The sequence below is a fragment of the Mauremys mutica genome, unplaced genomic scaffold (genome assembly GCF_020497125.1).
Source record: "Mauremys mutica isolate MM-2020 ecotype Southern unplaced genomic scaffold, ASM2049712v1 Super-Scaffold_100237, whole genome shotgun sequence".
Taxonomy (NCBI): domain Eukaryota; kingdom Metazoa; phylum Chordata; order Testudines; family Geoemydidae; genus Mauremys; species Mauremys mutica.
In genome coordinates this window covers 35,306-176,571 of record NW_025423292.1, presented here as the reverse complement: position 1 = coordinate 176,571, position 141,266 = coordinate 35,306, and the positions used below count along the sequence as shown (strand labels likewise).

The 141,266-nt window shown below is 51.1% G+C and overlaps 1 protein-coding gene, 15 non-coding genes and 3 pseudogenes across 16 annotated transcripts; 8 read left to right on the top strand and 11 right to left on the bottom strand.

Annotated features, from left to right (window-relative positions):
- Positions 1-9,098: 9,098 nt before the first annotated feature.
- Positions 9,099-9,171, top strand: TRNAR-UCG. The gene has a single exon. It is a non-coding gene; the product is annotated as a tRNA-Arg (tRNA).
- Positions 9,172-10,535: 1,364 nt separating this feature from the next.
- On the top strand, positions 10,536-10,738 carry LOC123360231 (annotated as a pseudogene).
- A 2,723-nt stretch (positions 10,739-13,461) lies between these two features.
- Positions 13,462-13,592, top strand: LOC123360228 (annotated as a pseudogene).
- A 3,271-nt stretch (positions 13,593-16,863) lies between these two features.
- LOC123360227 lies at positions 16,864-17,080 on the top strand. Its single transcript, XR_006575984.1, has one exon. It is a non-coding gene; the product is annotated as a small nucleolar RNA U3 (small nucleolar RNA).
- Positions 17,081-33,369: 16,289 nt separating this feature from the next.
- On the top strand, positions 33,370-33,443 carry TRNAT-AGU. The gene has a single exon. It is a non-coding gene; the product is annotated as a tRNA-Thr (tRNA).
- Positions 33,444-35,352: 1,909 nt separating this feature from the next.
- Positions 35,353-35,434, bottom strand: TRNAS-GCU. The gene has a single exon. It is a non-coding gene; the product is annotated as a tRNA-Ser (tRNA).
- Positions 35,435-51,041: 15,607 nt separating this feature from the next.
- On the bottom strand, positions 51,042-51,113 carry TRNAE-UUC. Its single transcript has one exon. It is a non-coding gene; the product is annotated as a tRNA-Glu (tRNA).
- A 12,005-nt stretch (positions 51,114-63,118) lies between these two features.
- On the bottom strand, positions 63,119-63,191 carry TRNAK-CUU. Its single transcript has one exon. It is a non-coding gene; the product is annotated as a tRNA-Lys (tRNA).
- Positions 63,192-69,312: 6,121 nt separating this feature from the next.
- Positions 69,313-69,394, top strand: TRNAS-AGA. The gene has a single exon. It is a non-coding gene; the product is annotated as a tRNA-Ser (tRNA).
- Positions 69,395-74,277: 4,883 nt separating this feature from the next.
- On the bottom strand, positions 74,278-74,494 carry LOC123360230. Its single transcript, XR_006575986.1, has one exon. It is a non-coding gene; the product is annotated as a small nucleolar RNA U3 (small nucleolar RNA).
- Positions 74,495-80,590: 6,096 nt separating this feature from the next.
- Positions 80,591-80,722, bottom strand: LOC123360232 (annotated as a pseudogene).
- A 9,085-nt stretch (positions 80,723-89,807) lies between these two features.
- On the bottom strand, positions 89,808-89,889 carry TRNAS-UGA. Its single transcript has one exon. It is a non-coding gene; the product is annotated as a tRNA-Ser (tRNA).
- A 981-nt stretch (positions 89,890-90,870) lies between these two features.
- Positions 90,871-90,942, bottom strand: TRNAQ-UUG. The gene has a single exon. It is a non-coding gene; the product is annotated as a tRNA-Gln (tRNA).
- Positions 90,943-92,178: 1,236 nt separating this feature from the next.
- On the bottom strand, positions 92,179-92,251 carry TRNAK-CUU. Its single transcript has one exon. It is a non-coding gene; the product is annotated as a tRNA-Lys (tRNA).
- Positions 92,252-97,303: 5,052 nt separating this feature from the next.
- TRNAF-AAA lies at positions 97,304-97,385 on the top strand. The gene has a single exon. It is a non-coding gene; the product is annotated as a tRNA-Phe (tRNA).
- Positions 97,386-99,536: 2,151 nt separating this feature from the next.
- TRNAQ-CUG lies at positions 99,537-99,608 on the bottom strand. The gene has a single exon. It is a non-coding gene; the product is annotated as a tRNA-Gln (tRNA).
- Positions 99,609-101,105: 1,497 nt separating this feature from the next.
- Positions 101,106-101,178, bottom strand: TRNAK-CUU. Its single transcript has one exon. It is a non-coding gene; the product is annotated as a tRNA-Lys (tRNA).
- A 14,414-nt stretch (positions 101,179-115,592) lies between these two features.
- On the top strand, positions 115,593-115,664 carry TRNAE-UUC. The gene has a single exon. It is a non-coding gene; the product is annotated as a tRNA-Glu (tRNA).
- A 23,122-nt stretch (positions 115,665-138,786) lies between these two features.
- Positions 138,787-139,333, bottom strand: LOC123360226 (dolichyl-diphosphooligosaccharide--protein glycosyltransferase subunit DAD1-like). Its single transcript, XM_045001190.1, has one exon. The coding sequence runs from the start codon at positions 139,326-139,328 to the stop codon at positions 138,966-138,968; it is 363 nt and encodes a 120-aa protein (XP_044857125.1). The 5' UTR covers positions 139,329-139,333; the 3' UTR covers positions 138,787-138,965.
- Positions 139,334-141,266: the final 1,933 nt, after the last annotated feature.

Below are 141,266 nucleotides of genomic sequence, written 5' to 3'. Positions count from 1 at the left end.
CCGCGACGTGATAGACCACATCAGTGCGCTATTCTGCATCAAGGCATGCATGCATGCAGCCCTAACCCCCCTCCTCTCCCAAAAAATTTCCATCCTGAAAATAAAAGCCGCTTACTGGGAACCTGCTCCTCTGTTTGTCCTCCACCAAGTACCGGGTGCTGCGACTGGCTACCTTCCTCTTGGCTTGAGAAGAACTCCTGGCTGCATGCCTCCTGGGACTCCGGAGTGTCTCCCCCCACCCCAGTACCCTCACTCTCGCTTTCCCCCTCCTCCCCCTGCTCTGAAGTGTCCATCGTGGTTGTCGGATTGGCGGTGGGGTCACCCCCAAGTATTGTGTCCAGCTCCTTGTAAAATCGGCAGGTCGTGGGGGCAGCACCAGAGCGGCGGTTTCCATTGCGGGCTTTGCAGTAGGCACTCCGCAGCTCCTTCACTTTAACCCTGCACTGCAGCGCGTCCCGGTCATGGCCCCTTTCCAGCATGGCCCTTGATATCTGCCCAAAGGTATCGTAATTCCTACGGCTGGAGCACAGCTGGGACTGCACAGCTTCCTCCCCACAAACACTGATGAGGTCCAGCAACTCGCCATTCTCCATGCTGGGGCTCATTTGCCACGTGGATTCATGGTCACCTGGAAAGATTCACTGATTGCACTCCACACCTGGCTGAGCAAACAGGAAGGGGATTTTTTTAAATTCCCGGGGCATTAAAGGGCGGGTCTGACAGCTGGTCACCTGAGGCCAGGGCAGTAGAGTTCGAACTGATGAGCAGAGTAGCTAGAACAGGCACTCTGGGATAGTGCTGAATACTTCTGAAGGCCAATAACAGCGCTTTTGGTGGCCACACTGGCGGGGCAGCACTGCATCAGCAGCGCTATAGTCTTTATTCCTCTTGTAGAAGTGGAGTACAGCCAGTGCTGTAGCCAGGGAGATACAGCGCTGTATGCGCCTTGGAAGTGTGGACGGTGAGTGAGTTACAGCGCTGTAAAGCCACCACCAGCGCTGCAACTCTCAAGTGTAGCCAAGCCCGAAGACTAGCTGCCTTTCTGGAACGTGTTTGCCCCAAAAGTAGCTATTGTGTCATACAGGAGGCCTGTGATATGCAGGGGTCAGATTAGATGCTCTAATGGTCTCTTCTGGCCATAAAGTCGACTAATTTCTGAAAAACTGAGTGTAGCATTGGGAGCAGCGTCTGATGTTTTCCTGTCTAGCCGGCTTGCTGCCTAGAACGAACGCTCCTTGAGTGGGGTGATCCACAGGGAGTAGCTCAAACCTCCAAAGTGCCTGGCCAGGGGCAGGACATTAGCACAGCAAGGGAGGGGTGTGGCAGTGACATCACAAAGGACTTTTGCAGGACCTCAGACTATTGGTCAAAGGTGGTGGGGAGGTGGTGACCTCACAGAGAGATGCTGACATCAGCCAGGCAGGACAGGGGCGAGGGGCCAGGGAAACCTCAGAGACCCCTGTGGCTTTGCTTCAGCAAGTCTCCTTCTCCAGGTCTCTCTTTGAGGACTGAGGGAGTATTCGGGTTGACGGACGTGAGCGCCAGGAGGAACCTCTTTCGAGTTTTCTCCTGCCCTTTCAGTGATTTTACTAGAAAACAGCCATCCCTGTTTAGAAGGTAAGAGCCTCCTCGAGGTTTGAAACCTGTTCAGTCTGATCCATCTGGTGACCATTGAATTCTAGGCATGGAAAAGACGAGCTTAAGGAGGCTGAATTTTATTCCACACCTGGGATTTTGTCCCTTAGAATCACTGGGGACATTAGGGTTTGTCATTTTTGTTTCGCCTTTTCCTCTATCCATCCCTTCCTCCTTTCTTTTCGTCTCTTGTTCTTTTGTCTGTTCCCCTCCCAACACCAGGAGCAAGGTGTGTGTGTGTGTTGTGGGGGAGTGATCGGCAGCTCCCACTGTGGGAGGTCCACCCAAAAATGTGGGGCTGAAATAGTGCTCGGGCAGTGATCCCCACCGGTGACCTGGGCCATCCTTTGGGCGAGAGCCCTCAGCCTCCCGTCCTCAGTCTCTACCCTGATTGGCTGAGCAGGGGGTTATTGACAGGGAGGAGACTCAGGTCCTTGTTGTTCTCTTTTAAGCCCAAGGAAATAAGTCATAACCTGTTATATGTTGACAAATTTTGCTGCTTTGCTGCATTAATGGTCTCTGAGCAGTTCATGATTCTCTCTAACATTGCAGTTCTCCTCAAATACTTGCTGAATAATTACTGTGCACTGTTGTTGGTGTGGAGCTCATCTGAGAGCACTTTATTCAGGTCATTCAATGTCTGAAATTCAAGATCCAATGGTTAGTTTGAAAATCAGGGCTCCTAGGTCCTATTCCCAATGCTGCCACTGGCTGGCTGTGTGACCTAAGACAAGTCAATTCTCCTTTCTCAGCCTTAGCTTCTCCCTCTTTCAAGTAGGGATAATAATGATCTGCTCCTACCTACCTCAACACACTCACTGTCTCTCCCCACACACAGTCTCCACACTGCAGTTGAAAGGCAGCTGGCAATCTAGTGGGATAGAGAAACCTGCATCACTGAAAGTACAGCCACGGAGACACCACACACCAGCCTTCCCTAGCTGGCAAGAATCAAGCCTCCACCGAAAGACCCCTATGGTGTCAGCCCAGCTCCCTAAGCCCTCAGACACAACCACTTAACACAGGGACTTTTGTACACTCTGGTTCTGTTCTCACTGAAGGGTCATTTCCAACTGTTTGCTCAGATCAGCTTCCCCAGCTCACTCACTGCTGTGCAGCTCTGTACGTGTGGCCATGGCTGAACAGCAAGATTACCTGCCCATTTCCTTACTGGCCGGAGCATGGCTAGAGTGTGTCTCTGGTTAATGATGTTGCTGTAGATTGTTCGTTCCCTTCCTTGGCAATTCAGACAGTCCCTTTTCCAACATATTTCCAGCAGATCAGTCCCTGGCTGGGTCTCCTGGGCAGTGGAAAACATCCCTTGTTTGGTGCTGCCAAGGGGAACGTGCAGAGCTGAGACGTCCCTCGGCTTGGATCAAAGGGGGAATTGATGGAATTTATCACACAACCCTCCCTGCTCCCCAGAGCCCCACAGAGAGAATCTAGAGAAGGGGGAGTCATTCTTCCCCTGCGCTCCCAGAAGAGCTGCTAGGACTCCTTCCTGCCAGCTACTCACCCCTGGATTCACCCTCAGCTCCTGGGATCTTTCTGCTCCAAAGGCTCCAGAGGCCTGGGGTGGGGAGGGCATCACTGCACAGTCATAGAATCATAGAATCTCAGGGTTGGAAGGGACCTCAGGAGGTATCTAGTCCAACCCCCTGCTCAAAGCAGGATCAAACCCAACTAAATCATCCCAGCCAGGGCTTTGTCAAGCCTGACCTTAAAAACCTCTAAGGAAGGAGAGTCCACCACCTCCCTAGGGAACCCATTGCAGTGCTTCACCACCCTACTAGTGAAAAAGTTTTTCCTAATGTCCAACCTAAACCTCCCTCTCTGCAACTTGAGACCATTACTCCTTGTTCTGTCATCTTCTACCACTGAGAACAGTCTAGATCCATCCTCTTTGGAACCCCCTTTCAGGTAGTTGAAAGCAGCTATCAAATCCCCCCCTCAGTCTTCTCTTCTGCAGGCTAAACAATCTCAGTTCCCTCAGCCTCTCCTCGTAAGTCATGTGCTTCAGCCCCCTAATCATTTTTGTTGCCCTCCGCTGGACTCTCTCCAATTTATCCACATCCTTCTTCTAGTGTGGGGCCCAAAACTGGACACAGTACTCCAAATGAGGCCTCACCAGTGCTGAATGGAGGGGAATGATCACATCCCTCGATCTGCTGGAAATGCCCCTACTTATACAACCCAAAATGCCATTAGCCTTCTTGGCAACAAGGGCACACTGTTGACTCATATTCAGCTTTTCATCCACTGTAACCCCTAGGTCCCTTTCTGCAGAACTGCTGCCCAGCCATTCGGTCCCTAGTCTATAGCAGTGCATGGGATTCTTCCGTCCTAAATGCAGGACTCTTCACTTGTCCCTGTTGAACCTCATCAGATTACTTTTGGCCCAATCCTCTAATTTGTCTAGGTCCCTCTGTATCCTATCCCTACCCTCCAGCGTATCAACCACTCCTCCCAGTTTAGTGTCATCTGCAAACTTGCTAAGGGTGCAGTCCACACCATCCTCCAGATCGTTAATGAAGATATTGAACAAAACCGGCCCCAGCACCGACCCTTGGGGCACTCCACTTGATACCGGCTGCCAACTAGACATGGAACCATTGATCACTACCCATTGAGCCCGACCATCTAGCCAGTTTTCTATCCACCTTACTGTCCATTCATCCAGCCCATACTTCTTTAACTGGCTGGCAAGAATACTGTGGGAGACTGTATCAAAAGCTTTGCTAAAGTCCAGAAATAGCACATCCACTGCTTTCCCCTCATCCCCACAAGGGAGGTTTCTGGAATTGAAGGAAGGAGCAGAAAATGGAGAGGAAAGAAATAGAGAGAAAACACCTCATCTCTCTCCCCTCCCACTCCCAGCAAGAAATGTTATCAAGGAGCAGCGTTAGGGGAAATGGTGCCCGGGGCAAAACTTGTACTTTGGCATGTCCCCATTGCCCCTGGACGATCCCCCTCCCCCTTTAGTGCTAGCTCCTGCACTCCCAATGCTTGCACCCCATTCACCCCTAACTCCTGCCCCCTCCTGTGCCCTAACCCCTACACTGTGTCACCTTTGCCCTTAACTCCTGCACTCCCCTCCTGTGCCACCAGCCACTGCCCCTCTCCTGCACCTCCCTTCACCCCTAACCCCTGCACCCCCTCCTGCACCCACGTGGGGACACTGACCTGTGTGCATAGCACAGCTGGCATTGCTGCCCGCTCCTCCCTGGGATGCTGCTCCTCCGGGCACCCCGAGGGGCAGCAGGGCGTGGGGAGGGCAGGGCCGCCCCCGGAGGGAGAGGCAAGTGGGGCAATTTACCCCAGGCCCCGGGCCAGCAGGGGCCCCCACGAGAGTTTTTCGGGGCCCCTGGAGCAGGGTCCTTCACTCGCTCCGGGGGCCCTGGAAAACTCTCGCGGGGCCCGGGCCCCCGGAGCTTCTTCACTCCCGGTCTTCACCAGCGGGGGCTCCTTCCGCTCCGGGATAGAAGGACACCCCCCCCGCCGCTGAATTACAGCCGAAGCGGGACCCGCCGCTGGAGTGCATCTGGGTCTTTGGTGGTAATTCGGCAGCGGGGGGGGGGGTCTTTCCATTCCGGGACCCGCCGCCGAAGTGCCCCGAAGACCCGCAGTGGGGGCTGCACTTCGGCGGCGGGTCCCGCTTCGGCGGTATTTGGCGGCGGGGGGTCCCCGCCGTGGGTCTCTGGGGCACTTTGGCGGCGGGTCCCGGAACGGAAGGACCTCTTGCCGCTGACTTACCGCTGAAGCAGGCCCCCCGCCGCCGAAGATCCCGGGCCTCCAGAATCCTCTGGACAGCCCTGGGGGAGGGGGAGAAGCGACATCATCCGAGCTCCCTGCATCCAGGTCACTTTCCTCAGCCGGGCTGCACTAGGAGAGGGCAGAGAGCAGCAGCTTCTGATCCTCCCCTCACAGCACCAGGTGGGGAAAGTGACCAGGACGCATGGGGAACATAGTGTTGCTCCTCACTCCCCACACCCTCTATGGGGCCACGGAGGAGCACTGGGGCAGGGAGCGCAGTGAGCACCTTTGCACGGCCACACGGTGCCCTTTGACCCCCTGGAGCCCTGGGTGGCTGCCGGGGGCCCCACCCCTAAGGCCGGCCAGGCTCCCCAGCACGAACAGCAGAGAACACAGGGAGACTGGCCCCACACTGAGCAGTGGTAGCCTGGGCGGCTCGTAATGGAGGCTCGGGGGGGAGGGGCTCAGCCTCCCCAAACCTTGTGTCACCAAGGGGGCAGTGGGGCCCATGACTAGGGGCCCTGGCCAAATTGGCCCCCCCTGGAAAAGTCTCTCCCATGTTGGCCCCAGGGCTGGAGGAGCTCCCACTCACTGCTACGGCCCCGGGGGCTGCAGCAGGGGCACAGAGCTTCTCTGGTCTTGGGGCCACAGTGGGGAAGGGGTAAAGGAGTGACAGGGTGGGGCCAGTGGGGGAAGGGGTGGAACAGAGGTGACAGTGGATGGGGCCGTGGGCGGAGGGTGCAGAAGGGGGCGGAGCCACAGACAGAAGTCGGGGGGACATGGTTCCGGTTCTGGGTCCCCGCATTTGTTCTCCCTTCCCTGGGCTTTGGCATCACTAGCCCCTGATTAGCGAGTAGGGTTCAGTGGTTCCCAAAATGTGGGGCATGACTCCTAGTTGGACACAGAGCAACATTCATGGGGGCACCTCAGGGCCTGAGCCAGCCCCCATGGAGGGAGCAGCACTCAGCCCCACTCTGCCCCAGCTCTTCCCCAACCCCACCCTCAGCCTGGGCCTCTGGCTCCCAGCTCAGCCTCGACCCCCTTACCCCTGTCTGCACCCCTCTCCCCAGCAAGCCACAGCCCCACTCCCAGCCCCAGCCTCGACCCACTTACCACTTACCCGTTTCTCAACCGTGGCTTCTGAGGGTATTAAGCTGCCCCGCGTAGGAACGTGCTGTGCCGCTTCGCCTCTTCCCCCCCCCCCCCGCACAAAGCGGCTGGTCGGGGCAGGGGCTGGGGGGCGAAGCTTCCGCTGCTGAAACGCCCCCCCCTTCGGCGCGGGGCAGGTCCGGGCCGGGTCTGGCTCTGCCCGGGGGCTGGATCCACGTGTCCGCCCCGCGGGGATGTTCCCGGCGCCCCTTGTTCGCTGGGGCTGTAACCCCCCCCCCCGGCTGGGTGTGAGCGGGTCTGGGTGGGTCCGACGGGCCCAGGCACCGGCTACATGTCACCCCCCGACTCCCGCTGCCCCCGGCCCCACCCCCGGGTGAGCCCGGCTCTAAACACCCGCTGCAGGGACAGTGACACCCCCAGACAGACTTGGCCCCCTCGCTGTGCCCACCCCGAAAGCTCTGCCCCTGCCCCCCCATACCCCCAAAGCTCTGTCCCCGCCCCCCCCCCTGCCCAGTCACTGGCCACCCCTGTGTGGGGGCACCAGCACAGTGCCAGGTCGTGATGGGAAATTGTCCAAGCTGGCCCAGGGGAGACGTGTGTGTCCCTGCTGCCCCCTGCTGGTGGGGCTGAGCCCTGCTCTGTGTGTGTGTGTGTGTGTGTGTGTGTGTGTGTGTGTGTGTGTGTGTGTGTGTGTGTGTGTGTGTGTGTTGCTGGGATAACCAGTAGGAAATGGCTTTGCAGGATTTCGTATCCTGCAGCAAGTCTCAGAGTCTCTCTCTCTCTCACACACACACACAAAGGGACTCACACAATCCCAAGAAGATTCACACACAACACACCCAGAGGGACATGCTAACCCAACCCCCACAGAGAGAGACAATCACCCCCACAGCTGCACTCACAATCATCCCCCCACACCATAATATTCACAATTGTGCGCAGACACACAACTGCACACAGTTCACTCCCACTGCTCCAAATACAAAGACCTCCTGCCCCACACAGCGTGTGCCGAGGCCTGTGGAACTCACTGCCACTGGACAGCTACCCATGAGAATGATCCCCTCGTGCTGGATCATCTGCTTGGCTCCTGCCCCCTCTTGGGGTGAGCTGTGCGGCATGGCTGGGGATTGTGCAATGGCCCAGCACTAGGCAACGCAGAACAGACACCACACACCCTGCCCTGCTTCACCTGAGCTGCTCTCCAGGTGCATTGGAGCCCAGCACCCCGCACCTTGGCACTCCTGCCCCACAGGGGGTGAGCTGCAGCCCCACCACACTCCGCAGAGGGGAGAGAGGTCAGGCCAGCCAGCCATTGTAAGATGGGGAAATCACCACCGGGGTCGACGGTATGGGGTCTGTGACCTACGGAGAAATGGTTGTCACGCTGGCAGAGGGCAGCAGAGCACACACACACACACAATTGCAAACATAGGGAAACACATGCATGAATCCAGCCACACACACACACAATTGCTAATATACACAAACACCCGCACAAATCCAGCCAACATCAACACAAGCCTGGGAGCCAGGGGAGCAGAGCAGGCTGGGGCCGGGTCACTCCACTTCCTGCAGGATGTAGCCAGCCCCCCATGTCCCACGATGGCCTGGGGCAAGCACCCTTCTGCTTCCCCCCATGGAGGCCTGGGGCCCCAGCCTGCTCTGCTCCCCTGGCTCCCAAACTTGGGGGGGGGGAACCGCCCCACAGCACTCGCCGGCGGCGTGGCTGGGAGCCAGGGGAGTGGACCAGGCTGGGGCTGGGTCACTCCACTTACCATGCAGTGAGTGCAGGGGCGGGGGCCATGGGGAAGAGCCGGGCAGCCCCCCCTGCAGCAGCTCCCCACCCCAGCTCACCTCCGCTCCGCCTTCTCCCCTGAGCACGCCGGCGCCGCTCCACTTCTCCTGCCTCCCAGGCTTGTGGTGCCAATCAGCTGTTTAGTGCGGCAAGCCTGGGAGGGGAGGAGAATCAGAGCAGGGGTGGCGTGCTCAGGGGAGAAGACGGAGCAGGAGGTGAGCTGGGACAGGGAGCGGTTCACCTGCACACACACCCCTGCCCCCCGTTACTTGCTGCGGGCAGCCCCTCCCCCTGCACCTCCCCCAGCCCCCTGCCCCAGCTCACCTCCACTCCCCCGCCTCCCCTGAGTGTGCTTTTTGGTGCCCCCAACCACTTGGCACACTGGGTGGCCGACTAGTTCGCCTAGTGGTTGCACCGGCCCTGGCCGCTGCCTATTAGCAGGATTCCTCCTCCTCCTCCTCCTCCTCAGTGAGACTAAATCTCCCCACCTAGACAGCTGGTCCGTCCGCTGCACCCCAATCCCCCATGCCTGAGCCTCCATGCCAAAGCCCTGCACCTGGCTCCAGAGAATTAAGTCTCACATCTCACTGGGAACTCGACTTCTTGTGCCCAGAGAGTCTCGGCCCCCCTCAGTAGCTGACCTGAGAAACACAGTGTCTGCAAAAGCAGCAAAGAGTCGTGTGGCACCTTATAGACTAACAGATGTATTGGAGCATGAGCTTTCGTGGGTGAATCCCCACTTCGTCGGATTTGTCAGTGTCGGCCTTTTCCAAAGAAGTGCCTGGAGGGCCTTTTTCTGTGTGACCACGTGGCCTAACGGATAAGGCGTCTGACTTCGGATCAGGCGATTGAGGGTTCGAGTCCCTTCGTGGTTGTACTTGTGCAGCTTTACCTTTGAGCTGAAAGTCCTGCTCCCTGCAGGGCCTTGAACCTCTTCTTGGCCGCTCAGGCCAATGCTCTGGCTTCAGCTAGAGCCCCGGGAAGGAGTTGGGGGTTGGGCGTCACAAAGGCTGGGGCATGAGCCCCAGGCGCTTCCAGTCTCACCTTTGCCATTCCTGACTTGCCAAAGACAATGGGCGGCTGCCCGGGCTAGCGTGTGGAGCAGTTTCCCTCTGTCCCTGTGCGTGAGGGGGGTTGCTACATGGAGCCTGGGTGTTTCTCTGCTTCTCGCCAGCTGGGGAAAAGCCTCTTGGGGTAAAATCTCCTGCCCCACTGCCAAAGTGAGCACCTGGAGTATGAATGGTCAGAGGCCCCACCGTGGGGGCTGGCCCTGCTTTCCTACCATCTTGTGATGTTGGCCACAGAGCATCAGCAGCCGCCCTGCATGCTGGTGACCTTCAGTGGGTGTTTGGCCTGGCAGGGAGCAGCCTGGCTGGGTGTTTTTGTGCCTGCCTGAAGGCCACACATAGGCATGGTCTTGCCCTCAGTTGCTCTGTGGCTTTTAAGCCTTCCCTTCATATGTTAGGTGCCACAATGAGACATGCATACAGTGTGCTGTTTGTCAGTCTCGCTGTCTCTCTGATCATAGGGAGATTTGATGTATTAAATTACACATTGTAACCACTAAATATGGGCGCTTTAGACGTTAGACTACAGGGCAGCCCAGAGGATTCCGGGGGCCCAGGGTCTTCGGCGGCGGGGGGCCCTTCTGTTCCGGGACCCGCCGCCGAAGTGCCCCCGAAGACCCGCGGCGGGAGCCCCCCACCGCCGAATTACCGCCAAAGCGGGACCCGCCGCCGAAGTGCGGCGGGGGGGTCCCCGCCGCAGGTCTTCGGGGCACTTCGGCGGCGGGTCCCGGAACGGAAGGGGCCCCCCGCCGCCGAATTACCGCCGAAGACCGGGCTGCGCTTCGGCGGCGGGTCCCGCTTCCCCCCCACCCTGGCCCCAGCCTCTTACCCCCGGCTCCCTCCTCACCCGGAGTCTCAGCGCCTCGCCCGACAACCGCAGCGTCCCTCCAGCGGGGCCTGAGCTCCGTCCCGCTCAGAGCCGCGTGGTGAGGGGGCAGGGCTGCGAGCTCCACGCCGAGCGGAGGGAGCTGAGCTCAGCCCGGAGCTCCCAGCCCCGCCTCTCGCCACGCGGCTCTGAGCAGGGCGGGGCTCAGGGGCCCCGGCGGAGACACGGCGCTTGATGTGCTGAGGCTCCAGGAGAGGGGCGGAGGCAGGAGCCTCCGCTGTTCTCTTGGGGGCCCCTGCGGAGCCCGGGGCCCAGGGCAAATTGCCCCTTTTGCCCCCCCTCTGGGCGGCCCTGTTAGACTATAGCTGTGGGAGGTTGTTTTAACACAAAGTGATTGGTCTCCCTAAGTAGGAGGATGAGTTAAAGTGCTCTTTCCTGAGTGTAAAGCGAGTAAGCAGTATTGCTTTGATGCAGTTGTTGTCTGTTATTGATGATTTTTCTTTCTTCCCTCTGGGGGTTGTAGAAGGGAAAGAACACAGACTGAGTGGTTAGTCTGTATAAACTACATTAAAAACATTTTTTTGAAGTTGGTGTTTACATTTTGTTTCTGATGTGTATATAGAGAGAAGGGATGTAGTGATTGTAACTAATATTATTACTTCTGTATTGTGGGAGGATGTGGGTGTTTTTCAGTGAGTTTTCTAATAGCATGAGAGAAGAAAATGCAGTGTAAAATACAACAGTTTTTATTTAAACAGTTGCTTAATTGAACTTCTAATTGTTTGAACTTCTAAGTCCACCTTTTTATGCAGTGTCCTTCTCTTTTGTCCGCCCTCGTTCTAGTTTAAAGTAATAGGCTCATGGATATTAATTCTGCAAGTTCTCTTCACTTTCCACTTTTTCTTCTTTTCTCCACCCTCTCCCCCATTTCGAGTAGCCCCTATTTTTACCCCAATGCTCTGCCAGTTTGTTGGTATGCAACTTTCTGGGAGCCTCTCTGAGCCCTTAGTACAGGCTGTAGGGTGGAAGTGGGGGAGGAGAAAATGGGACCCACAGACCCCCTGGCAGGTAAGGGGACTGGGAGAGCTTGGTTTGGGAAGGAGGGAGGAATGGGGGAGAAGAGGCAAATAGGGGTGCACACAGTCTCTACAGTGGTGGAGAGAATGGGGGCCCTGAAATGAAGTGAGGGGATAAGTGGAGGTACACAGAACCCCTCGTCCTATGGAGATTGGAAGAACCTGGCATGGGGGGAAGGGCGGGTACACAAAGACCCCGGCATGGGGGAATAGAGGGAACACAGAGTCCCTGCCATGGGGAAGTGGGAATGGGGGTGTGAACAAAGCCTTTGGTGTGGGAAGAAGTGTGGGGAACTTGGTATGGGGAGAATAAGGGTGCAGAGATTCTCTGGTAAGGTCTGAGATTGGGGGAATTTCAGGGAGTCCCTAAAAAGAGTGGGATGGGAGAGGGCACATAGGGAGCTTGCGGGAGGGAATTGAGGGGTGCTGGGAGCCTCGGGGGCGGGCAATAAACTCGACCTGTACAAACTACAAAGTGTGCTCCCCCCACTTCAGTGAAGAACGTGGCCATCTGCTGACAAAAAGGCTGTTTGCAAAAGGTCCGATCCATTTTCTTTCGTGACCACTTGTTTTAAAAAACGAGTCATTACGACGTTAATCAGGGTAGCCGGGGACTGGCAGTAGGGAGGGTGTCTGTGCAGGAGAAATGGCCGGCGCTTAGCTAGAGACGTGCTTTCCAAAGGGATTGTTGGAGGACGATTTTTACCATGTTTTCTTCCAATCCGGCACCGAATAGGCGGGATTGCTAATGCAGCTGCTGTCTAGCGCTGATGCCCGCTGCTTCTTCCCGCTGGAGAAGCGGGAGGGAGACAGCATAGACTGGGGGCGGGGTTTGTATTAAATGAATGAATAAAAAAGCTTTGAAATATAACTTTTTAAATTATGCTTTGGGAAGTTTATAATAGGTGGTTTTGTTTCTCAATCTATAGAATACTTCGTTTCTCTAGGCGTTGTTGTGAGGGGTTTGTTCACCAGCCTTTTTTTTATTTGTTTGTGGTGGGGGATTTTGAAAACCAGTTTAGAAATCAGTGGGAATTGAGTGTCCAGATCACTTGTAGGGCTTTGAAAATTCTCCTACAGGCAGCTTTAAGCCTTTGCCTTGTCCCGCTTTTCAGGAGAAGAGACTAGTTAAATGTCTATTACACCTGTACAGATGGTTACCGAACACTCTCCAGGGAGGCGAACGTGTCCAGTACCTGACTCCGATGGCAGCTCTCTCTAGCTTTCACTCCAGACTATCTGGCTGGGCTCACTAACAGTTATTGATATTTAGATCGCTATGAATTATGGGTGCTGCTGTTTCAAGGGGGGAAGTCGTAGCGATATACTTGCAAAACTAGAGACTTGCTGTCTCCTGGATACACCGTGCACGGAGTCGAGGAATTGTGCTGAGAGCAGCAATTGAACCAAACCCCGCTGCTCGGCCTCCGCTTTGCAGCATGTAAATGGTTGCGGTTGCACTAGTACGATGTAGGGGCGCCGAGTTTCCACTATGCTGGGGGGCTGCCCCCCCTCGGGCTCCTCCCAGCCCCCCCCCCTTCCCCAATGCCCCACTCCCGCGTCCAACTCCTCTCCCTCCCTGTCAGCGGGCAGGAGGCGCTGGGGGAGCGCGAGGAGGTGGAGGGGGCGGGGGCTGCTGCTGCTGGGCACTAATGACCCATCTGGTTTTTCCCCCCCGGGATGCTCCAGTCTCGAAGCAGCCAGAGGCGGCGCCTGCTCCCGGTCACGTGACACGCGGAGTCTCTAGTGCCGGGAACCGGAGAGAACCAGCTGCAGCCCCGGGCGGGCAGAGTTGCGCCGGGCCGGGCTCCGCCTGCGGGGAAACGGGCGCGGCACCGGCACGTGGCAGAGCAGAGCCGGTGAGAGGCGGGGCGGGTTCGGGCAGTAACAGCAGGAGGGTTTGATTGGTCGGTAGGAGCTCCGCATGCTAATCAGGAGGCGTGTTTCTGTAAATAGCGACATAAACATCTTCTAATGGCCAGTGGGCTAAAGCTGCCTCCATAGTGCTTCATGGCATGGGGACCTGCCTTTAGATTTGTGTCCTTTACTTCGCGGGGGTGAAAACCGGTGTATGAAAACACTCACCGTGGGCTGAAAACGTGTGCCCATTAGCCTGGGTGTGTAGCCCGGTGGTTGTTAAGATTGTGTTTTTCAGTGATCATTTTTATGTGTTTGAAAGTTTTTGTTTTTGGTAAACACGAAGAGAAGTCTTTTTTAAGCGTGAAGTGTGTGGATAATGCTGTTTTCATGTAGTTGCTGTCTTTTATTGATGACCGTTCTTGTTTCCGTTTTTGGGAAGTTAGGAAAAAGATAACACACAGTGAGTGGTTAGACCCAATGAAGCTAATTTAAAAATATGCTTTGTGATTTTTCTGTTATTAATTTGTTTAGTTTTTGCTGGTAGTCTGATTAATGGCAAATCTTAATTTGTTTTGATAGAATTTGGAAAAGAAGCAAGTCTTAAAAATTGGTGTTTTAAAGGTTTCTAATTCATTTCTTACTGAAATTTTTTACAATTCCTTTATGCTGCTGTATCTTTTTCTCTTGTAATCTATGTCAGAATTTCAGCAAGGGTCCTCTGTCTGCACGTGCTCTTCTTTTCCCACTTTCTTCTCTGCTTTTATTTTCTTCCCTTCCCATTTTTCTGGAAGCCCCTATTTTTACTCCTACTGCTCTGGCAGGGGATATGCAGTTTGCTCTTGGCCCCAAGCCCATCAGACAATCCACACAGGATCTGAGAGTTGCTGTCTCCTGGCCGTATAGTGAGTAGAGGGTGGAGTGGGGAGAAAAGCGGCTCACACAGAGCCCCTGCCATTGGGGAGAATGGGGGACCTTGCTATGGGTGGAATCAAACACACACAACCCCTGCCATGGAGAAAGACTGGGGAACCCTGCAATGGTAGGAGGAGACAATGAAGGGCATGGGGGGGGAGGGGTTTACATGAGGGATTTGCATATGTCAACATCTCCCATGCCCCACTGGGTGTTTTCCTTCCCATCTTATTTCTTCTCTTTTCTGTTACTCTCTTTTTTTCTGTCTGAGGTAAATGAAAAATCCACACCCCTGAGAGACATAGCTGAGCTGACCTAAACCCTCCTACAGTAACTCCTCACTTAAAGTCGTCCTGGTTAACGTTTCGTTATGTTGCAGATCAATTAGGGAAAATGCTTATTTAAAGTTGTGTAATGCTCCCTTCTAACGTTGTTTGGCAGCCGCCTGCTTTGTCTCCTGCTTGCAGGAAGAGCAGCCCGTTGCAGTTAGCTGGTGGGGGTTTGGAACCAGGGTGGACCGGCAGCCCCCTATCAGCTCCCCACTCTCCTAAGTTCCCTGTGCAGCAGCTGCCTGCAGTTCAGCTGTGTCCTCCCCCCACTGCCATGTGCTGCTCCTGCCCTCTGCCTTGGAGCTGCTCCCCGAGACTCCTGCTTGCTGTGCCAGGGGGAGGGAAGGAAGAGGGGGGGCTAATATCAGGGTGTCCCCCTGCTCCTGCACCCTGCTTACCCCATCTTCCATAGAGCAGGGCTCAGGAGGGAGAGAGCTTGCAGCAGCTGGGGTCTCAGCAAGCTGATCTAATTAACAAGGCAGTGTACTTAAGGGAAATGTGCATATCTCTCTCCATTCCCGCTGCCTTGCAGAGTGAGAGAGTTAACCCTTGAGGGCTCAGCCAACTGCTAGTTCATCATTTAGCCGTAAGGGAAATATCCCACCCTCTGACTCATCTACCTCAACCAAGCTTCACAATCATCATCACTGTGTATCAGTATTAAATTGTTTGTTTTAAACTTATACTCTTTTGTCTGGTGAATTTTTTTTCCCCTGGAACCTAACCCCCTCATTTACATTAATTTTTATGGGGAAATTGGATTCGCTTAACATCGTTTGCTTAAAGTCGCATTTTTCAGGAACATAACAACAACGTTAAGTGAGGAGTTACTGTATAGACTGCTAGTTGGAAAAGCGAGAGGGGAGAGCACAGACTGAGTGGTTAGGCTTTGTATACTGAATAAAAGGAGGAGTTTTTTTAGCGTACCAGAAATCTAGTTATGAGGAAGGTTAGATATAATAGCTTTATTTATAAACTTGCATAACGCTTAGGTGCAGATAGTCTGGTTTTCTTTTTGCTGGGGTGGGTTTTGAGTAAATCATTAGTCTGCTTGGTTTCTTTCATAATCTGAAGTGGATTGAGCCTCTAAATCCTTCTACTCCTCTCCTCTCCCCCTCAAATGTGAAGGGGAACAGCCTCAACCTTTTGTCTTATTCTGCTTTGTAGGAGAAAGATGCTCTATTTAAATAGTCGTGATCTATTTAGGTTAATTCTTATGCTGAATGGCGGGTAGGAGAGGGTATAAATCATTGGAGACTCTTGCCGCACTCCCGGTGTGGCCTGTGTTTTTCTTTGTTTTAAAATGAGACTGTCTAGTTTTTATGGAAATATATTTGTGGGGTTTCACTCATATTTATATTGCTATGAATTTCATGTGCTCTTGTCTCACAGCAGACATGGGGGAAAAGCCTGTGGCAATGGACTTTGCAAAATTATAGACTAGTGATTCTCAACCTGTGGCCCAATCACCAGCTGTGGCTGATGTGGCATCCTCAGGGCCATACAGGTAGTATATAGTGTGTGGATTCTGCTCACATAACACAGAGAAAGTTGCCTGTGCAGCTCACAATAGTAAATAGGGTCAGATCAGAAGATATCTTCTTTCCAAGTGGGAATTGTGCAGGGACGAACAACAGACCTAGTGCAGCTGTGTTGCCACTGTCTACTAGCACTGAAATGGTTCACAATGCCTTGGTTCAAGTGGCACCAGTTCTAAAAGTAAGGGTGATTTAGTGCTGTGGTTCTCAAACAGGGGTATCCAATGGTCTTCCAGGGGGTACATCAACACATCTAGATATTTGCCTAGTTTTACAACAGGCTACATAGAAAGCACTAGCAAATTCGTAACAAATTAAAATTCATACATTGATTTGTTTATACTGTTCTCTATACTATACACTGAAATGTAAGTACAATACTTATATTCAAGTGATTTATTTTTATAAATATTGCATCTGATTTTGTAAGCAAGTAGTTTTTAAGTGAGGTAAAACTTGGGGGAATGCAAGAGAAATCAGACTCCTGAAAAGGGTACAGGTGTCTCTAAAGGTTGAGAGCCACTGATTTAGTGCAGGTACCACCGGTAACATAGAACCCTGCAAAAACTTCTAGTGCAGATGAATTTGAGAGCAAGCCGGAGAGAAACAGCTACGGAGCATGCTAGAAAGGGTTGACCTGTCTGCATTGTCTGTGCCTGACTGGCTGTCATGTGGCACAGAGGAGCCTGTGAGAGGTAGGGCAAAGCAAGAGGGTTTGATTAGTTGCTAGGAGCTCCACATGCTAATCAGGAGGTGTGTTTCTGTAAATAGCGACATAAACATCTTCTAATGGCCAGTCTTCTAAAGCTGTCTCAATTGTGCTTTAATGAAATGGGAACCTGGTTTTAGATTTTTGTTCTTTAATTCGCTGGGGGTGAAACCCCTTGTATGAAAACATTCACCATGGGAATAAAGCTTGCGCACATTAGCCTGGGTGTGTAGCCGAGCACAGCTTTATTAAGACTATACTTTCAGGGATTATTTCTATAGTTTATAACTAGAGAATTGTGGTTGAAAGTGTCTGACCTTGCTAACCACGATGAGGAGTTAAAGTGTTCTTTTCTGAGCATGAAGTGAGTGGACAGTGTTGCTTTAATGCACCTGCTGTTTGCTATTGATGACTGTTCTTGCTTTCCTTTTAGGAAACTGAGAAGAAGAGAACACAGACTGAGTGGTTAGTCCTTATAAAACAAATTTAAAAATAAATGTTTTGGTTTTCTTTTCTGTTATCTGAGCTTGTTTAAAGCTGTTGTTTAGTGGCAAGTCTTAATTTCTTTTAGTAGAATTTGGAAGAAAAGTAAAGGTAGTGTGAAAACTGGTGTTTTAAAGGTTTCTAATTCAGTTTTTACTGAAAGTTTTTAAAGTTTTATTTATGCTGCTCTCTCTCTCTTTTTTTCTTGTAATCTATTTCAGAGTTTAGGTAGGGTTCTGTGTCTGCACGTTCTCTTCCTTTTCCACTTGCTTCTCTCTTCTTCCCTTCCCATTTTTTGGGAAGCCCCTATTTTTTACTTCTTCTGCTCTGGCAGGGGGTACGCAGTTTGCTCTTGGCCCCAAGCCCATCAGACAATCCACACAGGATCTGAGAGTTGCTGTCTCTTGGCTGTATAGTGGGTAGAGGGTTCTAAAGCTGTGTCAGGGCATGTCTACACTATGGGATTATTCCGATTTTACAGAAACCGGTTTTTGGAAACAGTCAAGTGAACGCGGCCACACTAAGCACATTAATTTGGCGGTGTGCGCCCATGTACTGAGGCTAGTATCAATTTCCAGAGTGTTGCACTGTGGGTAGCTATCCCATAGCTATCCCATAGTTCCTGCAGTCTCCCCCACCCATTGGAATTCTGGGTTGAGATACCAGTGCATGATGGGGCAAAAACAGTGTCGTGGGTGATTCTGAGTAAATGTCGTCAGTCAATCCTCCCTCCATGAAATCAACGGCAGATAATCATTTCGCGCCCTTTTCCCTGGATTGCCTGGGCAGACGCCATAGCACGGCAACCATGGAGCCCGTTCAGCCTTTTTTTCACCGTCACTGTATGCCTACTGGATGGTGCTGACAGACGCGGTACTGCAGCATTACACAGCAGCATCCTCTTGCCTTTTGCAAGTTAGCAAAGATGGTTATTAGCTATACTGTACTGTCTGCTGCTTTGCTAATTGACAATGATAGTTGCAAGTTATACTGTACCGTTTGCTGCTGTCATGCGTGCTCTCGGCTAGCTTCAGTGAGGTTGACTGGGGGCATATGGACAAAAATAGGAATGCCTTCCTAGATCATTCTCTTCTTTAAGTTTTGTCTAATGGAGAGGCAGTCCTGGCTAAACTATCAGGCAAGCCTACTAAAGAACGAGAGAAGCAAATGGCTGCTCCAGGTCCGAGCCCCAGACATCTGGCAGAAACGATGAGCTGCATGTCATTCTAGGGGGTGCCCCTGCAGCAACCCCACCCATTGCTTCCCTCCTCCCCCATCTCTCCTGGGCTACTGTGGCAGTTATCCCCCCATTTGTGAGATGAAGTAATAAAGAGTACATGAATTTGAAACAACACTGACTTTATTGCCTCTGCAAGTAGAATTCAAAGGCGGGAAGGGGAGGGCAGCCTCCAGCTGCTATGATATTCCAGGCAGGACTGAATCTCCATTAGACAAAGCTTAAAGAAGAGAATGACCTGGGAGTCATTCCCATTTTTGCCCAAGCACCCCTGGCCGACCTCACTAAGGCCAACCAGGAGCACTCACGGGACGACGATGACAGATATCAGTCCTCCCATAGCATCTGCCCTCAGGAAGGGAAAGAAAGGGGATGCTGCTGTGTAGCGCTGCTGCACCGCGTCTGCCAGCAGCATCCAGTAGACATACGGTGACACTGAAGAAAGGTGAGAAACAATTTTTTTCCGTTTGCATTTTTTGCGGGGGGGGACATATACCCTGAACCACCCGTGACAATATTTTTGACCCTTCAGGCTTTGGGAACTCACCCAAGAATTTTCTTGGCTAGCTTCACCTCTGCACCAACTTGCACTTTTCCTATGTGAGCCTGGCTAGCTCAGTTGGTAGAAACAGCAAAGAGTCTTGTGGCACCTTATAGACTAACAGACGTTTTGATATAAACTCGTAGTGTTGACTGGGCCAGAGAGAGCAGCAGGTTTCCCCTATTGTTTCTTGCTCTTGTTTTCTTGACTAGTTTCTCCTCTGCACCAAGTTGCTCCTGTGCTTCATGAGCCTGACTAGCTCAGTTGGTAAAGCATCAGACTTTTAATCTGAGAATCCACAGTTCAAATCCATGGTCAGGTGATAAACTGCTCATGAAGATCTTAAACTATCTTTCTCATGTCCTCTTTGATGTTACTTTTTCTCTGCAGGATTTTCCCTTTCCTCAGAAGGGCCTTTTTGTGTCTGGGTTTGAAGGGGCAACTTCCTGACAGCCCCTCTGTCCTTGCAGCCTGGAGGAATAAAGGCCTCTGGGCATAGAGCATGTTCCTCCCCTGCGCGCGCGCGCACACACACACACACACACACACACACACACACACACACACACACACACACACACACACACACACACACACACACACACACACACACACACACACACACACAATCCCTAAGGAAGTAGAATCACCTGCTGCCTTCCCCTGTCCTGCTGGATCCCCAAATGAAGATGTTCTTCAGCCCAAGCCCATGTCCCCTCTTTTCCCAGTGCCCCTCAGACCCAACCCTCAGTCCCTCCTATGCTCACTGCTCCTCACTCCCAACCAGAGCCTGCTCCTCTTCACCCCTCTCCTCTGTCCCAACCCACAGCCCCCTCCTATTCCCAGTGCCCCTCAATCCCAACCCACAGCCCCTCCCATTCCCAGTGCCCCTCAATCCCAACCCACGGCTCCCTCAATCCCTCCAGCAGCAAGTGCTTCAGACCCCCTCAGGAAGATTTTCTTGCAAGGTTTTGTGTAGGAGTCTGCATGTGGATTTTACAGTATGTTGGAAATAGGTTGGGTTGCTTGCCGAAATGATCACTTGTGGCTGGTGTTAGATTCCCAGTCTCCATGTTACAGGGGCAGGAGAAATAAAGGGTTGTTATCCTTGTTGTGTGAATCGAGGGCAGCACAACTGTGCTTGGCAGACCCCGATTGAGGGACTCACCCTCAATTCAATAGCATTTGCTAGGCAGGGGACAGGGGTTCCAAAGCCAAGTGGGCTGGGGCTTGGGTCCCAATACTAAAATGTAGGTGTTAGACCAACGTTAGGACAGGGTGGCAGTGGAGGGATGAGTGAGTCCCTAGACAACATAGTGAGTACGGTGCCTCCTTATTTCCCCCTTTTCCACCCAGGATGGGGGGTGAACTGTACAGAGGCACCTCTGGGCTTGCACTGACTAAGGACAACAGCTGTGAGTGGGGTGCAGAGAGGGGATGGCTCATGTTAAAGGACTTTTGGTTGCTGGACTTACGAACCGTAGGGAGAAAGACACTGCCCAGCTTATTGGGGGGGGGGTCTTTCCCTAGTGGTTTATGTTTATGTGTTGGGGCTGCTGACATGACTTCTGCTAACCCTGGGCTTACATTGCAGTGTAGACATACCCTGAGAGGGCATCTATACTGTGACAAAATCCCTGTGGCCCGGCTGGCCTGGATGATCTGATTTGGGCTCCTGGGGCTCAGACTGGAGCCCAGGCTCGGAGACCCTCACCTCTCGTGGGGTCTCGGAGGCTGGGCTCAAGCCCAAGTGTCTACACTGTAATTTTATAACCCTGCAGCACAAGCCCCACAAGCCTGAATCAACTGACCCAGGGTTTGAGAATAGTGACTTGGGTGTGTTAATGGCAGTGTAGACATAATGCTAGGCTATGTCCACACTGCAATGAAACACCCATGGCTGCCCCGTGCCAGTGCAGGCTCCCGGGGCTTGCGCTGAGGGGTGGTAAATTTGCACTGTAGACATCTCGGCTCAGGCTCAATACCAGGCTCTGGGACCCCACAAGTTTGGGAGGGAGTTTAGCAAGCGAAAAAGGTAAAATGGCAGTGGAGTATTACCCTGGACTCAACGGCATTTCTCCATTGGTCTGTCTGCTAATCCAGGATTCTGTCTGGGGGGCAGAGGTACCCGGACACCTGGGCGGGGGAAGGGGGCACCAAAACATCCGGGATCTTACCTGGGAGGACAGCGGCGCCTGCAGCTCGACATGAGACGGGGGCGGGGAAGCAGGAGCATTTCCCAGTTCCAGGCTGTCCTTGTCTGGCCAAGGCACAGAGCTCACAAGCAGAGTTTAAAGCTCGAGCTGCCAGGCTGTGAAACAAGCCGGGCCCCGTGGCTGGTGCCTGTGATCCCAGCTCCTGGGGAGGCTGAGGCTGGCGGATCGCTTGAGCTCAGGAGTTCTGGGTTGCAGGGGGCTGTGCCGATCGGGTGTCCACACTAAGTTCGGCACCAATATGGTGATCCCGGGAAAGCTTGGGATCCACAGGTTGCCTAAGGAGGGGTGAACCGGCCCCGGTCGGAAATGGAGTAGGTCAAAACTCCCGTGCTGATCAGTAGTGGGATCACACCTGTGAATAGCCCCTGCAGCGTAGCCTGGGTGAGACACAGTCTCTTTTTATACAGACACCCCCTGCAGAGCCTGGAGGGGGGGATGGGAGCACCCACACGCTGGGGATTCTGACTTGGGGGGAGGGACGCACCCAAGCAACACGGATCTTGAAAAAGGGGAACAGAGATACCCACAGATCCCGGCTGGGGGCAGGCAGGGGAAACCACAGATGGGAGCTAGTTCATGGGGTGGGGGACAGAGACACCCACCAGAGATCCTGGATGGGAGCACCCACATGATGGGGATCTTGAACTGGGAGGAGGGAAGCACCATGTACCAGAGGTTCTGAAGGGGGAACAGGGACACCCACACACCAGGTGTCTTGCAGCAAGAGCTGCGGTCTTCATTTACACAGGGCAGAGATGGGGAATTAACCACGTCCCTTGCAGAGCTTGTTCCACTAGATGATTAGCCTCACGGTTAAAAAATGGTAATTTCCAGTTGGCATTTTGTGACATTGACTGCAAACCAATGGGGTCGTGTTCAACCATTATCTGGTGAATTAAAGAACCCTTTAAAATCAGATATTCCCCCCTCTGGGAATTTTTAAAACTGTGTATTTAAAAACAGTGATTAAATCCCCTCTTAACCTCCAGTCAATGAAATCTATTGCGCTTCTTCAATCTCTCGCTGTAGACAGAAGAGAACAATGCACATTTTCCTTGTTTTTAAAGGCAAAAATCCTGATCTTTCCAAGGGTATCTTCTGCTTCAACTGTCAGTTTGGGGAAGGATTTGGCTTCCTGGGTTATAATCTGCCTGATGGGTTATAATCTGCAGTCTGTCAGCTAACCCATAGTACCTGCTATTATTTAAAGTATCATGTTTGCCCACACCTGACTCCCTGCCATCCCCACTGGGGCCTGAACATGCTTTGCTTGTGTTTGGATTCTGCAAAGCAGAGGAGCAGGTGACATTTTCCTTGCAAGCTGTGTTTGTGTGTGTGTGTGTGTGAATATTTGGCCAGGTCTGCACTACAAGGTTATTTCAGCATCATTATATTGCTCAGGTGTGTGAAGAACACACAACGCTCCCTCGGTCAGCAGCTTTTGGCTGGTGCACACACTGCAATGCCACGTCTGGCGACAAAACTGCCCTGTTTTGGTGACAAAATAAAACCACCTCGACGAGAGGCCTAGAGCTTTGTGCAGCAAACTTAAAGTGACAAATTGTCAGTGTAAATGCTGCTGGTCATTATATCACCATAACTGGTCTCCACCAGTATCCCACAATGCCTGCCGTGAACTCGCCTGCCCTGCATTCCTGCTACAGAGTCTTGGCCCCTCCCCTTTCATAGCTCCAGAAAGTTCTGACAGCTGAGCTGTTATCTACACTGGGATTACGTTTATATAACGGCATTGCCAGCCTAGATAATGTAATTACACCAACCTAATTTTGTAGTGTAGACCTGTCCAAAGAATCACACACACACCTTGGGAGCAAAACGTCACCTGCTCCTCTGCTTTATAGAATACAAACACGAGCAACACTTGTCAGGGCCCAGTGGGGATTGGCAGAAAGTCAGGTGTGGGCAAACATGATACTTTAAATAATAGCAGGTACTATAGCTTAGCTGGTTAAAACCTTTATTTTGTAAGCAGGAGATCCTCGGTTGAACTCCCAGTAGTACCTTGAGGAGTGGCTTTTGTGGCACCTGGTATTGGCTACTGTCAGAAGACAAGATTCAGAGCTAGATGGATCTATGGTTTAAATTACACTCACAGGCATTGATAATAGAGTTACTGAAATTTTGGGTGTTAAGAGCTGATAGGTCAGTGATCCAGTCCCCTCAATGTGGTTTTACCGTTTCCACTTGCTAAACTCCCTCCCAACCTCTATAAAATTACAGTGCAGACATATGGGCTTGAGCCCAACCTCTGAGGCCCCATGATGGGCGAGGGTTTCTGAACCCAGGCTTCAGCGTGAACACAAATATCTGCACCACAGTTTTTAGCCCCTCAGCTTTACGTCCATGAGCCCAAGTCAGATGACCCAGGCCAGCCCTGCTGCCATCTTCATCCCAGGAGAGATGGACTCTAAGGACGTCTCCATTGCAATGGAAGACCAGGTGTGGCACACTCTGCTCAAAGCAGCACCTGGAAGCCCCATATTCACCACTCTCATATAATGATAATATGGTTGGTACAAAGTGTGCCTGGTGAGGTATCATTTCAAAAGTCTTGATCTGTTGAACATTAATATCTTGTTGGATTGTGTGTGCTCACATTGGTTGAGAAGTTATGAAGTTTTGCTCTGTGTGCGTTACTGAGATATGTTATGAGGTTGGGAAATGCCCCCCACCGGCCTTTCAGGTGTGACAATGGAGGAGCCAGACTCGCTGCTGGCCCATTGAGGGGATCCACAGTCCCAAGGACTATCCCAGGAACCGTGTACAATGCAGGCTTCTCTGAGATAGCACAGCGACAATGGACACTGCTTGACTCACATGGTAGCAAAGGAGCTTCCTAGCAAGTTGGAAGAAACTATGAAAGAGGAGAAGAGACGTCATGACTTGGCCTCTCTCCCCCACAACTCAGCAGCTGGAAACACACCTGGAGGACAAAGACTGAACTGAACTGATTCAGAAATCAGAAGAGAATAATAACAATAATACTTGCAAACCAAAGTCCCCAACCAGACTAGTATTGGTTTTTCAGCAGAAAATTTTCAGTTTGGGGAATTTTGTTTTCTCAGTCAGACCTTGCCAAGGGAAGCAGGGAGAAAATGTTTGCGTTGACTCCTTCAGAACAGCTCAGCCTAGACACTAGCTCTGGTTCACTGCTCTGGCCTTGCTCGGGTTGAGGGCATTTTAATAATTTGGGGCCATCCCAGGGTGTTTGGGGGAGATGATGAGGATGTTCCCTTTTGAGATAAAAACTAAGAAATACAGCACTAGAGAATTTTTTTTTTAATCTGGGATTTAGACATTTTATTTAAAGCAAGGGAGTTCTGAGTTTCTGAGAAGGTTTTTGTTTGCAAGAAGTAACATTGTTTGATCTGTCATTGTACCAAAGGGGGAGATGGTTGTCTACAAAGGAGGGGTGAAAACTAAACGCATTGCAGGAAGATGGGATTCAAACCCATGTGTGCAGAGCACAATGAATTAGCAGCCCATCACCTTAACCACTTAGCCACCTCATCCCAGCTATCAAGAAAGAGATAGAAGGAGAAATCTAAGGCCAGCAGAGCTAGGGACAATAAGGAGTTTTTAAATACTAAGCGGAAGCAGGGGCTGAATGAGCTCCCCCCTCACATCTAGTGAGGAGCTGGGGGAAAGACTTCAGGAACAGACTGTGTTTGCACAGACACACCTACTCTGCCTAGCTATGCAGCATGATGGGGCTGCTTTCCCAAATGACCAGTTTTGGCTGGTGGTGGGTTACAAATCACTTTAGGATTGAGTGGCATTAAATGTTATTATCCTTCCTGCATGAGTGAAGGGCAGCAGAACATACCTAGTCCGTCCTGATGGAGGGGTGGGTGGGTGAGGAATAGATTTTATTTGACTGCATAGAAGTGATTGAGAACATCACCCTCAACCAGTGATTCCCCAAACATTTCACACTGTGCCCTCGTATCCATGGCTGTGGCACCGTTGAAAACCACGGTTGAGAACTGGGGCTGGGAGTGGAGCTGTTGCTTGCTGGGGAGAGAGGGGTGCGGACAGGGGTAAGGGGGTCGAGGCTGGGCTGGGAGTCAGGGGCCCAGGCTGAGGGTGGGGTTGGGGAAGAGCTGGGGCAGAGTGGGGCTGAGTGCTGCTGCCCCCATGAATTTGCCTCTGTGTCCCCCTAGGAGTCATGCCCCACATTTTGGGGACCACTGACCCCTACTCGCTAAGCAGGGGCTACTGATGCCAAAGCCCAGGGAAGGGAGAACAAGGGCGGGAGCCCCAGAAGTGGAACCATAACCCCCCACTTCTGTCTGTGGCTCCGCCCCCTTCCACACCTTCCACCCACGGCCCCACCCACTGTCACCTCTGTTCCACCCCTTCCCGCACTGGCCCCACCCTGTCACTCCTTTACCCCTGCCCCGCTGCAGCCCCGAGACCAGAGAAGCTCTGTGCCCTGCTGCAGCCCCCAGGCCGTAGCAGGGAGTGGGAGCTCCTCCAGCCCTGGGGCTGACATGGGGGAGACTTTTCCAGGGGGGCCCAATTTGGCCAGGGCACCTAGTTATTGGCCCCACTGTCTCCTTGGCGACGCAAGGTTTGGGGAGGCTGAGCAACCCCTCCCCCCCCCCAGCCTCCATTACGAGCCGCCCAGGCTACCACTGCTCAGTGTGGGGCCAGTCTCCCTGTGTCTCTGCTGTTTGTGCTGGGGAGCCTGGCCGGCCTTAGGGGTGGGGCCCCCGGCAGCCGCCCAGGGCTCCAGGGGTCAAAGGGCACCGTGTGCCAGTGCAAAGGTGCTCACTGCTCTCCCCTGCCCCAGTGCTCCTCCATGGCCCCATAGAGGGCTGGGGGGAGCGAGGAGCAGCACTATGTGCTCCATGCATCCTGGTCACTGTCCCCACCTGGGCTGGGCTGTGAGGGGAGCATCAGAAGCTGCTGCTCTCTGCCCTCCCCTGACACAGCCTGGCTGAGGAAAGTGACCTGGATGCAGGGAGCTCGGATGATGTCGCTTATCGCCCTGCCCCCGCCCCGCAGGCCCTAGGGGTGCCCGGAGGAGCAGCATCCCAGGGAGGAGCGGGCAGCAATGCCAGCTGCTCCATGCACACAGGTCAGTGTCCCCACGTGGGTGCAGGATGGGGTGCAGGGGTTAGGGTGAAGGGGGTGCAGGAGAGGGGCAGTGGTTGGTGTCACAGGAGGGGTGCAGGGTTAGGGGTGAAGGGGGTGCAGCAGAGGGGCAGTGGCTGGTGGCACAGGAGGGGAGTGTGGGAGTTAAGGGCAAAGGGGACACAGTGTAGGGGTTAGGGCACAGGAGGGGGCAGGAGTTAGGGGTGAAGGAGGCACAAGGGTTGGGAGTGCAGGAGCTAGCACTAAAGGGGGAGGGGGATCCCCCAGGGGCAATGGGGAAGGGCCAAAGTACAAGTTTTGCCCCGGGCACCATTTCCCCTAACACTGCTCCTTGGTAACATTTCTTGCTGGGAGGGGGATGGGAGAGATGAGGTGTTTTCTCTCTGGTTCTTTCCTCTCCATTGTCTGCTCCTTCCTTCAATTCCAGAAACCTCCCTTGTGTTTCAGACTGTGCAGTGACGCCCTCCCCACCCCAGGCCTCTGGAGCCTTTGGAGCAGAAAGATCCCAGGAGCTGAGGATGAATCCAGGGGTGAGTAGCTGGCAGGAAGGAGCCCTAGCAGCTCTTCTGGGAGCGCAGGGGAGGAATGACTCCCCTTTCTCTAGATTCTCCCCGTGGGGCTCTGGGGAGCAGGGAGGGTTGTGTGATAAATTCCATCCAACTCCCCCTTTGATCCAAGCCGAGGGACGTCTCAGCTCTGCACGATCCCCTTGGCAGCACCAAACAAGGGATGTTTTCCACTGCCCAGGAGACCCCAGCCAGGGACTAAAGGCAGCCCCAGACTTTCCCTCTCTCCCTTCTGGGAAATCAAGTTCAAGTTTTTACAAGGAGCTAAGGAAGCCTCAAGCCCGCATCTGAATTAATGTCACATTTCTCACTACCTGACAGAAACAAATGTCATTTCAATCCCAGGTGAGTCCACTTCAGTCATTCCTCAGCTCTAGTCCTTCCCCCTCCTGCCTTAGCTTAGGGCATTGCGCCACCCGGTGGGCATTTCATTTCCCTCCTCAGTTTCACACAGAGACACAATTTCCTTTGCACAGATCCATGAACAGCAAAACCTCCCTGTATCTCTTGTCTGAGCCAGGGCATTCGATTCCATTGAAACCTTCTCTCCTGCAATGGCGATGGTCAGACAGAGAGGACGTGACCACCTTCAGCCCTGACAGTGAGATATTCACTCTTCTCTTTCTTCAAGCTGCTGCTATTATTCCATAAAACATGAACCACAGAATAAAAAGCTAAGTTTACTCCAGGGTGAGGAAAGAAAGGAGCCACCAACTCCCTGAAAAATCTCAGTGCCCCAGAGAAAACCTGCCCGTTATTGGAATTACTGATGTGCTGGAGATATGTTGGGAAAAGGGACTGTCTGAATTGCCAAGGCAGGAAATGAACAATCTACAGCAACATCATTAACCACAGACACACTCTAGCCATGCTCCAGCCACTGGGGAAATGGGCAGGAATTCTTGCTGCTCAGCCATGGCCACACGTACAGAGCTGCACAGCAGTGAGTGTGCTGCGGAAGCTGGTCTGAGCAAACTATTGGAAATGACCCTTCAGTGAGAACAGAACCAGAGTGTAGAAAAGCCCCTGTGTTAAGTGGTTGTGGCTGAGGGCTTAGGGAGCTGGGCTAGGAAACCAGAGGTGTCTTTCTGTGGCAGTTTGATTCTTGCCAGCTAGGCTGTGTGGTGTCTCCATGGCTGTACTTTCAGTGTCTGATCACCCAGGGTGCCACAGGGAGCCAAGTCTAGACGTGTTCAGAGGCTAAGGACAAGTCAACATTTCAAACAGTGAGTCTGTGCTGCTGCAGCTCAGTAATGGAGATGCTCTATGCCAGGTTTTCTCAAACTTCTTTTCACTGCAACCACCTTCTGCCAAAAAAACTTACTGCATGGCCCTGGAAAGAGGGACCAAGCCCCTCCCACACAGGGCAGGGGGGAGCCAAAGCCTGAGCTCCGCCCAAGTGGGGGAAGGGCAAAACCAGAGCTTGAGGGATTCAGCCCTGGGTGGTGGGGCTCAGACTTTTGACTTCAGCCTCAGGCCCCAACAAGTCTAACGCCAGCCGGTTTCCCTACCCCATTGCTCAATGGGCATCCTACTAGATTGCCAGTTGCCTTTCAACTGCAGTGTGGAGACTGTGTGTGTGGGGGGGGAGAGATAACGTGTATGTTGAGGAAGAGTGAGTGTGTTGAGGTAGGTAGGAGCGGATCATTATTATCCCTATTTGAAAGAGGGAGAAGCTAAGGCTGAGAAAGGAGAATTCACTTGTTTTAGGTCACACAGGCAGGCAGTGGCAGAGTTGGGAATAGGACCCAAGAGCCCTGATTTTCAAACTAACCATCGGATCTTGAATTTCCTACATTGAATGACCTGAGTAAAGTGCTCTCAGATGAGCTCCAGACCAACAACAGTGCACAGTAATTATTCAGCAAGTATTTGAGAACTGCAATGTTAGAGAGAATCATGAACTGCTCAGAGACCATTAATTCAGAGAAGCAGCAAAATTCATCAAACATAGAACTGGTTCTGACTTATTTCCTTGGTCTTCAAAGAGAACAACAAGGACCTGAGTCTCCTCCCTGTCAATAACCCCCTGCTCAGCCAATCAGGGTAGAGACTGAGGAAGGGAGGCTGAGGGTTCTCACCAGAGAGCCCAAAGGATGGCCCAGGTCACCGGTGAGAATCACTGCCCGAGCACTATTTCAGCCCCACATTTTTGGGTGGACCTCCCAGAGTGGGAGCTGCCGAGCACTCCCCCGCAACACACACACACATACACACACACACACACACCTCTCTCCTGGTGTTGGGAGGGGAACAGGAGAAAGGACAAAAGAAGCAAGAGAAGAAGAGAAAGGAGGGAGGGATGGAGGAAAAAGTGAAACAAAAAGGACAAACTCAAATGTCCCCAGTGATTCTAAGGGACAAAATCCCAGGTGCAGAATAAAATTCTGCCTCCTTAAGCTCGTGTTTTCCATGCCTAGAATTCAACTGTCACCAGATGGATCAGACTGAACAGGTTTCAAACCTCAAGGAGGCTCTTACCTTCTAAACAGGGACGACTGTTTTCTAGTAAAATCAGGAAAAGGGAAGGAGAAAACTCTAAAGAGGTTCCTCCTGGCGCTCACATACGTGAACCCGAATACTCTCAGTCCTCAAAGAGAGACCTGGAGAAGGAGACTTGCTGAAGCAAAGCCACAGGGGTCTCTGAGGTTTCCCTGGCCCCTCGCCCCTGTCCTGCCATGCTGATGTCAGCATCTCTCTGTGAGGTCACCACCTCACCACCACCTTTGACCAATAGTCTGAGGTCCTGCAAAAAGCCTTTGTGATGTCACTGCCACACCCCTCCCTTGCTGTGCTAATGTCCTGCCCCTGCCCAGGCACTTTGGAGGTTGAGCTACTCCCTGTGGATCACCCCACTCAAGGAGCATTCGTTCTAGGAAGCAAGCCGGCTAGACAGTAAAACATCAGCTGCTGCTCCCAATACTACACTCAGTTTTTCAGAAATTTGTCGACTTTATGGCCAGAAGAGACCATTAGAGCATCTAATCTGACCCCCTGCATATCACAGGCCTCCTGTATGACACAATAGCTACTTTTTGGGTAAACACATTCCAGAAAGGCATCTAGTCTTCATTAAATGACATCAGAAGATTGTGAATCCACCACTTTCCTTGGTAGCTTGTTCCTGTGGTGAATCATCTTTGCTGTTGAATATTTGTGCCTTAGCTGTAATATGAATTTGTCTCTTTTCACCGTCCAGCCATTGGGGCTTGTTATGCTTTTCTCTGCTACATTAAAGAGCCCTTTAATAGCCAATCTTTTCTCTCCAGTAAGGCCCTTCAACACTTCAATGAAGTCACCTTTCAATCTTCTTTTGATAAGCTAAACAGGTTGAGCTTGTTCAATAGCTCCCTAGAAGGCATTTTTCTCCAGCCCTCACAACATTTGGTGGCTCTTTGCTGACCCAGCTCCAATTTCACAACATCTTTTTCAAATGAGGACACCAAAACTGTATTCCAGTATCAGTCTCACTGATGCCGTGTCATCTCCTGTGACGTTATTGACATAATCTGTAACTATATAGCTCACCGTTGCGACCACTGTTCTATATTTGCAGCCAATATTATAGAAAGGTTGTCGTGTAATGGGTCTATGGAGAGGTTATGATTGGCTGATTAGAATTATGCTATCTCTGGATGTGTATCATTTTTGTAGTTGACGTTATGAATATTGGCTCTATGCTGCCCGTATTTCAAACTTGTGCTCTGCTTCCGGGGAATACTCCAGCCAGACAAATTGGTGTCAATTCTGCCTAGCCTGCTTGATGGCTCATTAAGGACCATCAGCTATACAACTGGCCCACTGAGAGAAGTCAGATATGCCTTGTGACTCAGCAAGGTATGCAGGGATCTGCCCTATGGACAGAACTTTAAAGTTTTTCTATGCCACGTGCTGGATAGAGTGTCCTTGGGACAAAGAAAGCAAAAACCACATGGCAAGAGACTATAAAAGGCTGATGCCTCATCTCCATCTTGTCTTCAATCCTGCTTCATACCTCTGAAGGGACTTTGCTACAAACTGAAGCTCTGTACAAAGGACTGAATGACCCATCCCAGGTGTGGATGTACTCCAGAGACTTGATTTCAACCTGCAGTTTATTCCATCACTGCTACAAGCCGGAACCAAGGACTTTGCCATTACTGGATGTGAAGGGTTCAAATCCATGTGCAGTTTATATAACAACCTGATCTATGGATTGTGCCAGCTCTTTTCCAGAGCCAAAGTCCAGAGTATGGTCAAGGGACCAGAGGCCTAGCAAATAGTGATCAGCTAAGAGAAAGCTAGGGTAAACAGAAAGCCTTGCTTGCTAAGATAGGCCTGGTCAGCAAATTGCCAGGTGTTGGAGCTAAGTAAATAATTGTGTCTTATTCAGAGTTGCAAATTGAGCAAAGAATCCCTTTTCCTTTTCTGTTAATCTCTTCTGTAGAGAGACGTTCTTCCTACAGCTCCAATCTTGAGTTTATGAGAAGTAGGCACATGTCAGTATAAGATATGGCATCTTTCCACTTCCCTCCCAAGAGACCAATGCCTGCCTTTAGACACACAGAAAACAATCTTTATTGCCATATGCTTTCACTGGTTCTTTGGTTTAACCCCTAGGAATGTACCTGTTGGACAATCAAAAGAGTTGCTCCTTTCCTATGGACCTCAAATCAGAATTCAACATAGATATTTTATACTACTCACATTTTATCAAATTATTCATTAAATGTTAACTTGCTAACTTGAGACCATGGGTGGAGACATTATGTAACCTGTTAGCCATTGGCTACTGTGCTATCTTGTCTTGGTGCAGAACCTATCCTGGGGTGTTGAACTGCCTACCCCGTCACTTTACCCTGCCCATGGAAAATCTATATATTCTATTGTAATCAATTGACTGACAGTGTCTCTGAGCCTAATACGCAAGGTGACACTCCGCCAGCGCTGTGTGTAATAAACTCCTATTCTTGACCTCTACACTGTGTAGATTATGTCCTTCACAGACATCTGCTGAATAAAGAGGAGATTCAGCATGCAGCACCCAGTGGTGCCTGGCTGAATGCGTCTCCTCTCCCCGCAGCTTGGTGATCTTTTGAGGAAATGGAGAAGACTGCCTCTGCCTAGCTGTACATTGCTTGCAAAAGAAACAGGTCTTTTTGGTGACAAGTGTTGAAAGGAGCCATTAGACAAATGTGGAGACAAGAAAACATCCCCTAACTGAACTTGCATCTGTGGATGCTGAAGCCACAACACAGAGTGCTAAATGCTATATGACCATGGCTGGTGTCAGAAGAGTCTCTACCAAAGCCTTTTTCCACCAGCAGGGGCCTCTCTGTGCACATAACTCCTGGTAGTGTGATGGCTGCAGGCAGTGGAGAACTCTATTTTGGCATCTCTTTGTCGATGAACATCTGCAGTGGCTGTTAAAAGGCCTCTGGATAGTGGTCTTTGGGAAGAGCTGGCTGAAGAGCCTTCCTAGTAACCAGGAAATCCTGGCTTGGCCTGCCAGTTCTTCCTTGCTGAACCTAATGTCTCTGTTGGCTCCTTTTTTGTATCTCTTTTCATAAAAAGAAAAGACCTGTCAGCAGAATCCTTCTAAGTAGTAGTTCAAGACAGAGAGAGCCTTCCTTGCGGCTAAGTCTTGGTGCCATGGGGCATGCCTCACTGCAGTGCCTTCTGTTGGCCGTCCTGGCAATTAGCTCTGGTCCCCTCGTGCACCTTCATCTAGTGGCGTCTGGCTGCCATCTGTTCTATCATTAGGACCCATGTCGCTCTCAGGACTTCAAAGTCCTCTTATGGACACAGCCCTCTGGCTGTGCCCCACTCAGTTGTCTCCCTCCTTCCAGGGGGCAGCTGTCCTCTGCCCAGACACTTGCCTCAGTGGCCAGCTGCAGTCCAGGGTGTAGCCACCTGTGTCAGCAGCGACTGAGGCAAAAGGGGTGCACCTCCAACCCCCGCCATCTGTTTCTCTAGACCACTTCCCCACAGACCTAGCACCTTCCTCCGCCTTTGTATCAGGGCCTCAGTCTGGCAGTAGTCGGCCAGGAGGTCACTCATGCTCCCCTTACCCACCCAGCACTACTCTGATCATGGTGCCCTTCCTTTAGAGCAGCCAATCCTCCTTCCTCAAATTCCAAGGAGTGACTGACTCTTGCTGTGCTGAGCAGCCCTTTATATATGGGCTGCTCCAGCAAGCCTTCTCCTGATTGGCTCTCCCAATAAGCCCTTTCCTGATAGGCTGGGTTCTGCACAGCCTCTGCAAGGCTGCCTTAATCTTTCTTCTGCTTGTTTGGGGCAGCCACCCCACCACACTTGGAAAGCAGCAAATGAGAAATCTAGAGCTGAAGGAAAGGTTACCATGACTCAGAACTGAGCCGAGGTTGCTGCGACTGAAACACAGATCACTAACCACTATATGATCACAGTGGCTGGTGGGAGAAGCACATGTTAGAAGCCCTCTGTCAACTCAGCTGTGGCTTGCTGTGCACGGAGAGCCAGACACCTCAAGGTCTGCAAGTCTTGAGGGAAATGGGGAACATCTGTACTTTGGAATTTGCAGGTGTTATCCTGAACCATCAAATGGAACAGTTGTAAACCCTTTTGCAAGGCAGGCACCATGGCTTAGCTGGCTAAAGCACCTGTCTAGTAAACAGGAGATCCTGGGTTCAACTCCCAGTGGTGCCTTGTTGCATGGCTTTTGTCTCCTCTGCTCACATTTTCCTGTGTCTTTCTAGGAAACAGAAGAGACCTCCCTTGGTATCCAAGTAATTGCTTGCTAAGGAAAAGGCTTCTTTGGAGAGAAGCATTGGAAAGAATCAAATCACAAGCCTGGAGTTGATGAAAAGGCTGCTGTGACTGGCATTGGCATGGCGGTTGCTTCGACTGCAATTGCTGCAACACAAGAGCCTGTGCCACACGTCCTTGTGATTTGCTGGGGATGTCCACACACAGAGGTCATGTCACCTTCCTTTTGATTGTCAGTGATGAGAAATGGAGCAGCTGGGAGAAAAGTCCCAGAGAGCAGCACTGTGGCTAAGCTGGGCCAGGCACCTGCCAGGTAAAGTGGAGGTTAGGGATGCAGCACCCAGTGGTGCCTTGCCAAATGTGTCTGCTCTTCCCACCTTTTGGTCAATCTTTTGAGGAAGCAGAGAAGATGCCTTTGCCTTGCAGTGCAGATGCTTCCAAAAGAAACCAGTCATTTTTTCTGAAAGTGTCGGAAGGAGGCACCTAAGAAACATGGAGACAAGGAAAAGGTCATCGTAACTCAACTTGCATCCATGGCTCTTGAGGCCACAACGCAGAGCACTGAGCACTGTACGACCACAGCTGGTGACAGAAGGGGCTTTTCCAAAGGCATTTTCCACTAGCAGGGTCCTCTCTGTGTGCAGAATTCCTCATCGTTTGATGTCTGCAGGCCCTGGAGATCACCCAGGCTTCAGTGTGAACACAAATATCTGCACCACAGTTTTTAGCCCCTCAGCTTTAGCTCCATGAGCCCAAGTCAGATGACCCAGGCCAGCCTTGCTGCCATATTTATCCCAGGAGAGATGGACTCTAAGGGTACGTCTCCATTGCAATGGAAGCCCAGGTGTGGCACACTCTACTCAAAGCAGCGCCTTGGAAGCCCCATATTCACCACTCTCATATAATGATGACACGGTTTGTACAAAGTCTGCCTTGTGAGGTATCATTTCAAAAATCTTGATCTGTTGTACATTAATATCATGTTGGATTGTGTGTGCTCGCATTGGTTGGGAAGTTATGAAGTTTTGCTTGGTGTGTGTTACTGAGATATGTTATGAGGTGGGGAAATGCCCCCCACCAGACTTTCAGGTGCGACAAGGGAGGAGCCGGACTTGCTGCTGGCCCATTGAAGGGATTCACACTCCCAAGGACCATCCCAGGAACCGTGTACAATGCAGACTTCTCTGAGATAGCACAGCGACAATGGACACTGCTTGACTCACATCACAGCAAAGGAGCTTCCTAGCAAGTTGGAAGACACTATGAAAGGGGGGTAGAGACATTATGAATTGGCCTCTCTCCCCCACAACTCAATATCTGTAAACACATCCGGAGGACAAACACTGAACTGAGATAAATCAGAAGAGAATAATAATAATAATAATAATAATAATACATTCATATCAAAGTCCCCAACCAGACTAGTATTGGTGTTTCAGCAGAAAATTTTCAGTTTGGGGAATTTTGTTTTCTCAGTCAGACCTTGCCAAGGGAAGCAGGGAGAAAATGTTTGAGTTGCCTCCTTCAGAACAGCTTGGCCTAGACACTAGCTCTGGTTCACTGTTCTGGCCTTGCTCAGGATGGGGGTATTTTAATTATTTCAGCAGGTCCCAGGGTGTTTGGGGGAGATGATGAGGATGTTACCTTTTGAGATAAAAACTAAGAAATACAGGACTAGAGAATTCTTTTTTTTTTTAAGAAATCTGGGATTTAGACATTTAATTTAAAGCAAGGGAGTTCTGAGTTCCTGAGAAGGTTTTTGTTTGCAAGAAGCAACATTGTTGGGTCTGTTATTGTACCAATGGGGGAGATGGTTGTCTATAAAGGAGGGATGAAGACTAAATGTGTCTGATGAGGATGGGATTCGAACCCATGCGTGCAGAGCACAATGGATTAGCAGTCCATCACCTTAACCACTCGGCCACCTCATCAGAACTGCTGAAAGACGAACAGGAGGAGAAATCTAAGGCCAGCAGAGATAGGGACAATAAGGAGTTTTGAAACACTAAGTGGACGCAGGGGCTGAATGAGCTCCCCCCTCACATCTAGTGAGGAGCTGGGGGAAAGACTTCAGGAACAGACGGTGTTTGCGTAGACACACCTACTCTGCCTAGCTATGCAGCATGATGGGGCCACTTTCCCAAAATGACCAGTTTTGGCTGGTGGTGGGTTACAAATCACTTTAGGATTGAGTGGAATGAAATGTTATTATCCTTCCTGCATGAGTGAAGGGCAGCAGAACATACCTAGTTGGTCCTGATAGGGGGTAGGTGGGTGAGGAATAGCTTTTATTGGACTGCATAGAAGCAATTGAGGACCGACTTTTCACAAACTTTTCACACTGTGCCCTCTTAGCCATGGCCAAGGCCCCCCAGAAGCTGCGGTCGAGAACCAGGGCTGGGAGTGGGGCTGTGGCTTGCTGGGGAGAGGGGGGCAGACACAGGTAAGGGGGTTGCAGCTGGGCCAGGGGCTCAGGCTCAGGCTGAGGGTGGGGTGGGTGAAGAGCTGGGACAGAGTGGGGCTCCCTCCGTGCCCTCCATGGGGGCTGGCTCAACCCTGAGGTGCCTCCATGAACATTCCTCTGTGCCCCCCTAGGAGGCATGCCCCACATTTTGGGAATCACTCCCCTAAACTGACCCCTAGTCACTAAGCAGGGGCTAGTGGTGCCAAAGCCCAGGGACAGGGAGCTTTGCCAGAGTGGAGCCTGCAGGTCACATGCTGAGGGGCTGACACAGGCTCAGTGCTCTGGAACAGCTCTGAACCAAACCCAGGCAGAGCCCTCATCAGTGTGACACCGCCCAGGGGACGCTCTCACTGGGGGAAACCTCCTTGCCTGCAGCACCTCCTGGGACTGACCTTGGACCTTTCATCCCCCCTGTTCCATGCCAGGAGCTTCCTGTAGTGAGTCACCTTAGCAGGACACCTGGGAAAGCCTTACACCCCCCCACCCCGCAAAGGAGTCCTGCACCCCCATCTTCCGCAATCACCAGTGACTCTCAGCCAGCGCTGTACAACAGAAGGTTTATTAGTGGTCTGGAATCCAGCCTGGGAAAGTTCTGTGTTAGCACAGGAAGCAGGAAGATTCAGCAACGTCCATCTTGGGGGAGACCCCGAACTCACATCTTCATGAGACCCAGAACTCAGAGCCTGGGCTCTCCCGTCGAGTCCCTAACCCAGCAGATTCCTTGCTTCCAACAGCCCAACTCAGCCAGGCCCTTTCCCCTCTTCTGTCCTTTGTTCTGTTTCCCCGGTAACCTGCTCACCTGGCCTCCACCTCGTTCTTTGTTCTCCAACTCATCCCAGCCAGCTGGTGTCTTGCAGCAGGTGCGCCCCGGCCAGCGGTTGCTAGGAGACAGAATTTGTGGCCATTGTCTGGGCCCAGGCAGCTGGACAGCAGCCACACCTGCCCTTTGGGGGTCTCCGCAGAGTAAACACCCTTGTCCCAGCACCGAGATCAGTGGTCCCAAAACTTTTTGAGGGTCAGGCCCCCCCTTACCCTTGTCCGTGCCCCCATGAGCCACACCTGGGAATGGGGCCACAGCTGTGGGGGAAGGGATGCAGACAGGGGTAAGGGGGCTGAGGCAGGGGCCAGAGCTGGGGGTGGGGGCAGAGACCGGTAGCAGAGCCACAGGTGTAGGGCTGGGAGTGGAACCCTGGGAGCCAGGCCAGCAGCCAGGGCCAGCAGCTGGGGCTACAGCCAGGAGTGGATCTGGATGGTGCTCCCTCCCCACACACTCTGGGGGCTGGCCTGGGCCCCAGGTCCATTCCCCTGAGTGTTACTTCATTCCACCTGGCGGGATGCACCCTGCGTTTTGGACCTCTGATCTAGATAATCATGCAACAAATAGGGGAAACTGAGGCATGCACAATATGCAAAACATTCTGAAAATTCCCACTTCGTCACAGGGGTGTCAGTGGGGTCTGAGCTGGGCAGCAGCACAGGGAGAGTGGGGAGGTTTCCCTTTGGAAAAATTAAACTGCAAAACATCCCCCTGTGTTCCCGCAAAAGTGTCTAATTCATCCCTTAACCCTCTCCCCATGAAAATCTCCACCCCTGCCCTGGCCCACAGAGACCCCCTCACTCCAATGCAGATGTTTAACTTTTCTTATTTTTCCTTGGCCTTGTGCAAACATTGTTCCCATCAAAATGATCCAGGGCTTTTACAATGAGAAAGAGAAAACAAACTAAATCAAACCCAAAGAAACCGCTATCGACCTCCCCGCCACAGACAGTTTGGGTCTGAATTTTTCTACTGAAACGTTGAGACAATAAGACTCTCACTGCTATTGTCCAGAAACAAACCTAAACCTCCCATGCAGTACCTGGGACATCTGTGTCTGACCCATCAAGGCTTCAGCTCCTTTGGTGAGATTTCCAGCTGCCCAATCCTGCTGCTATTCCAGGAGAGCAAATCCTGGCTCCTGTCAGCATTTATCTCAGCCCCGTTCTGTGTATCACAGGTTTCTCCGGGAAAGGGCAGTGAATGGTTCTAGGGTCCAGTGATCCTCATCCAAATCACGCTAGAACCTGAGACTCCTTCCCCTTCCCCAGGCTGTGGGTGGGGAGGCATTTCAAAGAGCTCTCGGCGCTATAGCACGTGGCTAAGGAGAGAGAAAAAGCCTCATACCCCCTCTGCTCTGGGTGCTGGGTTTAGTCCTGCAGCCTCTGCCCCCCACCTAGTGCCCTATGGCTCATCCCTGACCCTTGCTGCTGTTCCTTGCTATAGACTGTGAGAGGAGCGGAGGCAGCGCAGGAGCCTTCTGGGGATGCAGATCCGAGGCTTTGGGGAGACACATTGTCTGAGACATCAGAGCGCTGCAAACCCTGCAGCCACCCCCTCAATCCGGGGCCTGTTCCAGCCCTGAGTCCGGGCTGCCGCGATCCCTCCCCCAGAGCAGGTGCCCACAGATAACAGCCTGGAAATAGGCATGTGAGACTAACTCCTGCTTTCCCTGACAGGGCCTCCCCTAGACTAAGTGGCGTCCCAGGCAAGACGTGTCTTCGGTGCACCCCAGCCCCACCCCTGCTCCATATGTTAAACCATTGAATACCTTATTTTTGTTGCATTTGTAGCTCATCACATGATTTTGATGCACAATTTGATGCATGATTTTCTCTGTCATATAAAATACATTTTCATGCTAGGATGTGTAAACCTGTATTTATTCATGCCATATATAAGCAAATAAAAAAAATCATTTCCTTTAAGCGTATAGAAACTTTTAAATTTTGACAGTAACTAAAATGTGCTAACATCTAGCAATGGAACTGTCACCAGCACTGGGTGGGCCGCTATTAAATAGTGTTACAGTAGGAGACAGCGTTAGGCTGTTAACCCCAGGCCTTTAGTTCAAAGGTCACTTTTCTCGCCTTTCCTCTCCTGAACTAAAGCAGTGGAGAGATCCAAAGGCTAGTTGATGACATTTCCAAGTGCTAAAATAGCAAGTGATGTCTGTCTTGCATTGGCCATTGTTGACTGGTGAGATGTTTATTGAGAATAAGCTTCAAGGTGAGAAGCAGCAGCCCAAAAAGGCCCCCTGCAGGTGCTGAAGTCTCTCAGCTGGGAGAGCATTAGACTGAAGATCTAAAGTTTGCTGGTTCAATCCCAGGCTTCAGCAGACTCTTTCTGCAGTGGTGGGCTGTTTCCTGGAAACACAGCAGTGCCTTTACCCAGTGCAAGTCCCTCATTTTGGGCTTCTCTGCAGGAAAAGGCAGCATTGGCTTCTGCACCTATCTGGCCCACCTGAGCTTTCTTTCTTCTCTTGCTCTTTCTCAGCAAAGGGAAGGAAAAGAAGCTCCCCTTCAAGCTGGAGTCACAAGGGTGACGTAAGGACGACTTCCTGAGCCCCGGCTCCAGTCCTCTGCTCTTCCAGCTGACCCACTGAAGAGCTGTTGCCATGTTCTCCAGGTTCACCCCTCGGTATGTGCCAGGGTGAGCACCACCAAAGTGCATGGAATTTGAGGGGCGGGGCAGGGCAGCGCACGGTGATGGAGTTTCTGTAGTGTAGTGGTTCTCACGGTAACCTGACATGCAAAAGGGCCTCAGCCCAAAACCAGGCAGAAACATAGTGGCTTCCTTTTCCCAGCTCCCCATGCTGTCCAGCAAGGTGCTCCTCCTTCTGCCACTGGCCTGTCCCTGGGATAACCCCAACCCCCGCACGATGGAGGGTGGTGACATCAGTGGACAAAGTACTTTGGCATCAGCCTGGGGAAGCTTGAGGAATTAGACCAGTCGCCTTTTGAATGCTTGTGGCTTGGCCTCCTCTGCCCTGGGAGGTTGGCCTACGTGCGGCTAAGTGGGGTTAGTAGTAGCCACCATTTGTTCTGCAAAGCCTGGGGAGGTGCGGTTGGCTGCTGGGAGGTAGAATCCTGTGCCTGCGTCTTGGCTTCCCAGGGGTGGCTACTTGCAGCCCAGGAGAAGAAGTGGGGTTCTGGGTGGAAGGAAAAGAAGCAATGGTGAGTCCTCGTGGGCGGCTTTCTGGCAAGATGGTTTTCCGGTTTAGGCTTGGGAGGAGCCTGCGAGCTGTGGGTGGAGTTGTTCCAGTGAGAACCGCTGCTCTTGTCTCCCAGACCTGGGGGCACCAGTGACAGCTTGAGGGGGCAGGTGCTGGCTTGAGCGACTGGGATATAGGGAACCCAGCCTGCCCCTCTGGGTCAAGTCCACTGTTTGTCTCCTGCGTTGTGACATCCAGATTTAAATCTTCCCAGCATGTGCTGTGGCTCGTGTATTAAGCCTTCCTGGTTGGCCTGGTCATTTCCAAAGTAGCTCAGCTGGGAGTGCATTAGAGTGAAGATCTAAATGTTTCTGGTTTGATGCCAGGCTTAAGCACCCCCTTCACGCTGGGCGTGTCGTGCTGGGCTTTCTCCTGGGTGTGTAGCTGTGCCTTCAACTCACCAGTTTTCCTAATTTCAGAGGCAACACTTGCAGAGGGCGTGTGGGGTCATGTGCCCCACCTGGGTTAGCTATCGCCTACTACATCACGTGGTGCTGCCAGGCTTTACACGCCCCTAGGGGCCTCCAGGATCCTGACATCCCAGCACTTTACACACCTTCCTGGAGCCTCCCAACCCCGCTGGGCTGTCGGGACTGTGACCCCAACCCCACTGATGAGAAACAGGCCTGGGGAGGGGAAGCTACTGGCTCAGGGTCACACCAAGTGTCAGAAGGATGGATGGGACCCAGCAGTCCTTCTCTCCAGGCCCCTTCGCTAACCACTGCTGCACACTCCCTCCCACAGCCGGCAATTACAAGCAGCCCTCACGGCCGCTCCCCCTGCCTTTGAGAGGGAGTGAGCTCCGCTGGAGTGACCGGGCCAGGGGATTGGGAGTCAGGACTCCTGAGTTCCATTGCTGGGGATTTCATACTTTCCCGCTATTGTAAAGTGCTGGGAGAATCCCCCAGCCAAAGCTGCTCTGACAGTGCTAAGGAGCATCTGACCATTCAAGGGCAGAGCGCACGGCCCAGGAGGAGGAGGGTTTGGCTCTGGGGTTTCACTTCAGCCCAGTCTAGAGAGAGGAGCCCAGCCACAGAGTTTGGCTCAAGAAGACCAAGTCTCCAATTTGTTAAGGGCGTTTTGAATTCCAATCCTGTGCTCCAAAGTGCTTGGTGTCAGTTGCCAATTTTAGCAGCATGCTCTCCACTCCATTTTCCAAATTAGTAATGAAAATATTGACTAGTACTGGACCTCGGACTGATCCCTACCGAACCCACTAGGTGCACCCTCTCCGTTGGACAGCCAGACATGGAGAAGGGCTCTTGGAGTCTGGGCTTTCAACCAGCTCTGCCCCCACATGACACTGATTGCATCTAGACGGCATTTCCCTCATTTGCTTGTGAGAATGTCCTACGGGACTGTGTCAAAAGCCTTAGTAACACCGAGCTAGATCCCATCTACTGTTTACCCACCTCCACTAGGCCCGGAACCCTGCCGAAGAAGGCCAGAGGATTGGTTTGGAATGATTTGTTCCTGACAAATCCATGCTCACTAGTCCTAAGAACCAAAGTATCCTGAGGTGCTGCTGACAAACTGAGTGTTTAAGAATGTATTCCAGGATCTCTCCAGCTATGGAAGTGAGGCTAGCTAGTCTGTAAGTCCCAGGGGTCTCTTTGTTCCCCTTTTATAGATAGGTCCTGTCTTGTTCATGGATGGGAAGATGTTCTTTTTCAGGGATCTCAGACGAGAACTGGGGCACAACACCTGGTTTGTTAAGGCCACAAAAATGGAGGCAGGAACCTCTTCTCTCCTGCTGGCAAAGAACCCCAGGTACCTAACAGACAGGGACTCACATCCCTGAAGGGGCTTTTAAAAAGGCAGTGGTTAAAAAGTTTGGCCCCGACCATTTCTTGTTTCCACAGACTAGACATTTTAGCAAACTTTAGAATTCCTTGGTGCTAAACTCTGTGAAACTCCCCTTTCTCCTTCACAGAGGGCTTTAACGCCCCTTATCTCACTCAGGCTCAAGACTGCACAGCATTCGAGAACTGTCCCTGTTCCCATTGGACAGATGGGGAGGAGTCTGAGGTACAGAGAAGGGAAGTGACCTACCCAGCAAGGTGGTGGCAGAGCCAGAAAGAGAAGCCACCGGTCCTGACTCCTGTTCTAACAGACAAACACCCCACCACCACCCCGAGGCAGGGACAGAGCCCAGGAATCGAGATGGTGGGGAAATTTCATTGAAACCATTTCTGTCAGAAAATCCCCTTCAGACTAAACCAGTTTGTTTCTCAAAATCAAAACAAGTGGGATGAAAGTTCTTTACAAAAATATTTTGTTGCAAAACAAAAGCATCTCCTGTTTGTCACAGTGTGTTAAATTGTCTCTTCGCACACAAAGGGGAGACACTTAGATCACAAACATTAGATAAGATGCTTCAGTCTGAGCTAAGTAGTTGCTGCTCTTCACAATTGCAAAATAAAAAATACAAATAAAATAGACTATTTCAGCTATTCTATTATGTCATAATCTGCTCTGAGTAAACGTGATAGGACACCTCATATTATGCACTAATCCTAGTGACACTCTCCAATGGATCCCATCCTCCACCCACCATGAGGTAGGTAGGAGCAGATCATTATTATCCCTACTTGAAAGAGGGAGAAGCTAAGGCTGAGAAAGGAGAATTGACTTGTCTTAGGTCACACGGCCAGTCAGTGGCAGAGTTGGGAATAGGACCCAAGAGCCCTGATTTTCAAACTAACCATCAGATCTTGAATTTCAGACACTGAATGACCTGAATAAAGTGCTCTCCGATGAGCTCCAGACCAACAACAGTGCACAGTAATTATTCAGCAAGTATTTGAGGAGAACTGCAATGTTAGAGAGAATCATGAACTGCTCAGAGACCATTAATGCAGAGAAGCAGCAAAATTCATCAAACATAGAACTGGTTATGACTTATTTACTTAGTCTTAAGAGAGAAGAACAAGGACCTGAGTGTCCTCCCTGTCAATAACCCCCTGCTCAGCCAATCAGGGTAGAGACTGAGGACGGGAGGCTGAGGATTCTCACCAGAGAGCCCAAAGGATGGCCCAGGTCACTGATGGGGATCACTGCCCGAGCACTATTTCAGCCCCACATTTTTGGGTGGACCTCCCACAGTGGGAGCTGCAGAGCACTCCCCCGCAACACACACACACACACACACACACACACACACACACACACACACCCCTACCTCCTGGTGTTGGGAGGGGAACAGGAGGATGGACAAAAGAAGCAAGAGACAAAGAGAAAGGAGGGAGGGAGGGAGGGAGGGAGGAAAAGGTGAAACAAAAAGGACAAACCCTAATGTCCCCAGTGATTCTAAGGGACAAAATCCCAGGTTCGGAATAAAATTCTGCCTCCTTAAGCTCGTGTTTTCCATGCCTAGAATTCAACTGTCACCTGATGGATCAGACTGAACAGGTTTCAAATCTCGAGGAGGCTCTTACCTTCTAAACAGGGACGGCTGTTTTCTAGTAAAATCACTAAAAGGGAAGGAGAAAACTCGAAAGAGGTTCCTCCTGGCACACACGTACCTGAACCCGAATACTTTCTCAGTTCTCAAAGAGAGACCTGAAGAAGGAGACTTGCTGAAGCAAAGCCACAGGGGTCTCTGAGGTTTCCCTGGCCCTTCGCCCCTGTCCTGCGTGCCTGATGTCAGCATCTCTCTGTGAGGTCACCACCTCCCCACCACCTTTGACCAATAGTCTGAGGTCCTGCAAAAGGCCTTTGTGATGTCACTGCCACACCCCTCCCTTGCTGTGCCAATGTCCTGCCCCTGCCCAGGCACTGTGGAGGTTTGAGCTACTCCCTGTGGATCACCCCACTCAAGGAGCGTTCGTTCTAGGCAGCAAGCCGGCTAGACAGGAAAACATCAGATGCTGCTCTCAATGCTACACTCAGTTTTTCAGAAATTAGTCAACTTTATGGCCAGAAGAGACCATTAGAGCATCTAATCTGACCCCCTGCATATCACAGGCCTCCTGTATGACACAATAGCTACTTTTGGGGCAAACACAGACCCCCTCCCTTGTTTTAAATTAAATGTCTAAATCCCAGATTTCTAAAAAAAAAAAAAATTCTCTAGTCCTGTATTTCTTAGTTTTTATCTCAAAAGGGAACGTCCTCATCTTCTCCCCTAAACACTATGGGACTTTCCCAAATAATTAAAGTGCTCCTATCCTGAGCAAGGCCAGAGCAGTGAACCAGAGCTAGTGTCTAGGCCAAGCTGTTCTGAAGGAGGCAACTCAAACATTTTCTCCCTGCTTCCCTTGGCAAGGTTTGACTGAGAAAACAAAATTCCCCAATCTGAAAATTTTCTGCTGACAAACCAATACTAGTCTGTTTGGGGACTTTGGTTTGGAAGTATTATTGTTATTATTCTCTTCTCGTTTCCTAATCAGTTCAGTTCAGTCTTTGTCCTCCAGGTGTGTTTCCAGCTGCTGAATTATGGGGGAGAGAGGCCACAACCAGTTTCTGTAAAATCAGAATAATCCCGTAGTGTAGACACACCCTGTGATTAAGAACTTTGGTGGCTAATTGAAAGGCTGATGGTTCAAACCCAAGTGAAGATGGAGGTGGTTTTTTTTAGTGATGATAATCCAGTACATTTTAACAGAGAGAAAAGCTCCTCAATGCTGGTCTAGCCTCATTGGGCAAGCCTAAGGTGGTGCTCTACTAACCCCACTTAGCCGCACTGAGGCGCTTAGCTTCTGCCCTGCCTTCCTCAGCTCGACTTTCCTCTTTTGCCCCATTCCCGCCTCACTCCCTCCTTTGGCAAGTCATGCAGAAGAGCCGGCCGCCATAGGCCAATCTCCAAGGGCAGAGGAGACCAAGCCACAAGGCTTCAAAAGATGACTGGCCCAGATCCTCTAGCTTTCCCCTGCTGATGCCAAGGATTTTTCTAAGCTCATTTCACCACCCTCTGTCCTGCAGGGGTTGAGTTTATCGCAGGTGTTACCCAAAATTGGGCCAGCTAGTAAGCGTAGGGAGGACTAATGACCCACCAGAGTTTGGCAGAAAGTAGCACATTTATAATACTGACAGCTAAGCTCAAAATAAGCAAGGGGTGTGGGGGAGTCACACTCGCACTTGCACACTCACGCTCTCAGGACAGGCACGGCACTGGAGATGTCAAGATTCTGCAAGGTAAGTGTCCCACAGCGCAGCTACGGATGGTGTGATGAAGGTAAGTCTTCCTGAGGCACAGTGAAATGCAACGCTGTGAACCACTGGCCAGGCGGTCTGGGCGAAGGGCATTCACTGGAGGTACAAGCTTGTGAGTGCTCTCCTGAGCACAGGGCCCCTCCCCCTTTTAAGGACCTGCACCTCATGGCCTGCGACTAGAGATGACTTGGCTGCATCTGGTTGGTCACACTCCACCTTAGGCAGTGTCCATGCTCTGGGTGTCTGATCGCTGCCTAATTAGCGTCCCAGACACCTTGTCTACCTGGGAGCTCTTCTGCTCTTCAACCAGCCCATTCATCCCACAAGCATTCCAGGGGGGAGCGGGAGGGGGAAAAGCCACTTCACAGGCATTCAGAGAGGGAGAGGAGACAAAAGTGGGAGCAGGGGAAGTATAACAGACCTTTTGAGCATAGAAATCACTGCTGCTCTTACAACAGCAGGAGCTGGGAAAATTAAGCCAGCATGTTTCTGCCTGGTTTTGAACCAGGGACCTTTTGCGAGTGAGGCAAACAATATAACCACTACACTACAGAAACTCTGTCACTGGGCTCTGCCCCTCCCTTCATAAGAACATAAGAATGGCCATACTGGGTCAGACTAAAGGTCCATCCAACCCTGCATCCTATCTGCCAACATCTGCCAATGCCAGGTGCCCCAGAGGGACTGAATCTAACAGGTAATGTTCAAGTGATCTCTCTCCTGCCATCCATCTCCACCCTCTGACAAACCGAGGCTAGGAATGCATCTGAAGAATTGAGCTGTAGCCCATGAAAGCTTATGCTGAAATAAATTTGTTATTCTCTAAGGTGCCACAAGTACTCCTGTTCTTTTTGTGGATACAGTCCAACACAGCTGCTACTCTGAAACCTGTGAATATAATGTAACTGGAACATGCTTCATGGAAAAGGTCTCGTACAGTATCCTTACAAAGCTTATTATCTATTGTGTGTGTTCATCCTATTTGTATGATTCAATCATTCTTGTATCTGAAACTAGAAATATGAACTATAACTCTGAGGTCCTGTTGTAATGATGCAAAGTGTGGGCCATTAATAGTGGTTTGGACTCTTGATGGCTCCCATTAACCAGGACAATTGACTGGAGATAGCTCTGTCCTGCACCATCTGTGAGTCAGGCCAGGAAGAATGAAGGTTTGGGGGGGTCTCACAGGACATGTGACCATGTCACCTGGTACAGGAATCCATCTTAAACCTGGGGCTTTTCCCCAGGAGAGAGACATAAGATTCCTGCCTTGTACCAAAGCTATATAAGGGGGTGGAACAGAAGAAAGGTGGCTGCAGTCATGAGAAATCCCCTAGCTACCACCTGAGCTGGAACAAGGACTGTACCAGGTGAAAATATTGGGCCCAGACAAGAAATAAGTCTAGTCTGCAAAAGAAGCTTATTGGAAGATCTCTGAGGGTGAGATTTTATCTGTACTGAGTTTTGTACTGTATTAGGCTTAGACTTGCATGTTTTTGGTTTATTTTGCTCTATGGAGAATACAAACTGCACAGAGAAGGAAAAATTAATGCCTTGGAAAAGCCTCTCTGTGTTAGATGGGTGGGAGGGTGTCTAAAAACCACTCTCCTCTACTTTCTTCTCTCTGAATTCCTTTAGAAAATCCAAAGCAGGAAACAGAACCATTGTCTTCTCTGAGGCTTGAGCTCCGAGATCTTCAAATTATGAGACTGACATGCTGCCAACTGTGCTAAGAAGGCCCAGTGAAATGTTTAGGCTCAGTACATATAGGATCCTCCTACAGCAGTGACTGGGCCTGGGAAGGAGCCAGGGGTGTGCTGGAAAAAGCAGGGAGATCTGGTGCCCACTGACCTGTCCTGGCAGCTTTCACAGGAGCAAATAAATCAATTCTCCCTGCCAGTGAATAATGTACTGGAGCTAATGGCACCACAGGGTGGATGTTTCCAAGCTGTGCACCCACTGCCACATGTTAGAACTCAATCTCCTTTCCCTAGCAGGGCACTTTCCCTGTGCATTGGGCAAAGCAAGTCGGGGAAGCTACATGGGTAACAAAAACCAGTGCTTCAGACCAGGCTTGAACTACCAGCAGTATCCCCCTTTATACCAACCAGTTGCACCACTGCAGGTGCTTTTCAGAGGAAGCTGGAAAGCAGGCAGTTATCAGTCTCTGGGGTTCACACCTTTACCTGGTAATTGAAAGGCTGATGCATCAAACCTAACTCAAGATGCAGCTTTTCAGTGATGAGACTCCAGGACATTTTAACAGGAAGAAAATCTCCTCTATTCTGGTTTAGCCCCATTTGACTCCTTGTGCCCATCTTCTCCCCCCGCCTCCCCGCCCTGACCCACCCCGTCTCTTTCCTTCCCCATTGGGGCCATGCAGAGAGGAGCCCCACTCAGTCTCTGTCACAGAGAGTCTGTATCCCATAAACGGAGGGAGGGAGGGAGGGGTCGCTCTAAAACACTGATAATGGGGCGGGGAGTGGTGGGCATGGTTAGGGGGAGGAAAGGATGGAGAACTAACAGTGGGACCCAGAGAGATTCCCCCAGACTGTGGAGATCCCCTGCTGCCACCCATCAGCCAGCTGTGGGAAGAACAACTTGGGATTGCTTGGGGAAGCCACCTTTAAAAACACAAGTGTAATATGCTAGTTACATTTTAATAAGACCAAAGCCTCCTCAATCCCAGGGTCACAATCACTGGAATGATTTTGCCTTGATATTTTACCAGCCGCAGACACAAAGCGAGTCAAATTACAGTTTCCGTTCGGAGTCAGTGCACACACAAGAATCCGGAGGCTTTTAATTCCTTAGGTTCTGCTGCCATTTCATTTCTGTCCTGTTCCAAGATTTATCGTTGTGCAAAGCAACATTAGGCCCTTGGGAGTGTCTCCCCTGGTCCTGCCTGCTGCCCCGGTCAAGTTAAAAGAGCCCGAGGACCCCTGCCACCACCACCACAAGGGGGCTAAGGCGGTGTCCTGCCCGCCCTCGCTCCGTGTGGCACGCCACTCCCAGAAGCGGCTGGCACGTCCCTGCGGCCCCTGGGGTGGGGGGTGGGGTCTCCAAGTCCTGCCCCCACCCCGAGAGCCAACTCTGAGAACTGTGGCAATGGGAGCTGCAGGGGTGGAGTCTGCGGGCAGCCGTGCTCAAAGGTGCCCCCTGCCCTCCCGCTTAGGGGCTGCTGCCAGAGGGGGGTGCGGGTTGCTGTTGGGAGATGCCCGAGGTAAATGCTGCACCCCTCACCCTCTCCTGCACCCCCAACCCAGACCCCACACCTGCACCCAAACTCCCTCCCAGAGCCTGCCCCCTGCACACCCTGCTGCAGCACAACCCCCTGACTGAGCCCAGACCCTGCACCCAAACTCTTTCCCAGACTCCAACCCCTCTCCCTCCCAGAGCCTTAGGCAGGTGGTGGGGGGCAGGACTTGGTCCCATTCTGGGCACCACCAAAAATTATACAAACCTGCCTCCCCTGTCCAGCCCAACCTTCTGCTGATGCACCTCAGCCCACACCCCTGCAGGGTTTGAAGCTTCCATTGCTTAAATTCCAGGACACTGGGGGATTTCAGCTCCCCTTTGCCCACAGGGAACCTTCACCCCACTCCCAGCCAGGTTCTTGTCCATGGGATCACTGCAGGGGGCTGGGTCCTGCCTCTCTCTGTGACAGGCCAGGGTGCAATAACTGGGGCATCTGAGCACCCAGGACCTTCTGTGGGGCTGCCATTCCGCTTCCCCTTCTGTGGTCTCATCTGTCATTGACTCCAGCCTTTTTTCTACCCATCGTCAGCACCATCCCAAGCCAGCTGCACTCGCCTCAAAAAGACAAAGAGTCCTGTGGCACCTTACAGACTAACAGACATACAGGAGCATAAGTTTTCATGGGTGAATACCCACTTAATCAAACGCATGTGGCAGAAATTTCCAGGGGCGGGTACAAATATGCAGGCAAGAATCAGTCTAGACATAATGAGGTTAGTTCAATCAGGGAGGATGAGACCCTCTTCTAGCAGTTGAGGTGTGAACACCAAGGGAGGAGAAACTGCTTTTGTAGTTGGCTAACCAGGCACAGAATTCCCACTCCATTCATCTGATGAAGTGGGGATTCACCCACGAAAGCTTATGCTCCTGTACGTCTGTTAGTCTATAAGGTGCCACAGGACTCTGTCGCTTTCTACAGATCCAGACTAACACAGCTACCCCTGTGATACTCAAAAAGACAGTGTCCCATGGTGGGTGTAAATCACTGACCTCTCTCCTCTCTGAGCACTGACTGCCCCTCTGTTTCCTTGCCTCTCAGTCTGTGCAGATGGGATCTTTCCCTCCAGTGCTGGAGGATTCGCCCTTCTCATCTACCATTGTCCCAAGCAGCACAGCGGGTGGGAATCTTACATGTGCCAAGGTGACTTAGGAGCAGAAGCCCCCCCAGACCTTCCATGCAATTGGCACTTACCCCTCACTGAGCAGGATTGAAACTGGTGCAGGGAGACTGGTGGGTCACATCCCCTCCGGGCATGAGTAAAGCAGCAGGGTGAAAAAAAGAACCTGGAGATGCTGGGGATTGAACCCAGGGCCTCATACATGCAAAACATGTGTTTTAGCACTGAGCTACACCCCCAGATCAATTGCAGGTTATACTCTGAGCTGTCCTATTCCCAGAGCATCCAGTGGCCTAAGAGCAGCATGGGGGAACACATTCCCTGCTCTGAGGGCCAAATCTGCTGTCCTGGAGGCTGCTGGTTCTTAGGGGTCTCTTTGCAGCAGGGCCAGATTCGATGTGTGGGGCAGAGAGAGTGGGTGCCCTGGACTCAGGGTGCAGAGATACACTCAGCCCTCTCCCCAGCATTGGGTGGGGGGTGCTGCCACGTCCTGCTGGAAGGTAATGGGAGGGGAAGGGCACGGTGAGTCACTCAACACCTGACCCTGGTGGTAGCAGTGGTGTGGGAAGCTCCAAGTGTTTCTAGGATCTGCTATTTCCACCTGCCTGTGAAGTCCAGCTTTCCCCAGCACATTCACTGCGGTTGAGTTTCCATGGCTGAGCAGCAAAGAATCACTCCCAGTTTCCCTTCTGTCTGCAGCAGGATTAGCCTGTGTCAGTGGTTAATGAGGTGGATCTAGTTGTAGATTGTTATTCATTCCCCACCTTGACAATTCACACAGTCCCTTTCCTGCTCAAATCCCCAGCACCTCAGTGATCCTGGTAGCGGGGGTTGGGTCCTGGGATTTTCAGGGTCCTTTCCCCCTCCACCTGGACTGAACTCAGCTTTTCCCCCATCCCAGACAATCCATGAAATAACAACAGGGGCATAAAGAAAGAGGGGAGGGAACATCTCGCAGCCAGGGCTGGATGTGCCCAGGGCCCCTGCTTGTCCATTGTTTCCATGGAATTTGGGCCCCCTGCTTTGCACAAGGGACAGAGAAAGATCTTGCTGTTCCTGTGTCTGTGCAAGGAAAATTGTGCTTCTGTATGAAAGAGAGGCGGGAAATGGCCCCATGGTGGGACAATATCCTCAGGATTAAGACCTAAGGACTCAGGCTGAGAACTGATAGAACTGCACTCATCTGGCATTTAACAAATTGTCTTCCATGGAGCAGGGCCAGTTCCAGTGTTTTTGCCACCCCAAGCGAGAAAAAAAAATAAAAAAGCTACAATCAACTGCAGCTCTACCTCTGTTGCTTTTGGCAGCAAGTCCTTTCCTCCGAGAGGGCTGAATTGCCGCTGAAACCTCCCCTTTCCATTGACCACCCCAGGGACCTGCTTGCTTCGCTGGTGCCTGGAGCCAGCCCTGCCATGGAGACACTGGGAAGATGGGGAATCAGGAAAATAACATGGATTTGTTTACATTGCAAGTGAAGAATAATTGAAGCTTTTCTGGTTTAAAGCCACTTTTCTCTGGCTGGGAATTGAACCCAAGCCTTAGCAGTGAAAGTACCACATCCTAACCACTAGACCACCAAGGAGGTAATGATGTTGTTTTTCTTCTCAATTATGCTACAATTTCTTAGGCTTCTTTCTAGCCACTTTCTCAAACTGCTCCATTGTCCATTCCCTGAGGGGCTAAGAGCAGAAAGTGCAGGAGCCACTGAAACAAACTCAAATGATGTTTCAGCTTCCTCCAGCAGGATCACAGAGACACACAAAGAAAACCCAGCAGGAACAATCCTCCTCTGCCTTCATTTACCCCATTGCAACCCTCTCAGCAGCCAACTCTTGTGGGAAGGACACTGAGCTAATAGGAGCTCTGGCATAGAGACCAAGGGAGGGGTGTTGCTCCCCCTTGCTGTGAGCTGATCACATTCTGACTCTGGAGGAGGAGGAAAAGGCCATGGCCACATGATGGGGCTAGTATGTACCACAACATGGTTCTTTTATGTGGGATGACTCTGAACACTGACTGATCTCCACTCCCTTGGATTTGAAAAGATGTTTAGTTTTGCACTTGGGTACCTATAAGGCTGAAGCAATTTTATGGAATATGACACTACGATTGAAGGGTTATTTAATGTTGTAGAAATAGTTAAAAACACTGAGCTTAAACTGGAACTGCCTGTTGTTAAAGTCTGGTTTCCCCACGTCAGTTCCATAAGCTCTGCTAGAAACACCCTGGCTTCTCTCCTGCCTCGGTGGGAACTGGAGGGAATCGTCCCCTGCTGCCCTTGGCTCCAGGCTGGTTTTTCTGGGGAGGGGACGTGGAATTGATTTGTTCCCTGTTGAGGAGGGAGCCAGGCCAGTTCTCAGGGAATGAGAATTTCCAGCCCAACCCAGGCTGCTGCCCTGTCCCAGCCTCTGTTCCCCTGGGGGCCCTGCGTGTTTGACTCTAGAGCAGGCCGGGAGCAGCAGCTGAGGCAGAGGACAGCCTGGGCCGGGCAGAGTTTAGCAAGCAAAAAAGGTAAAATGGCAGGGGAGTGTTACCTTGGACTTGACGGCATTTCTCCATTGGTCTGTCTGCTTTGGGGCAGGGACAATAACACGTCCTGCTGCATTCGTTATTTCAAAGGGCGGTTTAGGATTTTCATTCTCACACACGGTGCACAAAGCAGCGTGAACTAAACAAGCTGCTCACACATTCTGGCAGGCACAAAGAGCATTTGGGTGAGAGCTCAGACCTGCCCCTGTCCCATAGGGAGGGTGTCAGCTGTGTGGGGACTGGACCACTGACCTACCCGCTCCTAACTCCCAAACTTTCAGTAACTCTATTATCAGTGCCTGTGAGTGTTATTTAAAAGATAAGAAAAACCACACTGGGCTAGACCAAAGGCCCATCTAGCTCTGAATCTCGTCTTCTGACAGTAGCCAATAGCAGGCGTCCCAACAACCAATCAACAAGGCACCACTGGGAGCTGAACCCAGGATCTCCTGTTTACAAAACAGATACTTTAGCCAGCTAAGCCATGATGCCTGTAGGCAAGTGTAACACAGCATCTGCCCACACCTGACTTCCTGCCATCGCCACCGGGGCCCGACAAGCTTTGCTTGTGTTTGGATTCTGCAAAGCAGAGGAGCAGGTGACGTTTTCCTTGCAAGTTGTGTGTGAGTGAATCTTTGGCCAGGTCTGCACTACAAAGTTGTTTCAGCAGAATTATATTGCTCTGGTGTGTGAAAAACACACAACGCTCTCTTGGTCGGTAGCTTGTGGCTGGTGCACACACTGCAGTGCCACGTCTGGCGACAAAACTGCCCTGTTTTGCTGACAAAATAAAACGACCTCGATGAGAGGTCTAGAGCTTTTTGCAGAAAACTTAAAGTAACAGAGTAAACGCTGCCTTTCATTATATCACCATAACTGGCCTCCTCCAGTATCCCACAATGCCTGCCGTGAACTTGCCTGCCCTGCATTCCTCCTACAGAGCCATGGGCCCCTCCCCTTTCATCGCTCTGGGAAGTTCTGACAGCTGAGCCTGCTGCTCTGCTCCGGCAGCCAGGAGCAAATCACTGCCGTGGATGCTGCTCTCTCCCGCCCTGCGAACACAGAGCAGGGTGCTGGGAGCTTCCTTACACGGTGGGGGGCACCGGCATCTGAATGTGACACCCCCATGACACCCCTTCCCTCGAATAAGCTCTTACCTTCTAAACAGGGACGGCTGTTTTCTAGTAAAAGCACAAAAAGGGAAGGAGAAAACTCGAAAGAGGTTCCTCCTGGCGCTCACATCCGTGAACCCGAATAGCCCCTCAGTCCTCAAAGAGAGACCTGGAGAAGGAGACTTGCTGAAGCAAAGCCACAGGGGTCTATGAGGTTTCCCTGGCCCCTCGCCCCTGTCCTGCCTGGCTCATGTCAGCATCTCTCTGTGAGGTCACCACCTACCCACCACCTTTGACCAATAGTCTGAGGTTCTGCAAAAGGCCTTTGTGATGTCACTACCACACCCCTCTCTTGCTGTGCTAATGTCCTGCCCTTAGCCAGGCACTTTGGAGGTTTGAGCTACTCCCTGTGGATCACCCTACTCAAGGAGCGTTCGTTCTAGCAGCAAGCCGGCTAGACAGGAAAACATCAGACGCTGCTCCCAATGCTACACTCAGTTTTTCAGAAATTAGTCAACTTTATGGCCAGAAGAGACCATTAAAGCATCTAATCTGACCCCCTGCATATCACAGGCCTCCTGTATGACACAATAGCTACTTTTGGGCAAACACATTCCAGAAAGGCATCTAGTCTTCATTAAATGATATCAAGAGATGGAGAATCCACCACTTTCCCTAGAAGACATTTTTCTCCAGCCCACAGAACATTTGGCGGCTCTTTGCTATTGAATGAGCTCAACCTGTTTAGCTTATCAAAAGAAGATTGAAAGGTGATTTCACTGAAGTGTTGAAAGGCCTTAATGGAGAGAAAAGATTGGGTATGAAAGGGCTCTTTAATCGAGCAGAGAAAGGCATAACAAGACCCAGTGGCTGGAAGGTGAAAAGAGACAAATTCATATTACAGCTAAGGCACAAATATTCAACAGCGAGGATGATTCACGACAGGAACAAGCTCCCAAGGAATGTGGTGGATTCTAATTCTAATTCCTTATGAATATTCTGTGTGTTTGTGTCTGCAGGGGAGGAACATGCTATATGCCCAGAGGACTTTATTCCTCCAGCTTGCAAGGACAGAGGGGATGTCAAGGAGTTGCTCCTTCAATCCCCCCCACAGAAAGGCCCTTCTTAGGTAAGGCAAAATCCTGGAGAGAAAGAGTAACACTGAACAAGACTCCAGAGAGACAGATTTTTATAATCACAGTGAGAAGTTTTTCACCTGACCAGGGACTTGAACCCTCAGATTAAAAGTCTGATGTTTTGCCAACTGAACTAGTCAGGCTCACATGTGAAAAACACAAATATATGCAGAGTATCCTCAACAGGGGCTTGTTCAACCTGTTCTTAAAAACCTCTGAGGACAGAGACACCACAGCTGCCTTTGGGAGCCTATTCCAGAACTTAACTGCACTCAGTCTGACATTGGCGAAGTAGGAGGCTGAGAAAAACAACACTGGCTATCAGAAAAAAACAGTCCTCCCTGGTGCTTTAAGCAGTAGGTTCTGGTGTTTTAACAGCCATGGCCTGGGTTCAATTCCTCCTAAAAACCAGAAGTTTTTCAATGAAAATCTCCATTCATTTTGCATTTGAAATGGAAAGGCAAAGAGGGCTTCTTGTCCTTATCAACAAGGCAAAGAATGGCTTTTTTCTCAGTAAATATTTTTAAAAGGCACTGACTCGACCTGAAGATCTCATTGCATTTGTATTTACAATGGAATGATTCTCTATAGGATAGACAGAAATTCTTCAGCTAGACTCAGATTCCACGGGAATACGAGAAGCGATTGTGTCTAACACCTGCCTTTTTTCGGACAAGAGTGATGTCCAAGTTTGCCATGGACATTTCCCTTCCAGCACCTCAGGCCCCATCCAACAATACAAGAAACTGAAATGCACAGAAAGTTTCTCACCATAGGATTTGTTGGTGGCACCAGGCATGACCCAGTGTTGACAGAGGGGTGGAAAATGACAGTGCCAATGAAGGCTCCCTGTATTAGGCCTCTGCTTGTCTGAACCGCTTCCATGTTTAAACTTTAATTAACCCCACAGGCTAGATGGAAAGAATGGAATGTGTGGCAACTAGTTATCAGTACCAGGAGGCAATTATACAGCCTGCTTGCACCTGGCTAAAGGGAGTGAAACAGAATGACCGGTCAAGAAAAGTTACTAACGAGATAATATATTTTTTGCCAAGTATGATCTAAACTGTTTAGAGTAATTGCTACGTTATAATGTATTTGCTGTATGGGAACTGAAAAGGAGGGAGAAGAGGGGGGGGAGGGGGGAGCTGGGCATTGGGGGTAATAGACATGCTTAGCTAAGATCATGTATAAAGACAGAGAGCTGCTTGTCTGGGGTGTGCTTGATCTGAGGCGTGTGCCTCCAAGCATCCTGCGCTTTGAGATCTCAAATAAACTTTTTTTGCTTCTCCACCCTGGTGTGTCTAATTGGAGCGAGGCACTCCGGGCAACGAATCACTGTTGCTGTAGCCTCAGGCCTTTTTGTGCCGGCAACAGTTTTGGCATCCCTGGGTGGGCTTGAGGCTAAATTTAGCCTTGCCCGGACCCCTCCTGGAGGTCGATGGATTGCGGCGACGACCGATGCCTAGCGCGCACCGGTGACTTCATCGGGGGCCTCGGCGGAGACGCGGTGTGGTCGACCCCGGAGGGCACTATGGTGCAACGCGCTCAGATAGTGGAGAAGCAGCTACGGGCGACGGTGGGGAACCGGTCTCGTGGATAAGGTAGGAACAGTCCAGTGCTGTTAACCTTTTGTTTGCCTGTTAAGACCTGGGGACGCCCAGTGTCTTCCCATAGGTATGGGGCAGGGACAGAGTACAGGCAGGGTACGGTTTACACCCTTAGAATGCATTCTGATGAATTGGAAAGTGTTTGAAAAAGATCCATTGACTAAAAGTAAACTGAAAAGATTCTGTACAGTAAACTGGCCTCAGTATCAGCTAGAGGGCCAGGAAAGGTGGCCACCGGAGGGATCACTTAATTACAACACGATCCTTCAATTAGCTTTGTTTTGTCAGCGAATGAATAAGTGGAATGAATTTATGTATGCACAGTTGTTTATATTGTTGAGAGATAGGTCAGATCTGTTGCAAGAGTGTAATCTGACTCCGACAGGCTCGGCAGTCACTGTTGTTAGTTCCCCGAACCCCTCCCCGGTTGTAATGGCAGAGTCGGTGTCCCCTTCGGCTCCTACACCCCCACCGTATAAAGACCAGGTGCCTCAGGTTTCAGAGATTGCTCCTTCAGTGGGACTTTATCCGTTGATTACTGAGACTGTGGTGGCTCGCCCGGGAGCAGAGGGGCGCCGGGCCACTACTATGCTAGTTTACTCACATGTGCCTTTTAACCCAGTGGACCTAGCAGCCTTTAAGGCACAGGCAGGGGAATTCTCCACGAATCCCAGCAAGTTTATTTCGGTTTTTGAGGGATGTTTTGCCAGTCACAAGCCTGACTGGGATGACTGTAATATCCTTATGAGGACCCTGTTGTCTGAAGTAGAGAAAAGGAGGATTTGATGGGCATGTCTGTGGCACAGATTTTGGAAACTGCAAACAAGGTTTACAGCCTTAGAGAGGGAGAGAAGGAAAAAAGGCAGGTGAAGATGATGGTTGCAGCAGTACAGGCCAGTGACAAGAGGAAGTTTCAGGAAGGTGATGGAAGGGGCCGGGGGATGAGAGGTCGTGGACGTGGGCGCCCTGGCTCACAGGAAAGGCGTTTGGGTCGCAATCAGTGTGCCATATGCCGGAAGGAGGGACACTGGAAAAATGAGTGCCCCGAGAGGGAAGACACCCCTATGATGGCAGCAGAGAATCAAGACTAGGGGTGTCAGGGGAGACGGACTATCCTGCCCCCGGAACCCCGAGTAAAAATGCGGGTGGGAAATTCTGAAATAGACTTTTTAGTAGACTCTGGAGCAGCTCGAACCGCTGTAAATCAACCCCTCCAGCTGCCTGTGGCAGATTCCCTCACTGTGGTCGGCGCTACAGGAAAAGGAATCAAATGTCCAGTGTATGCCCCAGCAGAATGTGCTTTGGGAGACAGAACTCTCTCCCACAAGCTGGTTTACCTCCCCGACTGCCCAACGCCTCTACTGGGACGGGATCTGCTTTGTCGCTTAGGTGCCACCCTGCACTTCACCCAAGATGAAATCACCCTCACCTTGCCCCCAGAGAATGCCTGGATAATGACTCTTGCAGTTGAGCCCTCAGCCATGCAAGCCCCAGAGTGCAGCCAGTGGGAGGACCAGGTTTTTCCTTTAGTATGGGCATCGGGGGTCCCAGGAAAGGCAGCACATCACACCCCCATTAAAGTTCAGCTCCTGCCAGGAAAAAGTCCGGTGCGGATCAAGCAGTATCCGATCAAGAGGGAGGCCAGAGAAGGGCTGCAGGAAACTATAAATCAGTTTCTGAAGTACGGGGTACTGCGAGAATGTCAGTCAGCCTGGAACACCCCCATCCTGCCTGTTCGAAAGCCCAATGGCACCTATCGGCTGGTCCAGGACCTGAGGGCAGTTAATGAACGGGTTAAGACTCTGCACCCCCTTGTTCCAAACCCATATACACTGTTGGCATCTATAGGAGGGCAGTACACCCACTTTTCGGTCCTAGACCTGAAAGATGCTTTCTTCACAATTCCGGTCGACACACAATCTCAGGAGATTTTCTCCTTCGAGTGGGAAGACGACCGAAGGGTTAAGAAACAGCTTTGCTGGACTGTTTTAGCTCAGGGATTTGAGAACTCCCCCACCCTTTTCGGCCAGGCTCTGGCCAAAGACCTGGAGGAGTGGAATACTCCGGATGGGATTCTCCTCCTGCAGTATGTTGATGACCTGTTAATAGGGGCGGTGGGATTAACCTCTTGCCTCCACGCCACTGTGAGCCTCCTGAACTTTGTTGGACTCAGAGGATACCGGGTAGCTCAGAGCAAGGCTCAAATTGCCCTCTCAGAAGTACAGTACTTAGGATTTCACATAAGACAGGGGGAGAGACAGCTCTCAAATGAGAGGAAGGAAGCAATCTGTCAAATTCCTGTCCCAAGCAATCGTAAACAGCTCAGGGCTTTTCTGGGCATGGCAGGCTTTTGCAGAATATGGATCCCAGAGTTCGGACTGTGGGCTAAGCCCTTGTATGAATGTGTTAAGGGAATGGATCACGACCCCTTTCACTGGTCCTCAGAAGCTGACAAGGCATTTAAAGTGTTAAAGCAAAAGCTAATGAAAGCCCCGGCACTCGGCCTGCCTGACCTTTCTAAGCCGTTTCAACTGTATGTGCATGAAAGAAAAGGAGTAGCCCTGGGAGTGCTTACTCAATTATTAGGCACTTGGAAACGTCCTGTGGCATATTTCTCTAAATAACTGGATCAAGTTGCCAAGGGGTGGCCAGCTTGCTTGCGAGCTGTCGCGGCAACTGCCCTAGTGCTTGGTGAAGCAGAGAAACTGACTTTGGGGGGGACTGTGCAGGTGTATACCCCTCATATGGTTCAAGCCCTGCTGGACACTAAGGGTGGTCTCTGGCTCACGCAGGCTCGGGTAGCTCGGTACCAGGCTAAACTCCTAGAAAATCCTGAAGTTACCCTGCAGACCTGCCCCTCCCTCAACCCAGCCACTATGTTACCAGAAACAGAGGAGCAGGAACATGACTGTTTAGAAATCATAGATGCCCAGTACTCCAGCCGTCCAGATTTAAAAGATCAACCGCTCTCAAATGCAGACTGTGAGTGGTATACTGATGGGAGCAGTGCTGTCATAGATGGGCAAAGGAGGGCGGGCTATGCTGTTGTGACCCTCTATGATACAGTGGAAGCAGAGAGTTTACCTGCTGGAACATCTGCCCAGCTTGCTGAACTTGTAGCCTTAACCCGTGCACTTGAACTGGCAAAAGACAAACGGGTTAATATTTTTACTGACTCAAAATATGCTTTTGGGGTATTGCATGCTCATGCTGGTCTGTGGAAACAAAGGGGAATGCTTACAGCTCAGGGGTCCCCGGTCAAGCATGGGACACAGATTCTCCGGCTTCTGGAAGCGGTGCAGCTCCCCTCAGAGGTAGCAGTGGTGCACTGCAAAGCTCATCAACGAGAAGACCAGGACGTAGCCAAGGGCCACGCCAGGGCCGACAGGGAAGCCAAGCGGGCTGCCACCCTGGAACCATTGGAAGGCCCATGAGAGCTGATGCCCTCATCCCATCAGTGGGTGAGCTCCCAGCCCCTCAGTACTCTCGTGAAGAAAGGAATCTGGCCGACTCCCTTGGGCTCCAGGAAAAGGAGGGATGGCTCCACTCCACAGAAGGAAAAATCCTCCTACCTAAAAGCCTAATACGGCCAGTACTACAGAAACTACATCAGACCACTCACGCTGGAAGGGAGGCTCTCACCCAGCTTATGAATAAGTATTTTCTAACCTCTGGATTAAGACCCCTGGCTTCCCAGGTACAGGCTGAGTGTTTAGTCTGTCAAAAGAACAACCCTCGACCAGGAGTGTCAGTGCCACCAGCCACTCTGGAACCTACCCTAGGGCCAGGATTGGTGTGGCAAGTAGACTTCACTGAATTCCCCCGAACCCAAGGGTTCAGGTACCTCCTCGTCATGGTGGATCGATTCAGCGGATGGCCTGAAGCCTTCCCATGCCGTAACAACACTGCCAGAACGGTGGCTCTCAAGTTTGTCAAGGAGATCATTCCTCGCTTTGGACTCCCCCAGTGGATGGAATCTGACAATGGAACACACTTCACATTGCAAGTCATTCAGGGGATTTCGGATGTTCTACAAATCACCTGGAAGCTCCACACTCCATGGCGACCACAGGCCAGTGGAGTAGTGGAACGTACTAATCAGACACTCAAGCGGCATCTCTCAAAGGTCTGCCAAGAGGTTTCTCTTCGGTGGCCTGATGCCTTACCCCTTATTTTGCTCCGAGTTTGTGCTCTCCCAAAGGGCAGGTTAGGGCTTAGTCCCTTCGAGATTATGTTTGGGAGGGCATGGCCTATGAATGGTACACCGGTTCTGTTAGGGGAGTGGGAGGTAGGCTGCGGTTTCTTATCTCAGTACATGTGCTCTCTGTCTGCTGTTCTCTGTTCTCTCCACAGATATACCAAAGATTTGCAGCCTCTCCCGCTGGATGCCCCTGTCCACTCCCTGCAGCCTGGTGACTCCGTTCTCGTTCATACCTGGAAGGACGAGCCTCTCCAAGAGAAGTGGAAGGGACCTCACACCGTCCTGCTGATCACCCACACAGCAGCAAAGGTCGAGGGATACAAGAACTGGATCCACTACTCCCGTCTGAAAGCAGTGCCAGCTCCTGAACGGTGGACCATCCAACCTGCGGAGAAGACTGCCAACGACGATCTGGGACTTAAGCTGTTATTCAGGCGACAGTAAGGCCTGCTGGGAATGCCCTGTGACCCCTTTGGACAGTTACAGCGCACTCCCCGTGAACACTCTGAGCGTTGGCTGTGTTTATTTTCACAGGGCCAGCCTAACCTGTGGGCCTGGTCCCTTTTGTTTTTAATCTGCTTGTTATTAGTAGTAGTAATTTTGTGGGTATTTGGGGAATTGTAATTGTTAGGCCTTAAAATCACTGGCCCAGTATGAATCCAGGCCTAGGGTTTGCCACAATGTTACTCTTTGCTATGGGAACACTTCTCTCGTTGACTCCCGTTTCCCCCCATGCCCCGAAGGTCCCTATGTACCCTCTCATTGACAGCCCCAGCTCCATAGAACTCAATTACGTTTTGTCCACAGTATATGAGAACACTCAGCCAAAGGTTTGTTGAGTATTCTCAAAGGAGGGAATTGTTGGTGGCACCAGGCATGACCCAGTGTTGACAGAGGGGTGGAAAATGACAGTGCCAATGAAGGCTCCCTGTATTAGGCCTCTGCTTGTCTGAACCGCTTCCATGTTTAAACTTTAATTAACCCCACAGGCTAGATGGAAAGAATGGAATGTGTGGCAACTAGTTATCAGTACCAGGAGGCAATTATACAGCCTGCTTGCACCTGGCTAAAGGGAGTGAAACAGAATGACCGGTCAAGAAAAGTTACTAACGAGATAATATATTTTTTGCCAAGTATGATCTAACCTGTTTAGAGTAATTGCTACGTTATAATGTATTTGCTGTATGGGAACTGAAAAGGAGGGAGAAGAGGGGGGGGAGGGGGGAGCTGGGCATTGGGGGTAATAGACATGCTTAGCTAAGATCATGTATAAAGACAGAGAGCTGCTTGTCTGGGGTGTGCTTGATCTGAGGCGTGTGCCTCCAAGCATCCTGCGCTTTGAGATCTCAAATAAACTTTTTTTGCTTCTTCACCCTGGTGTGTCTAATTGGAGCGAGGCACTCCGGGCAACGAATCACTGTTGCTGTAGCCTCAGGCCTTTTTGTGCCGGCAACAGATTCACTGACCAGGCCGGGGGGAAAGTTTTGCCATTTGAAGATGTTTGAATTCCCTCCAACTTCTCTCATACAAATGCTAAATAGTTGGTGGTGTAATGTTACAGGAGAAGTTGAAATTAGGCTATCTCGTCAGATAGAAGACAGTGATTGTGTTAGGAGTGGGATGTGAATGTGCATGTACAGATGGAGCCTAGAGCAACAGATGACAGGGTTAGAGGGCTTATTCCTTCACCCTCTCACTTCCCTGGTCCTTCTCGCATGAACAGAGAGCAACAATACCCGAAGTCCAAAGGCGCAAACAATTTGATGTTTATTGGGGTGAACATCCAGCAAGCAATGATTCCAGTTTCCTTCCTTAGTGTCCCCCTTCCCAGCTCTGACACCACAGAGCCTTGCCTGTGTCCCTGTTTCTGTTCCCATCCCCTGTTCCCATTTCCCCCTGTAGCACAACATGATCCCAATTCCCCCATCCCATTTCCCCCATCCCCCATTTCCCCCCTCCCCCCACCTTCCTGATTGACTGCAGACTATATAGTAAAACCTGAGTTCTGCTTAGCTATTCCTTAACCAATCATTTTACTAAAATTTAACTAACCAATCCTAATATACTTTAACATGGTTATCTAACCAATTATATTCCACCACCTTCACTGGTTTACACCCAACAAAATTAATTATACAGCAGACAGAAACAATCACAGAACCAGACAGAGACCATGCAAATAAACATACAAAACAATACAGAAGTGAGGATTTCACAACTACATCTATACAGACATAAGGGTTTTTCAGCTGTGTCTATTGATAAGTGAGTTCTTGCCAGACAGGATGCTACCAAACTAAGTTTCCCTTTCTCTGGAGGTGATGGAATATCAGGGCAGGATTGTGTTCCTAACAGCCCAATAGCACCTTATTTCAATGTGAGTAGTTTGGAATGTGTGAATGTGACCATACACTTCCCAGCTTATGGCTGCCTTTGCTGCTTAGCCGAAGAACCAGGCCTCAGACAGTCACAGTAAGAGAAGGCCATTACACAAACAGACAGTGATTTTTTATTCTTTCTTTTATATCTTTATAACTAGCTAAGTGATAAAAATACACCTAAATTCTTAAAGTACAGGCCTTTGCAGACTGGCCTGAATCTCTGTATCCTAACAGTCCTCGAGGTCAGGCAGCCTCTGGGTAAGGGGGTGGGGACTTAGATTCTTCCACTGGCCAATTCCACCAGGGTCATGTATAAACCAGGCAAGTTCCCCACAATAGCCAGACCAGATGCCCCCTTTACACTTGTGCTCTGTCCTCACTGCTTCTCTCTCTCCCTTCCCCACATCTCTGCTGCTCCCCCTCTGGGCTTTCTCAGCACCTGGCCCCACAGCACTTCCTGGCAGCCAGAGACTGCGCTATCTGCACCTGCGGATGTGGCCTCTCTCCGGATTGCTAAGGAAAGGAACCTTTCCAGGAAATGGCCACAGCTTCTGGGAATCTGCATGTGGCTGGGAACAGAAATTGGCTCCTGGCACACAAGGCAATTTAAAAGCTGAGCACCCAGACAGGGGTTTGACCCCTGGACTCTCAGATTAAGAGCCTGATGCTCTACCAACTGAGCTACCTGGGCTTGTTAAGAAACCGCTTCACCGTACACCACAAAAGTGAGCAGGCAGGCAAAAGAGGCAAAAAAAAGTCCCAGGAACCCCTCCTCTTTTTCTGCACAGCCACTGCCTGTCAGCAGGATTCCTCCTCCTCCTCCTCCCTCCTGTGCCTCAGTGTGACTGAATCTCCGCACCTAGACAGCCGGTCCATCCGTTGCACCCCAATCCCCCATGCCTGAGCCTCCCTGCCAAAGTCCTGTACCTGGCTCCAGAGAATTAAGTCTCACATCTCGCTGGGAACTCGACTTCTTGTGCCCAGAGAGTCTCGGCCCCCTCAGTAGATGACCTGAAAAACACAGTGTCTGGCTTTTCCAAAGAAGAGCTTAGACCCCCTCATCATGTGGCCTAAAGGATGAGGCATCTCCCTGTGGATCAGATGATTCAGGATTTGAGTCCCCTCCTGGTTGTGCTCACTTTGTGCTGCAAGTCCTGCTCCCTTCCGGGCTGGAACCTCTTCTTGGCTGCTCAGGCCAATGCTCTGCCTTCAGCTAGAGCCCCGGGAAGGAGTTGGGGGTTGCGTGTCACAAAGGCTGGGGCATGAGCCCCAGGTGCTTCCAGTCTCGGCTTTGCCCTTCCTGACTTGCCAAAGAAAATGGGCGGCTCGACTGCCAAAGTGAGCACCTGGAGTGGGAACGGTAAGAGGCCCCACCAGGGGGGCTGGCCCTGCTTTCCTACCCTCTTCTGATGTTGGCCACAGAGCATCAGCAGCCGCCCTGCATGCTGGCCTGTGGGTGGCCTTCAGTGGGGGTTTGGCATGGCAGGGAGCAGGCTGGCTAGGGGGGTCTTGTTGCCTGTCTGCTGGCCACACATAGGCATGGTCCTGCCCTTGTCTAGCCTGGCCTTCCATTGCTCTGTGGCTTTTAAACCTTCCCTCGGAGCTGTCAGCACCAGCTGCCTCTGCTCTAGGTGCCCAGAGGAGGAGAGGTGCTGGGCTCCCACCTGCCCAGCCCTGACCCTGCTTCCTTCAAGAGCCAGGTGGGCAAGAGGAAAAGCACAGCAGCAAGTGCCAGACTTGTGGGCACCAGGTGAAGCCATGAGAATCCCAACCCTCAGGCACCAGTAACCAGCTATAGAGCCCTGACCCCCCCACAGCACCTGAGTTACCCAGCAGGAGGGGAAAGACTTGTTTTTGTCCAACAGGAGACAGGGAAGTGGAACAGTGTGAGTTCCAGGGCTTCACCACAAACCAAAGGTCCCACTGAAATTTGAACTCAAATTGCAGGACTCAGAGTCCTGAGTGCTGCCCATTACACCATGGGACCAGCTTGTGCAGCCTTCTCCAGCCATTGGTGACTCTCACAGGGCCGGCTTGTGTAAAGGACTGTTGGCCCTTTACTAAAACTTAGTGGGGGTTTTGGTTGGCTCGTTCCCAGTCCCAATAGAAGGGGGAAGGGCCAATGGGAAATCAGGATCCTGAGACTGACAGGCCCCTGGGGCAATGGTCACCAACTGGTAGGGAACAAGTGAGAATTTGTTAATGGAGAAAAATTCCTGGTGAAAATTGGCAAAGCTGTGGAGAGTTTGAAAAGTTCCAGTGAATTTACACATGAAGATACAAACAGAGAGACAAACACACACAGAGAGAATGAGAAAATCACACACTGCACAGACCCACACAGACATAAACAAAAACCCAACCCACACAGCACACAGAGGCATATACACATAAGGGAAAGCCACATAAAACATAGAAAGAACAAATCCACACCAAAAAATACAGCAAAAGCCCACAACAAGAAAGCACAAAAACCACATACCAAAAGAATACTAAGCAAAAAAACCAATCTGCATGCAAAAGTCATACACACACCCACACACACAAAACTATGCCAGGCATCCACCAAAATCACACAGGACCCACATGCACATCAACACGACAGACAACAAAACCCCAACATACAGAAAGCCAGGCAGGGTTTGAGTCTCACAGCGAAGAGGGTGAGCACACAGGTGGTTTGGGGAGCAAAGACTGAGGGGGAGTCCGGGCAGTGCTCTGGGCTCTGCCTGACCCCTCCTGACACAGGCGGCTGGTGGAGAGCAGAGCCTGGTAGATCTGTGGAATCTGCCCTGCTCTCTGGGGTAAAGCAAGGGGACCCCGGTGTCTTCTGAGCTGCAATTGTATTTTCTGCAGGGCGAAATGATTGGCAGAAGCTATTTGCTTAAAGAAAACTAGTGCTGTAGGTGAGGTTTGAACTCACAACCTCAGCATCACACCACTCAGCAGTGCTACTAGAAGTACTGTGTGCTAACCACTGGTGAGCTGCCAAAAAATTAACAACCAGTTCCCTCCTCCTCACGCCACAAGGGGGTTGTGCCCCCCAGGACTCCTGCCCCATCCAATCTCCCACATTCTTTGATGCCACCCCAGGATCCCTACCCCATCCAGCCTCCTTCCCTGCCCCCTGCCACTCCATCCAATCCCTCCTCTCATTCCTGATGGCCCCCTGGGACCCTTGCCCTCATTCAATCCCCGTTCCCTGCCCTCTGACCACCCTGACCCCTATCCACCCCCCCGAACTCCCCTGCCCTCTTCCAACACCCCCTCCCTGCTCCCTGCCCCCTTACCACGCTGGAGGCCAGGCCGGGGGCACTGGACCAGGCCGGGGCTGAGCCAGAGCTGCTTGGCAGGGCCCTGGCCCGTGGGGGGAGAAGTTTGGCTGGAGCCAGGCTTGGCAAGGTTAGCTGGGGCGGGGGAGTGAGGATGGCTCCAGGGAGGCATGGCAGTGCCCAGCCCAGTCCTGCTCCGGCCGAGCGCCCCGGCTCCGGCTGAGTGCCTCCGGACCCGGCCCTATCTGAGTGGCTCTTGGCCAGGGCCGGTGCCGCTCAGCCAGGCCCAGGGCTGCTCAGCCGGAGCAGGACTGGGCTGGGCCCTACCATGCCTCCCTGGAGCCGTCCTCGCTTCCCCGCCCCAGCTAACCTTGCCAAGCTGCTGCTTGTTTCTGAGCCCTCCCGAGTCCCAGGCTTCCCGCGCGAACATCTGATTCGCGGGGAGCAGGGGAGGGGGAGGAGAAGGGAGGGGCAGAGCCTACAGGGGATGAGCCCAGGAAGCAGAGGTGAGCTGGGGCCGGGGGCGGGGCGGCCCTTTTAGAACCATTTGTCCTGGGACAACCGGTTCTAAAATGGCTTCTCAATTTAACAACCGGTTCCTGCGAACTGGTGAGAACCGGCTCCAGCTCACCACTGCGCTAACCCATTACACCACTGGAGCCCAGCTCAGGAATTGTCTCTTTGTTTCATGGATGGATTAGAGGGGTGGGTGAGGGGGTTGCGTTAGCTAAAACAAATCCATATTAAAGGCTGCAGGATGGCAGCAGCAGAGGTGGGGAGCCTCCTTCCATGTGATAGAGCTGGTTCCCCCTTCCATTGCTGAGGGGAGGGTTGGTGCTTTGAGCCCACCCGGTGCTGGAACGTCCCATGGGTGAGATTAACGGGACTCTTGGGAAGGGAAGGGAAGGGAAGGGAGGGGAAGTCTTTTCTATCCCTGCCTAGCTCCATTGGTCTCCTGTGGCCCTTTCGGCTCTCTGCTCCCCTGCTGGGGAGATGCAGAGACAAGCCCCCATCTGGGTGAGGCACCGAGAGGCTGTGTCCCATGGCGTGTGTGGGGGGGGGGAGAGGGGTAGGGGTGGGATGGGGTTCAAGGGGAGAAGGTTGTGTGTGACAGTGTGCGGGGGAGGGGGAGGGTGTGTTCCTTAGGATAGAAATGATGGAAAACACAGGGGCAGTGACAGTGAAGCCCCGTGTCTGAGTGTTATGACCCTGTGTGGTGCCGCCATTCACCTTCCCCTCCTATGGGCTCAGCTTTCATTGAATCCAGCATTTTTTACCTGTCCTCACTACAGAGGTGTCCCACATGCCACAGCTACCGAGTGTCCCTCTTAGAGACGCCGAGGACTGGAACTGATTTCAGCTGCTGGACAGCTCTGCTAGGTCTTTATTCATTTGCACAGGAAAATGCTGAGTGTTTAAATTCATTGCAAGCCCCCTGCCCCCATTCAGCGAACTCCTGAACATACTGGAGATGGGTCTGGAAATTGATTTTCATTCGAAAAAGTTTTTAAAGGGAATCACTTGGATTGGAACTAGGAACCCATTACCCTGCAGGGAAACATTCACCCACTTATCTATACTCTCAACAAAGAGTGTCATGTATAGCCCAGAGCAGGAACAGTTTTTAACCTGGGGGTTAGTAAACTTTCTCTCTATACAAACACCACAGCTTACAAACTCCCCACCCCCGCTCTGTGTCACCAGAGCACAACAACCACTCTCCTTGAGGCACACACAGCTCCCCAGCTCCCTGCCCGCCAGTCTCTCCAGTGTTGCTCCAATCCCTTAAAGCAGGGTCTCAACCTCAATTTACCTTAGGGCCAGTGCCAGTCCTCCAGTCCTCCCAGTGGGCCAATAATGTCACTCATACTGCCCAGAACCCGCCCCCCAAAACTCCGCCCCTCACCTGCCTAAGGCTCTGGGAGGGAGTTTGGGTCGGGGGAGGAGGTCTGGGGTGCAGGCCCTGGGCTGGGGCTGGGGATTGGGGTGCAGGCTCTGGGAGAGAGTTTGGGGGTGGAAGGGAGTATGTGAGGAGGGGGTGGGGGTGCAGGCTCAGGAAGGGGGTCAGGAGTGTGGCGCTTACCTGGGGCTCCAAGGCAGGGCAGGCTGGGGGGCCTCCGTGTGCTGCTGCCCCCAGGCATCACCCCCGCAGTGTCCCATTGGCTGCAGGGGCTCGGGGCGGGGGCAGCGCGCGGAGGCACAGCCCCACCCTGCCCTGCCATGGGGAGGGGCCGTCAGCCACTGGAGCGAGCAGACAGATGCTGCTCAGCTCCGCTGCACTGCTGGGGCCCCTGTGGGGGTAGCGCCTGGGGGCGGCAGGTGGGGCCAAGGGAGTGACCCGGTCCCAAAACTGCTGGAGCCCCACGGGAGAGACCTGGGGACCAGGACTGCGAGCCAGACAAACACCTTTAAGAGGAGGCGTCCCTCTGCCTGTCAAAAACTGATCTTCCTCCTTCAGTTCAGGGACAGCCTGAATTGTTCCTTATCCCGGAGGATTAAAACAGCAACATCAAACCCCTGTGTAGCTCGCAGGAATGGACATAAACACTCCCTGGTAGCTGAGGAGATGTTCAGCTTTGCCCTTGGTCAACTACAAGGCTAAAGGGAAAGGAGGTGGCACCAGGTATAAAGAGTGAAACACGACACATCATAGTTATGCCCATGGTGGCTGCTAAATCTTTTGATGTACTTCTTCTTATCAGCAGTGTATTGTTTTCTCTGGAGTCCAGGCCTTGACCAAGAAATTTGTACCTTGATAAAATAATCGACTGCCCCTGGTGAAGACAATGGACTTGACACCCACTGGGGTGTCCCTACACAGGTACAAGTACTAACAACAGTGGCTGCCTTTTAGCCATAGATTTTAATCAGGGCAATAAATTGAAACAAACCCCTGTTAAATCATTTCTCAGCCCGAGTCATTCACCCACATTTCATAGAGCATTGGGCCACCATGTGGACGTTTCATTTCTGACATCAGTTTCACACAGAGACAAAATTTCCTTTGCACAGATCCATAAACAGCAAAACCTCCCTGTGTCTCTGGTCTGAGCCAGGGCATTCGATGCCAGTGAACCTTTTTCTCCTGCAATGGTGACGGTCAGACAGAGGGGTCATGGCACCTGCATGCCTGCCAGGGAGATATTGGCTCCGCTCTTTCTTTCTGCTGCTGTTGTTAGTCCATGAAACATCAAGGGTGGAATGCAAGGCTGAGTTCATGCACCAGCTCTCAGTGCCCCAGAGAAATCCTGCCCCCTGCTATTGGAACGATGTGCTGGAGATTTGTCTAGGAAAGGGACTGTCTGAATTGTCAGAGTGGGGAATGAACAACAATCTACAGCAATGTCGTTCACACAAACACACTCTCATGCTGCTCCAGCCGGAAGGGAAATGGGCAGGAATTCTCGCTGTTCACCCAAGGACACACTTACACTGATGCGCAGCCGTGAGTGTGCTGGGGAAGCTGGTCTGAGCAAACAATTTGAAGTGACAATTCAGTGAGAACAAAATCATCATGCAGTGAAAGGGGGTGCATGTCAAGTAGTTGTGGCCGAGTGGTTAAGGCGATGGACTAGAAATCCATTGGGGTCTCCCTGCGCAGGTTCGAATCCTACCAACTACGCAAGCGCTGCCGTGCTGTTGTTATTATTGTAGTCTTAGTGCCTGAGCATCCACAGTGCGAACTGGAGATAAATCTAGTTTTACTCTGTCTACACTTAAAATGCTGCTGTGGCACTGCTATAGCACTTTGGAGTAGACAGTGACTGGAGGGATTTTCCCATCCCTGTAATAGCTGCATGGACAGAACAATTCTTCCTTTTCTTTAGCACTATCTAACCCAGGCTTAAGTCACCTTAACTATATGGGTTTGTGGGGGGGTCACACCCTGGGAGACATCGCTTTGCCAGTTCAGTGCCCAGCGTATACCAGCCCTTAGATCCCTCTGGGTATTTCAATGCAGGCACTGACCTGTGAGAGGAAAACATCAGCTCACAAACACAGAAACTGAATTTCCCACATTTAATCTCGCTGCACTTTCCAGAAAGTCACAAAACTCAATTCATTCTTGCTAGGACAGAGAAAAAATAAGTGACACTAAGTTTTTGGCTTGGGTAAATAAAATTAAGTGTTTAATTAATATAGTAAAAATCTGTACTGATTCCTCTAACTAACACCATAGCGTGAAATAGGAACAGAGACAAAGCTTGTCGTGATGACTAATTTTGCAAATGATCTTCCCATTATTAATTTCCACACTGCCCCCACTGGAGGTCTGGGCACCTCCAGTGTCACTGCTCTGCATTCACCTTCCCCTTAGAATTGTTCTCGGACATTCGCCTTCCTCTGTGGCATGGGGCTCGGGTCACTTGCTGGAGGATTCCCTGCACCTTGAGGTCTTTAAACCATGATTTGAGGACTTCAGTAACTCAGACATAGGTTAGGGGTTTGTTACAGGAGTGGGTGGGTGAGATTCTGTGGCCTGCGCTGTGCAGGAGGTCAGACTAGATGATCATAATGGTCCCTTCTGACCTTAAGTTTATGAATCTAATCCCAAATTTTAGTCCTGCTTTGGGAAAGTGTCTCTCATGCAAGAAACTGCCCAGTCTGCGCTAGCAGTGAGGCTCCCTCACTAACAGCTGAAATCAGGGAGAGCTGTGTGAAGTGCAGGGCCCCAGGGGTGCCTGAACAGGCGGGAACAACACCCCAGGGCTTTTAAAAATGGGAGGGCTCTGAAAGGGGAGGGTCCCAGCCTCTGTAGCAGGAATGCAGGGCAGGCGAGTTCACGGCGGGCATTATGGGATACTGGTGGAGGCCAGTTATAGTGATATAATGACCAGCAGCATTTACACTGACAATTAGTCACTTTAAGTTTGCTGCACAAAGCTCTAGGCCTCTCGTCGAGGTGGTTTTATTTTGTCACCAAAACAGGGCAATTTTGTCGCCAGACGTGGCATTGCAGTGTGTGCACCAGCCACAAGCTGCCGACCGAGGGAGCGTTGTGTGTTTTTCACACTCCTGAGCAATATAATGATGCTGAAATAACTTTGCAGTGCAGACCTGGCCAAAGATTCACACACACACACACACACACACACACACACACACACACACACACACAGCTTGCAAGGAAAACCTCACCTGCTCCTCTGCTTTGCAGAATCCAAACACAAGCAAAGCTTGTCAGGCCCCGGTGGGGATGGCAGGGAGTCAGGTGTGGGCAGACACTGTGTTTTTGCCACAGGCAGGCACCATGGCTTAGCTGGCTAAAGCACCTGTCTTGTAAACAGAAGATCCTGGATTCAACTCCCAGTGGTGCCTTGTTGCTTAACTTTTAGGGCACCTGGTATTGGCTACTGACAGAGGACAAAACACAGAGCTAGATGGGCCTTTGGTCCAGCCCAGTGTGGCTGTTTAAATTGGGATTGAGGAGAAGGGTGAAGAGGAGCAGGCTCTGGTTGGGAGTGAGGAGCAGTGAGCATAGGAGGGACCGAGGGTTGGGATTGAGGGGCACTGGGAAAGAGGGGACATGGGTTTAAGCTGAAGAGAATCCTCGTTTGGGGATCCAGCAGGACAGGGGAAGGCAGCAGGTGATTCTAATTCCTTAGGGATATTGTGTGTGTGTGTGTGTGTGTGTGTGTGTGTGTGTGTGTGTGTGTGTGTGTGTGTGCGCGCACGCAGGGGAGGAACATGCTCTATGCCCAGAGGCCTTTATTCCTCCAGGCTGCAAGGACAGAGGGGCTGTCAGGAAGTTGCCCCTTCAAACCCACACACAAAAAGGCCCTTCAGAGGAAAGGGAAAATCCTGAAGAGAAAAAGTAACATCAAAGAGGACTCCAGCAAGACAGTGTAAGATCTTGGTGAGTAGTTTATCACCTGACCAGGGACTTGAACCCTGGACACTCAGATTAAAAGTCTGATGCTTTGCAAACTGAGCTAGCCAGGCTCACAATACAAAGAGCAAGTTGGTGCAGAGGAGAAAATAGTCAAGAAAACAAGAGCAGGAAACAATAGGGGAAACCTGCTGCTCTCTCTGGCCTGGTCAACACTACGAGTTTATATCGAATTTAGCAGCGTTAAATCACATTAACCCTGCACCAATCCACACAACGAAGCCCTTTATATCGATATAAAGGGCTCTTAATACCGGTACCTGTACTTTTCCCCGACGAGGGGAGTAGCACTGAAATCGGTATTGCCATGTCGGATTAGGGTTAGTGTGGCCACAATTCAATGGTATTGGCCTCCAGGCGCCATCCCACAGTGCACCATTGTGACCGCTCTGGACAGCAATCTGAACTCAGATGCATTGGCCAGGTTTACTGGAAAAGCCCCGCGAACTTTTGAATTTAATTTCCTGTTTGCCCAGCATGGAGCGCTGGATCAGCACAGGTGACCATGCAGTCCCAGAATCAAAAAAGAGCTCCAGCTTGGACCGTACAGGAGATACTGAAGCTGATCTCTGTATGGGGAGATGAATCTGTTCTATCAGAACTCCATTCCAAAAGACAAAATGCCAAAGCATTTGAAAAAATCTCCAAGGCCATGATAGACAGAAGCCACAGCAGGGTCTCAACACAGTGCTGAAACTTAAGGAGCTGAGACAAGCGTACCAGAAGGCCAAAGAATGAAATGGATGCTCATGGAGGGAGGGGCAACTGATGTCTGTAGCTATCCCACAGTTCCCGCACACTCTGAAAACCATTTGAATTCTTGGCTGAGTTCCAAAAGCCTGAAGGGTCAAAAATATTGTCGCGGGTGGTTCAGGGTATATGTCGCCCCCCCGCCCCCCGAAAGCAAATGGAAAAAAATTGTTTCTCGCCTTTTTTCAATGTCAGCGTATGTCTACTGGATTCTGCTGGCAGACGCGGTGCAGCAGCATCCCCTTCCCTTCCGGACGGCAGACGGTACAGTAGGACTGGTATCTGTCATCGTCGTCCCGCGAGTGCTCCTGGCTGGCCTCAGTGAGGTCGGACAGGGATGCCAGGGCAAAAACGGGAATGACTCCCAGGTCATTCTCTTCTTTAAGCTTTGTCTCCTGGAGATTCAGTCCTGCCTGGAATATCATAGTAGCTGGAGACTGCCCTCCCTTCCCCCCTTTGAGCTCTACTTGCAGAGGCAATAAAGTCAGTGTTGTTTCAAATTCATGCATTCTTTATTACTTCATCACACAAATGGGGGATAACGGTAGACCAGGAGAGGTGGGAGAGAAGGGAAGCAATGGGTGGGGTTGTTGCAGGGGCACCCCCTAGAATGGCATGCAGCTCATCATTTCTGCTGGATGTCTGGGGCTCTGACCTGGAGCCACCATTTGCCTGTCTGGGTCTTTAATTGGCTTACCTGATAGTCTAGACAGGACTGACTTTCCATTAGACAAAACTTAAAGAAGGGAATGACCTGGGGAGTCATTCCCATTTTTGTCCATGCACCCCCAGCTGATCTCACTGAGGCTGGCCAAGAGCACCCATGACAGCAGCTGATAGTACAGTATAACTTGTAACTGTCATTGTCAATTTGCAAAGCAGCAGACAGTACAGTGTGGCTGGCAACTATCTTTGCTAATTTGCAAAAGGCAAGGGGATGCTACTGTGTAGCACTGCAGTACCATGTCTGTCAGCACCATCCAGTAGACATACAGTGACGGTGAAAAAAGGCTGAACGGGCTCCATGATTGCCGTGCTATGGCGTCTGCCCGGGCAATCCAGGGAAAAGGGCGCAAAATGATTGTCTGCCGTTGATTTCACGGAGGGAGGATTGACTGACGACATTTACTCAGAATCACCCATGACACTGTTTTTGCCCCGTCATGCACTGGTATCTCAACCCAGAATTCCAGAAAGGGTGGGTGAGACTGCAGGAATTATGGGATAGCTACCCACAGTACAATGCTCCGGAAATTGATACTAGCCTCGGTACATGGACGCACACTGTCAAATTAATGTGTTTAGTGTGGCCATGTTCACTTGACTTTATATAATCTGTTTCCAAAAACCGGTTTCTGTAAAATCGGAATAATCCCATAGTGTAGACATACCCTGAGACAGCTTTAGAACCCTCTACCCACTATACGGCCAAGAGACAGCTACTCTCAGATCCTGTGTGGATTGTCTGATGGGTTTGGGGCCAAGAGCAAACTGCGTACCCCCTGCCAGAGCAGAAGAAGTAAAAAATAGGGGCTTCCTGAAAAATGGAAGGGAAGAAGAGAGAAGCGGAGAAGCAAGTGGAAAAGGAAGAGAACATGCAGACACAGGACCCTACCTAAATCCTTAAATAGATAACAAGAAAAAAAGAGAGAGCAGCATAAAGAAATTAAAAAAAACCTTTCAGTAAGTACTGAATTAAAAACCTTTAAAATACCATTTTCACACTACCTTTACTTTTCTTCCAAATTCTACCAAATCAAATTAAGACTTGCCACTAAACAGAACTGCACAAAAACTTTAAATAAATTCAGATAACAGAAAAAAAACCCAAAACATTTATTTTTAAACTTGTTTTATAAGGACTAACCACTCAGTCTGTGTTCTTTTCCTCTCAATTTCCTAAAAGGAAAGCAAGAACACTCATCAATAGCAGATAGCAGATGCCTTAAAGCACCACTGTCCACTCACTTCATGCTCAGAAGAGAACACTTTAACTCTTCATAGTGGTTAGCAAGGTCAGACACTTTCAACCATACTTCTCTAGTTACAAACTATAGAAATGATCCCTGAAAGTGTAGTCTTAACAAAGCTGTGCTCGGCTACACACCCAGGCTAATGTGCGCAAGCTTTCTTCCCACGGTGAATGTTTTCATACAACAGGTTTCACCCCCAGAGAATTAAAGACCAAAAATCTAAAACCAGGTTCCCATTTCATTAAAGCACAATTGAGACAGCTTTAGAACACTGTCCATTAGAAGATGTTTATGTCGCTATTTACAGAAACACGCCTCCTGATTAGCATGTGGAGCTCCTAGCAACTAATCAAACCCTCTTGCTTTGGGATACCTCTCACAGGCTCCTCCGTACCACATGACAGCCTGTCAGGCACAGACAATGCGGACAGGTCAGCCCTTTCTAGCATGCTCCGCAGCTGTTTCTCTCTGGCTTGCTCTCAAATTCATCCGCACTAGAAGTTTTTGCAGGGTTCTATGTTACCGGTGGTACCTGCACTAAATCAGTGGCTCTCAACCTTTAGAGACACCTGTACCCCTTTCAGGAGTCTGATTTCTCTTGCATTCCCCCAAGTTTTACCTCACTTAAAAACTACTGCCTTACATAATCAGATGCAATATTTATAAAAATAAATCACTTGAATATAAGTATTGTACTTACATTTCAGTGTATAGTAGTATAGAGAACAGTATAAACAAATCAATGTATGAATTTTAATTTGTTACGAATTTGCTAGTGCTTTCTATGTAGCCTGTTGTAAAACTAGGCAAATATCTAGATGAGTTGATGTACCCCCCAGAAGACCATTGGATACCCCTGTTTGAGAACCACAGCACTAAATCTCCCTTACTTTTAGAACTGGTGCCACTTGAACCAAGGCATTCTGAACCATTTCAGGGCTAGTAGACAGTAACAACACAGGTGCACTAGGTCTGTTGTTCCTCCCTGCACAATTCCCACTTGGAAAGAAGATATCTTCTGATCTGACCCTATTTTACTATTGTGAGCTGCACAGGCAACTTTCTCTGTGTTAAGTGAGCAGAATCCACACACTATATACTATCTGTATGGCCCTGAGGATGCCACATCGGCCGCAGCTGCTGATTGGGTCACAGGTTGAGAATCACTAGTCTATAATTTTGCAAAGTCCATTGCCACAGGCTTTCCCCCCATGTCTGCTGTGAGACAAGAGCACATGAAATTCATAGCAATATAAATATGAGTGAAACCACCCAAATATATTTCCATAAAAACTAGACAGTCTCATTTTAAAACAAAGAAAAACACAGGCCACATAGGGAGTGGAGCAAGAGTCTCAAATGATTTATACCCTCTCCTACCCGCCATTCAGCATAAGAATTAACCTAAATGGATCATGACTATTTAAATAGAGCATCTTTCTCCTACAAAGCAGAATAAGACAAAAGGTTGAGGCTGTTCCCCTTCACATTTGAGGGGGAGTGGGGAGGAGTAGAAGGATTTAGAGGCTCAATCCACTTCAGATTATGAAAGAAACCAAGCAGACTGATTTACTCAAAACCCACCCCAGCGAAAAGAAAACCAGACTATCTGCCCCTAAGCGTTAGACAAGTTTCTAAATAAAGCTATTAGATCTAACCTTCCTCATAACTAGATTTCTGGTACACTAAAAAAACTCCTTCTTTTATTCAGTATACAAAGCCTAACCACTCAGTCTGTGTTCTCCCCTCTCGCTTTTCCAACTAGCAGTCTATACAGTAACTCCTCACCTAACCTTGTAGTCATGTTCCTGAAAAATGCGACTTTAAGCGAAACGATGTTAAGCAAATCCAATTTCCCCATAAAAATTAATGTAAATGAGGGGGTTAGGTTCCAGGGAAATTTTTTTCACCAGACAAAAGACTGTGTGTGTGTATATATATATATACACACAGTATAAGTTTTAAACAAACAATTTAATACTGATACACAGTGATGATGATTGTGAAGCTTGGTTGAGGTAGAGGAGTCAGAGGGTGGGATATTTCCCTTACTGCTAAATGATGAACTAGCAATTAGCTGAGCCCTCAAGGATTAACTCTCTCACTCTGCAAGGCAGCAGGAATGGAGGGAGATATGCACATTTCCCTTAAGTACACTGCCTTGTTAATTAGATCAGCTTGTTGAGACCCCAGCTGCTGCAAGCTCTCTCCCTCCTGAGTCCTGCTCTATGGAAGATGGTGTAAGCGGGGTGCAGGAGCAGGGGGTAGGGGGACACCCTGACATTAGCCCCCCCCTTCCTTCCTTCCCCCGAGCACAGCAAGCAGGAGTCTCGGGGAGCAGCTCCAAGGCAGAGGGCAGGAGCAGCACATGGCAGTGGGGGGAGGGACACAGCTGAACTGCAGGCAGCTGCTGCACAGGGAAGTTAGGGGAGTGGGGAGCTGATAGGGGGCTGCCGGACCATCCTGGTCCCAAGCCCCCCTCAGCTAGCTGCAACGGGCTGCTCTTCCTGCAAGCAGTAGACAAAGCAGGCGGCTGACAAACAACATTAGAAGGGAGCATTACACAACTTTAAATAAGCATTTTCCCTAATTGATCAGCAACATAACGAAACATTAACCAGGCCGACTTTAAGTGAGGAGTTACTGTAGGAGGGTTTAGGTCAGCTCAGCTACGTCTCTCAGGGGTGTGGATTTTTCATTTACCTCAGACAGAAAAAAAGAGAGTAACAGAAAAGAGAAGAAATAAGATGGGAAGGAAAACACCCAGTGGGGCATGGGAGATGTTGACATATGCAAATCCCTCATGTAAACCCCTCCCCCCCATGCCCTTCATTGTCTCCTCCACCCATTCCAGGGTTCCCCAGTCTTTCTCCATGGCAGGGGTTCTGTGTGTTTGATTCCACCCATAGCAAGGTCCTCCATTCTCCCCAATGGCAGGGGCTCTGTGTGAGCCACTTTTCTCCCCATTCCACCCTCTACCCACTATACGGCCAGCAGACAGCAACTCTCAGATCCTGTGTGGATTGTCTGATGGGCTTGGGGCCAAGAGAAAACTGCATATCCCCTGCCAGAGCAGTAGGCGTAAAAATAGGGGCTTCCAGAAAAATGGGAAGGGAAGAAAAGAAAAGCAGAGAAGAAAGTGGAAAAGGAAGAGAACGTGCAGACACAGGAACCCACCTAAATTCTGAAATAGATTACAAGAGAAAAAGAGATGGAACAGCGCAAAGGAATTTAAAAAAAAACTCACTAAGTACCAAACTAGAAACCTTTAAAACACCATGCTCACACTAAACTTACTTCTTTTCCAAATCCTACCAAAGCAAATTAAGTTTTGTCATTTAACAGACTTGTCAGCAAAAACTATAAATAGATTAATGTAACAAAAATACAAAAACCATATTTTTAAACTTGCTTTGTAAGATCTACTCACTAAGATCCTGTTCATTCCCTTACGGCTCCCCAAAAAGGAAGCAGGAATGCTTATCAACAGCGAACAGCAACTACATTAAAACAACACACGCTACTTGTTCTGCCCTCAGAAGAGACACGGTAATTCCTCTTCATGCTTAGCGAAATCAGACACTTTCAACCATCAATCCCTAATTACAAATTATAGAAACGATACCTAAACTACACTTTCAAAGCCCCCAACCCCGGCTACAAACCCAGGCTAATGCGCACACGCTTTACCCCACGGTGAGTCTTTTCATACAGCGGGTTTCACCCCAGCGAACTAAAGGACACAAATCTAAAGCCAGGTCCCCATGCCATGAAGCACACTCGAGACAGCTTTAGCGCACTGGCCATTAGAAGATGTTTATGTCGCTATTTACAGAAACACGCCTCCTGATTAGCATGCGGAGCTCCTACCGACCAATCAAACCCTCCTGCAATTACTTCCCAAACCGGCCCCGCCTCTCACCGGCTCTGCTCTGCCACGTGCCGGTGCCGCGCCCGTTTCCCCGCAGGCGGAGCCCGGCCAGGCGCAGCTCTGCCCGCCCGGGGCTGCAGCTGTTTCTCTCCGGTTCACGGCACTAGAGACTTTGCGTGTCACGTGACCGGGGGCAGGCACCGCCTCTGGCTGCTTCGAGACTGGAGCATCCCGGGGGAAAACCAGATGGGTCATTAGTGCCCAGCAGCAGCAGCCCCCGCCCCCTCCACTCCTCGCGCTCCCCCAGCGCCTCCCGCCCGCTGACAGGGAGGGAGAGGAGCTGAATGCGAGAGTGGGGCATTGGGGAAAGGGGGGGTGGGGTGAGGTCGGGTGGGGCCTGGGAGGAGCCCGAGGGGGGGGCAGCCCCCCAGCATAGTGGAAACTCGGCGCCCTACATCGTACTAGTGCAGGGCTGCCCAGAGGATTCCAGGGGCCTGGGGTCTTCGGCGGTGGGGAGCCCTTCCGTTCCTGGACCCGCCGCCGAAGTGCCCCGAAGACCCGCGGCGGGGGCCCCCCCGCCGCCGAATTACCGCCGAAGCGGGACCCGCCGCCGAAGCGCAGCCTGGTCTTCGGCGGTAATTCGGCGGAGGGGGGCCCCACCGCGGGTCTTCGGGGCACTTCGGCGGCGGGTCCAGGAACGGAAGGGCCCCCCCGCCACCGAATTACCGCCGAAGACCGGGCTGAACTTCGGCGGCGGGTCCCGCTCCATCTTCGGCGGTAATTCGCCAGCGGGGGGTCCTTCTGACCCGGAGCGGAAGGACCCCCCGCCGGCGAAGACCGGAAGCGGCAGAAGCTCCTGCGCCCGGCCGCACAAGAGTTTGCCGGGCCCCCCAGAGGGAGTGAAGGACCCCGCTCCGGGGGCCCCGAAAAACTCTGGTGGGGGCCCCCGTGGGGCTCGGGGCCTGGGGCAAATTGCCCCTCTTGCCCCCCCCCCTCTGGGCGGCCCTGAGCGGGCATCAGCACCAGACAGCAGCTGCATTTGAGCAATCCCGCCTATTCGGTGCCGGATTGGAAGAAAACATGGTAAAAATCGTCCTCCAACAATCCCTTTGGAAAGCACGTCTCTAGCTAAGCGCCGGCCATTTCTCCTGCAAAGACACCCTCCCTACTGCCAATCCCCGGCTACCCTGATTAACGTCTTAATGACTCGTTTTTTAAAACAAGTGGTCACGAAAGAAAATGGATCGGACCTTTTGCAAACAGCCTTTTTGTCAACAGATGGCCACGTTCTTCACAGAAGTGTGGGGAGCACACTTTGTAGTTTGTACAGGTCGCGTTTATTGCCCGCCCCCGAGGCTCCCAGCACCCCTCAATTCCCTCCCGCAAGCTCCCTATGTGCCCTCTCCCATCCCACTCTTTTTAGGGACTCCCTGAAATTCCCCCAATCTCAGACCTTACCAGAGAATCTCTGCACCCTTATTCTCCCCATACCAAGTTCCCCACACTTCTTCCCACACCAATGGCTCTGTTCTCACCCCCATTCCCACTTCCCCATGGAAGGGACTCTGTGTTCCCTCTATTCCCCCATGCTGGGGTCTTTGTGTACCCTCCCTTCCCCCCATGCCAGGTTCTTCCAATCTCCATAGGACGAGGGGTTCTGTGTACCTCCACTTATCCCCTCGCTTCATTTCAGGGCCCCCATTCTCTCCACCACTGTAGAGACTGTGTGCACCCCTATTTGCTTCTTCTCCCCCATTCCACCCTCCTTCCCAAGTCAAGCTCTCCCAGTCCCCTTACCGGCCAGGGGTTCTGTGGGTCCCATTTTCTCCTCCCCCACTTCCACCTTACGCACTGTATTAAGGGCTCAGAGAGGCTCTGAGAAAGTTGCATACCAACAAACTGGCAGAGCATTAGGGGTAGAAATAGGGGCTACTCAAAATGGGGGAGAGGGTGGAGAAAAGAAGAAAAAGTGGAAAGTGGAGAGAACTTGCAGAATTAATATGCATGAGTCTATAAGTTTAAACTAGAACGAGGGAGGACAAAAGAGAGGGACACTGCATAAAAAGGTGGACTTAGAAGTTTAAGCAATTAGAGGTTCAACTAAGCAACTGTTTACATAAAAAACTGTTGAATTTTTACACTGCATTTTCTTCTCTCATGCTATTAGAAAACTCACTGAAAAACACCCACATCCTCCCACAATACAGAAGCAATACATATACTAAAAATTAGTTACAATCACTACATCCCTTCTCTAAATATACACATCAGAAACAGAAGTTAAACACCAACTTCCAAAAAATGTTTTTAATGTAGTTTATACAGACTAACCACTCAGTCTGTGTTCTTTCCCTTCTACTTCCCCAGAGAGAAGAAAGAAAAATCATCAATAACAGACAACAACTGCATCAAAGCAATACTGCTTACTTGCTTTACACTCAGGAAAAAGCACTTTAACTCATCCTCCTACTTGTCCCTGCCAGCAGGTAGGGGATCTTGGGGGGCAATTACTGCACTGGTGGGGTGCAAAATAAACTTTATTAAGAAAATGCAAAAACAGGGAAAATTCAATAGTGAGGGGTGTGGGGTTTGTTACGGTAGACAATTGGGGAGGGGTTTCTTTTGGTGAACAGTAGGGGGGTTTCAATAGTGGGGTACAATACAGTAGGATACAACATGGTGGGTAACCAATTAACACAGAAATATAAATGTAACAGGTAGCTAACAATTTCTATGTAAAGGGTGTGTCACAGCAGCATATAACCAACTAACAGGTTTCAGAGTAGCAGCCGTGTTAGTCTGTATCCGTAAAAAGAACAGGAGTACTTGTGGCACCTTAGAGACTAACAAATTTATTTTAGCATGAGCTTTCGTGAGCTACAGCTCACTTCTTCGGATGCATAGAATGGAACACACACATAAATATCTCCTGTCTGTGTTCCATTCTATGCATCCGAAGAAGTGAGCTGTAGCTCACGAAAGCTCATGCTAAAATAAATTTGTTAGTCTTTAAGGTGCCACAAGTACTCCTAACCAACTAACAGTTATGGATAAAATATGTTAAATAGGAAACAATTCTAGGTAAAAATGTGTCACAGTGGTGTAAATGTAGAATGTGAGGTGTATCAGAGGGAAAAAAAGTAACCAATGGGGTTTTATGCTAGATTGGGATGGGGGAAGAGGAGCACAAGGCAAAGGCACTGCGGAGGGAGATTTAAACTTAGAGAGACACAGAGAACAAACAGACTGTAAGTGACTGGGGAAGCCCGGGGGGGGGGGGGAGGGGGGCTGACAGTGGGAAGACAGACTTAATCACAATTATACAGAACACAGCAAAATCTTATCTATGATCTAACTTAACCAAGACTACACAAATTAGCAAGTAACAAACACAATGCAACAATTCTCTAAGACTAACTTAACCACAGCTATGCAAAATGAAATTACAATTTATCTAGACTAAAGGCTAAACCTAACCTAATGGGTGCACCTTATACTAGGGGTAGTTCCAGAGGGCACAGTGGTGTGTGCCCAGTGGTGGCTGCAGCAGTGGGGCGGCTGCAAGCAGGCTTATTTCTAGCAGCAAAGGCGCTGTGGAGCTAGAAGCAGATTACAGATACAGACCAAGGAGTTAGCTTGGGTCTGTCTGCTGGGGAAACAAGGCCAGCAGCTAAAATAATAAAATAAAAGTATAGAAAGTTTCTCAGAAGGATTCTTACCAGTCCCCAAGGCAGCAGCAAAGGCAGAGACAGGAACAGCAGCAGCATCAGAGGACACAGAGAGGACTCAATTCGCTTACAATAATCAGGAGATTTCCAGGCAAAATTCATTGTTCGTGGGAGGGGAGTTAAAAATGGGGGTATGCTCAAAAATAAAACGAGAGCGGAGAAAGGACCCCCCAGAACCCCTGGCTGATCAGACCAGGCAGCAATGCAGAAACCTTTCTGAGGTCTGATCAGAAAATGTCTGGTTATAAAGGCAAACTTAGGCAGTTTCCCACCAATAATCCTGATAGTCTCCCTCTGTCACAGGGGAGGAGACACAGGGAAAAACTGCAGGTAGGCACAGGACATGCCTGGGCAAGTTCTGAGCTCACAGATATGACTCATATGCTCAGCTATGTGGCCACTTTAGGTCTTGCAGCTCTGGACATTGCCTACCCTACACCAAGCCCAGGTTTAACAAGGTGATAACAGGACTAACCCTTTGAACAGGGCAGTGGTCCCACTTAGCACGCAGCACAAGTGGCCATCCCTTTGAGAAGGGCAGTGGCCCTGGTAAACAACTTAACAGCCAGGGAGGGGCGGCCACAGGAGGAGAACAAAAACAAAATGGAGTAAGGGGACAGCTGTAAGAAACAAAATGGAATAGGGGGATAGCTGTAACAGACAAAATGGAATAGGGGGATAGCTGTAACAGACACTACTTAGGGAGACCAATCACTTTGTGTTAAAACAACCTCCCAGGGCTATAGTCTAACGTCTAGAGTGCCTATATTTAGTGGTTACAGAGTGTAATTTAATACATCAACTCTCACTATGATCACAGAGACAGCGAGACTGACAAACAGCACACTGTATGCATGTCTCATTGTGGCACCTGACATATGAAGAAACTTTTTAAAATGCCTCTTTAGCTTCTGTTACAAATAAACGTCTTCTCGAATTTCACCAATCACTTCTTCTAACTAAGAGAGGAACACCCCTTCAGCCAATCAGATATTTCTTCCATAGCTTGTACTCACAGAGGCAGGACTAACAAACTGGAACTGGCTACGTTGGAATGACGCATCGGAACAGTTACGCACAAGAAGCACACATTGCAAGAGCCAAAGGTGCTAACGTGCTTCAGAAGAGATGTACACACTAAGCAATCTGCTCTTAAAGCAATGACGTCTGTTCCCCAGAGATCCCTGTTAGGCCTGCTCTACACTACGCGTTTATACCAAATTTAGCAGTGTTAAACCGAATTAACCCTGCACCCTTCCACACACCAAAGCCCTTTACCCCCAATCGGGGCTATTGCAGATTGTGTATTCCTTACGCCACCCGATCTTAAACCGGCTGCCCAGCTCCCAATGGGGTCCAAACTCCAAATAGATCCCTTTTACCCTCTATAAGCTGTAAAATCCTGTGACCAGGGCAGCTGCCTAGCAGCCTGCGCATCTGCCTGCCAGCGCGAGAGCTCGTAAGGCACTAATCCGGATAGTGGTGGCTGGGTGGTAAGAGGATGAAAAGCTAGCAGAGTGGTGCAGTGGAAGTGTGCTGGGCCCAGAGGTCAGTGGATCAAAACCATCCTCTACTACCTGTGTGCTCATTTGTTTTCCCTCTGGGCCTTCAAGCGAGCCGGTGACCAGCAGAGCCCCAAGAGCCTAGGCCGTGAGGCAAGAGGTGGCTGAGGCGAAGCGGTGGCCTGCCAGGGAGCTCCCCGGCACCTCTGGCTGCCTGGGCTGAAGGCAAGAGGCAGGCCTGGGCGTGGCGAGGGCCTCCTGTCCCGGAATGAGGCTGCAGTGCTTCCTGGTCCCCTTTTCCCACCACCCCGGCAGGCGGCTGCTGCGGGAGAACACGAGGGAGGCTCTCGGGGCGCTAGGCAGCGCTGTGTGTGTGGCTGTCAGGGGAAAGAGCCGAGGCTCCCGACTCGACCTGCCATTGACTCGCGTGGCTCTGCGCGCCGTCAGCCGGGGCGGGGCGGGCCAGGCTGCGGACGTGACTCAGGCTTGGGCCGCATGGCCGCGCTTTCCGGACGAGGTACGAGGCAGGCCAAGAGCTTTGCACAGGGTACAGAGAAGTGGGAGGGAGGCATCTTTGAGCCGGCCTGTCTCCTCCGCTTCTCTCTTGCTCCTTGGGCAGAGGCAGGAAGGGAGCGAAACGTTCCCGGCTGAAGGTTTTGCGCTCGGCCTTGAGGATTAAGCCTGAGCCTCTGGCGTGGCTGCTTGGAGATGGGCTTTTGCAGCGTGGCCCCCCACACTCTTGTAGGCAGCAGGTGAACCCACTGTGTCCAAGAGGGAGCCTTTGAGGTGGCAAAAGGGGGACAACACGGCTCCCAGCGGACCTTGAGGTGCCCACAAGGAGCCTTCAGTGGTATCCCTGGGGGAGCATAAACCCCCCCTCCTTTCCATTAACAGCTGAACTCACTGACCCATGATACCACAGAGACACCTACCAGCAGCTGGTTTGCCAGGGCCGCTGCCCAGCACCCTGCAGCGCTTCCTGCCAGTGCCAGAGCTCACCAGGCACTAGCCTGGAGCCAGGGCATCTAGGTGCTGCTGAAGAAAAGCCAGCAGAGTGACACAGTGGAAGCGTCCTGTGCCCATAACACAGAGCTCGATTAATAAAAACCCTCTTCTGCCAGCACCGGGCCTCCTTCTTCTTACACTGGGCCTGCAAGCGAGGGGGCGGCTGGCACAGCACCAAGAGTCTAACCTGTGAGGCAGGAGGCGGCTGATGCCCGTAGCCTGCTGGGGAGCTCCCAGAAGTTATTAATGGACAGAGACTCCTCAATGCCCTTAGTAACAAGGGTTTGGGGTTCCCCAAGGCCAGTAAGGGGATCACTATGTCTGTCTTATAACCCTGGGTGTCAGGTCGCAAGTCTAGGGGCTTGGCTACACTTGCAAGTTAGAGCCCATTAAAGCAGCCCCGGGTGCCCTAACTCCTGAGTTGTCCACACTGGCAAGGCACATGGAGCACCTCGGCTCTGCAGCTGGAGCGCTCCTGGTAATCCACCTCCATGAGAAGCATAAAGTTCACTTTGCCTCGGCTGAAATGCCCAGGTGTGAGTGTGACGACGTGTTGTATTACTGCACTGTGATTGGCCTCTGAAAACGTTCCATAATCCCCTGAAGTCAAGTGCCCACTGTGGTCATTGTTTTGAAATCGGCTGCAGGCATGCGGATATTCCCTTTCAAAGCTCTGTTTCCGACAGCCGGCTGCTTATCTGCTCCGGGACAAAGCAACCATTACTGGGGAATGCTGCTGCCGATGATGCAGGGTGTGTGTGTGAGAGAGAGAGGTGGGGGAGGGGTGGTCTGCTGCTCTCTGAACTTACAAGACAGCATGCTGACACTCTCAGTCCCCCAAACACACTGTCTCTCCCCCCACATACACACTCCACCCCCGCCCCCCATTTGAAAAGCACATTGCAGCCACTTGCACACTGGGATAGCTACCACAATGCACTGCTCTCTGTGGCATTTGCAAGAGCTGCTAGTGTGGCCATTCCAGTGCACTTGCAGCTGTCAGAGTAAACACACAGCAGCATTTTCCCTGCTGTGGTCTCCGAGGGCTGGTTTAACTCCCAGCGCTCTACATCTGCAAGTGTAGCCAAGCGCTAAATTTGCCAGGCCAACCTACATAACACCTAACATATTTGAACCTCTTCTTTTCACACGGTTGCTCAGTCTCATGGGCTGCTTTGTCTCCAGACAGATCCATTCTCTTTCAGAACAGCCTTGTCTGTGTCAGAGTAAACACTCCCCTTCACTCTATTCTCAGACAAACACTAGTATTAACTGTTTGCTACTGATGGGTTTAGAAAGCATTTGTCAAATGGAAGATGCTGTTCCTAGAGGACTGTTCTGAAGATCCAGTACTTTATACAAGAAGAGAGGAGTTTTTCACCCCAGATGGGGCTTGAACCCACAATATCTGGCTTAGGAAGCTAATGTTTTCACCATTAGGCCACTGAAGAGCAGTAGAAAGATAGATGGAAATTCCCTCTCATAATTGCACATTTCTCACATTCACTCAGAAGCCAAATACCCCATTTAATCCCCTTACAGAAATGTCTGCATCCCCTGGCAGCGAGGCAACTGGGCAGGTCGCTGACAGAGCTGAGCACCACCTTTCTGCCAGCCATCGTTAGAGAAGAACCCCACCCTGGAGTCACCCCTCCCTCCTTCAGCACCTCCACGGCTGTGGCTCTGAGTGGCAGTAGGATGATTAGGGGGTGAATCCGGGGCTGGAAGGGGGGTAAGGTCGGCCTGTAAGGAGTAACCAGGTGGGGCAGACCCAGGGGGAGGCTGTGGGCTGCTGGTCAGTTTAGATCAAAGCTGCACAGCGACCTGACACCCAGGGTTCTACCTCGTCAGGAAAGCGCGGCCATGCTGCCCAAGCCTGAGTCACGTCCGCGGCCTGGCCCGCTCCGCCCCGGCTGATGGCACGCAGAGCTACGCGAGTCAATGGCAGGTCGAGTCGGGAGCCTCGGCTCTTTCCCCTGACAGCCACACACGCAGCGCTTCCCAGCGCTCCGAGAGCCTCCCTCGTGTTCTCCCGCAGCAGCCGCCTGCCGGTGTGGGTGGGAAAAGGGGGCCAGGAAGCACTGCAGCCTCATTCCGGGACAGGAGGCCCTCGCCACGCCCAGGCCTGCCTCTTGCCTTCAGCCCAGGCAGCCAGAGGTGCCAAGGAGCTCCCTGGCAGGCCGCCGCCTCAGCCAGAAAATAAGGAAAAGGGGATGAATGAAGAAGTCAGGAAATAACAAGGAAATGAAGAGGTTTGTCGAACGGGTTTCTGCCCCATTTACCATCTTCTGAGCTACCGCTCAAAGTTAAAGACCTAAAGTCGACCTATCGGCATAAGTACAGATGGTTGGATGGGAATTAAAAGGAGCTGCTGTTACAAGTGTTAGGTGCCTGCAAGCAGCATGCAGAGCATTTAAAAACACTGCAATTAGAGGCTCAGATGAAACGTTTGCCCTAAATCAGAAGCGACAATAGGACGACCACCAGAACACCACTCTAGGTAAACGGCAGAGTAATGGAGGCTGTTAGAGGCAAAAAGTCATTCCTCAAAATTTGTAAATCAGATCCTAGTGAGGATAATAGGAAGGTGCACAAACTCTGGCCTGTTAAGTGCCAAAGTGTAACAAGTCGGGCCAAGAAAGAATCTGAGAAGCAACATGCAAAAGACACAAAAGCTAAGCATAAATCCGGTCAATGCGAGTCCTGCTCTGTCCCCGCAGAAAGGTGAACCCCCTCTGTGGCTGGAGTGAGCTCCTCTAAGCTGACTTCACCACAGACCTGTGACAGGTAGTGCTCATTGTAAAAATGTTTCCTCTGATGGTTGGGAAAACAGGACCAGTGGTGCTCAGGCCGGCTGACATAATTAAAATCCGCCCCCCCCCCAACAACAAACATCATGCATCCCAGAGGAAGGGAGCCTTTGATCTTCCCTCTCATGCCTTAACTGGGGACCATACACACTAATATAGCAGTAACCAGTGCCACAGAGCACAAAGCCACCAGTAATGCCCTCCCTGGTTGGAGCTCCACCACCTTCTGTACTAGCACTGCGAATGTGAAAAACAAGACTCCAGCCCCATCGTTCTTCCCTGGCCAGGAGGCCCTTCCTCCAATCACCCTCTGCCTATTGAGCTACCCTAGAGTTGTTAATGTGCATTTCCTGAACACTCACCATGGCCAAGTCCAGCTGCTCCAAGGCACTGAACATCAAGCGCCTCCTCCTGGTCCCCCAAATCCCTGCCACCTTCCACAGGGCCACTTTTACAGATTCCCCTTCCCTGGTACTGCCCTTGCTCAGCTGCACAGAGGAGCTTCCATCCTCAATCCCTGCCTGTCACTGCCCAGCAGCCCTCTGGCACTATTCCTGAGGGTCACCCTGCCTTGCTGTCTTCCTGCCATGTTGGGAAAGACAGCTCCCATCTCTCCTTGTTAAAAGTCAGGTGGGCCAACTAGGGGCAGAAGCCCATTCTATGTGTTCCTACTGCAGAGCCCAAGATCAGAGACATGCTTTCAGTGCCACCCAGAGGGGATGCAAGTGGGGAAGTTTGTTCCAGGCCCCACAGGGGCCCCATGAGAATACATTGCAACTTTTTTTAATGGAAGGGGCCCCCAAAATTGCTTTGTCCCACAGCAGCTCTGCTCACGTTGGGTGCAAGTACCACTGGGCTGCCAGAGAACAAGCTGCCCCCCTGTACAAAGAGAATGAAAGAACCTGTCAAAGCCTGGGATTGAAGCAGGAACCTTTAAATCTTCAGTCTAACGCTCTCCCAACTAAGCTACTTTGGCAGCTCTATGGCAGTATTTTGGCCTGTTGCTTCTCTGCCTGGGAGGTTTTTGCAGCAGTTGCACACAAAAAGGACGTCATTGGGAGCGGCCCATGAAGACAAGACTCGCTTTTGCCTGCCTTGCTCAGCTTGACTTGCTGCCTCACCCCATTCCTGCCCTAGTGGCCGGGTTGACCTGGTGGTGGAAGGGGACTGGGGGCCAGTGGCGCGGGGAGGAAGTTGAGCTGGACCCTGAGCTAGACTAGACCCTGGCGGTGAGAGTCTGGCCACCACTTGCCGCCCCACCCTGTTGTCCTGGCTTCCCCCACTGGGCATCATTTCGGGAGGGAAGTGGGGCTTCTGCCTCCCCGCCCCGATTTTCACACCGCAGAGGAGTGCGAACAGGAAAACGAACGGCTGCTCTACACCCCCACCGGAGGAACCCGGCGCCCTTAGCTGTGGGGAGTAAGAACTAAGAAGTGGCTGTTGGCTGACAGGGCCTGTCCCCGAGGAGCTGGAACAGCAGCTGCCGCCTCCCCCTCGGCTCCAGGCTGTGGGAAATGCTCAATGCCTGGCTGCATGGGCGGATGCTGCTCCGTGCTCTGGAGAGCGTCTGTATTGCTCTGTCAACCCCCCGTCTTCACTGAGCCAGTCTGGTAAGGTCCCAAGTGCCCCCTCCGGCCTGGCAGCTGAGAGTCTGTGCAGACATCATCCCCCCTGCCAGCCCCACAGGCAGCAGCAGCGCCAGCCCCCCCAGCACCACAGGGGCACTCGATGCACTTCCTGTGGGGAAATAGCTCCTTGGCGTCCAGCTGCTAGAGTGAGAGCCAGGAGAGAGCAGTGTCTGGCTCACTGTGGGGGAGAGAAGAGACCTGGTGAGTGCGGATCTCCCTCAGCCTCCCCCGCAATGCTGCTCAGTTTTATTGTCACTGTGATAGTCGGTGCTTCCCTTCAGGGCCGGCCCTAGAGGGATCCGGGGTATTGGACAAATCCCCCCTTTCCTCCCCAGGCCCTGCCCCCCACTCCACCCCTTCCCCCAAGCCCCCACCCCTGTCCCATCTCTTCCCGCCCTGCACCTTCCTGCCCCATTCCTCTCCCTCTCCCACTCTCCCTGCTCCTCCCCCTCCCCCCCCCAGCGCCTCCTGCACCCCACTGAACAGCTGATCACTGGCAAGTGTGAGGAGCTTGTCAGCAAGGCCTGTAGTGGGTGGGGGGGAGCTGGCTGCCAGTGGGCACTGAGCACCTATTTTTTCCCTGTTGGTTCTGCAGCCCCGTAGCTCCCATGGAGTCTCTGACTCGGCTCCTTTCACACTCTAGAGAGAGGAGCAGAACCAGGGCTATGGCTGATCTATGGGGCACCAGGTGAGTGGCAGAGGCTTCAGGTGCTGAGAGTTTGCCTGACCCCTCAGGGACACAGTGTGAGGGGGTGTCCCAGGGATCTCTATGAAAGGAGCAGAACAGGATTTCCTTGGGGTGGGGAGAGAATTGAGAGTGTCTCAGGGGGTTGTACAGAGGTGTTGCCCAGGTGAGAGACTGGCTAAAACACAGGCCTTGTTGAGAGCAGGGTTTGAACCTGCGCAGGGGAACCCTATTGGATTTCAACTCCACCGCCTTAACCACTCGGCCATCACAGCTGCGAACACAAAACTACCCCAATGCCAGAGAAACTGGTAAAGAATCCCAATGCCCAGGCGTGAAGTCATCTGAACTACAGGATTCCCACCACAAACCTGGCTCCCAAAGCACAGGGGGGATTGGGGGTTTGTTCTCTTTGCTTATCCATGTGCAGTCGCACAGAGAGCGCGTTTAAAAGTCTCCCCTCCCACAGAGCGGGAAGGGGAAATGATTCTTAACTTGAAGCCTGACGTAGGGTGACCAGACATCCTGATTTTATCGGGACTGTCCCAATATTTGCTCTCCCCCCGACACACACTCTAACCACTGGCCCCCACTCCCCTCCCAGGGCTGGAGATAGAACCCAGGAATTCTGACCACCAACCCCCCTCCTCTGCTCTGACTACTAGACCCCACACTCCCCTTTTAGATTTTAGGCTCACTGTCTCTTCTATCCATGCACCCCACCTGTCTATCCCTTTGCCACCCCTGGGCAGGGAGCAGGCTGGCCGGGTGTCTTTGTGGCTGTCTGCTGGCCATGGTCCTCTCCTCCTCTGGCCCTGCCCTCATTTGCTCTGTAGCTTTTAAGCCTTCCCTTGGAGCTGTCAGCACCAGCCGCCTCTGCTCCAGGTGCCCAGAGGAGGAGAAGTGTGTTGGGCTCCAGCCTGGGACTCTGCCTCCCTCCTGCCTAGCCCTGACTATGAAGCCTGGCCCTGGCCCTCCTTCCTTTAAATGCCATGTGGGCAAGAGGAAGAGTGTGACAGCTGCAGGGACCAAAGTTATGGACATCAGGTGAAGCAGCGAGAAACAACCATATGGTCAACCCACAGGACTCTCTAGCCAGACTGTTAAGCTCATTGAACCAGCCAGACCAAAGACCTATCTCCAGTGGGCATCAGTCACCCAGCAGGAGGGAAAAACCTCACTCTAGTTCATCCTGAGAGAGGGTAGCCAAGCACATTGAGCTCCAGGGGTTTGCAGCAAAATCACATATCTCCAGGAGGTCCCACTGACATTTGAACTCAGATTACAGGATTCAAAGTCCTGAGTGCTGCCCATTACACCATGGGACCAGCTCTATGTGGGTGGCAGACATTGGGAACAAGGGGCCTGTCCCTAGAGCATGTGGCCACTGCCAGAGCACGTGTCCAGCCCGTGGTGTCCCTGCAGCACAGCCAGGGCCTGGGGAGGAGGCCTGGGACATGTGAGGGAGAGACTGTGACCTGCCCTGACCCTCCAGAGATGCTGGTTGTGATCTCCCTGCGCCGCAGAACAGGGTGACGTGTTTTCCTTTCCCATCTTTCCTTATGTTTTACATTGATTGCTGGGTAATAAATGGTGTTCGCTTGAAGCACATGCAATGAGGAGTGGGTCAGGGAAGTGCCCAGAGTGGAGACACTGTAGCCCTGTTCAAGTGATCATGACAAGATTGGGGGGGTCAAGCCCCCCAGGATTCCTGGGCCCAGCCTTGTTGGGGTTACGAGGACTCTACCACACACCAGAGTAGAAAGAGCATCCTTGGGGTCAGGCAGCCTCTGGGTAAGGGGGTGGGGACTCAGATCCTTCCGCCAGCCAATTCCACTGAGGTCTTGTAAAATCCAGGGAAGTTCCCAACAATAGCCAGAACAGACTCTCCTTACACTTACGGTCTGTCCTCATTGCTTCTCTCTCTCCCTTCCCCCCATCTCTGCTGCTCCACCTCTGGGCTTTCTCAGCACCTGGCCCCACAGCGCTTCCTGCCAGCCAGAGACTGCATGTTCTAGGCCTGCTCCTGTGGATGTGGCCTCTCTCCTGATTGATAAGGAAAGGAACCTTTCCAGGAAATGGCCACAGCTTCTGGGAATCCAGCTGTGGCTGTGAACAGAATTTGGGTCCTGGCACACAAGGCCAGGGGCGGCTCTAGCGTTTTGGCCGCCCCAAGCAGTCATGCGCGGGAGGCGCCCCCGAGCCGCGGGAGCAGCGGACCTCCCGCGGGCATGACTGCTGGTCCCGCGTGGCTCGGCTGGACCCCCCGCGGCTGCGGCGGTTCGCGGACGCGGCGGCTCCGCTTGAGCTGCCGCAGTCATGGCTGCGGGAGGTCCAGCCAAGCCCCGGGACGAGCGCCCCCTCCGCAGTCATGCCTGCGGCAGGTCCGGTCATCCCGGGGCTCCGGTGGACCTCCCGCAGGCATGACTGCGGCAGGTCCGCCGGCCCAGCCTGCCGCCCCCCCTCCGCAGCAGGGGACGCCCCCTAAATTTGGCCGCCCTAGGCACCAGCTTGTTTTGCTGGTGCCTAGAGCCGCCCCTGCACAAGGCTACTTAAAAGCTGAGTGCCCAGACAGGGGCTTGAACCCTGGACCCTCAGACGAAGAGCCTGACGCTCTACCAACTGAGCTACCTGGGCTTGTTGAGAAACATTTTCACCGTTCAGCACCAGAGTGAGCAGGCAGGCAAAAGAGAGGCAAAAAAAGTCCCAGGAACCCCTCCTCTTTCTGTTCAGCCACTGCCTGTCAGCAGGATTCCTCCTCCTCCTCAGGGAGACTAAATCTAAGCACCTAGACAGCAAGTCCGTCTGCTGCACCCCAATTCCCCATGCCTGAGCCTCCCTACCAAAGTCCTGCACCTGGCTCCATAGAATTACATCTCATGTCTTGCTGGGAACTCGACTTCTTGTGCCCAGAGAGTCTCCCCCCCCCTCAGTAGATGACCCAAGAAACACAGTGTCCACCTTTTCCAAAGAAGTGTGTGAAGTAGCTTTGCTCCTGTGTCTACGTGGTCTAATGACTAAGATATCTGACTTTGGCTCAAGTGATTGAAAGTTCAAGTCACTTTACGGTTGTATTGCTGCAGTTTTACTATTGTGCTGAAAGTCCTGCTCCCTTCAGGGCTGGAACCTCTTCTTGGCCGCTCAGGCCAATGCTCTGGCTTCAGCTAGAGCCCCGGGAAGGAGTTGGGGGTTGGGTGTCACAAATGCTGGGGCATGAGCCCCAGGTGCTTCCAGTCTCACCTTTGCCGTTCCTGACTTGCCAAAGAAAATGGGCGGCTGCCCGGGCTAGCGTGTAGAGCAGTTTCCCTCTTCCAAGTGTGCGCCTGTCCCTGTGCTGGAGGGGGGTTGCTACATAGCGCCTTGGGAGCCTGGGTGTTTCTCTGCTTCTCACCAGCTGGGGAAAAGCCTCTTGGGGTAAAAATCTCCTGCCCCACTGCAAAAGTGAGGACCATGAGTGGGAACAGTCAGAGGCTCCACCAGGGGGGCTGGCCCTGCTTTCCTACTGTCTTCTGTTGTTGGCCACAGAGCATCAGCAGCCGCCCCGCATGGTGGTCTGCGGGTGGCCTTCAGTCGGGGTTTGGCATGGCAGGGAGCAGGGAGCAGGCTGGCCGGGAGTCTTGTTGCCTGTCTGCTGGCCACACATAGGCATGGGCCTGCCCTCATCTAGCCCCGCCCTCAGCTGCTCTGTGGCTTTTAAGCCTTCCCTTGGAGCAGTCAGCACCAGCCGCCTCTGCTCCAGGTGCCCAGAGGAGGAGAGGTGCTGGGCTCCAGCCTGGGACTCTGCCTCCCTATCAAGCCTGGCCCTGGCACTGCTTTCTTCAAGTGCCATGTGGGCAAGAGGAAAGGTGTGGCCACAAGCACCAAACTTGGGGGCATCAGGTGAAGCAGTGAGAATCCCACCCACCAGACAGCCACAGCCACTTCTGGACCCCAACCAAAGACCTGGCTCCAGTGGGGAAGGAGTCACCCAGCAGGAGGGAAATGATTCACTCTTATATAGGTGGAGCTAGGAAAGCACTTTGAGCACCAGATCTTTACCACCCACTAACACAAGGTACTACTGACATTTGAACTCAGATTACAGGATTCAGAGTCCTGTGTATTACACCATGGGAGCAGCTTGTGCTGCCATCTCTGGACATTGGTGACGCTCACAAGACTGGCGTGTGTAAGGGACTGTTGGTCCTTTACTAAAACTGAGTGGGGTTTTTTTGGTTGGCTAGTTCCCAGTCCCAATAGAAGGGGGAAGGGTCAATGGGAAATCAGGACCCAGAGACTGACAGGCCCCTGGGGCAATGGTCACCAACTGGTAGGGAACAAGTGAGAATTTGTTAATGGAGAAAAATCCCTGGTGAAAATTGGCAAAGTTGTGCAGATTTTGAAAAGTTCCAGTGAATTTACACATGAAGATACAAACAGAGAGACAAACACACACAGAGAGAATGAGAAAATCACAGACTGCACAGGCCCACACAGACATAAACAAAAACCAAACCCACACAGCACACAGAGGCATATACCCATAAGGGAAAGCCACACAAAACATAGAAAGAACAAATCCACACCAAAAATACAGCAAAAGCCCACAACAGGAAACACAAAACCCACATACCAAAAGAATACTAAGCAAAAAACAATCTGCATGCAAAATCATACACACACCCACGCACACAAAACTATGCCAGGCATCCACCAAAATCACACAGGACCCACATGCACATCAACAAGGCAGATGAAACCCCCCCCAACATAGAGAAAGCCAGGCAGGGTTTGAGTCTCACAGCGAAGAGGGTGAGCACACAGGTGGTTTGGGGAGCAAAGACTGAGGGGGAGTCGGGGGCAGTGCTCTGGGTTCTGCTCGACCCCTCCTGACACAGGCGACTGGTGGAGAGCAGAGCCTGGTAGATCTGTGGACTCTGCCCTGCTCTCTGTAAAGCAAGGGGACCTCGGTGTCTTCTGAGCTGTAATTGTATTTTCTGCAGGACAAAATGATTGGCAGAAGCCATTTGCTTAAAGGAAACTAGTGCTGTAGGTGAGGTTTGAACTCACAACCTCAGTATGACTCTACTCAGCACTGCTCTGTAAGTACTGGGCACTAACCCATTGCACCTCTGGTGCTTGAGTGAGTGTCTTTTCTCCTTGATTCATGGATGGATTAGGGGTTGAAGGGGGTTGCATTAGCTAAAACAAATCCATATTAAAGGCTGCAGGATGGCAGCAGCAGAGGTGGGGAGCCTCCTTCCATGTGATAGAGCTGGTTGCCCCTTCCGTTGCTCAGGGGAAGGTTGGTGCTTTGAGCCCACCCGGTGCTGGAATGTCCCATGGGTGAGATTAACGGGACACTTGGGAAGGGAAGGGAAGGGAAGGGAGGGGAAGTCTTTTCTATCCCTGCCTAGCTCCATTGGTCTCCTGTGGCCCTTTCGGCTCTCTGCTCCCCTGTTGGGGAGATGCAGAGACAAGCCCCCATCTGAGTAACTCACTGAGAGGCTGTGTCCCATGGTGTGTGTGGGGGAGAGGGGGAGGGTTGGATTGGGCTCAAGGGGAGACGGTTGTGTGTGAAAGTGTGTGGGGGAGGGGGAAATAAATAATGGAAAACACAGGGGCAGTGACAGTGAAGCCCCGTGTCTGAGTGTTATGACCCTGTGTGGTGCTGCCGTTCACCTTCCCCTCCTATGGTCTCAGCTTTCATTGAATCCAGCATTTTTTCACCTGTCCTCACCACAGAGGTGTCCCACATGCCTCAGCTACCGAGTGTCCCTCTTAGAGACGCCGAGGACTGGAACTGATTTCAGCTGCTGGACAGCTGTGCTAGATCTTTATTGATTTGCACAGGAAAATGCTGAGTGTTTAAATTCATTTCAAACCCCTGCCCCCCTGCTGGGGATTGGGGTGCAGGAGGGGTGTAGGCTCTGGGGGGAGTTTGGGTGCAGAAGGGGTGAGAGGCTGGTCTCTGGGAGGGAGTTTGGGTGGGGGAGGGGTTCTGGGGGGCAGGCTCTGGAATGGAGTTTGCAGCGCCGTAACAAGGGTGAGGCGAGTGAAGCACTTGCCTTGGGTGCGCAAAGTGGAGGGGCGCAGCTCTACCACGATCAGCGGCACTTCGGCGGCAGCTCTACCGCTGCTGCTTCTTTGGCAGCAATTGGGCGGCAGGTCCTTCCCTCCAACAGGGACTCAGGGACCTGCCGCCAAAGATCCTGGAGCCGGCCCTTGCCTCGGGCACAAAAATTCCTTGTTATGGCTCTGGGAGTTTGGGTGCTGAGTGCAGGCTCTGGGCTGGGGCAGGGGGTGGGGGGAACAGGAGGAGGGGTGGGGTGCAGGCTCTGGGAGGGAGTTTGGGGGTGGGGGTGGGGAAGGAGGGCGTGCAGACTCTGGGAGGGGCCAGCAGCCACTGGAGCGAGCAGGCAAACGCTGCTCAGCTCCGCTGCACTGATGGGGCCCCTGGGGGGGAGCGCCTGGGGGTGGCCAGTGGGGCCAAGGGAGTGACCTGGTCCCAAAACTGCTGGAGCCCCACGGGCGAGACCTGGGAACCAGGACTGCCAGCCAGACAAACACCTTTAAGAGGAGGCGTCCCTCTCCCTGTCAAAAACTGATCTTCCTCCTTCAGTTCAGTGACAGCCTGAATTGTTCCTTATCCCGGCAGAGCCAGAGGACTGAAAGCAGCAACATCCAACCCCTGTGTAGCTCGCAGGAATGGACATAAACACTCCCTGGTATCTGAGGAGATGTTCAGCTTTGCCCTTGGTCAACTACAAGGCTAAAGGGAAAGGAGGTGGCGCCAGGTATAAAGAGTGAAACACGACACATCATAGTTATGCCCACGGTGGCTGCAAAATCTTTTGATGTACTTCTTCTTATCAGCAGTGTATTGTTTTCTCTGGAGCCTAGGCCTTGACCAAGACATTTGTACCTTGATAAAATAATCGACTGCCCCTGGTGAAGACAATGGACTTGACACCCACTGGGGTGTCCCTACACAGGTACAAGTACCAACAACAGTGGCTGCCTTTTAGCCATAGATTTTAACCAGGGCAATAAATTGAAACAAACCCCTGTTAAATCATTTCTCAGCCTGAGTTCTTCACTCACATTCCCTAGAGCATTGGGCCACCATGTGGATGTTTCACTTCCTGCCTCAATTTCACACAGAGACACAATTTCTTTTGCACAGATCCATGAACAGCAAAACCTCTCTGTGTCTCTGGTCTGAGCCAGGGCATTTGATTCCAGTGAACCCTTCTCTCCTGCAATGGCGATGGTCAGACAGAGGGGTCATGGCACCTGCATCCCTGGCAGGGAGATATTGGCTCAGCTCTTTCTTTCTGCTGCTGTTGTTAGTCCATGAAACATCAAGGGTGGAATGCAAGGCTGAGTTCATGCACCAGCCCTCAGTGCCCCAGAGAAATCCTGCCGCCTGCTATTGGAACGATGTGCTGGAGATTTGACTAGGAAAGGAACTGTCTGAATTGTCAGAGTGGGGAATGAACAACAATCTACAGCAATGTCGTTCACACAAACACACTCCCATCCTGCTCCAGCCGGAAGGGAAATGGGCAGGAATTCTCACTGTTCAGCCAAGGACACACTTACACTATGCAACCATGAGTGTGCTGGGGAAGCTGGTCTGAGCAAACAATTTGAAGTGACAATTCAGTGAGAACAGAATCATCATGTAGTGAAATAAAGGCATGTCAAGTATTTGTGGCTGAGTGGTTAAGGCGATGGACTAAAAATCCACTGGTATCTCCCTGCGCAGGTTCAAATCCTGCCAACTACGCAAGTGCTGCGCTGTTGTTGTTATTAGTGTAGCCTTAGTACGTGAGCATCCACAGTACGAATTGGAACCACATCTACTTTCACTCTGTCTATACTTAAAACACTGCTGTGGTACTGCTATAGCACTTTGGGGCAAACAGTGACTGGAGGGGTTTTCCCATCCCTGTAACAGCTACTACATAGATAGAAAAATTCTTCCTTTTCTTTAGCACTATCTAACCAGGGCTTAGGTCACCTGAACTATATGGGTTTGGGGGGGTGTCATCCTGAGAGACGTCGCTCTGCCAGTTCAGTGCCCAGCGTACACCAGCCCTTAGATGCCTCTTGGTATTTCAATGCAGGCACTGACCTGTGAGAGGAAAACATCAGCTCACAAACACAGAGACTGAATTCCCCACATTTAATCTCGCTGCACTTTCCAGAAAGTCACAAAATTCAATTCATTCTTGCTAGGAGAGAGAAAAAATAAGTGACATTAAGTTTTTGGCTTGGTTAAATAAAATTAAGTGTTTAATTAATATAGTAAAAATCTGTACTGCTTCCTTTAACTAACACCATAGCGTGAAATAGGAACAGAGACAAAGCTTGTCAGTGACGACTAATTTCACAAATGATCTTCCCATTCTTAATGTCCACGCTGCCCCCATTGTAGGTCTGGGCATCTCCAGTGTCACTGCTCTGCATTCAACCTTCCCCTTAGAATTGTTCTCGGACATTTGTGTTCCTCTGCAGCGTGGGGCACGGGTCACTTGCTGGAGGATTCCCTGCACCTTGAGGTCTTTAAGCCACGATTTGAGGACTTCAATAACTCAGACATAGGTTAGGGGTTTGTTACAGGAGTGGGTGGCTGAAATTCTGTGGCCTGCATTGTGCAGGAGGTCAGACTACATGATCATAATGGCCCCTTCTGACCTTAAATCTATGAATCTATTCCCAAATTTGGATAATTGTGCACTTCAGAATGTGAATAGTGACCTCGTCTCCTTCCTGCACCTGCGCTACATTGCTCCACAGCACCTTCTCCACCTGCAGAGTCACCCCAGCACAGCAGTGCAGCCCGCAGGGTTCAGCAGGGGCCCCTGGCAAGGACAGTGGGTGCAGCTAACAGCCCAGTGTGCCTGGCCATGAGGCAGCTGTAAAAAAGCAACACCGCCACCCCCCAGAAGTACAGAGACTGAATTCCTCAACTTTAACATCATGACCCCCTGTAGAAAGCCACACGTGTCAGTTGCATTTTAACAGGGAGATGCAAAAATCAAGTGACACCAATTTTTAAGTTGAGTAAATAAAGTTGAGGAGATAGTTATTAACCTCACAAAAATATACTAAAGATCCCTCAACATAACACCTGAAGGTGAAATATGAACAGAGACAAACCTTGTCACTAAAGGCTCATTTCCCAAACGATCCTCAAAATGTTACTAATTCCCACCCCTTCTCCACAGGAGCTCTGTGCAGTGTAACTGTTCTGCAGGCAGCTTCCCATTAAATGCTGTTGTGGGACATTCCCAGGCCTGGAAATGTACCAACAACAGAATTTGAAGAGCAAACCTGGCTCCTCAGCAGGTGGGATTTGAGTGTTTTGTCCCCGTCACTTAATGTTTATCAATAGCACAGATGCAATGGGCAGGACTCCAGGCTCTGCTTGAGGGATCCTGGCACAGGGGCTGGGGTGGAGAAAGGATTGTAGCTCCTGACCTGTGCTCTGGAGAGGAGGTAATAAGTGAAGGGGGCATTTCTGACTCTGCCCCTCCTCAGTGTCCCTGGGCTGGAATTCTACGTTCCACAGGCCAAATGAGGGGGTGACACCACTTGGCTAATGAAAACCAGGGCTTCAGGTGAGGCTTGAACTCACAACCTCAGCATAGCTCCTCTCAGCACTTCCTTTGAATGCCATGTGGGCAAGAGGTAACGTGTCGCTGCAAATGAAATGGCCAAACTTGTGGGCCTCATGTGAAGCAGCAAGAACCCCAACCACCTGGTCAAACCACAGGCATCAGGGTAACATGTTCTAGAGCCCCAACCCATTGTGGCCATCACAACCCAAGACCTGGCTCCAGTGGGTGAGTCACCCAGCTGGAGGGGGGAGACTGGTTCTTGCACAGCTGGAGACAGGAAAGTTGAGCACTGGGAGCTCCAGGGCTTCACCACAAGGTCCCACTGAGATTTGAACTCAGATTGCAGGATTCAGAGTCCTGAGTGCTGCCCCTTACACCATGGGACCAGCTCATATTGCCTTTTCTGCACATCAGTGACCCTCACGGAGCTGGCTTGTGTAAGGGACTGTTGGCCCCTTACTAAAACTTAGTGTGTGTGTGGGGGGGGGGGTTGGTTGGCTAGTTCCCAGCACCAATAGAAGGGGGAAGGGCCAATGGGAAATCAGGACCCTGAGACTGACAGTCCCCAGGGGCAATGGGGAGAGGCCAAAGCTCCATGTTAGCCGGACTGACAGGCCAAGCAGTGTAATGAGGGAGTCACCAGGCCAGGGGGTCCCATCCTCCGTGGGAGCTGGAACTGCCTGGGCCAGAGTGGGGCAGAGCTAAGGAGAGAGCAGGAGCCCGAGAAGAGCCGGGGAGCAGAGCTGCACCAGCCAGGGAGAACCAGAGCAGATCTGTGCTGGGAGCCGAGCCGCAGCAGCACGAGCCGTAGAAGCTGCCCAGGGAGCAGATCTGTGCTGGGAGAAGAGCTGCAGCAAGCGGAGCCAGAGGAGCAGCCCAGGGAGCTGGAGGCAGAGCCGCAGCAGCACTGGGGCTGGAGGTGGGTGCAGTGAGCAGCGTGGGAGAGCGAGGGGGACCCTGGGCAGAAGGCCCAGCGCAAGGAGATGCCACCCGTCAAGAGATCTTGCAGGCCAGACTTTTGGGGGTGGGGGGATCATATCCCCTACATGGGGGCTGACACTGGGAACAAGGGGCCTGTCCCTAGAGCATGTGGCCACTGCCAGAGCAAGTGTCCAGCCCGTGGTGTCCCTGCAGCACAGCCAGGGCCTGGGGAGGAGGCCTGGGACATGTGAGGGAGAGACTGTGACCTGCCCTGACCCTCCAGAGATGCTGGTTGTGATCTCCCTGCGCCACAGAACAGGGCGACGTGTTTTCCTTTCCCATCTTTCCTTGTGTTTTACATTGATTGCTGGGTAATAAATGGTGTTTGCTTGAAGCACATGCAGTGAGGAGTGGGTCAGGGAAGTGCCCAGAGTGGAGACACTGTAGCCCTGTTCAAGTGATCATGACAAGATTGGGGGTCATCAAACCCCCCCAGGATTCCTGGGCCCAGCCTTGTTGGGGTTACGAGGTCTCTGCCACACAGGAGAGTAGAAAGAGCGTCCTTGGGGTCAGGCAGACTCTGGGTAAGGGGATGGGGACTCAGATCCTTCCTCCCACCAATTGCAGCACCAGGGTCATGTATTAACCATGGAAGCTCCCCACAATAGCCAGACCTGAACCCCCTGTACACTTGTGCTCTGTCCTCATTGCTTCTCTGTCTCTCTTCCCCTCATCTCTGCTGCTCCCCCTCTGGGCTTTCTCAGCACTGGCCCCACAGCACTTCCTGGCAGCCAGAGACTGCATGTTCTAGGCCTGCCCCTGTGGTTGTGGCCTCTCTCCTGATTCCTGAGGAAAGGAACCTTTCCAGGCAATGGGCACAGCTTCTGGGAATCTGCATGTGGCTGGTGTACAGCACCAGAAATCATTTGGCTCCTGGCACACAAGGCAACTTAAAAGCTGAGCGCCCAGACAGGGGCTTGAACCCTGGACCCTCAAATTAAGAACCTGATGCTTTTCCAACTGAGCTACCTGGGCTTGTTAAGACCATCTTCACTGTTCAGCACAAGAGCGAGCAGGCAGGCAAAAAAGAGGCAAAAAAAGTCCCCAGAACCCCTCCTCTTTTTCTGCACAGCCACTGCCTGTCAGCAGGATTCCTCCTCCTCCTCCCTCCTGTGCCTCAGTGCGACTAAATCTCCGCACCTAGACAGCCGGTCCATCCGCTGCACCCCAATCCCCCAGGCCTGAGCCTCCCTGCCAAAACCCTGTACCTGGCTCCAGAGAATTAAGTCTCACGTGTTGCTGGGAACTCGACTTCTTGTGCCCAGAGAGTCTTGGCCCCCCTCAGCAGATGACCTGAGAAACACAATGTCCGCCTTTTCCAAAGAAGTGCTTGGAGGGGTTTTTCTCATGTTACCAGGTGGTCTAATGGATAAGGTGTCTGAGTGTGGATCAGAAGACTGAGGGTTCGAGTCCTTTGGTGGCTGTATTTCTGTAGTTTTACCGTTGTGCTGAACGTCCTGCTCCCTTCAGGGCTGGAACCTCTTCTTGGCCGCTCAGGCCGAAGCTCTGGCTTCAGCTAGAGCCCCGGGAAGGAGTTGGGGGGTGGGCATCACAAAGGCTGGGGCATGAGCCCCAGGTGCTTCCAGTCTAGCCTTTGCCCTTCCTGACTTGCCAAAGAAAATGGGCAGCTGCCCGGGCTAGCGTGTGCGCCTGTCCCTGTGCTGGAGGGTACTTGCTACATAGCGTCTTTGGAGCCTGGATGTTTCTCTGCTTCTCACCAGCTCGGGAAAAGCCTCTTGGGGTAAAATCTCCTGCCCCACTGCAAAAGTGAGCACCATGAATGGGAACAGTCAGAGGCCCCACCAGGGGGGCTGGCCCTGCTTTCCTACCATCTTGTGATGTTGGACACAGAGCATCAGTAGCCGCCCCGCATCCTGGTGACCTTCAGTGGGTGTTTGGCATGGCAGGGAGCAGCCTGGCTGGGTGTCTTTGTGCCTGTCTAAAGGCCACACATAGGTATGGTCCTGCCCTCAGTTGCTCTGTGACTTTTAAGCCTTCCCTTGGAGCTGTCAGCACCAGCTGCCTCTGCTTTAGGTGCCCAGAGGAGGAGAGGTGTTGCTGGGTCACTTTTACAGATGCCCCTTCCCTGCTACTGCCCTTGCTCAGCTGCACAGAGGAGCTTCCATCCCCAATCCCTGCCCGTCACTGCCCAGCAGCCCTCTGTCACCATTCCCAAGGGTCACCCTGCCTTGCTCTTTCCCTGCCATGTTGGGAAAGACAGCTCTTATTTCTCATCATTAAAGGTCAGGCAGCCAACTAGAGGCAGAAGCCCACAGTATCTTTTCCTACTGCAGAGCCCAAGCTCAGGAACTCACCTTGGGTGCAGGCACTGCTGTGCTCCCAGAAAACAAGCCACCCCTGCACAAAGAGGAATGACAGGGCCTGCCAAAGACCGGGATAGAACCAGGGACCTTTAGATCTTCAGTTTAACATGCTCCCAACTGAGCTACTTTGGCAGCTGCATAGAAGTATTTTGGCCTGTTGCTTCTCTGTCTGGGATGTTTTCCAACATGGCATCAGTGAGACTGATATTGGAATACTGCCTCCAGTTTTGGTGTCCTCATTTGAAAAAGATGTTGTGAAATTGGAGCTGGGGCAGCAAAGAGCCACCAAATGTTCTGAGGGTTGGAGAAAAATGTCTTCTAGGGAGCTATTGAACGAGCTCAACCTGTTTAGCTTATCAAAAGAAGATTGAAAGGTGACTTCATTGAAGTGTTGAAGGGCCTTAATGGAGACAAAAGATTGGGTATTAAAGGGTTCTTTAATCGAGCAGAGAAAGGCATAACAAGACCCAATGGCTGGAAGGTGAAAAGAGACAAATTCATATTACAACTAAGACACAAATATTCAACAGCGAGGATGATTCACCACAGGAACAAGCTAACAAGGAAAGTGGATTCTCCATCTCCTGATGTCATTCAATGAAGACTAGATGCCTTTCTGGTATGTGTTTGCCCGAAAAGTAGCTCTTGTGTCATACAGGAGGCCTTTGATATGCAGGGGGTCAGATTAGATGCTCTAATGGTCTCTTCTGGCCATAAAGTCGACTAATTTCTGAAAAACTGAGTGTAGCATTGGGAACAGCGTCTGATGTTTTCCTGTCTAGCCGGCTTGCTTCTTAGAACGAACGCTCCTTGAGTGGGGTGATCCACAGGGAGTAGCTCAAACCTCCAAAGTGCCTGGGCAGGGGCAGGACATTAGCACAGCAAGGGAGGGGTGTGGCAGTGACATCATAAAGGCCTTTTGCAGGACCCCAGACTATTGGTCAAAGGTGGTGGAGAGGTGGTGACCTCACAGAGAGATGCTGACATCAGGCAGGCAGGACAGGGGCGAGGGGCCAGGGAAACCTCAGAGACCCCTGTGGCTTTGCTTCAGCAAGTCTCCTTCTCCAGGTCTCTCTTTGAGGACAGAAAGAGTATTCAGGTTCAAGGACGTGAGCGCCAGGAGGAACCTATTTTGAGTTTTCTCCTTCCCTTTTAGTTATTTTACTAGAAAACAGCCATCCCTGTTTAGAAGGTAAGAGCCCCCTCGAGGGAAGGGGTGTCCTGGGGGTGTCACAGTTTGGATGCCGGTGCCTCCCCCAATGTAAGGAAGCTCCCGCCACCCTGCTCTGTGTTCGCAGTGTGGGAGAGAGCAGCATCCACGGCAGTGATTTGCTCCTGGCTGCTGGAGCAGAGCAGCAGGCTCAGCTGTCAGAACTTCCCAGAGCGATGAAAGGGGAGGGGCCCATGGCTCTGTAGCAGGAATGCAGGGCAGGTGAGTTCACGGTGGGCATTGTGGGATACTGGAGGAGGCCAGTTATGGTGATATAATGAACAGCAGCATCTACACTGACACTCTGTCACTTTAAGTTTGCTCAAAAAGCTCTAGGCCTCTCGTCGACGTGGTTTTATTTTGTCGCCTAAACAGGGCAGTTTTGTCGCCAGATGTGGCATTGCAGTGTGTACACCAGCCACAAGCTGCCGACCGAGGGAACGTTGTGTGTTTTTCACACACCTGAGCAATATAATTCTGTTGAAATAACTGTGTAGTGCAGACCTGGCCAAAGATTCTCTCTCTCACACACACACACACAGCTTGCAAGGAAAACCTCACCTGCTCCTCTGCTTTGCAGAATCCAAACACAAGCAAAGCTTGTCAGGCCCAGGTGGGGATGGCAGGGATTCAGGTGTGAGCAGACACTGTACCTCAGTACCATGGTTTAGCTGATTAACGTACCTGTTTTGTAAACAGGAGATGCTGGGTTCAACTCCCAGTGGTGCCTTGTTGAGTACCTTTTGGGGCACCTGGTATTGGCTACTGTCAGAAGACAAAATACAGAGCTAGATGGACCTTTGGTCTAGCCCAGTGTGGTTTTTCTTATCGTTTAAATTACACTCACTGGTACTGATAATAGAGTTACTGAAAGTTTGGGAGTTAAGAGCTGATAGGTCAGTGGTCCAAACCCCTTGCAGATGACCCCCTCCCTCTGGGACAGGTCCAGGTCTGATCACTCGCACCAAATGCACGTTGTGGCTCTAAAATCTGTGGGCAGCTCATTTAGTTTACACCCAGGGTTGAGTCCTTGATTCACACATCAAGGATAACAACCCTTTGTTTCTCCTGATCCAATAATAAGAAGACTGGGAATCCAACACCAGCCACAAGTGATCATTTCGGCAAGCAACCCAACCTATTTCCAACATACTGTAAAATCCACATGCAGACTCATACATGAAACCTTGCAAGAAAATCTTCCTGAGGGGGTCTGAAGTACCTGCTGCTGGAGGGAAGGAGGGAACTGTGGGTTGGGATTGAGGAGCAGCATGAGGAGAAGGGGCCTGTGGGTTGAGTCTGAGGGGCACTGGGAATAGGAGGGGGCTGTGGGTTGGGACAGAGGAGTGGGCTCTGGTTGGGAGTGAGGAGCAGTGAGCATAGGAGGGGTTGTGGGTTGGGTCTGAGGGGCACTGGGAGTAGAGGGGACATGGGTTTGAGCTGAAGAGCATCCTCATTTTGGGATCCAGCAGGATAGGGGAAGGCAGCAGGTGTTTCTAATTCCTTAGAGATATTCTGTGTGTTTGTGTGTGCAGGGAAGGAACATGCTCTATGCCCAGAGGACTTTATTCCTCCAGCCTGTGAGGACAGAGGGGCTGTCAGGAAGTTGTCCCTTCAAACCCCAACCGCCCGCCCGCCGCCGCTGCCGCCGCCGCCGCCGCCAAGGCCCTTCTGAGAAAAGGGAAAATCCTGAAGAGAAAGAGTAACACCAAAGAAGATTCCAGAAAATCAGATATTTACAATCATGGGGAGAAGTTTATCTTCTGACCAGGGACATGAACCCTGGATCCTCAGATTAAAAGTCTGATGTTCTGCCAACTGAGCTAGCCAGGCTCACATAAGAGAAGTGCCTGTTGGTGCGGAGGTGAAGCTAGTCAAGAAAAAGCGAGCGGGAAACAATAAGGGAAACCTGCTGCTCGCTCTCTCTTCCCAGCCCTGGCCTGGCCAGGTATTAGTGCTGGTCAAAAAGATGGGAAAATATCAGCATCTACCAGCCTTTCATAGCTGTACAAGACTCAGGCACAATACAGAGGTGCCCATCTGCAAGTGCCAAATGGTTGGATTGGCTAATGCAACATGTAGATGTCCAGAGCACTCTGGGATATACAGCCAAGTGTCCATCACCCTCATTATTTCAAAGGGATAATGATAATGGTAGCAAGGTTCACAACTGATTCAGCTGTTGCATACAAATGTGCACGTTTGGCAGTTACATTGGCTCAGGTTGGCCACTCTGGTCTAGATGTAGAAGTTACAACATTTAAACTTGAAAGAGGGGCCAATTTCCCCATCATTACACACCTTTACATCCAAACACGATGACTTTCTGAATGAACCCTCCTCGTTCAGCCAGAATATTTTGGGGTGGATGTAGGAGTCTGGACTCTGTTATGACTCCGGTGAGAGCAGAGGTACCTAGTGATCTAGTCTGGCTGTAAAATCTATATATCAACACCAAATATGGTGTGAAATTAATCCTCAGAAATGGCTGTTCCCCACCCAGACCCCAGCAAAGGGCTCTCCAGAGAAGGGGGATGTTGAGGAAGGAAAGAAGAAAGACGTCCTTCTCTCCCTGGAGGAACTGGGTTCTGCACTTTGGACAGAAAGGAGGGGAAGGAAATGGCTACATGACGGCAGCAGAACCTAAGGCCTTGTCTACACTACAAGACTATTTCGAATCTACTTAAGTCGAATTTGTGGATTCGACCTTATGAAGTCGAATTTGTGTATCCACAGTAAATACACTAATTCGAATTTCTGAGTCCACATTAACAGGGCCGGCATCGACTTTCAAAGCGGTGCACTGTGGGAAGCTATCCCACAGTTCCCGCAGTCCCCGCTGCCCATTGGAATGCTGGGTAGAGCTCCCAATGCCTGCTGGGGGAAAAAATGTGTCGAGGGTGGTTTTGGGTAACTGTCGTCATCGAACCGTCAATCACGCCCTCCCTCCATGAAAGCGCCGGCGGGAAATCTGTTCGCGCACTTTTCTGGTCGGTTACAGCGCGGACGCCACAGCACTGCGAGCATGGAGCCCGCTGCGATCATCGCTGCACTTATGGCCGTTGTCAACTCCTCGCACCTTATCGTCCACCTCTTCCACAGTCAGCTGCTGAGAAATCGGGCGAGGAGGCTCCGGCAGCGCGGTGAGGAGAGTGGCGCAGACCTCTCAGAAAGCAGGGTACGCCGCGCAGTGGAGATCATGGTGGCAATGGGTCAAGTTCATGGTGTGGAACGGCGATTCTGGGCCCGGGAAACAAGCACGGACTGGTGGGACCGCATAGTGCTGCAGGTCTGGGATGAAACAGAGTGGCTGCGAAACTTCAGGATGCGTAAGGGCACTTTCCTTGAACTCTGTGACTTGCTGGCCCCTGCCCTGAAGCACCAGGACACACGGATGCGAGCAGCCCTGAGTGTGCAGAAGCGAGTGGCCATAGCCCTCTGGAAACTTGCAACGCCAGACAGCTACCGGTCAGTAGCGAACCACTTTGGCGTGGGCAAATCTACCATGGGGGTTGCTGTGATTCAAGTAGCCCACGCAATCGTTGAGCAACTGCTCTCAAAGGTAGTGACTCTCGGAAACGTCCAGGTCGTCATAGATGGCTTCGCCGTGATGGGATTCCCAAACTGCGGTGGGCTATAGATGGGACTCACATCCCTATCCTGGCACCAGCCCACCAGGCCAGCCAGTATATTAACCGAAAGGGCTACTTTTCAATGGTGCTGCAAGCACTGGTGGACCATAGGGGACGTTTTACCAACATCTTCGTCGGGTGGGTGGGCAAGGTTCATGACGCGTGTGTGTTCAGGAACTCTGGTCTGTTTAGACGTCTCCAGGCAGGAACTTTCTTCCCGGACCACAAAATAACGGTTGGGGATGTGCAGATGCCTACAGTGATCCTCGGGGACCCAGCCTACCCGCTAATGCCCTGGCTCATGAAGCCCTATACAGGTGCCTTGGACAGTGAGAAGGAACTCTTCAACTACCGGCTGAGCAAGTGCAGAATGGTGGTGGAGTGTGCTTTCGGATGTCTTAAGGGGAGGTGGCGGAGCTTACTGACTCGCTCGGACATCAGCGAAAAGAATATCCCCGTAGTTATTGCTGCTTGCTGTGTGCTCCACAATGTCTGTGAGAGCAAGGGCGAGACCTTTTTGGCCGGATGGGAGGTTGAGGCAAATCGCCTGGCTGCTGTTTACGCTCAGCCAGACACCCGTGCCGACAGAATATCCCAGCGGGAAGCGCTGTGTATCCGGGAGGCTTTGAAAGCAAGTTTCCTCGGAGAGCAGGGTAACCTATGACTCTCCACTTGATTTTAAGAGAAGCTGATCCTGGGCCTGTGTCTCTATGTGTTGAGTGAGATCTGCGGTTACATACCCCATTCTCCAAGTTTCCCCCACTTCCAAAACACGTTTTAAAACAAATTAAACGGAACAGTTATTGTTAATAAATCTTTCTTTTACTTTGCATTTCTGTTCAGGGTTTGAAACATGGTCGCATACTGTGCTGGGTACGGTGTGCACTGATGTACAGACCGCTTGTACAATACAGGACGGACAGCCTCCTGCTCCTACATAGGTCTCTGGGGTGGGGGACGGTTTCAAGTGGTTGTGCATGTAGGGGTGGGTTTGCAGGAAGGGGCGAGTGGTGCCGTCTTTGGATAGGGATTTGGATGCAGGCTCTGGGCTGTGGGTTTGGGCGTAGGAAGGGGTGAGGGGTGTGGGGGAAGGGTGAGTATCTGTCTGTGGATGAGGGCTCTTGTTGGGGCTCAGGGCAGCGGAGAGAATCGCGCCTACGGTGGAAGTGCATGGTAAGGGCAGCATGCCTTAACATTAGGGGGTGGCAGGCGCTAGGACCGTGGACAAGCGTACACATCACAGAATGACCCGGGGCAGCATACACCACGCAGAGTGACCCTGGTGACTACTGACTGAAGTCTGTGTGTGCCCTGCAGTTGATCCTGCCCCCGATAGTCTGTACCCTGCTAATGTAGGCTATCCCGTGCAATTATAAATCCCCTGCCCCCCCCCCACGTACACAGTCTTCTGACACGAAAGACGTGACGGAAAGAGTGAACAACAGCAAACAGCTTTTATTAATCTACTACATAGTGGGGTGATGAAACTTGGATTTGGGACTGGGTGATCCTGTAAGGGAAGCGCTTCTACACAGTTATAGCGTCAGAGGTGTGTGGTACATTAGCGCTCAGCTGTGGTGCAGTGACAGTTCTCACGGCCCCTACCGCCCCTCCGTCTTGTAATTTTTGGTGAGGGGGGGACAGGACTTTGTGGCGGGGGATGGCGGTTGCAGATACAGTGCAGGGGGGCTCTCTCCTCCTGCCTGCGGTCCTGCAGAACATCAACAAGGCGCTGGAGCGTGTCCGTTTGCTCCCTCATTAGCCCAAGCAGCGTTTGAGTCGCCTGCTGGTCTTCCTGCCGCCACCTGTCCTCCCGTTCGCTGTGTGAGCGCTGCTGCTGAGAGAGGGTCTCCCTCCACTGGCTCTGCTGGGCCGCCTCGGCTCTGGAGCAGGCCATCAGTTCCGCGAACATCTCGTCCCGAGTCTTTTTCTTTCACCGCCTAATCTGAGCCAGCCTCTGCGAGGGGGATGCCGGGGCAGTCCGGGAAAGAGCAGAAGCTGTGTGATGGGAAACAGTAAGTGATTTCCTTGAACAGATACATGTTTGCGAACAGTGAACACAGTCTAGTCAGTTTCTCTGAACAAGACCATACAGGACACCAAGTTCCACGAGATCTCAGGACAAGTTCGAGATTTCGGAATACGCTTTCATTGGCGGTGCCATTGCACAGGAGAGCGGACAAGCGGGGAGAGACAGCTGAATCCGTCTTGCAGACAGTCCTGGTAAGCCTTAAAGTAGATAATGCTTATCAGTTAGTGGATAGCTGTGCTCTCCTGCTAAAGGCAATCTGGAAAGCAGAAAGGCTGAGCCTTTTCCAGCCCCTCCGCCAGTGCACGGGAAAGATCAATGTATGCTTGTTCTCTGTGGCCTCCAGCACGTGGCTGTTAAGCGAGGGTCGTTGTTATGCAACCTAATTTTAAACCATTAACAATAGTAACAATACACTAATTGCCCTACTTAGATGCAGCCTGTCCAGAACGACATCACCCTGAGGCGGGTCACTCGGAGTCAGAGAGAGCGGATGCTAAGGGAAGCCCTGCACAGACCAGGACCATATGCAGCAATGCTGGTGGAGGCGATGATTCCTCTCTACATTAGGATGTCCTGGCGCGGAAGAGTGTGCTTCCACGGAGCACCCAATAAGGCACCTCTCCCCAGGAACCTCCTGCGGAGGCTTTTCGAGCAGCTCTCTGAGAGCTTTGTTGAACTGTCCCAAGAGGATTATTGTTCAATCCCTATATGTGTGGACCTACTATTTATATAGTTTGACATTTAAAATTTTTTATATAGTATTTCTATTTTTTCTATACCTGTTTTTTAAAAAATAAATGTTTCCATGTTTATAGCACTTACCGCCTGATCCTTCCCCTGATTCTGAGTCCGGGTTAACGGGCGGGGACGGTTGGTAGGGGATCTCTGTGAGGGTGATGAAGAGATCCTGGCTGTCAGGGCAAGCGGTATTGTGTTCGCTGTCGCCTGCGCCGTCCTCCACAAACCCTTCCTCATCTTCCCCATCGGCGAACATCGCCGAGGAACTGTCCAGGTACACTATGCCATCCTCAGAGTCCACGGTCACTGGTGGGGCAGTGGTGGCAGACCCACCGAGAATGGCATGCAGTGCCTCGTAGAAGCGGCATGTCTGGGGCTGTGCTCCGGAGCGTCCGTTTGCCGCTCTGACTTTTTGGTAACCTTGTCTCAGGTCCTTGACTTTCACGCGGCACTGCATCGCATCCCGGCTGTATCCTTTGTCTATCATGGCTTTGGAGACCTTCTCGAAGGTCTTTGCATTCCGCTTGTTGGAGCGCAGCTCCGAGAGCACAGACTCCTCGCCCCACACAGTGATCAGATCCATGACTTCCCGGTCAGTCCATGCTGGGGACCTCTTTCTATTCTTGGATTGCCCGGACTCCTCTGCTGGAGAGCTCTGCATCGTTGCAGGTGCTGCGGAGCTCGCCCCAATGTCCAACCAGGACGTCAGATTCAAAGTGCCCAGACAGGAAAAGGAATTCAAATTTTCCCGGGTCGTTTCCTGTGTGGCTAGTCAGAGCATCCAAGCTCGGACTGCTGTCCAGAGCGTCAACAGAGTGGTGCAGTGTGGGATAGCTCCCGGAGCTACTAAGTTCAATTAGCATCCACACCTAGCCTAATTCGAGCTAGCCATGTCGAATGTAGCGTTACTCCACCTGTCGGGGTGGAGTACCAAATTCGAACTAAAGAGCCCTCTAGTTCGAATTAAATGGCTTCCTGGTGTGGACGGTTGAGCGGTTAGTTCGAATTAACGCTGCTAAATTCGACTTAAAGTCCTAGTGTAGACCAGGCCTAAGAAATGAAACACAACAGGCTTCTGAGCATGTTGCTTCTGAACAGTGAACGAACCTGACTCCCGTATCATGAAAAGCCAAAAAGCCGTTTCTTTCTATGCCCGGGAGAAAAGAGTTCCAATAATTCCTGCCTGTTTACTTTTGAATTATTTTACATTATAAAGAAAATTGTAACAAAATTAGTCTGAACTTGAGCTGCCTGTTATTAAAAGCTGGTTCCCCAATTCAGTTCCAACTGCCCTGCTAGAAACACCCCCAGGTCCCTGCTCACCCCAGGAAGAGGAAAAAGAGAAACCCCCACTGGGCACTGCCCTTGGTGCCAGGCTGCTATCCTGGGGTGCGGGTGGGGACTGATTGTTTGCTGCTGAGGACGGAGCCAGTAGAGGCCTCTGGTGCTCTGCTCCTAGCATCTGCCCGGCCCAGGCTGTCCTCTGCCTCAGCTGCTGCTCCCGGCCTGCTCTAGAGTCAAACACGCAGGGGCCCCAGGGGAACAGAGGCTGGGACAGGGCAGCAGCCTGGGCTGGGCTGGGAAGATGCTGGGAGTTCTCGTTCCCTGAGAACTGGCCTGGCTCCCTTCTCAACAGCAAACAAATCAATTCCACGTCCCCTCCCCAGAAAAGCCAGCCTGGATCCAAGGGCAGCAGGGGACGATTCCCTCCAGTTCCCACCGAGGCAGGAGAGAAGCCAGGGTGTTTCTAGCACAGTTTATGGAACTGGCGTGGGGAAACCAGCCTTTAATAACAGGCAGTTCCAGTTGAAGCTAAGTGTTTTTAACAATTTCTACAACATGAAATAACCCTTCAATCGTAGTGTCACCATCCATAAAATTGCTTCAGCCTTACAGGTTCCCAAGTGCAAAACTAAACATCTCTTCAAACACAAGGGAGTGGAGATCAGTCAGTGTTCAGAGTCATCCCACATAAAAGAACCATATTGTGGTACATACTGGCCCCATCATGTGGCCATCGCCTTTCCCTCCTCTCTTCTTAAAAGTTTTAGTATTTTGCACAGAAACTTTCTTCCCTCAGGAGAGACCTGGGAACCAGGACTGCCAGCCAGACAAAGCACCTTTAAGAGGAGGCATAATCTATCAAAAAATGATCTCCCTTCTTCTGTTCAGTGGCAGCCTGAAATGCTACTTATCCCGGCGGAGCTGTAGGATTGAAAGCAGCTACATCAAGCCCCTGTGTAGCTCACAGGAATGAACACAAACACTCCCTTGTACAGGGGTCTCAAACTCAAATGACCCTGAGGGCCGCATGAGGACTAGTGCATTGGCCCGAGGGCCGCATCACTGACACGCCCCCTTGCTGCCCCTGGCCCCACCCCCAATCCACCCCTTCCATGAGGCCCCGCCCCTGCCCTGTCTCTGTCTCAGGACTAGGGCAGAAGGGCAGGGGAAGGGCAGCCTGCCCTGGCCCTAGTGAAGGGGGGCTCTAGGACCCTGCGGCAGCAGGTGATGCCGGAAGCTGGCATAGCAGAGGAGTGGAGTCAGCGTGAGCTCCCGGGCGGTGAGGGGGCAGCAAGTGGGGGCCGGGAGACACTGGGGGAGGTGCGTGGGGGTGGCAGGTGGGGCCAGGGGAGAGACCCGGCCCCAAACATTGGGGAGCAGCGCGCGGGGAGCTTAGGCACAGAAAATAACTCGGGGAGGGGGGCGGGGGTGAGGGGAGTTTGGCGGTGACAGGAAGTAACTGGGGGAGCTCCAGGGCCGCCCAGAGGATTCCGGGGGCCCGGGGTCTTCGGCGGAGGGGGGCCCCTTCCGTTCCGGGACCCGCCGCCAAAGTGCCCCGAAGACCTGCGGCGGGGGGGGGTCCCCGCCGCGGGTCTTTGGGGCACTTAGGCGGCGGGTCCCGGAACGGAAGGGGCCCCCCGCCACCGAAGACCGGGCTGCGCTTCGGCGGCAGCGGGTCCCTCTTTTCCCCACCCCGGCCGGTCCCGCTTCCCGCCCCGGCCCCGGCGGGTCTTGCTTCCCTCCCCCACCCCCCGGCCCGGCCCCGGCGGGTCTCGCTTCCCTTCCCCCGGCCCGGCCCGGCCCCGGCGGGTCTCGCTTCCCGGCCCCCCCCCCGGCCCGGCCCCGGCGGGTCCCGCGTCCCGCCCCCCGGCCCGGCCCCGGCGGGTCCCGCTTCCCTCCCCCACCCCCCGGCCCGGCCCGGCGGGTCTCGCTTCCCTTCCCCCCCCCCCCACGGCCCGGCCCCGGCCCCGGCGGGTCCCGCTTCCCACCCCGGCCCGGCCCCGGCGGCTCCCGCTTTCCCCCCCCTCTTACCCGAGCGCGTCTCTGGCGAGGCCTGAGCTTCGTCCCGCTCAGAGCCGCGTGGTGAGGGGGCGGGGCTGTGAGCTCCACGCCGTGCGCAGCGCTCAGCCCAGAGCTCCCAGCCCCGCCCCCTCCCCACGCGGCTCGGATCGGGGCGGGGCTCAGGCGCTCGGACGGAGACTCGGCGCTCTATGCGCCGAGGCTCCAGGAGAGGGGCGGAGGTGGGAGCCTCCGCTTTTCCCTTGGGGGCCCCTGCGGAGCCCGGGGCAAATTGCCCCCTTTGCCCCCCCCCTCTGGGCAGCCCTGGGGAGCTCCGCGGGCCGCAGGGAAGAGCTCCGCGGGCCGCATGTTTGAGACCCCTGCCCTTGTATCTGAAGAGATGTTTAGTTTTACCCTTGGTAAACTACAAGACTAAAGGGAAAGGCAGTGATGGTGTCAGATATAAAGAGTGAAACACGAAACAATCATCATAGTTATGCCTATAGTGACTGCAAAATCTTTCTATATTCTTCTTATTATCATCAGTGTATTATTTTCTCTGGCATCTAGACATTGACTAGACCTTGACCAAGAAATTTGGATCTTGACAAAATATTCAACTACGCCTCGTTAAGGTAATGGACTTGACACCCACTCGGGTGTCTCCATGCAGGTTCAAGTACTAACAACAGTGGCACCTTACAGCCATAGATTTTAATCAGGGCAATACATTGATACAAATTCCTGTTAAATCATTTCTCAGCCAGAGTCCATCACCCACATTCCTTAGGGCATTGGGCCACCATGCGGACGTTTCATTTCCCGCCTAAATTTCACACAGAGACACAATTTCCTTTGCACAGATCCATGAACAGCAAAACCTCCCTGTGTCTCTTGTCTGAGCCAGTGCATTCAATTGTATTGAAACCTTCTCTCCTGCAATGGCGATGGTCAGACAGAGGGGACATGGCCACCTTCACCTCTGACAGTGAGATATTGGCTCAGCTCTTTCTTTCTGCTGCTGCTGTTGTTAGTCCATGAAACATCAGGGATGGAATGCAAGGCTGAGCTCATGCACCAATCCCCTGAAACATTTCAGTGTCCCAGAGAAATCCTGACCCCTGCTATTGCAATGATATGGTGGAGATTCGAATAGTCGCAGTGTAGAAGGAGCCTGAGGGTGTTTATTTGTGAGCTGAGGTTCCCTGTCTGACATTTGCTTTCTTTCCTGGTTTGTTATGTCTCCAGTGAGCAAACCGGTGTCACAAGGCTGGTTAAATGCTGCTTTTTAGACCAGAGAGCTGGGGTTGATTTAGCATGCTGTCGCCATCAGCTGGTCAGAGTAACCAGGGTGGGAGGGTGGAATTTAGGATTCTCCCACCAAGGGGAGGTGCTGTTGGACTCATCTAGTGGGGGAGAGTCTGAAAAAGTTTCTCAGCTCCCAGAGACGGGGCAAACAAGCTGGTGCCACACACACATTTTCACAAGGAATCAGGCCCCCTGGGGAAAAACTCAAAAGAAGCCCAGGCCCAGGAGCGTCAGAGAAGGGAATCACGGTTTTCCTTAAGAGGTGGGTTCGGGAAACCTGCAGGTCCTTAGATCCCTCCAGCGCCTGATAGAACCATTTGTGGGGAAGGTCTGGGGAAGCTGAGGAGGACAAGGAAAGGAAAAAAGGGCTGGCAGCTGTTGTGTAATCCCCATGCTCCCAGCAGAAGGATCTGGAGGGGTCAGCACTGTGGTTGCTTGTTGAGGACACAGAACTCAGAAGATGGCAAATCTCAGAGCCCCGTTACACAGAGTCAGAATGTGATCAGCTCACAGCGAGGGGGAGCAACACCCCTCCCTTGGTCTCTATGTCAGGACTCGTATCAGCTCAGTGTCCTTCCCGCAAGAGTCGGCTGCTGAGAGGGTTGCAATGGGGTAAATGAAGGCAGAGGAGGATTGTTCCTGCTGGGTTTTCTTTGTGTTGCTCTGTGATCCTGCTGGAGGAAGCTGAAGCATCATTTGAGTTTTTTTCAGTGGCTTGGGTTGGGCTGAGATTGTGACCCTGAGCACAGGGGTTCTCTGCTCTTAGCCCCTCAGGGAATGGACAATGGAGCAGCTTCAGAGATTGGCTAGAAAGTAGCCTAAGAAAGTGTAACATAAGTGAGAAGAAAAACACCATCATCACCTCTCTGGTGGTCTAGTGGTTAGGATTTGGCATTTTCACTGCCATGGCCTGGGTTCAATTCCCAGTCAGGGAAAAGTGACTTTAAACCAAAACTGCTTCTGTTATTCTTCACTTGCAATGTAAATAAATCCACTTTTTTTTCCTGATTCTCCCATCTTCCCAGTGTCTCCATGGCAGGGCCGGCTCCAGGCCCCAGCACAGTGGGGCGGTCAATGAAAAGGGGAGGCTTCAGCAGCAATTCATCCCTCTCAGAGGGAAGGACTTGAGGCCAACTGCAGCAGAGGTAGAGCTGCAGCTTTTTTATTTTTTTTTCCACTGGGGGCGGCAAAAACACTGGATCTGGCCCTGCTCCATGGAAGATAATTTGTTAAATCCCAGATGAGTGCAGTTCTATCAGTTCTCAGCCTAAATCCTTAGGTCTTAATCCTGAGGATATTGTCCCACCATGGGGCCATTTCCCGCCTCTCTTTCCCAGGGAAGCACAATTTTCCTTGCACAGACACAGGAACAGCAAGATCTTTCTCTGTCCCTTGTGCAAAGCAGGGGGCCAAATTCCATGGAAACAATGGACAAGCAGGGGGCCCTGGGCACATCCAGCCCTGGCCGTGAGATGGTCCCTCCCCTCTTTCTTTATGCCCCTGTTGTTATTTCATCGATTGGCTGGGGTGGGGGAAAAGCTGAGTTCACTCCAGGTGGAGGGGAAAAAGGACCCTGAAAGTCTCAGGCCCCAACCCCTGCTACCAGGATCACTGAGGTGCTGGGAATCTGCATGGGAAAGGGACGGTGTGAATTGTCAAGGTGGGGAATGAATAACAATTTACAAGAAGAGCCACCTCATTAACCACTGACACAGGCTAATCCTGCCGCAGATAGAAGGGAAACTGGGAGTGATTCTTTGCTGCTCAGCCATGGAAACAGTGACCCCATTGCACCGCAGTGAATGTGCTGGGGAAAGCTGGACTTCACAGGCAGGTAGAAAGAGCAGATCCTAGAAACACCTGGAGCACCCCACAGCACTTCTGCCACCAGGGGCAGGTGTTGAGCGACTCACAGTGCCCCCCCCGACACATTACCTTCCAGCAGGGGGTGGCAGCACCCCCCACCCAATGCAGGGGAGAGGGCTGAGTGTATCTCTGCACCCTGAGCCCAGGGCACCCACTCTCTCTGCCCCACACATCGAATCTGGCCCTGCTGCAAAGTGACCCTAAGAAGCAGCAGCCTCCAGGACAGCAGATTTGGCCTCAGAGCAGGGAATGTGTCCCTCATGCTGCTTTTAGGCCACTAGGTGCTCTGGAAACAGGAGGGCTCTAAGTGTAACCTATAGCACAAATGGCCTATCTGGGGATGTAGCTTAGTTGTAGAGCACATGCTTTGCATGTATGAGGTCCTGGGTTCAATCCTAGCATCTCCAGGTTCTTTTCACCCTGCTGCTTTGCTCATGCCCTGCAGGAGTTTCAGTCCTGCTCAGTGAGGGGCTAGTGCCAATTGCATGGAAGGTCTGGGGGGGTTTCTGCTCCTAAGTCTCCTCTGCACATTTAAGATTCCCACCTGCTGTGCTGCTTGGGACAAGGGTAGATGAGAAGGGAGAATTCTCCAGCACTGGAGGGAAAGGTCCCATCTGCACAGACTGAGAGGCAAAGACTAGACTTATTTCTAGTCTGGGCCCAATCTTTTCTCCTGGTATAGTCCTTGTTCCAGCTCAGGTGGTAGCTGGGGATGTCTCATGACTGCAGCCATGTTTGTTCAGTTCCACCCCCTTATACAGCTTTGGTACAAGGCAGGAATTTTTTGTCTCTCTCCTGGGGAAAAGCCCCAGGTTTAAGATGGATTCCTGTACCAGGTGACATGGTCACATGTCCCGTGAGACCCCAAGCCTTCATTCTTCCTGGCCTAACTCAGGGATGGTGCAGGACAGAGCCATCGCCAGTCAATTGTCCTGGTTAATGGGAGCCATCAAGAGTCCAAACCACTGTAAATGGCCCATACTTTGCATCATTACAACAGGACCTCAGAGTTATAGTTCATATTTCTAGTTTCAGATCCAAAAATGATCGGTTCATACTGTCATGAATAGTTAGTAAAGGGTTAAAACATAGTACCTGGTGGGCACCTGACCTGAGGACCAATCAGGGAAGAGAATTTGAAATTCCTAGGAGGGAACTTTTTCCCTCTGTTTGTGTGTGTGTTGTTCTTAGCTGTTTGGAATTACAAGAGTCCAGATGCTTTAATCAAGTCTTCTACCAGTTTCCACCTTTCTGAACTAATTTCTTCTAGTCAAGATAGTGAGTATTAGAAAGGTACTTTGTGTCCTCATCTAATAATCCTATGTTTGCAATTCTGTGTGTTTGTTATTGATTATTCTTAATTCTGCCTGTACTGTTGTACTGAGGAGAGAGGATTCTCTCCAGAACTTAGCAAGGTTATACCCTATGAGTGTCCAGCTTGGGCTCATAGAGATTCTGTATTTTCTTGTTTTTCTTTTAATAAATTCTTCTATAAAGATTTGATTAAGTCCCTTCTACTGTGGATACGGGGGGGGGGAGCTAAGAGACACTCTCTTGGTGGTGAGACAGGCTTATCTCCGGGCAGAGAAGGGAGGGGGGGGAAGGAGAGGCTTCTCCCTCTGTGAGTTGATCTGTGTTTCCCCAGGGAAAACAGGGGTGTCCCGGCCCACGTAAATTGACCGAGGTGGTGGCAGTGACAAGGAGACCTACCCTAGGATCTTAGGGTGGGGGAATAGATGCGGGTCCCCACATTGGAGCCCAACAGTTCCAAGTGGGGGGGAAACCTATGACACATACAAATAGGATGAACACACACCGTAGATTATAAGCTTTGTAATGATACCTTACAAGAGACCTTTTGCATGAAGCATAGTCCAGTCACTTTATATTCACACTCATTAGCATATATTCATAAAATCCTATGGAGTGCAACGTCACAGCAGGGAAAGGGTTTTCCTGCGGCACCTGGGAGCAGTTGAGTTTCATGTTCAGGCTGTGGTATGAGTTCCTCCAGGTTTCTCGTAAGCACACAGGGACCTTCGCGGGTGCTCTCGATACAGGAATGGCCCAGACATGATAAAGTGATGGGAATTGCATTTTCCCTTTTTATTTTTGTATTTCCAATGACATTTCTTTTTGTGATTTTGTTTTGCTTTGTATAACTGTGTTTTCTCCTGGATTTGATGTTTAATGAAAAAAAGAATACGGCCTCAAGCCACCAGATGGAGGAGCAGGCTGGGGCTAGGACTGCTAAGAGAGCGAGAGTAGCAGATTTTCTGTATAGTTTCCTGCCCTCATTTTCATGATTAGTTTCTCTTCTGCACAAAATTTCCTCTTTTACAATGTGAGCGTGGCTAGCTCAGTTGGCAGAGCATCAGACTTTTAATCTGAGGGTCCAGAGTTCAAGTCCCTGGTCAGGTGAAGAAATACTTTCCCCCTGTGACATCCCCAAAGAGTTTTAGAAGGACTCTCCTTGACTTTAGTTTTTCCTTTTCAGGACATGGCCTTTCCTAAGAAGGGCCCTTTACTGCCTGGGACTGAAGGTGCTATTGCCTCACCTGTCCACTGGCCTCACAGTCTGGAGGAAGAAAGGCCTCTGGGGCTGCAGCAAAGTGCCGTGCGCTGACTTTTTGAGTAAATGCAGGGCTGGCCAGAGAGGCATCTTCCCACTGAGTCCTCCCTGCCAGAAAAAATTGTCCCCACAGACAGGGGCGGCTCCAGGCCCCAGCATGCCAAGCACATGCTTGGGACAGCAAGCCGCGGGGGGTGCTCTGCCGGTTGCAGTGAGGGCGGCAGGCAGGCTGCCTTCGGCGGCATGCCTGTCAAGGGGCCGCTGGTCCTGTGACTTCGGCGTACCTCCCGCAGGCAAGCCACCAAAGGCAACCTGCCTGCTGTGCTTGGGGTGGCAAAATGCCTAGAGCCGCACCTGCCCACAGAGTCCTCCCTGCTGGAAGTCTACAGTAATCAACAGGTGCTCTGCTGGTCCCATGGTGTAAGGGCCAGCACTCAGGACTTTAAATCCTGCAATCTGAGTTGAAGTCTCAGTGGAATCTGAGTACAATTCCTGTGCCACAAACCCTGCTGGGTCTTCCAAGGCTCTGTCTTGCTTTCTCAAAGGCCATGAAAGCCACTACAAAAGGGTTCTTTCTCCTGCTGATAATAGCTCACCTTAACTGATCACTCTCATTATAGTGTGTATGGCAACACCCAATTTTTCATCTTCTGTGTGTGTATGTATGTATATAGATAGATAATCTATATCTTCCTGCTGTATTTTCCGCTGCATGCATCCAATGAAGTTGGTTTTAGCCCAGGAAAGCTTATGCTCAAATAAATTTGTTAGTTTCTAAGGTGCCACAAGTACTCCTTGTTCTTTTTGCAGATAAATGAATGGAGGTTAAGTCCATGAATGGCTATTAGCCAGGATGGGTAAGGAATGGGATCCCTAACCTCTGTTTGTTAGAGGGTGGAGATGGATGTCAGGAGAGAAATCACTTGCTCATTACCTGTTAGGTTCAGTCCCTCTGGGGCACCTGGCATTGGCCACTGTTGGCAGATAGGATGCGGGGTTGGATGGACCTTTGGTCTGACCCAATATGGCCATTCTTATGGTCTTATGAAGGGAGGAGCAATGTACTGGGATAGAGTTTCTGTAGTGTAGTGGTTATCACGTTTGCCTAACACGCAAAAGCTCCCTGGTTCAAAACCAGGCAGAAATATGCTGGCTTAATTTTCCCAGCTCCTACTGGCCTATTCCCTGCGGTTGTAGGAGCAGCAGTGATTTGTACGCTCAAAAGGTCTGTTATACTTCCCCTGCTCCCACTTTTGTCTCCTGTCCCTCTCTGAATGCCTGTGAAGTGGCTTTTCCCTTCCCCCGCCCCCCTGGAATGCTCCTGGGATGAATGGGCTGGTTGAAGAGCAGAAGAGCTCTAAGGTAGACAAGGTGTCTGGGACGCTAATTAGGCAGCGATCACACATCCAGAGCATGGACACTGCCCAAGGTGGAGTGTGACCAACCAGATGCAGCCAAGTCATCTCTAGTCGCAGGCCATGAGGTGCAGGCCCTTAAAAGGGGAAGGGGCCCTGTGCTCAGGAGAGCACTCACAAGCTTGTACCTCCAGTGAATGCCCTTTGCCCGGACCGCCTGGCCAGTGGTTCTCTGCGTTGTATTTCATTGTGCCTCAGGGAGACTTACCTTCGTCGCACCGTCCATAGCTGCGCTGTGGGACACTTACCTTGCAGAATCCTGACATCTCCAGTGCTGTGCCTGTCCTGGGAGCGTGAGTGTGTCACCCTGCCCCCCTTCGTTTGAGCTTAGCTATCAATATAATAAACGTGCTGCTTTCTGCCAAACTCTGGTGGGTCATTAGTGCTTCCTATGCTGACTAGCTGGCCCAATTTCAGGTAACACCTGCGATAACCCCAGCCCCTGCATGACAGAGGGTAGTGAAATGAGCTGAGAAAAAGCCTTAGCATCAGCAGGGGAAAGCTAGAGGATCTGGGCCAGGCACCTTTTGAAGCCTTGTGGCTTGGTCTCCTCTGCCCTTGGAGATTGGCCTATGGCGGCCATCTCTTCTGTGTGACTTGCCAAAGGAGGAAGTGAGGCGGGTATGGGGCAAAAGAGGAAAGTCGAGCTGAGGAAGGCAGGGCAGAAGCTAAGTGCCTCAGTGCGGCTAAGTGGGGTTAGTAGAGCACCACCAGTCGTTCTGCAAAGCCTGGGGAGGTGCGGTTGGCTGCTGGGAGGTAGAATCCTGTGCCTGCGTCTTGGCTTCCCAGGGGTGGCTACTTGCAGCCCAGGAGAAGAAGGATGGTTCTGGGTGAAAGGAAGACAAGCAAAGCTCTGGGAGGAAGTTTGGGTGCGCAGTGTGGGCTCTGCCCTGGGGGAGGGGCTTGGGGTAGAGGAGGGGTGGCGCTTACCCCGGGCAGTGCAGCTCCCAAAGTGACCAGTACACACAACCCTCTGGCAGCAGCTCCTAGGTGGGCGGGGCCAGGGGGTCTCCGTGTGCCGCTGCCTGCAGGTGCTGCCCCCAGAGCTCCCATTGGCTGAAGTTCCTGGCCAATGGGTGCTGCGGAGTTGGTACTCGGGGCAGGGGCAGTGCATGGAGACACTCCCCCCGCCCCAGGGGATGCTGGGACATGCCGGACATTTCTGGGAGTGGCACGGAGGGACGGAGGCAGAGTGGGCAGGGAGCCACCTTAGTGCTGCTGGCACATCTCTGCACACCCATGGGGGGAGGGGAGCAGAGGGCCCCATGTGCTGCCTGGGGTAGGGGCAGTGCACAGAGCTGCCTCCCCTCCCGGGTCTATTACAGGAGTTGGTGGGTGGGGTCTTTTGGCCTGCAAGGTGCAGCAGGTCGGACTAGATGATCACATTGGTCCCTTCTGACCTTAAGGGCTCTGAGTCTAAAAGGGAGAGGGAAGTAAAGGGAAAAAAATAAAAAATAAACCAAACATTGTAATACCAGGATGACTCCACCTGCTCATTGTATAGTCCCGCCCCTTTCTTCCTCCACTGGGTGTTTAATGACCTGCAGCACATTGATTCTCTCATTTCATTGCTAAACTGATACAATGTGACTGAAATTAAACCAATTCCCAGCAGAGGAAACATCACATTCCTGCATTCACTGTGAATTGAAGCCAGGTCAACTGCTTGAAAAGCAGCTACGCTCACCACTGTACCACCAATGCATCTGGCAAAAACACCACTTATGCTTGCCCAATGAGGCTAGACCAGAATTGAGGCGTTTTACTGCCTGTTAAAATGTACTGGAGTCTCATCACTAAAAAAAAACCTACCTCTATCTTCACCTGGGTTTGGACCATCAGCCTCTCAATTAGGTCACCAAAGTGGTTAATCACAGACACAGGTAACTACCCTACACTTCCCAAGCTTGTCTATGAAGCACATACAGGGGCACACCTGGCTAGTGAGGGAGGCACACTGCTGGGGTTATGAGTTCAGGCCTCACCCAAAGCATCGGTTTTCATTAGCCATGGAGCTTCCCCCACTCACTTTGTCTAATTCACATGGAAAGTGCCATACCAGGGTGATGAGAGTAAATTCTAAACTCTGAAATGCGGAGGTGGCCCAGAGATTGGGATAAGGGGTTTGAAGAGAAAAAGCTCTAAGGATATAAAACCAAGCAGTCTCCAGGGGCAGGTACGGTACAACGCCTCAACAGGGAGCCATTTGGGGAGGCGGTTTCACTTCCTCTGTTCAATGTCCTGAGAGGTATTTTAAGATGAAGATAACACCATGGCTAACAGTTGAGTGGCACGTCCTGGGTTAAAGAAAGGGACTTTGGGTTAATAGTCAGAAGATTTGTGTTACCGTCACTGTCTGACCCCCCTTCAGTTCAGAGGTTTGTACTTTGTTGGGTGGAACGCACAGACTCCTGGGGAGCAGGGGCAGCTGTTTCCATGGCAGAGAGCCTGGCACTTAGGAGACTTTCTTGACTTGCTGTTTTGAAGCAATTCAATAAAATAACGGTGGAGCTACAATGTCCAGTCCAAAATTTCAGCCCCCCGGTACAAAAATGCTATTTTAGGATCTAAACAGGAGGCTTCCGGCGCTAGGACACCTGACCAGAGAGCTCAGTGGGGGGTGTAAGAGCTGGTGACTCTGAGGGTCCTGGGCTAAATCCACTTGCAGGTGGAAATATTTTGATTTATTTGATGGATAATGAGCACCAGCTACCAGGGGAGAAGCCCTGCCACCCTGCTGCCACTCCAGCTGCTGCCCCAGAGGGGGGAGCCCCAGGGGGCCTGCTGCTGCTCCAGCCACCCCAGGAGTGCTGCCGGGGGCCACCGAGCTGCGGCTGCTCCTGCTGCCCGCGGAACCACAGGAGGGAGATGATATTTTGACAGTGACGGATGCCTTGTCCTAAAGGCCTTTGTCTGCCCCCTTCTAGAGACTGCTTGGCACAGGAATGTAGCCCTCACTCCTGGGTCTCTCCTGGGGAAATAATGTTTCTGTGCAAAACACCAAAGCTTTTCACAGAAAGGAAGAAAAGGAAATGGCCACACGATGGGACTAGGACATAAGGAATGAAACACAAGATGCTTCTCCCATGTGCATTGACTTTGAACCTTGTTGTTTGCGGTGGTGGTGTATCCACTTTGGTCCCAGGACATGAGACACAAGGAGGAGGGGGTTACATAATATCTTTGAAAGGACCAAGGGAGTATTATTTACTCCTTCTCATAACACAAGAACTAGGAGGGGTCACCAAATGAAATGAATAAGCTGCAGGTTTGAAATGAACAAACTTTCCTCAATCTGCTGGCAATACTTCTACTAATGCAGCCCAATCTGCTGTTAGCCTTCTTGGCAACAAGGGGACTGTTGACTCATATCCAGTTTCTCATCCACTGTAATCCCCAGGTCCTTTTCTGAAGAACTGCCGCTTAGCCAGTCGGTCCCCAGGCTATAGCGTTGGATTCTTCCTTCCTAAGTGCAGGACTCTGAACTTCTCCTTGTTGAACCTCCTCAGATTTCTTTTGGCCCAATCCTCCAATTTGTCTAGGTCACTCTGGACCCAAACCCTCCTCTCCAGCGCTTGGATTCTTTACATGCTTTCACGGAGTGAAGAGCACATGTTCCATGATTTCATATGGCAGAGTTTTATGCTATAGGGAGCTTTCCCTGTGTGAATTTGACAGGTGAATCAACATAGAGACATATTGTGACCCTTCTCAGGGAGCCGAGGGCTGTGAGTTTCCTTGTTGCCACCTTCCACTAGGAAGAGGGAGTTTTGCATTTGGCAGCTGGATGTTAGTGACCAAACTCACCCAGACCGTCAGGCACTCAAGGACCCTCCTCTGAGCTACAGCAGCCACCCTAACCCCTGAGTTCCTTCAATGTGTCCCCCTCTGGGGTCCAGGCCGGAGCACCAGATACTCAGACAAATCCCAGATTCTCTCTGCCCAAAGCAATGGTATATCCCAGGTTACTAGTTTTACTGTGGACCACTGCTACTGTATCTCACACCGCACTCGAGTATAGTTATCAAACAAGCAGAAATTTATTTAACAACCGATAGAGATTTAAACAAACAAATGTGAGTGCTGGAAACCAACTGTTACCAACTAAACAAAATCAGAAAATGCAACCTACACTTATTAACAGTTACCTTTCCTATGTAAGTAGAGTCTCACCTCTCACTTCAGTCAATTTCACTGATTGCTAGTCCCTAGGCGCCACGGCCCTGCCTTTCATGAAGCATCACTGGTCATTAGGAATCTCCTTGGTGAATGGACCCAGAGTGTTTTTCTCCACCCTGCTATGAACTGAATCAGTCTTTTGTCTTTATTCACAGGAAGGACGATCTCCTCAGTCTCATGTTGTCCTTGTCACTTCCACAGGGTTTCGATGTCTATAATTTGTCTTTGATGGTTTTCCATTGGCTTTTCTGGGTTGTTGCAGAGGCTGACAATGGAGCAATACATCACATAACTGGCTAGCAAGGGAGAGGTGCCAATTCCCTCCCACTGGAATGGGCCGTCCCCACCAAGACCTATGACTGGGGTGATTCACTTTCACAACAATACCATATGGGCATAATTTTCCATGTACTTACATTACCCCTTAACTATGACTTGGACACACCTCTCGCAGTGAGTAGGAGTATCAATAATTTACAAGCTCTCAGTAGAGATCTCACTGCTATGCTTCCTGGATAAATATCATAAAAGCAGTGTATTAGGTGTGGGGAGTTTGTCAGGTCTGACACAGGAGCTGCTTGTGAAGAATAGTGACCCCTTTGCCAATTGGCACCAATGAGCTTTTGTCACAGATGCACTGAGCTATACAGTCACCCCCTGATAGAACAGAAAGGCCAGCACAAAAACAGAGAGAGGAACAATAAGATACTAAAATGACAATGGCTGGAACTCTCCATTTCTCTCAGTCTTTGCATTCATGGGCACTAAGAGCTGTAGCTACAGTTGAGGAACCAGGTGAGCGGACAGCTGGCTCAGCCCTCCATACCAGTAACTTTCTCACATATAGGGAGGTGGGTCAAAATTGGAATTGATGTTAAGGCTGTGTCTACACTTCGAACACCGGAAATATTCTTCTGACAACCCAACACTGCCTACACTGGGGCTCAGGTCACTAACTACTTATCTCAGTGGAGAGGACTTTTCACACCCCTGAGAGATGTGGCTATGCCAACACAGCTTTTCTACATCGACCAGCCTTTAGCTGGCTTATTGACCTGAAAGACAATGGATTTCAGTCTTTTTCTTTATATTGATGGTTGATGAGTGCAGCTGTCCTACCTGCTGGACACATCCTGTGACAGATGTCAGGCCTTTCCTTTGCAAATTAGAGAAGTGGGGAAGACAGTGATCCTTACAGTCTAAGTTGGTAAAAATTTATACAACTTGTCACCTCGAGTAGCTTTCCTTTGAATAGAAATTGACTTAGAAACTAAACAAAATAAATTCTATTTGAAAACACAAAATACTAAAATCTATACTGGGCCAATATTCTCTTATACACACTTTCTCACACACATTCTCCCACCCCAACCTTTGGAGTGAGGTTTTCTACCAGAACTCTTTATACTACAGGGGGTAAATTAAATCAAATTAACTATTCAAGATTAGCCACCATTTCCTGTACGACTAACAAAACAAAAAAAAACAACTTTAAGTTTTCCAAAATACTTCAGATTATCACACATTTAGTCTCTTCTTCTTTAACCAATAACTTCACCAATAATCTCATTTTAATAGATGATAAAAACATATTCAAAGATCACAAATTCTTATCATATATGTTAGTTTTCTTCTAATGCCCATTGCCAACAACTGAACCTTGGCTCAAGATGTGGTTTGTCCCAACCACTTCTGTGAGTTCATATATCTCAGGATCTTCTACAGTATGTGTTGGTGGAAGGGGTCTCCTATGTGGGAATCTTGGCATCATGAGGAAAAATACCTCTCGTGTCACACTTTTAATCTTTCAAAGTGAGAGAAGATAGAGAAGTGATGTAAATGCATAAAACACAAGAGAGAAGTGTCTGGTCTACACTAAAGACATTTATCGGTTAAGTATATTACTCCGATGTGTGAAAAATCCACACCACTGAGCAATGTAGTTACACAGCCCTAACCCCCTGTGTAGATAGCGATACATCAGCAGCAGAACTTCTCCTGCCAAAAGAGACACTGCCGCTTGCGAGGGTTGAACTAATCAAGTCCGATGAGAGAAATGTCTCCCATTGGCTGAAAGCATCTGTAATAGCAGCGCTACAGCAGCGCAGCTACATTGGTGCAGCTGCACCAACATCAGCTTTATTGTGTAGCCAGAGCATCAGACACAAAACCATAGAATCAGAACTCAACATGCGAGTATCCAGAAGTCTGAAATTGGAGCCTGATACATTCATTGCCTCATTGGTCACCATCATTTCTACAGCCTTGAAGTCCTTGTTACCCAATCAGGCAGCCAGTTTGGGATCCAAGGGGAAGGAATGTCCTTTGAAGCTCTCTCTCTTTGGATCCAAATGGTGAAGGATGATTGTTCTCAGTGTAACCTGGCATCCTTTGGAACTGTAATCAGTGACACTGAACTAGGAAATGGAGTTGTACAAACAATTTTCCTTGGGTCATTGGTCACCATAGCTTCCTTTACTGGAGTGGAAACCAAGAACTGGGTGTGGACTCTTTCAGCCCCAGCTCTTTCCAAATCCTTGGCCTTGGGTAGGGTAAATTTACACTTCTCCGAAGTAGAATCCTTTACAAAACCACTCCAAATCTCAGCAGTGTTAGTGAGGCTTACCAAAACATGGAGGCTTACCAAAACATGCCCAGCTTTTCTTTAATTTGGTGGCACAGTTCCAGGCAAGGGACTGGATAAAGGGCTGGATCACAAAACTGATTTGATTCGATATACATTTTTAGCACCTACAAAGGATAAATTCAACAAAACTCCACTTCTATTTCCTCAGCATCTGCATCATGAAGGGCAGCATCTCCGATACAATAAGATTAGCTAGGAAAGATCTTCTGTAGGGCCTGGGTTACAAAGGCTTTGGAACCAAATACCTGGGCATTGTGCCTAGTTCAAAAAGCACTTACCATGGAATTTTCTCCCCAGATCATCTGGGACAATATTGACTTAAACAATTGAACTACACAGTGATCATATGCACTTCCTTCAGTTAGTTGGGGTTCTACTGTTGATCACCATTTCTGAGTAGAGATTTTAAATCACTGCTGTTCCTTTGTTAGCCTGTCCAGTAAATTGGAGAGTTCTCTAATGCTGACAGAACTGCACCTCAACCTTTTCCATGACATCATGCAGGGATGGGGAAAAAGCAAAGCTGAAGTGAGAAATGATGACTTTAACAAATAGTCATTTGTCTTAAATTCTCCAATAAATCTGAGCTACATCCTATCAAACTGAACTAATATCCAACTGAGTGACCAAACAGCCTTCAGGAAAGATAGAAACCCACATCACAGAGAGCTAGAATACACGGCAATGAAAGTGTGAAGTGAATTTCCAGAGCAGGTCACATCTGATTATTCAGAATCAGGACAAGAGATTCTCCCATCACATTCTCCTCTGATCCATTCAAACATACTTCACTCAGCACTGTCTCAATAGCCAGTTATGTTATTTACAAAATTTTTAGTATCCGAGCATTGCCATAATGGGGGACAAAAGCACTCACCTTGCCAGAAGTGGCTTTACCAATAGATGGAACCTGGGATTTAAACTCCCAATGAGCACACTGTTTGGGATCCATTTGAATTCCCCTTCCAGGTCTTTGCCACTTTCATCTCCAGTCAGAGTGACTCTGAGATAAGATTAAAGAAGTCAAAGCATCATCTCCAAGCACAGACAGCTGAGAACTCTTCCTCACAGGACACTTTGAGAAGTGGATGGATAGAATGGGATGAAGATAACCTCTGCATGGCTCAGACAAAAGGTAACAGTTCTGCAGTGATGGGGAAGGAGGGAATCTCTGAGTCTCCCCATCTCCTTCCAGTGTCACAGAGGCTGAAATGACACTTTTTTTCCTGCTCCTGCTCCTCTTCATTTAAATATAATTTGAAAAATTCCCATTATATCTGCTCTTCAGCACAACCCAGAGCAACGTGAGAACAAGTGGCAATGATACAATCTGTATCACTGGTGACTAACAATAATTTTGAAATAGGAAGAATAGTATAAATGTGATGCTCCCTGGTTCCTGATAGGAAGGGCACACTCGAATTACTCATGGGATAATGGAGTTGATAGAAAGGACAAATGGGTCCATCTCAAAACAGGGCAAACTGCAAAAGGCAAAAATGGGCCACTCATCTGGTCAAACTGAGGGATAACCATGCTGCAAACAGTTCAAACAGCTTTAAAAGTTACTATGTGGGAATCAGGAAAATTATTAGAGAAAAAAAAGTATTGATAGCCCTAGAGGTGTTTATGTTGTTGATCTCCCTTGCAGATTCTCTGATGACTAACATGGGCTAAGTGCCCACAGAAGGTTTTCCTGCACTCACTGCATTTATAGGGTCTCCCACCGGTGTGGATTTTCTGATGTTTAGAAAGGCTTGAGCTGCTACTGACGTTTTTCCCACACTCACTGCATTCATAGGGCCTCTTCCCTGTGTGGATTCTCTGATGTTGATAAAGGCCTGAGCTGCGATTGAAGGTTTTCCCACATTCACGGCATTCATAGGGCCTCTCCCCTGTGTGAATTCTCTGATGTTCGGAAAGGGCTGAGCTGTTAGTGAAGCATTTTCTACACTCACAGCATTCATAGGGCCTCTCCCCTGTGTGGATTCTCTGATGTTTAGAAAGGCCTGAACTGCTAGTGAAGCTTTTCCCACACTCACTGCATTCATAGGGTCTCTCCCCTGTGTGGATTCTCCGATGTTGATAAAGGCCTGAGCTGCAAGTGAAGCATTTTCCACACACACTGCATTCATAGGGCCTCTCCCCTGTGTGGATTCTCTGATGGGTAAGAAGGTTTGAGCTGCGATTGAAGGGTTTCCCACACTCACTGCATTCATAGGGCCTCTCCCCTGTGTGAATTCTCTGATGTTCGGAAAGGGCTGAGCTGTTAGTGAAGCATTTTCCACACTCACTGCATTCATAGGGCCTCTCCCCTGTGTGGATTCTCTGATGTTTAGTAAGGCCTGAGCTGCTAGTGACGCTTTTCCCACACTCATTGCATTCATAGGGCCTCTCCCCTGTGTGGATTCTCTGATGTTGATAAAGGCCCGAGCTGCTAGGGAAGCTTTTCCCACACTCACTGCATTCATAGGGCCTCTGCCCTGTGTGGATTCTTTGATGCCTAATAAGGTGCGCACTGCGATTGAAGGTTTTCCCGCACTCACTGCATTCATAGGGCCTCTCCCCTGTGTGGATTCTCTGATGTTGATAAAGGCCCGAGCTGCTAGGGAAGCTTTTCCCACACTCACTGCATTCATAGGGCCTCTCCCCTGTGTGGATTCTGAGATGCCTAATAAGGTGCAAACTGCGATTGAAGGTTTTCCCGCACTCACTGCATTCATAGGGCCTCTTCCTTGTGTGGATTCTCTGATGCTTTATAAGGATGGAGTAATCACATACGTTTTTCCCAAACTCAGTGCATGTATTTTTTCTCTTTCCGCTGAGGATTTCCTGTTGTGTTGTGATTTCCTTGAGGTCCTTCTGAGTTTCCTGACAGGAAATACATTTACCCACTTTCTCCTCTGGCTGCTTTCTCTGCTCTCTTTCTGCTTTGTGCAGAATGTGATGGGATTTTCCCTGCTCATGACTCCTGGACACATTCCTTTTCGATCTTTGCGATAATTCTCTGTGTTTAGCCACTTGCTCAACATTTTCTTGCTGAGAATTCTGCTCCTCTTTCTCACATACCATTGTGTCACCTGCTGTGATAGAGACAGAAATCTCAAACAGGGATGGAAAGGGGAAGGCCAAACCAATACAAGTACTGGAGAGAGGTCAAATAAAAATCAGGAACTGAACTCCCCCAAGTTCTTCCCCAAACAGGAGAGAGGAGGGGATCAATTCAGCCTTCACATCCCATCCAAATTCATGGGGGAAGAGAGGAAGCTACTGTCTGGTGTCTGCTAGGGTCTACAGGAAGACATGAGCTATATTTACCCTAAGGATACGACCCCTGCTAGGGACAATATTGAACTGAGAGACCTTCCAAGGGCATTGTAGGGCATCCCAGATGTTTCCTTCAGGCACTTACAGATTCTGAGTTGGTTTAATGTTTCCTCACCTGTGCAGGGAGCTCTCAGGATCTCTCTTTCTTCTGAACGCTGGAGGTCTGGGACCAATGGCTCTTCCTGTTGTTCCAGCTGGGAGATCACATCAGGTTGGGAAACTGGAAACCCTGCTAAGATGAAAGAAAACAAAGGAGTTCAGTTGATTTCATAAGACTGTCTTAAAAAAACCCACTCTATTAATTTAACTTCAGTGCTTAGTGTGAGCTGGTGTGCCTGGGGCAGTCCACACTGAAAATGCCAGGGTCAGGGCAGGCTGAAAAAGGGAGAGCAGATGCTCCCAAAACTGGTGGTTAACACTGAAGTTAAACTCAACGACCAGTCACAAACTGTGCTTCTGATCCCACACACGGGTTAGCGAGAAGCTGAAAAAAGAAATCACACAGCCCCTTTTATTGCATTCCAGTTCTCCGACTCCCAATCAGCACCTAGGTCCTGTACAGTGAGAGGTTATTTAAAAACTCTGCTCATATACAAAATGTTTTTCTGAACACAAAGGGTCAGCCACATTACAAGATCACTATAGGTTTGGATCTTACCCAAAAGACCACACTGCCAGCCAATCCTTTAACATGGAAAGACAAGACACGACACAAAAAACGTTGTTAAATGGGAAAGTAGTGAGATGCATTCAGAAATCTATATATCAGGTTCTTAGCATTATTGGTGAGTTGCTGGCTTGAAAGTCCATCTGGAACACATCCACAGGTTGGATGGGTCATTCAGTCCTTTGTTCAAGGCGTCAATTTGTAGAGAAGTTGCTCCAGAGGTAGGAAGAGGGATTGAAGACAAAATGGAGATGATGCAGCTGCCCTTTATATTCCTTTTGCATGTGGCTTGTACTTCCTGTGTCCCAAACACAAGCTTCACAGCACAGGGCATGGAAAAGCCTCGGAGGTCTCAGTACACAGGCATACCCCTGCATGTCTTGCTGCCTCAATAGGTTTATGCCCTTGATCAGGGATGGGCCACATCCAGCCGACAGGACCGTCCTGCCCAGTCCCTGAGCTCCCGGCTGGGGAGGCTAGCCCCTCCCCCACAGCCATGCCACCACGCGGGCAGTGCTCCTGCGGGGCGGGGCGGGACTGTGCGCTCCCGCTGCGCAGTGTATCTGGCTCTGCGCGGTCCACGTGGCTGCCAGACACGCTGCTCTGAACAGCATGGTAAGGACGTGGGGGCGTTGGATAAGGGGCAGGGAGTCCCGGGGGGCAGTCAGGGGACAGTTGGATGGGGCGGAGGTTCTGGGGGGATAGGGGGTTGGATAGGTGTGGGAGTCCCAGGGGTCTGTCAGTGGGCAGGGGGGTGGATAGAGGTCAGGGCAGTCAGGGGACAGGTAGCAGCGGGGTTGGGTAGGGGGTGGGGTCCTGGGAGGGCAGTTGGGGGGGGTCTCTGGAGGGGGCGCTTACGGGACAAGGAGCAGGGGGGGTTGGATTGCTCGGGGATTCTGAGGGGGGCAGACAGGGGGCAGTAAGTGGGAGGGGGCAGATAGGGGGTGTTTGGGGACCCCAATGTGGCCCTCGGGCTAAAAATTTTGCCCACCCCTGCCCTTGATCCTTTCCATGGTCTCACTGTACAGCTGATGGGCCATCAAACAGCCTAGACAGCGCTGACTCCAATATGTCTCACCCAGAAACACTGCACAAGTCTGGAACTACAGATCTACTCTACAAATCTATAACTCACAATACAAAGGTGATACAAACATAGAAACAAAATTCTCATACTTGGAAAAGCATAACATTTTCACTGACACCTGTCATGGCATATCTAGCACGAGTCATTTCAATTGTATCAAATTGGTATTGATAAAAAAAATAATATAAAATGTCTCACAATTCCATACAGTGTCACACTTGGTAAAGCAGTGAATTCCCAGGACCAGCTCTCCCGGTCCTTGAAGATGCTGAACACTGTGCTTATGATGTATTGAAATACCCACATATCTGCTGGGAACACACACAGACAGACGCTGTGTCAGTCTGTACCCCTATGTTCACTCTTCTAGAAAATTATGATCAATTTTGTACACAGAATGGCATTTTGAAAACACATAATCTACTGAATATTGTCCTGTTAAAATATGTAGCAACACTGTATGTAAAGTTATGAGATTTTACTGTATGATATTACTGAAAAAGTTACAATTCCAGGGAAGATCAGTTTCTCGGAGACAGCAAGGCAAACAGCTGGTCAAACAGCCATTCTGCGGCAGGGACACTTGAAGCTCATAACAACAGACAGCCTGGCACCATGACTCAGCTGAGAACTGAAGTTGTTTCTAGTACAAAGGACTGAATTATAAAAAGAGGTGAGAAAAATGCTTGAGACTCTCTCTCTCCCCTTCCCCTCTGCTCATGACAACTCCTGCAGAATTGAACGTGGGTGGCAGGGGCGGGTTAGGGGGAGTCCTGGCTGAAAGGAAAACCAGCCTGTCTCAGCAGATGGTGAGAGAACATTTGCTTTCAATCCGTTTCAGCTTGTTAACTTAGATCGGGGTGGGCAAACTTTTTAGCCAGAGGGCCACATCGGGGTTGCAAAATTGTATGGAGGGCCGGGTAGGGAAGGCTGTGCCTCCTCAAACAGCCTGGCCCTGCCCCCTATCCGACCCCACCCACTTCCCGCCCCCTAACTGCCCCCCTCAGAACTGCCGACCCATCCAACCCCGCCTGCTCCTTGTCCCCTGACCACCTGCTCCAGAGAACCCCACCACCACTAACCACCCCCCCCACCAGGACTCCCTTGGGATCCCACCCCCTATCTAAGCCTCCCTGATCCTTGTCCCCTGACCGCCTCCTCCCAACCCCGCCCCCACCCTAACTACCCCCCCAGAACCCCACCCAACCCCTCCTGCTCCCTGTCACCTGACTGCCCCGACCCATATCCACATCCCTGCCCCCTGACGGACCCCGGGACTCCCACGCCTATCCAACCCCTGCATTCCCTATCCCCTGACCGCCCGCCCAACCGCCCCCTGCTCCCGTGTGGATCGGACACAGACTTCTTTTAGGGGAGAGTCTGATGATAGAGAATCTCCAAGTTATAGTCAGTAGCAGAGGACTGAAAAGTATAATGTAAGGGCCGGATCAGATGATAAACAGTCACATAAAAAAGAATCTGGCACATCAGAAAAAGGCAGGCTAATAAACAGGGACAAGTTTTTAAAGTGCTTGTACACAAATGCCAGAAGTCTAAATAATAAGATGGGTGAACTAGAGTGCCTTGTGATAAAGAAGGATATAGATATAATAGGCATCACAGAAACCTGGTGGACTGAGAGCAACCAATGGGACACAATCATTCCGGGGTACAAAATATATCGGAAGGACAGAACAGGTCGTGCAGGGGGAGGAGTGGCACTATATGTGAAAGAAAGTGTAGATTCAAATGAAGTAAAAATCGTAAGCGAATCCACATGTTCCATAGAGTCTCTATGGATAGAAATTTCATGCTCTAGTAAAAATATAACATTAGGGATCTATTATCGACCACCTGACCAGGACAGTAATAGTGATGATGAAATGCTAAGGGAAATTAGAGAGGCTATCAAAATTAAGAACCCAATAATAGTGGGGGATTTCAATTATCCCCATATTGACTGGGAACATTTCACTTCAGGACGAAATGCAGAGATAAAATTTCTCGATACTTTAAATGACTGCTTCATGGAGCAGCTGGTACGGGAACCCACAAGGGGAGAGGCAACTCTAGATTTAATCCTGAGTGGAGCGCAGGAGCTGGTCCAAGAGGTAACTATAGCAGGACCGCTTGGAAACAGTGACCATAATACAATAGCATTCAACATCCCTGTGGTGGGAAGAACACAACTGCCCAACACTGTGGCATTTAATTTCAAAAGGGGGAACTATACAAAAATGAGGGGGTTAGTTAGACAAAAGTTAAAAGGTACAGTGACTAAAGTGAAATCCCTGCAAGTTGCATGGGCACTTTTTAAAGACACCATAATAGAGGCCCAACTTCAATGTATACCCCAAATTAAGAAAAACAGTAAAAGAACTAAAAAAGAGCCACCGTGGCTTAACAACCATGTAAAAGAAGCAGTGAGAGATAAAAAGACTTCCTTTAAAAAGTGGAAGTCAAATCCTAGTGAGGCAAATAGAAAGGAGCACAAACACTGCCAACTTAAATGCAAGAGTGTAATAAGAAAAGCCAAAGAGGAGTTTGAAGAACGGCTATCCAAAAACTCCAAAGGTAATAACAAAATGTTTTTTAAGTACATCAGAAGCAGGAAGCCTGCTAAACAACCAGTGGGGCCCCTTGATGATCAAAATTCAAAAGGAGCGCTTAAAGACGATAAAGTCATTGCGGAGAAACTAAATGGATTCTTTGCTTCAGTCTTCACGGCTGAGGATGTTAGGGAGATTCCCAAACCTGAGCTGGCTTTTGTAGGTGACAAATCTGAGGAACTGTCACAGATTGAAGTGTCACTAGAGGAGGTTTTGGAATTAATTGATAAACTCAACATTAACAAGTCACCGGGACCAGATGGCATTCACCCAAGAGTTCTGAAATAACTCAAATGTGAAGTTGCGGAACTATTAACTAAGGTTTGTAACCTGTCCTTTAAATCGGCTTCGGTACCCAATGACTGGAAGTTAGCTAATGTAACGCCAATATTTAAAAAGGGCTCTAGGGGTGATCCCGGCAATTACAGACCGGTAAGTCTAACATCGGTACCGGGCAAATTAGTTGAAACAATAGTAAAGAATAAAATTGTCAGACACATAGATAAACATAAACTCTTGAGCAATAGTCAACATGGTTTCTGTAAAGGGAAATCGTGTCTTACTAATCTATTAGAATTCTTTGAAGGGGTCAACAAACATGTGGACAAGGGAGATCCGGTGGACATAGTGTACTTGGATTTCCAGAAAGCCTTTGACAAGGTCCCTCACCAAAGGCTCTTACGTAAATTAAGCTGTCATGGGATAAAAGGGAAGGTCCTTTCATGGACTGAGAACTGGTTAAAGGACAGGGAACAAAGGGTAGGAATTAATGGTAAATTCTCAGAATGGAGAGGTGTAACTAGTGGTGTTTCCCAAGGGTCAGTCCTCGGACCAATCCTATTCAATTTATTCATAAATGATCTGGAGAAAGGGGTAAACAGCGAGGTGGCCAAGTTTGCAAATGATACTAAACTTCTCAAGATAGTTAAGACCAAAGCAGATTGTGAAGAACTTCAAAAATCTCACAAAACTAAGTGATTGGGCAACAAAATGGCAAATGAAATTTAATGTGGATAAATGTAAAGTAATGCACATTGGAAAAAATAACCCCAACTATACATACAACATGATGGGGGCTAACTTAGCTACAACGAGTCAGGAAAAAGATCTTGGCGTCATCGTGGATAGTTCTCTGAAGATGTCCACGCAGCGTGCAGAGGTGGTCAAAAAAGCAAATAGGATGTTAGGAATCATTAAAAAGGGGATAGAAAATAAGACTGAGAATATATTATTGCCCTTATATAAATCCATGGTACACCCACATCTTGAATACTGTGTACAGATGTGGTCTCCTCACCTCAAAAAAGATATTCTAGCACTAGAAAAGGTTCAGAAAAGGGCAACTAAAATGATTAGGGGTTTAGAGAGGGTCCCATACGAGGAAAGATTAAAGAGGCTAGGACTCTTCAGCTTGGAAAAGAGAAGACTAAGGGGGGACATGATAGAGGTATATAAAATCATGAGTGATGTTGAGAAAGTGGATAAGGAAAAGTTATTTACTTATTCCCATAATACAAGAACTAGGGGTCACCAAATGAAATTAATAGGCAGCAAGTTTAAAACAAAGAAAAGGAAGTTCTTCTTCACGCAGCGCACAGTCAACTTGTGGAACTCCTTACCTGAGGAGGTTGTGAAGGCTAGGACTATAACAATGTTTAAAAGGGGACTGGATAAATTCATGGCGGCTAAGTCCATAAATGGCTATTAGCCAGAATGGGTAAGAATGGTGTCCCTAGCCTCTGTTCGTCAGAGGATGGAGATGGATGGCAGGAGAGAGATCACTTGATCATTGCCTGTTAGATTCACTCCCTCTGGGGCACCTGGCATTGGCCACTGTCGGTAGACAGATACTGGGCTAGATGGACCTTTGGTCTGACCCGGTACGGCCTCTCTTATGTTCTTATGTTCCCTGTCCCTTGACTGCCCCCGGGACACCATGCCCCTTATCCAACCCCCTGGCCCCCTTACCACAGCCATGCGGCCCGCCGGAGCTAGACATGAGGTCCCTCAGGAGCGTGCAGATCAGCCCCCTTACCATGCCACTCAGAGCAGTAGGAGCTCGCAGCCCCACCGCTGCAGCACTGCCCAGGAGCCGTGGGCCAGAGCGCTGGTGGCGCGGCATGTTGAGGCTGCAGGGGGACAGCGGGGGTGAGGGGAGGGGAGGGGGGAGCCTCCTCGGCCGGGAGCTCAGGGGCCGAGCAGGCTGGGCCCGCGGGCCAGATGTGGCCTGCGGGCCGTAGTTTACCCACCCCTGACTTACACGTTAGTTTGTAAAAAGAACAGGAGTACTTGTGGCACCTTAGAGACTAACAAATTTATTTGTGGTTTATCTTGCATTTCTTTTGTAAACAATTCTGACTTTTATGACTTGTTACCTGTAGTCACTTAAAATCTTTTTTTTTTGGTAATTAACAATCTTGTTTTATTGTTTTATCCAACTTGCTTGTTTGGATTAAAGTGTGTTGGAAACTGCATTTGGGATGTAGCCGGGTGGACCCCCGCTCCTGCCCTGAAGGGTTAAAAACAGCCCTGGGAGGGGGCTGTGGCTGGAGAAAGCAGCTTTTAGGCTGGGCTGATTGGGGGAAGTGGCTGCAGCTGGGGCCACGCCCCAAACAGACTCAGCTGCCCTATAAAGGCAGAGAAGCCAGGGGCAGATAGAGTCTCTCTCTGTTTGTAGAGGGAGATGGGCCCAGCTGCAGGGAGCTGGACACAGGGTACCTGAGTGGAGCAGGGCTGGGGAAAGGCAGAGGAGCGGGGGGGGCTCCAGCCTGGAAAGCCCCAGGCTGAAGCCTGGCAGAAGGCAATAGGTACTGGGGGGTTGCAGAGGGCAGCCCAGTGGTAGGCAAAGGCAGCAGGTGCAAACCCTCCTTGCAGTGATACTGCAGTTTCCCCCGGGGTGTGGGGCTAGACGATGACTGGCCTTATACTGAGCCGAGGTGGGAATAGTGGGTGGATGTTCCCTGGGAAGGGGAGACCCTAAGATATGAAGGGGACTGTTTGATTGGATTTTATATTACAGTCCAAAACATAAACATAGAGGGTGGGAGTTCCCTGGGGAGGGGAGACCCTAAGACTGAGGGGTTACTGCCAGAGGGCAGCACCCCAGGTAAAAGGGGCACCAGGTCCAGGGAGGGAAACGGGGGGCCAGAGGACAGGCAGATCACCGGCCTGCAGAGGGTGCGCTGGAGCTGGAATGAGCTAATTCCCAGAAATCACCAGCAGGGGGTGCCGCAGGGATGAGTCCACTCATGTACATGGGATAACAAGGCTGGTGCATGTCATTTTCCACAGATGAAATGACAGACTTCATATGAGCTTGCCTTGTTCAGTAGTGTGCTGGACAGGGAAAGATGCACATTTCTGGGGGAAGTCTGGGAAAAGAGACTTTTCTGGTGTTTTCCTGTCCTGCACTGTAACTCATGAGTCACTAAGCGGGGAGGGATAGCTCAGTGGTTTGAGCATTGGCCTGCAAAACGCAGGGTTGTGAGTTCAATCCTTGAGAAGACCACTTAGGGATCTGGGGCAAAAATTGGTCCTGCTAGTGAAGGCAGGGGGCTGGACTCAATGACCTTTCAAGGTCCCTTCCAATTCTAGGAGAGTGGTATATCTCCAATTATTACCTAACTAGCAGCACTAAATACTGTGTAGCTTTTTTTTTTTCCCCCAGAACAAAGGGGTTTATTGGGGGAGGGGTCCCAGGCGGTGTGGGGAGAGGCTGGCATCTTCTCACAAGGCCTCGTTAGTTTGCACTGCTGCAGCCCTTCCCCAGGGGGGCAGGACCCACGTCCATGGGGGGCTGGCACTCCTGTCCCCGGGCATGGCAGCAGCCGAGCACGAGAGGTAGTCAGGAGCTAATGGTCCCCCGGCTCAGCCCACGAAGTTGATGACAACGAGGTGCAGGATGGTGCTGGCGAAGAGGAAGTCGGCGAAGGCCCGTTCTGGAGAGATGGCCTGGAAGTCGCCTTTGTTCTGTGGATTGATCTGGATCCTCAGGCAAACGCCCAGGATGATGCTGCCCACGGCCGAGATGAAGCTGCTGAGGAAGGAGTTGAAGGGGAAGGTGCCCACGCCCAGGCAGTAGCCGAACTGCAGCGCGCCGCTCAGCAGCACGTAGAGCAGATACGCGTCCAGCACCTTGAGGCGGCTGGCGGTGCCGCTGCTGTACTCGGCCAGGAAGCGCCGCACCACGGAGCCCACCGAGCCCCCGCCGGACCCCGCCGCGCCCGACATGGCCGCCCCCCGCTGCTGGAAGCGAGTTACATGCTGGAGACTGTGTGTTAACTGCCCAGGAGTGGCTGCTCTCACAGTAAACCAGTGTAAAAGTCACCCCAGCTTGGGAAACTGAGGGGACACAGCTGTTCAACACTCCAGATTGCACTGTGGTTAATGTCACAGACACTCAATTTCAAAGAGGCTCCCAAAACATACAAAGCAAATCCATGTCCCAGAAAACCAAGACTCCAGAGAGAGGGCAAGTCTCCCTGCCACTGCTTCTTGCTGACAGCGAGGTCCAGAGACAATGAGAGAGTCCTGGGGAAGCTGGGAACAGTAACCATGGGCTGGTGGGGTTCAGTGGAGAAAGGGAACAGGAAGGGCAGGGATATGACTGAATGCAGGATCTCAGCAGTACTAGATGTCAGGATAGCACATAGTGCAGCCCATTGGAAAACATAATCCCAACTAGACATATAAAACGATGAGGTCTAAATTAGCTGTTTCCACTCAAGAGAGAGAACTTGGAGTCATGGATAGTTCTCTGAAAACATCCACTCAATGTGCAGCAGCAGCAAAAAGCGAATGGAATGTTGGGAATCATTAAGCAAGGGATAGAAAAGACAGAAAATATCATATTGCCTGTATATAAATCTATGGTACGTCCACATCTCGAATACGGCTGTAGGAGCTGGATTTTATAATGTACTGTGAGAATTTAATGTATGATTGGATTTCATCCTATCAGCCACCCTGTTTGAATAGCAGAAGGGAATGACAGACCAGAACAATCCTTCTGACTGATTGAGGTCACCTTTTGTTTTAGGATAAGTTACACTGTCTACTATGGTTTCCTCTATGTATTACAAATTAGGCACTCTAGTTAAATCTACATGTCTTTGTTTTAAGGTTTAGTAAATAAGAGACAGGATTCACTATTGTGTCTATGTTAAGTAGATCAGAGAAACATTGAAGGCAAGGTTTCATTTGCAATGCCTTTTTGCTCGATATAAAATACTACTGTTTGTATTCTCAGTGGGTTTGTGTGAATGAGGATGTATGCATCAGGAAAAGAGAAGGTGTAAAGGCCATTGTTATAGCCAGAGTCAAGGAAGAAGGAGTCAAGAGACTTAAAGGACATCAAAGAATCATCAACGCGCATCCATAATGAAGGGCAGATTGATGACCCTGAGGTAAAGGCTGGCACCCCTGAGGACAATTGATTAAATCAGAACAAAGGACAGGCTGACCCTCTCGGAGGTGCACTGGAATGTTTATACCAGTTAAGAAGTAACCGATCACAAACTGATACAGCAAAATCCATAGACTTCAACAAAGACAAAAACCCTATAAGAACCAGGGTGCTTGGCCATGTGAGTTTGGGTTCATCTTGCCAGACTCCCGGAGCATTGGATTGCGACCAACAAGAGCCCAGCCCCACACTCGTGCTCAGTGTAATTGGCCATTAGACTGACTCGAGCTACAACAGACTGGTAACTATGAACAGCTCTGGCGGAGAGGGAGAGGGGGAGAGAGAGAGAGAGAGAGAGAGAGAGAGAGAGAGGCTAACTGTTGTATTCTCAATAAATGCTGTGTATTTACCTTCCTCTATAAAGATCCCGTGTGCTTTGTAGGAGCATAACACTGCGTGCAGATGTGGTCGCCCCATCTCAAAGAAGTTTACTTATACAAACAGGAGATATTTGACACTGTGCGATACTGCTCCTGTGTTCTGCAGCAGGAGAGGGTCTGTGGCAGTGTGGGGGTCACTGGCATATTGGGGTGATGCAGAGACAGGACAGAGCAGAGGTGGCATTGTGGGGCTGGCATGAACCGTATCTCTTCATTTCCCCTTCCAAGAACTGAGGGGATTGGAATCCTTACCCAGCGAGGTCACATTCTCATAGTTCTCCTGCATGACGTCTCTGTAGAGGGCTCTCTGAGCAGAATCCAGCA

Coding starts and splice junctions, on each gene's coding strand:
- LOC123360226 (XM_045001190.1), bottom strand. CDS start 139,328: ATGTCGGGCGCGGCGGGGTCCGGCGGGGGCTCGGTGGGCTCCGTGGTG.